At 38.6% G+C, this 144,179-nt stretch overlaps 1 protein-coding gene across 1 annotated transcript; it reads right to left on the reverse strand.

The window, feature by feature from the left end:
- Positions 1–10,282: 10,282 nt before the first annotated feature.
- LOC127427321 (cadherin-10-like) lies at positions 10,283–109,975 on the reverse strand. The gene is made up of 12 exons (XM_051674870.1): positions 109,796–109,975; positions 93,587–93,925; positions 56,758–57,052; positions 40,681–40,800; positions 39,226–39,393; positions 37,993–38,180; positions 33,753–34,006; positions 30,019–30,155; positions 28,813–28,931; positions 25,414–25,522; positions 24,324–24,575; positions 10,283–13,486 (listed from the first exon to the last, which is right to left on the reverse strand). Exons 2-12 carry the CDS (start codon positions 93,782–93,784, stop codon positions 12,996–12,998), a joined length of 2,331 nt encoding a protein of 776 aa, XP_051530830.1. The 5' UTR covers positions 93,785–93,925; positions 109,796–109,975; the 3' UTR covers positions 10,283–12,995.
- Positions 109,976–144,179: the final 34,204 nt, after the last annotated feature.

Genomic DNA, 144,179 nt, shown 5'->3' on the forward strand with positions numbered 1-144,179 from the left:
AAATACAGTTCATCGCACAGCCACATGCAACAACTGACCCTGCAGGTGTGACAGTCCTTCAGTGACTCATTGGTCATATTCAAATGTTGTGCGAGGGTCAGGCGTGCTGTGGTTTTTAAATCAGATAAATGGCTGCTTCTGTAATTATGTCTTCATCATTTCACAGCATTCACACTGATAAATGTTTTGCTGGTGGATTACAGCTGCATTGATACCTGAATTATAATATAACATTTTCAGATTACAATGACATCATGTGATTTGATGAAATGGTCCCCATTAGTATGATTGTTTTTTAAGCCTTCTTGCCTAGAACTGTACTGATACATCCAATTCAGAGAAGTCCAGCAAGGTTAATAGTTAGATAAGGCTCAGCAGTTATACATTAATGACTTAGAGATTGCAAAGAGGATAAATGAGAATGGGGAGACCGGGGTAAGTTGTCATATTTTATTCACCAGTGAAAACTTCTCAGGCTAGGTTTATTTTTTAAAGTAATTTTATGTACAGACACATACATAGAAGTTTTAGCTACAAAAAACAAAACAGCCTGATCTCATGAAAATGATGTGACTGTGGCGACATTGTGTAGTATGTATAGAATCATGACCACTCACAAGAGATGAAGGCTAGGTCCACACTAATACGTTTTACATTTGAAAAAGCATCTTTTTCTCTACGTTTTGGCCTTCTGTCCACTGGTGTTTTTGTTGGCGAAAACTGAGCTTTTTGAAAACGCTCTCCCAAGTGGATACATTTTAAAATGGCATATTCAAGTTGTGGTGTGGACTTGGAAAATGTATATATCTGAAAACTATGATGTATTTGTTGTCATGTGAGCAGTCATGTGATCCATTCAACAAAAACAATCAAGATGGCGGTCCATGGTATAGCGGCGCTGTTGTGCCTGATATTCATTTTGAAAGCATTGTTAAAGAGAAATGTTACTTTGTACAACATTCACATTGCATTCCTTCAAAGACGACAGGAAGTTTACTCAGAATTGGTGCCTTGTGACGGAACACGAGGACAATTGCATTTCAGACCGTACATGCAACGGCAATTTTTTTGCATGCACAGTAAAGGGATTTAAGCATTTTCATATGTTTCAGTGTGGATGAGCAACTTTTGAAAAAAGCTTGAAAACAGCAGTGTGGACAGAGAGCATTTAAAAAATTAAAACACCTTTTTCAAATGAATCCGGATTAATGTAGTCACAGCCGAAGAATCCAGTCATATCAGTAACCTTATAAAAGCGGCGGCCATGGTAGGATCATATGACCAGCCGAATTCCACTCACTTAATCTCAATATTCCCCTTGTTCGTGGACACTTTCACTCTTGAATTAAGTTAATCATGGCTGACTATGAATAGTGAATTTCTACAATGGCATCATACCCCGACAACTATTGATTTTGAATGATGTTGCATCCACACCACTACAGTATGTAAACATTAAACAGCAAATGTGAGATGAAAAACGCAATTGCTGAAGCAACCACATCATTTTGTGGTGCTTATATGAGACTTTTGGCTCACACGTCGACTCGTATGCTCTTCTTCTTTTTAATATGTTCATACCATGATCCTTTGCATCACAAGTGCAACACTTGATCAGTTGAGCTACCATGCAATTGACACTCGAACAAGCATAAATGTGGTCAGTTATGTACAGTAATGCCAATATTAAAATGTATCGTCATGATGCACTATAGTAAAAGCATTCAAATGTAATTAGAATGTATTGTGTGAAGAATAGGGCGAAAAGTACGTGTTTATAAACTGATAATCTGCTGTTTTACACGTGATTTGTGTAAAAGTGAACAAAAGGCGTTGTTTTAGCACCAAAACATTGTTGTTGAAACTGCCGTGATGCGTACAACTTTATGTAGGTATAGTAATGTGTTTCTATGAGACCAGGTTGATAAAAATGGTGTTGGACATTTCCTCCGTTATTGCCCAGGGAAAAAGGTACAGCTTATTTAAACACAGGTTGACATTACCCTAATAATGGGGTATCCTGTCAACCATTGTACTGTCGGGTAAGTTGCCACAATGGGAACCTGACATTATACAGTCTAAATGTTCATCTTAGGCATTTTCTGATTTATTTACATACAGTGGGGTTCAAAAGTCTGAGAATATTTTTGAATATAAAATGATATACCAGTATAAAAATGTAAATGATAAGTTGAATTGCAAATTTAAAAACAATTTCAGAATTTCTTAGTAGTTGATATGTCCTCCTTTTGCTTTAATGACAGTGTGCACTTGAGCTTGCATGGACTTCACAAGTTTGTACAAAACCTGATCCATGTTATCCAGCATGATTGTTAAACGTTCCAAAGAGCATCTTGTGTGCTTCAGTTGAAGTAAGGAAATCTGACATTTTGTACAAAGTAGTTAATATAGTCAGTTGTAGAAAGGTTCTAAGTTTGTGGGCAATGGAGGAGTGAGGAGACAACGAAGCAGGTTCAAGGTCAGTCTTTTTAAATTGTCAGCTTCTACACAAAATTGACAGTAACTGTCAAAACAAACAGTTCATAAATAAATGAAAAAGCACTCTCTCTCTGTTCGTCTGGTGTGCTTTCTGGCCACTCTCTCTCTCCAGCAGACCGGCCCAGGTCTTCCTTCCGCACTCGTGGGGGTGGTCTCGCCAACCTGGAGGGGATAGCGGAGGGAGACAGGGGGGTAGGAGAGACAGACAAGGGGAAGGGTCCTCTGGACCAAGGGCGGGGTTTGGGCGGGCCTCCCCACCTCCTAGGAGCCAGAACTGGGCGAGAGTGAGGGAAACAGGGGGAGGGAACATGAGGCACAGGGGGAGGAGAGAGAGAAGAGAGAGAAGAAGAGACTGCTTCGCTGCCTCCTGGGAATGCTGCCATGTAGTCCTCTGCCAGCTAGACGGCTTTCTCCAACAACGCCGGGCAGTGGCACTGGACCCACTCGGACATGCCTCGGGGAAGTTGGGAGACAAATTTCTCCAGTACCACCAGATCGACAACTTCCACGACGCCGCGGGTTCCCCCCACCAGCAACCATTTCCCGCAGGCGTCACGGAGCTGCTGCGCAAAAACGAACGAGTGGCCGTCCTTCCCGAAGCTTAATGAGCGGAAAAGCTGTAGGCTCTGCTCTGGGGTCTGACCGACCCGTTGCTGGATGGCCTTTCTCAGGTGGCTGTAGTCCAGGAGGCTGGCAGCGGGAAGTTGTTGTGCCGCCAGCTGCGCCACCCGGAGAGCAGGGGCAACAGGTGGGCCGCCCACTGATCAGGAGGCCACCTCCAAACCTCCGTGGTCTTTTCAAAGAGGTCGAGGAAGGCCTCCGGATCGTCGTTTGGCCCCATCTTCATCAAGGCCACCAGTGGAACAGGCTCCGAGGAGGTCGCAGTGCCAGTCCCCTCCCTGGCGATCAAGCTCCGGAGCACCTGCCAGTGCTCTGCTTGTGCCTGGAGCAGGAATCGGAAGCGTTGTTTCTGCTCCCAGCATACCTGCTGGAGGGCTTGGTGTTGTGATTGCTGGATACTGGTGAGGGTCTTGAAGACTTCGCCCAGCGGTGAAGACTCCGTAACAGTGCTGTCCTCCAAAGCCGGGTTCTCGGCACCACTGTAGAAATGTTCTCAGTTCGTGGGCAATGGAGGAGTCAGGAGACTATGAAGCAGGTTCAAGGTCAGTCTTTTTAATCGTCAGCTTCTACACAAAATTGACGGTAACCGTCAAAACAAACAGTTCATAAATAAATGAAAAAGCACTCTCTCTCTGTTCTTCTGGTGTGCTTTCTGGCCACGCTCTCTCTCTCTCTCTGATGCTTTGGCGTGCCTTTTAAATCTCCCTCCGCCATCACTATAATGAGAGACAGGTGTTAGAGATAATTATGAGCCAGGTGATGAGCCTTACCGCTCTCCCTCTCGCGCAGACCGACACATGACCACACGTGCCATGCCACATCGATGTTTCAAACTGCTTGATTAGTGACATATATATATATATATATATATATATATATATATATATATATATATATATATATATGTGTGTGTGTTTTATTTTTATTTATTTATTTATTTATTTATTTATTTTTTTTATTTACATTTGATTTTGAATCCCAGATTTACAATGTGGTCTCAGACTTTTGGACCCCACTGTATGCGGGCGAATATATTAAGTCAAGTCAATGGATAAGTGGCTCTTTGTGTAGAATGGCTATATTGTGAATTTCCTGAAATGCTAATGTTTAGCTCTGACTGCAGGAGAGATTTTTTTTATTATTATTTTTTTTTAGAAACTACAGATAGAAGAACCCTTCTGAGCTGAAATTGAAGAGGTGCACTTCAGCTTTGCAAAGAAAATATCTGCACAAATGGACGGTTAGGAGCTATTGATCAAATGAAAAGTGGATCTCGTTTAGTGATATCCACCCTTTTGGTGCATTATTGTATGTAGAGTGAGGGTAGATTTACATTGTCTGCTCGGATTGAGTTGTACAACGAGTATTGGAGGAATATTATCCCTCACTTCTGCCTTACAATGAAATCCATATATATGTGAGGGTATTTCACAGCAATAAAAATATGCTGCTACCCACCTGCACAAAGGAAAATCTCAGCAGAACTGTGCTTTCCATCCTTGGATATTTTAATCTAAGAGTACAACAGTGACCAATGGAGCAAAAAAAAAAAAAAAAAAAAATGTTTTCTATATATGTTGCATATTATTCACATTCACAGTGAAAACCAAAAAGAAAAATCAAGGTTGATTGCCCTTTGCAAACACATTTCATTCAGAGCGACTTGCAGAATACTAATTTCAGGGCTTTCAGTTTCTGTGGAGTGTTGTGGGGTTTAGTTCCTGTTCATGGGCACAGCAGGACTGTGATGTTAGTAACTCCATGGTTCCTGGGTCACCCAAACTTGAGCAACATTAGTGTTAGCCTCGACTGTAAAAGAAGCAAGCAACAATGAAAATTCTATACGATAACGTCCACACTAACTGTTTGTGTTTAGGAATGCATTGATTTTGTTACATTTACGGTACTCATCCACACTGGAACAGACTTTCAAAAATGCTTACCATAATAACATACTTTGGAAAACAATGACATTAGGAAAATGAAAGGAATAACCTAGTCTCATAGAATGAACGTTACTATAAAAGTTTTGTAAACTGACTTTTACATGCCGAATTCTAAATTTCATTGCAGTTTCCTAGAAGCGCTACAACAACTGTGCAGTTTATTCAAATCGCGACTACAACGACTGATTATGACTTTATAAACACTTATTTTTTGCACTATTACTCACACACTGTTATGTTATGATATCGAAACACTTTTACTGTAACTCATCATTTGAAAAAAATATACATGTTAATGCTTTAAGTACAGACTCACCTACTGTACATTTACACACTTATTCCAATGTGATTAGTTCTGTGGTAGCTTACCTTTTTTTTAATTAATTATAATTATTTATTTTTTTTAATTATATTTATTTATCACATATTTGCACATATACAGTGAAATTCTTTTTTTTTTTTTTTTTCCCCCCCAGAGTGCGGGTTCAGCCATGATATGGCACCCCTGGAACAGATAGGGTCAAGGGCCTTGCTCAAGGGCCCAACAGTGGCATCTTGGCAGTGCTGGGGCTTGAACCCCCAACCTTCTGATCAGTAACCCAGAGCCTTAACCACTGAGCCACCACTGCCCCTACCTGATAGAGTGTTGGACTTTGGACTCTGAACACTGCGATTCGAGACCAGTCAAACACACAAGCTGACACAAGAGTGTCATGGAAGGGACACGAGATGATGTGGTTGTTTCAGAAAATGTGTTTTTCATTTCTCATTTTGTTTTTGGGACACTATCGGTTAGGTTTAGGTATTGGTTAAGGGTAAGGATGTCTGTTGTGTGTCTGCTTTAGATCACAATTGGTTAGATTTAGTTTAAAGTTTTAAGTTAGAGAGGTACGTTTTACTCATTAAAACCTATTTTTCTATTTTTGTTTTAATTTTTTTCATGGAACACAAAAGGTTACATTTTGAAGAATCTTTATAGTGATCATGGCTATAAAGCACCTTATATAAAACACCTCAAAAGTAGTTTATATGACATGTACGTGTGTTTCCAAGTCTTCTGAAGACATATGATAGCTTTGTTAGAAAACAAAAAGAAAAATACATTATTCACTGATAATCTTCCCCTTCATTGAAGCTCTTAAATCTTGAAAAAGATATATATATATATATATATATATACATACATACAGGTGCATCTCAATAAATTAGAATGCCGTGGAAAAGTTCATTTATTTCAGTAATTCAACTCAAATTGTGAAACTCGTGTATTAAATAAATTCAATGCACACAGACTGAAGTAGTTTAAGTCTTTGGTTCATTTAATTGTGATGATTTTGGCTCACATTTAACAAAAACCACCAATTCACTATCTCAAAAAATTAGAATACATCATAAGACCAATAAAAAAAAACATTTTTAGTGAATTGTTGGCCTTCTGGAAAATATGTTCATTTCAATACTTGGTAGGGGCTCCTTTTGCTTTAATTACTGTCTCAATTCAGCGTGGCATGGAGGTGATCAGTTTGTGGCACTGCTGAGGTGGTATGGAAGCCCAAGTTTCTTTGACAGTGGCCTTCAGCTCATCTGCATTTTTTGGTCTCTTGTTTCTCATTTTCCTCTTGACAATACCCCAAAAATTCTCTATGGGGTTCAGGTCTGGTGAGTTTGCTGGCCAGTCAAGCACACCAACACCATGGTCATTTAACCAACTTTTGGTGCTTTTGGCAGTGTGGGCAGGTGCCAAATCCTGCTGGAAAATGAAATCAGCATCTTTAAAAAGCTGGTCAGCAGAAGGAAGCATGAAGTGCTCCAAAATGTCTTGGTAAACGGGTGCAGTGACTTTGGTTTTCAAAAAAACACAATGGACCAACACCAGCAGATGACACTGCACCCCAAATCATCACAGACTGTGGAAACTTAACACTGGACTTCAAGCAACTTGGGCTATGAGCTTCTCCACCCTTCCTCCAGACTCTAGGACCTTGGTTTCCAAATGAAATACAAAACTTGCTCTCATCTGAAAAGAGGACTTTGGACCACTGGGCAACAGTCCAGTTCTTCTTCTCCTTAGCCCAGGTAAGACGCCTCTGACGTTGTCTGTGGTTCAGGAGTGGCTTAACAAGAGGAATACGACAACTGTACCCAAATTCCTTGACATGTCTGTGTGTGGTGGCTCTTGATGCCTTGACCCCAGCCTCAGTCCATTCCTTGTGAAGTTCACCCAAATTCTTGAATCGATTTTGCTTGACAATCATAAGGCTGAGGTTCTCTCGGTTGGTTGTGCATCTTTTTCTTCCACACTTTTTCCTTCCACTCAACTTTCTGTTAACATGCTTGGATACAGCACTCTGTGAACAGCCAGCTTATTTGGCAATGAATGTTTGTGGCTTACCCTCCTTGTGAAGGGTGTCAATGATTGTCTTCTGGACAACTGTCAGATCAGCAGTCTTCCCCATGATTGTGTAGCCTAGTGAACCAAACTGAGAGACCATTTTGAAGGCTCAGGAAACATTTGCAGGTGTTTTGAGTTGATTAGCTGATTGGCATGTCAACATATTCTTATTTTTTGAGATAGTGAATTGGTGGGTTTCTGTTAAATGTGAGCCAAAATCATCACAATTAAAAGAACCAAAGACTTAAACTACTTCAGTCTGTGTGCATTGAATTTATTTAATACACGAGTTTCACAATTTGAGTTGAATTACTGAAATAAATGAACTTTTCCACAACATTCTAATTTATTGAGATGCACCTGTATATATATATATATATAATAATAAAATACAGGTTTGACACCAGATTTGAGATTGAATGAGAAAGGAAGATGTTCAGTTAAAAATAGACCTAAATTTCAGTCTGTTCCTCACACAAAGCTATTAAATGGCTTCAGAAGATTTAAATATAGTGCACAAGTCATCTGGACTACTTTAATAATTCTATATGGTGTTTTTTTTTTTTTTTAATGGTTCGTGAAGATTCTTCAAAACATCTTCTTTTGTGTTTCACAGAAAACAACTGCCGGGTGAATAAATGATGATAAAATTTCATATTTGTGTGAACTGTTCCTTTAAACTGTAACCAATTCACATGTTATGTGAGCAAAGTACTAATATAGATTAACCATTTTATTTTAATACCCTGATAAACAAGATTAAGATTAAGATGTGCACTACAATGATTTCATTGTATGGGGTCAATTCCATCAAAAGAAATGTGTGCTGGCCTCTAGACATTGTTCTTCATTTAAATAATATTACAGTCCTTTATAGAACATCACCTTTGTCTAAAGAGCTTCTTCAAATTAAAATAATGCTTTTCCGTTTAAGCATTTTCTCATGTATTTCAAGTGAGCGTAGAAAGTGTAGTTGAACACCGCAACGGGGATTGGGGGAGGTGAACACTGTGAACAGTGTTATAGCATGGAAAGATAAAAGGTTTTACCAAAACGTATGACTCTTTTGCTTGTGCCTTATGTGCAGGCACAAGCAAAATGTCTTCATTTTTGCTTTTGCTTCTCTCAGCAGTTTAAGGTTCTCCTCGTCTTCGCAGTTAGTTTATCATGTGTGACTGTGGAGAAGCATTCCTTTTGTCTTGTAATTAGTTTTTTATTTATTTATGTCACGAAGTTACCTTAGTGCAATGGAAGTACTGCATTCAGAAAAACATGGGTGCTTTGCATCATATTCCAATAGAAATATTATTGTTTTATTATTTTTTTTTCTTTCCAGCAAAGATTTATATATACACTGTGAACTGCTGCCTATCAATGAAACCGAAGGTCACAAAAAAGCAGTGGGGGTGGGAAAGCAGAAAATGGAAAATGCTGTGGCATTAAGAAAAAGACTATAGTAGTTACCTTGTCAAAGGAAAGCTTATTATTATTGAGTAATTCAAGGTCAGGATGGAAAATAGGGCAGCGCCGGTCCTAATACATGCTTATTTCTCCGTTAACCTTATCCGTGTAATAGCGGACTGGAGTTAATGAAATAAAATGTCAATTATGCCCTATCTCAGTACGGCCGTGACCCCAACCAAAAGCCTTAACATGCCAATGAGAACAGATATGCTGTGGCTCTGCCTTTGGACAAACTAATATCAGAATACCAACACCAGAATGTTTAATCACTTTTTTTATTTGATTTATTTTTTATAAACTACGTAATTTGTTCATTTCCCAAATGGAAAAAGGCCTTGGTTAAAGGAACTCTTGGTTTAGATGATAAAGCCACAGACTGCAGCTACATTTTTTATAACTAGTGTGTGTCATACTCTGTCAAGATCCCAATAAATGCATTATGCTATATTCACAATGCAGTACAGTGAAAATATGCCTTTATAAAACTACAGTTGGAGGTGGGTAGTGATGAAAACCCATGTTTAAGATTTGCTGGTTAAGACTTTTTAACACTGGTTTAATAGAGCTGGGGTATGAGAGAGGAACTATGATTTTAAAATTAAAGGCAAAAACTCACACAAAAAATATTTATCTAATTTATTTAATGACAATTTCCGTGAATAGGGTATACTTTGGTGTCCCATAATTTTTTTTAATTATTTTTTTACGTATTAGATGCACAAATCCCTTTGTTTAGTGAGAACTTGGATATGTAAGATAAACTAATATCCATAACACTTTACAATAAGATTTAATTGTTAACAATAGTTAACTACATATATTAACATTAACTTTTACTGGTCTTTATTGGTTAATGTTAATATATTACATGTTCTATTAAATTTTTAACATTATGTTAATTCATTATGAACTTACATGGACTAACAATGAACAACTGGATTTTTACTGTACAAATTAACAATAACCAATATTAAATGGTGTTAAAAATACGCATTGTTAATTCATGATACCTATTAACTTAAATGTGAACAAATACCCCCTTACTGTGTAGTCGCATTATAAAGTTGCATTATCTAACAAAGTATGAAAAGTAGCTAGTTTTAAACACATCAAATGTCATTGGTCATTTGTTGAAAAAAAAAAAAAAAAAAAAAAAAAGAAGTCTTTTAAACTTTTTTCAGATCATATTTTGTATTTTTTAAAAGTGCCACAAAAGTGAGAGTGCAGAAACTGATCTATTTTTTTTTAAACCACAATGTTTAACCTCACTTTAAATGAAGAACATGTAAAAGAGAAAAGATTTTAAAAACTTTATTATCAAAATAAGTATAAAAATATAAATACTGTATAAAACAATGTGACAGCATTCAAACAACATGAACAAAATGACCTATATTCTACAAGTACACACGTCATTTTACAGTGTTTAACTCTATGTGCTGAAATGAATCCACAGTTTGACAGAACTCATATAAACCTTCCACAGGAAAACTGCCTCTTAAACAGAGATATCAAGTAGTTTACATAATGATCATACTTATTATACACATACTGCACCTATTTTAGACTTGGTCTGCAATAAAATCTAAGCTTTTTTTTTTTTTTTTCACAATTTTCTTCTGTTTTTTTTTTTTTTTTTTTTTTTTTTTTTTTTGCCATAAACATCGATAGTGTAGAAAGCTACTATCACTCACCTTGGTTATAAAACACATTATCCACACCATTGATTACAACAAATCCTTAATCTTAAAAGGCATCTTTAATGATTCTTTTGAGGGGGAAAGAAAGCAAGAAAGACCAGAAGAAGAGGACAAATTTAAAGAAGACAAAAAGGGAAAGAGCAGGGAAAGAGAAAAGAGCGCAAGAATAGGGTTCCAGAAGTAAAAATCCCATTCATTTTCTCCATTGAGAAATTGATTTTTAATGATAACGTACAAGACTTTCTTTCTTCCATGGAGCACAAAAGGCAGAATGTTAACATCACAGTCTCCATTTACTTCCATTGAATCTTTAAAAAAAAAGGAAAATCATTATTTTATTTTTTTAAAGGGGTAATGAAAATGGAAAATCAAATTTCCCTTAATATTTAGACTGTACTATTAAAACGTACTGTACATTTCAGAACTCAAATCTTCCTCCCCAGTCTAAAAATAGCATTTATAGTTCCCACCGGTTTGAAAATTCTAGTTTTGAAAACTGTGTGTTTGTGACGTCACAAGACATTGCTCAATTGTATTTACACACCCCACAACGTGTCATCGCACCCTTGGCCCCACCCACTAGCATTCAGTTCATATTGTAAACAGAGAGGGAGAGAGATAGGCCAACTATTTCTAAACACCAAAGGGGACCCATCTGGACTATTCTGATTTTTGTGCATATGACACATGCATTACACAGATGTCTTTGACTGTTGTCATGTTTATCGTGCTGCTTTTAAAAGACACGGTATCAAGTTACAATTCAGAAACTGAGATGCCATTCAGTTTCATTCAGCTGCTCTGCTTGCTGTTCTTGCTCCCATCTGTGCTATTTTTAATTGTGTATATAAACAAGCACTAGCTGGACGTCTTTGACCATTTGGATGCTTTTCTGGCAATCTGTACCTCAGTGCACCAATGTGTGTTTGTCATGTTTTACCATGCTATGGACTGTGTATGTGCGAATATCAGCATGGACTGCTTGTGAACCAGTCATAATATATTCAAGTGTTGCAAAGGGACTGTCATTGAAGAAGAATGGGTCCGTTAAAAACACTTGGACTTGACTGCAAAATCATGAGCAAACAATTTAATTCATGAATATTTCATATGTCATGACTGTTTGATGGTGCTGATGTGCTTGAGTGAACATTTTTATATATTCAGATGCAACGTGTTGGATGTGTGTTATGTGTAAACCCTGAAATTGAGTTTTATAATGTTGTGGAGAGCTTGTTTATTCTCTTCCAATTGAGTTTCAAATATGGCTGAATCTGAGGGGCTGCACGATGTTAGCCAATTAGAACAGTGGGTGTTTACATTGAAGTTTAAAGGAGACACTGTGGCCAAAACCTAGCGTTTCAGTCAGAGGGCCAGAGACAGGGTGGGAAATGATCACTTATTATTAAACTATGACACTTTTGGTGCAAAAAACTTTACTGACAATATCAGTGGACCTCAGGGTAGATTATAAAATTATTTAAAAAATAGCATTTCGTGACCCCTTTAATACAATGGAAGTGGATGGTGACTGAGGCTAACATTCTGCCTAATTCCTTTTGTGTTCCAAGTAAGAAAGAAAGTCACATAGGTTTGTAATAACATGAGTAAATGATGTCAACGTTTTGATTTTTGGAGTGAATTATCCCTTTAAGAGAAGACAGATACCAAAAATCTTTGATTTAAAAAAAAAAAAAAAAAAAAAAAAAGAAAAGAAAGATAAAAGGCCAAATTTCCAGTGAATTTGAGTAGTTGAGTAATATTTGAGCATTGTGCTATAAACTCAATTTAACCTTTTGTTTTTTGTTTTGATTTTTGGCCTTTTTTTTTTTTTTACTTGAGTAAATAAATCAATTAATAAATATTGTTTTTCTTATGTAAACTCTTTAACTATAAGTCAATAATTTTATATTGTGCCATCATTTCCATCATGTTTTATGTCCTCATAAATTTTTTCAGTCTTTTTCCTTTGTATTTTTTTATTTTTTTATTTTTTTTAGATTTACAGTACATATAATTTTATGATTTATATCCGAGCTGGTTGATTTAGTTTATGACTTAGAACTCTTTAAGTTTTTAGTTTTTTTATTGTTTATTTATTTATTTTATTTTTTTATTTATTTATTTTTTTTTATTTATTTTTTTTTGGAGAAAATGAATGGGGAAAATACTGAAAAAAGTGGATGGGCGCCATTGCACTCTATGTCTATGTGAAGAGCTCCCAGTTGCTGAGCGTGATGTTCAAGTCTTCGCTGATTCTATATGCATTACACAGCAGAGATCGAAGGGTGGATACTTCAGCATGTATACATTAATTTAGTGCTCTGAGATACAGTACAGTATATTTAAGTGTGCTGTGTGGCATAATCCTCTTTAAGTCTCTCTATGGGACTCTTGCCCTATATACATATCTGCCAGTTTTTTGAACTGTGGACCCCAGTGACTCAGATAATCAAACTCCTGGTCACCCTCGGTGGCAGCTGATTCCAAAGAGCTCAGAGACTCCGCCAAAGAGCCATTGCCTTCATAGGCATACGTAGCCAAGGAGTCATATGGGGGTGCTGTGGGATCCGAGTCGTTCTCTTGCAGTCGTCCGTTGATGAAGTCTCTCACATCTGTGTTGTCTTTGATAGGAGATGTGCGACGGAATGGAAAAAGCATTTCAGGTATTATATCCCTGCGAAGTTTGTTGGTATCGATGACCTCGGGGTTGCGAAGAGTTCCGATGTCAAACGCTTGTGTGTCCTCCTCTCCACCACCCTCATCGTTATAGCTCACCACGTTATCCCTCACGTCTTCTTTCGAAATGATCAGAGGCTCCTTTTTCTTTTGTCGCCGCAAGGCCGCAAACAATACCACAATCACTATGGAGACAGAGAAAGAGATGAACAAAATGATATCATCAGCATGGTGCAAATCATGTGGAACAAAGATCTGTGAAAGTCATGCATTCTGAATGTCAACGAGACAACTGATACTGTGGTAACTGCAGTATAGAAAATACTTTCCTGAAAAAAATCTGGTTTTGCATCAGGCGCATTGTTTGCATCAGTCCCATGTTGTCTTAACATGTAGAGTAACTCGTAAAATATAACAATTTGCATGAGGTCTGCACAATTTGACCACAATACCAAGAGTGTTTGAGATTTGAACTGCAATTTGATAAACATTTCATATTGCTGTTGCTTAGAAAAAGAAAAAAAAAAGGCTAAAGGAACAAACAAGACATACAATCACATAAAAACAGTAGCTCTCATGTTAATAGGGTGTGAAAGAAACTACAAACTTAAGCAATGCCTTTTGTCCCCAAATTAAGTCCTCTTAAGGGTCTTCACGCTTGTTTTATATATATATATATATATATATATATATATATATATATATATATATGTTCTCACGTACACAAGGATTTTATTTTTTTTTTTCTTTTTTGGTGACAGGAAAAACAAGTGCACACAGAAAATTGCAGTGAGACACAGACTATAAAACAAGGTAAGAGCATAAATAGACATACAAATAATAGGACACATAACAGAATGGCGTATGTACATGTGTAAGTGGTAATGTATGTGCAAGGTAGGGGTATGTAAAGTTATTGAATTAAATATGTGAATTTACATATGTACATGAGATATCTATTTACATTATTGCACTATGGGGGAGTCCTGAGGTAGTTTAATTGTTCATGTGGTAAATGGCCTGAGGGTAAAAACTGTTCTTGTGCCTGGATGTCCTGGACCTCAGTGCTCTGTAGCACCGGCCAGAGGGCAACAGTTCGAAGAAGGAGTGGGCAGGGTGTGTGGGGTCCAGAGTGATTCTACCAACACATTTCCTCACTCTGGAGACGTACAGGTCTTGCGGGGTAGGCAGAGGGGCACCAATAATCCTCTCAGCAGTCCTTGCTGTCCGTTGTAGTTTCCTTCTGTCTGATTTGGAGGCTGAACCAAACCAGACAGTTATAGAAGTATCAAACCAATTGTACATGCAGTGCTAAACAAAACAGGCAAGGAAACACTTTAGATGTGCAAGTATGTTACTGCTTAGAGAAACAGATCGAGAAAGCGTGTATAATCTCAATCACTGCAGTGAGAGGAAAAGACTGCCGGTGAATCACAAGCTGTTCTTGGATGGCTAAAGCAGAGCAGAGATAAGACGCCAGTGAGCACTGCACAGCACTACAAAGAGCTTAGCTAAAGATACAGATGAGTGTTTCAAAAGGTGTCATGTGCTTAAGATACTCATGAATACATCAGAAGAGAGGCACACTCTAACGCAGATAAAGACTTAGTACTGCCTGGAGCGATCACCTTGCAGAATTAAAACTTTGTGAAAAATAAAAAAGGGTCTTTTATATTTGCTTTCGTATTTTCTTCTCTCACGCATAACAAATTTGAAGGTGTCCAAAGGTCATGACCTGTATCAGAAGCACCACAGTAAGGCTTGCTTCAAATTTTCTTGCCCTTGAATTTTAACATGTAGGGCCTACTTTGTCTGAAATTGCTATTTAAAGGGGTCATAGAATGAGAAATCAAATTCCCCCTTGATCTTTTGAGATAAAATTGTTCATTGTAATATGAAAACATACTGTAACTTCCAAAGCTCAGAACATCCCCCCAGTCCAAAAAGTACATTTATTGAAATTGAGCTGCAAAAACGTCTTATTCTGAAATTTTGTACATACATCTAAGACCATCTAAGTTTACACATCAGTGATGCCTATTAGGTGATTAGAAACTTGGCTGGTGAGGTAATAAGGTGAAAGCAGGATAAATGCTTATTTATTCCTAAATACCACAAGATGTAACTATAAGTGTAAAATAAGGGAAAGTCAAACCTTGTGCTATTTCTGGCTGTGTAGCACCTACAGCTCTGTATATAGTTTGTGAAGTATCCCAAGTTTTGAAATGAACAGCTGAAGTTTATTTGTCACTTCGGTCCCAAATTAATATTTTATGTGGCACATTTCATCACAGATTGTTTACTCAGCACTGTTTCTTGTTCAACATGCAAAGGGGGCATTCTTAAAGGCACAGCAAAAAGAAAAAAAAAGAAAAAAAAAGTCCAGTTTAATTCTAAAGGGGGTCAATCAGCCAAACTCTTCTGATGGACAACCAGCAGCATCTTAAAATTCGAGACCACTGTTTTTCATAAATTTACACACACCACCACCACCACCCTGTGTCCACCAGCAGTGCCCAGCTATGACTTTGAAGGCCCATTTAGTTTTCCATTATATTACATTCAATTCGCCCCAAGTCGTGACATACATTATTGACTTCAGCCTATGCTAGAATATACATTGTGTAAAGGCAATTTTTCAGAAACAGGTTTCTTTCTTTTTTTTTATTTTTTATTTTTTTTTTTTTTGTGGTTTTACAGCTTGAATAAAGCCTAGACTACATGTATAAAGAAATTGCATAATAAATGTTTCAGCTGTTTCTGCTGCAGTTTTCAGATTTTTTTAGGGATGCACTGATACCTCTTTTTCTCTTCCAATCTGATTCCGATATCTGAAATCTCAGTATCGGCCGATACCAGTGTTGTTTTTTTTTTTTAGTCAGTATTGTCTGGAACTAGGGGTAATCTTTAACATGTAAAGAAACACAATCCTCTAACTACACATTATTTCAATATAAATGTATAGTCTATTAAGGAAATCTGTATTGTTAACTAGTCTACTGGATAATGTAGCAGCAAAATTTAGAGTAATTCCAGTCCAAGTCTTCAGTAGAAAAGAAGCCAGTTTTATATATATATATATATATATATATATATATATATATATATATATATATATAATAAAAAAATCAAAAAAATCAAATTGTATCTGGACTTTAAAAGATTCAGATCTCTTTTTTGTTCAATTTAGTCAGTATCAATATCAGTCCATTTTTCATTCACACTGTTATTTTTGGAACCCATTCAACTTAAAAATGTATATAATTTGTAAACAAATAATGATGATAAAAGGATTATAATAAATGATGATTATTATTATTATTATTGACTTTTAGAATTTTAAAATACAACAGTAATATATTTCAGTCGTGCACCTTTAACTTTAAAACCCTCAAGTTTTATTTTGACGGTCGGAACACGCAAGGAAGTCCTGTAAAGATGTAGGCTAGTTCACAGTCATTTAATTTTCTCATGCATACTATATATTTACTTATTAAACACAGCCTTTTGCAATTCACAAAGATAACGCATGTCTTCAATACGTCAGTATTGGAGCTGATACCGATCCAGGTATCAGATCGGTGCATCCCTAGTTTTTATCATACACCAAGCTACAAACAAAAAGTGGACCTCAGAGGGGGAAATAAATCATAAGAAATGTTAATAATGGCAAATGAAATAGTAACGTGTTCCTGCAACTCAGCTGGTAAAACATGACACTAGCAATGCTATGGTCGTAAGTTCAATTACAAGGAAACATACTGTAAAAAAAAATAAAAATAAAAATAAATAATAATAATAATAATAATAATAAAAATATTTATACCTTGAATTCACTGAAATCAGTTTGGATAAAAGCATCTGCCAAATGCTTAATTGTGACCTGCTCCATCATTTTGAGTCAGACTGACCCAGGAGCACAATTTTGCACTATAGTAATAAGTATAGTATAGTATAGTATAAGCTTTCTAACCATAACAATATAATATAAAATATAACAATATAACACAACAATATAGTTATTATGTTTCTACATAAAACAATATATATATATATATATATATATATATATATATATATATATATATAAACGTATATATATATACGTTTGATGGAGATTAGCCAGGCCATAAAATCCATAATGTTATTTCGAGCTAGAAGAGGTGAGAAGAGGGAATTATGGCCTTGCAAAAGGGGACAGATGCTATAGTTTGCAGCTTGTTTTTCCTGTTCAGTGGCTGCTCTCTCCTCCCAGCAGGTAATAGGAGAGCTCGCCCCTGCCTCCCACTCAGGTGTTAATTATGAAGAAGGCACGGTGAGGGGAAACATGCTGTGTTCTGCACAGCCTTGGGGCCTGTGGTGTGTGTGCAGGGCTCATTATGTGATCTGGAAGGGAAATGCTGGTGGAAGAGTGAAGGATGGATGAGGAAATGTCCTGCTCTGGCCCTGCAAACCAGCTACTTTCTGTTGAAGTGTACATGCTGGGGTTTAGATGGGTATTGGCCAACTCAACAAGATAGACTGGAGTGAGGGCACAGTAAGAATGTTTAAAGAGAAGTATACAAAGAGAGAGAGAGAGAGAGAGAGAGAGAGAGAGAGAGAGAGAGAGAGAGAGAGAGAGAGAGTCAGTTTGTCCAGATACTCAGGTGACATTTTACCCCCCGCGTCTTGTTGGGCACACCTTACAGTCTAGCTGATCCCACAAAAGCTCAATGGGGTTAAGATCCATAACACTCTTTTCCAATTATCTGTTGTCCAGTGGTCCAATAACCTTTTCTTTTTGTTTTTCTTTTTCAAAAGTGGCTTTTTCTTTGCAATTATTCCCATAAGGCCTGCACCCCTGAGTCTTCTCTTTACTGTTGTACATGAAACTGGTGTTGAGCGAGTAGAATTCAATGAAGCTGTCAGATGAGGACATGCGAGGCATCTATTTCTCAAACTAGAGACTCTGATGTACTTGTCCTCTTGTTTAGTTGAACATCTGGCCTTCCACATCTCTTTCTGTCTTTGTTAGAGCCTGTTGTCCTTTGTCTTTTAAGACTGTAGTGTACACCTTTGAATGAAATCTTCAGGTTTTTTTTTGTGGAAATATCATGCACTGTATAGCCTTCATTCCTCAAAGCAAAAGTCTTAGGCACATAAGATGTTTCACAAAAGCATTTGTCTTAAGATGGTTATTTATATATTCAGCTTTAGTGTGTCAATAGGAAATATAAATGTTAGATTCCCAAACATTACTTTTGCAAACAGAAAGTATTAGTGTTTGTGTGTGTGTGTGTGTGTGTGTAATATATATATATATATATATATATATATATATATATATATATATATATATATATATATATATATAATAAAGAATGAGTAAGTGTTTCAAGTTTGGAATATTGTACAGATTTTGCTGTTTAGGAAAGAAATTGGTACTTGAATTCACCAAAGTGGCATTCAACTGATGTATAGTGTTCAAAACAAAGTATAGTCAGGACATTACTGATGTAAAAAAAACAGCACCATCACTATTTGAAAAAAGTCATTTTTGATCAAATCTAGACAGACCTCATTTCCAGCAGCCATCACTCCTACACCTTATCCTTGAGTAGTCATGCTAAATTGCTAATTTGGTACTAGAAAATCACTTGCCATTATATCAAACACAGCTGAAAGCTATTTGGTTCATTAAATTAAGCTTAACGTTGTCTTTGTGTTTGTTTTTGAGTTGCCACAGTATATACAGTACACAGCAATAGACTGGCATGTCTTGAAGTCAACATTAGGTCAAAAATGGCAAAAAAGAAACAGCTTTCTCTAGAAATTTGTCAGTCAATCATTGTTTTGAGGAATGAAGGCTATACAATGCTTGAAACTGCCACAAAAAAAAAAAAACTAAATACTTAATACAAAGGTGTATACTACAGTCTTCAAAGACAAAGAACAACTGGCTCTATAGGACAGAAAGAGATGTGGAAGGCCAGATGTACAACTAAACAAGAGGATAGTACATCAGAGTCTCTAGTTTGAGAAATAGATGCCTCACATGTCCTCAGCTGACAGCTTCAGGGGTGCAGGCCTTATGGGAAGAATTGCAAAGAAAAAGTCACTTTTGAAACAGAAAAACAAAAAGAAAAGGTTAGAGTGGGCAAAGAAACACAGACACTGGACAACAGATAATTGGAAAAAAGTAACCCCACTGAGCTTTTGTGGGATCTGTTGGACTGTAAGGTATGTGAGAAGTGCCTGACAAGACAGCCACATCTATGGCAAGTGCTACAGGAAGTGTGGGGTGAAATGTCAGTATCTGGACAAACTGACAGCTAGAATGCCAAGGATCTGCAAAGCTGTCATTGCTGCACATGGAGGAGTTTTTGATGAGAACTCTTTGAAGTAGTTTAAGAAGTTCTGAAAAAAAAAAAAAAAACAAACAATTGATTGTAATAGTAATTTTTCACATTATTAATGTCCTGACTATACATTGTGATCAGTTGAATGCCACTTTGGTGAATAAAAGTACCAATTTCTTTCCATAAGAGCAAAATCTGTACATTATACACACATTGGCGGTCAAAATTTTGGAATATATATATATATATATATATATATATATATATTTATTTTAAGCAATATCACACGAGCAAGAGTGCAATATGGCCCTACATCAGCAATGCTGTGATTCCGCCACAGGCACAAGGCTGCAGGCCGAGTGCCGTAGGTAATCACAGCAGTTCTGATTTAGGGCCATATAGCACGATTGCGAGTGTGATACTGCTTATAAATTTTTTTGGAAAAACTGAGTACGGTCATAAAAACGCATTTGTGCATGGAACTACTGTATTACGCGGCGGATCAGAATCTGCCGTTGCTGGTTCAAAACAAATCATGCGTCCAAGGCTTCGTTAGCAATTCAAAAAGTTCACTTCAGAAATAGTATCATGGCTTGTGCTGTTTCTAACAAGTTATTGTTAAACAATGATGGATGGATGGATGTGTGTGTGTGTGTGTGAGATAGAGAGAGAGAGAGAGAGAGTGAGAGACGAAGCGTGTGCGATCACCTGTTGCCACACCCAAGCAGAGATGCTGTCAGCTTTCTGAAGATCAGCTTTCTCAGTGGAAAAGTAGCGGTCCAAGTGGAGGTAATTCTTCCTATTTCATGGTAGCCGGTGCGCAAGAGTCGATCACTATAGAAACCGTAATGTCCTCCATTTTAAACAGTGTATCCACTCCAATGTGGAATGTCTGATAAGAGGTAAGTGCCTTCAGTTTGTGTAATTAATCAGTAAAAAGACTTGTTTTTGCAGCTTAGTTTCCATAAATGGTATAGGTGGAAATACATAATAAATTCATCAAACTCATTTATGTCAAAAGAGCAATAAAAATCATGTTTCCCATGATATGTCCCCTATAAAAAATACAAATAAAAAAATAAATAAAAAACAACACTAAAGACTACCAAACAAACAGAGCACGCTTTAGCTAACATGAATAATGAATAGCTAAGTGTACTTGAAGTTCCTGAAAATATTACGTTTAACGGCGTCGCAGAGAGGCGGATATAAAATGCTGAATGATGACAGATTGCCTCAGGTTAGATTGGGGACTTGAGAGATGCACTCAACAGCAGTTTCAGCAATTACTTATTGATAGATGTTTTAACTTAAGCACAACATATTTTCCCTTTTTGCTTCCAAAACAACACAGACACACGCTGTTCGGTGTCGGCTGCTTTTGCATACTGCATTACCTTTTAAAGAGGCACAAGTGGTGTTTTCGGACGTCAGTAAGGAGCAAGTGACCTACTTAAGCCTCTGAAGAACACAAAGGCCTTTTTGTCAATTGCATACATTTAATAAAGAAAGCTATTTTTCCACACCACTGCACTTTCAGAGAAAAGCGAAAAGAAGAGAGAGAGCACCTACAGTAATATCTTAATGGGGTGCCCTACTTTTTGATTGTCTGGAGGAAATATCTGGAGAAAATTCAAAGGGAAAATGAATAAATAGCTAAATAAACAACATAAGAAGGAGGATGCATGGCCCACACCATGCTGCATCATCAGAATACCAGTATGAGAGGTTAGGACACATTGTGTTCTGCTTGTCAGATGCAGCTCAAGAGATGGTACAAGTGTTTATTTTTGGTCTATGTCCTCAGAACGGATTTGAAATATCTTAGGTGTGGTTCTGAGATCCTGTCAGGACTAAATATAAGCTATGTGACTGCATTAAAAAAAATAAAGAAAATAAAGAAAATAAAACAGTGTTGTTAAATGTGTCATTTCAAACCGTTCTCAGTTTTCAAATACTGCCGCATGTGCAAGAGCCCAGCGCGTCAAACTACAGTCCCCAAAAGCACCCTGTGCCGTTTGTATCCGACGCACGCAGGGGGAAGCATCACTGCCAATCTAGTATTGCATGTGTTTAACCGCAATATGTTTTATTATACTTATAAATATATTAGTGTGGTTATATTACACGGTCATGTTGTTTATTTTAGATCCCCCTAACCCAACCCCATACCTGAACCTAACCAAATATCAATGATATAAATCATGAATGAGGTTTTGTGTTTAACATCGTTGACAATTGTTTAGGTTTAGGGATGGGGTTGGGTAAATTTAGTAACAATATTGGTGGGGCCTGGGTAGCTCAGTGGTTAAGATGCTAGCTACCACCCCTGGAATTCGCCAGTTCAAATCCCAGGGCATGCTGAGTGACTCCAGCCAGGTCTCCTAAGCAACCAAATTGGCCCGGTTGCTAGGGAGGGTAGAGTCACATGGGGTAACCTACTTGTGATCGACATAATGTGGTTTGTTCTCGGTGGGGCACGTGGCGAGTTGAGCGTGGTTGCGGCGGTGGATGGCGTGAAGCCTCCACATGCGCTATGTCTCCGTGGCAACGCACTCAACAAGCCACGTGATAAGATGTGCGGGTTGACGGTCTCAGACACAGAGGTAACTGGGATTCGTCCTCCGCCACCTGGACTGAGGCAAATCACTACGCGACCACAAGGACTTAAAAGCACATTGGGAATTGGGCATTCCAAATTGGGAGAAAAAGGGGAGAAAAGCCAAAAAAAAATAAATAAAATAAATAACAATAACATTTTTATATTTTGTATAAAGCCTATGTAATTATGCCTAAACCTAACTGAATCTCAACAATATTAAAGACATAACAAGCAGATAAAAGTACAGTCACAATCACTTATTTAATATAAAAATTATACAAAAGCACTATAATAATTCCAAACCATACGGTAGCATTGTTGGAGGAACAGAGTGAAACCGAAGATTTTAATAGCTGAATATCTCCCCGCTCCGTGAAGGCAGCGCCATTCAATACCAGTCAAACATCTCATTCAAAAGATACATCCAAACTTGAGCTCATCGTAATCGGTCACAAAACATGTTAGAGCAAATGGCGTTTGACGTCACGCTGATGCCTTTTTGTGGTGGTGATTTTTTTATTTGTTACTAGAACGCAGGGGTGTTCGAGTTTTTTGGAGTCGACTCCGGCCATTGGGATATTTTCAATCAGGATAGTTTCAAAATTCAGGTCCGTCACCAGAGATGGCCATTAATGGGCAGTGCCTTCCCAAGTGACATATTTTCACCACCCAAAATTGCTTGTCAGGCATGAGCGGAAAATCAACAGAATTATTAAAATCATAGTTTAATTTTCACTCGTGTATAGCTCACTCAATCCACTGCTTATTGTGTCCGATTGGTGCTACATGATAAAGTTTTTCTTTAGCTTACTTTAGTCTAGATGGCTTCCATGCTGATGGAAAAACAAATCACATATATGTTCTTGCTCAATTCACTTCACTTCAGTAAATATTAATAGGCATATTATGGAGAAGTAATAAAATAAAAAAATTATTAATTTGGACCGTTGTTTTTAAATGGAACGTACAGTATGTACATGAAATCACTTTTTTTGTGGAACGTGAAAATTATAAAACGGCAGCTTTTTAAACTCAACATTACCATTGTGAATAAACATGGCTGATTTCAAACATAATGAAAATCATACCCCTACATATCATATCAGAATGACAAAATTCTACCCCAGCATATAATTTGACAATGATAAAAAACTGATTCCATTTGCGTCAGTGTTGACGGCGAACGTTTGTCAGCAATAGCTTGCCGGATGCGTCAGAAACTGATACCAAAGCGTGCTTTTGGCGTCCATCTGTTGACAGCTGGGCTCTTGCACAAGTGGCAGTATTTGACGCTTCGGGAGTGAGAACGGGTTGGTCATTTTGTTTGACAAAAAAAAATTATGGAGTCCAATATTCTCATTGCTGTTGTGCATTTTGTTGTGGTGTCCCATATATTGCTCATAGATCATATATGCATTTTGGCTATATGGAAGGCTGTGCTTTTGAGAAAATGTACCGCATATGGTTAGAGGTTTAACATCACAAATTAAAGTAAACAAAAATGTATGAAAAAAAGATGGCTGTACAGTTTTTAAAGTCCAAAATGGCCCAAAGACTGTTTCTAAATCATAGCTGCTTAGTTCAGTATGAGAGTCCTGTACATTAAGCATCAAAATATATGCAAAATGTGACTACTCAGGTTACTTTCTAAAATCCCTACTAACATTTTTCACAGAAAAGTTTTTTTTTCTGCCGTTCAATGAATTCAAAATAATATCTGTATTTTCTCCTTGTCAATTGTCATATGTAAGTCATACACTCAGCACCACATAATAATATCAGCTGACACAGAAACACAAACAGACACACATATGAATGTAAGTCATGTTTTAAATGAATTCCATGCAGATGATATTATTTTAGAAATGTGTAACTCAAGTAATGTAATTGTAACATAATCGAAATTCAGTAGGCCTAACTGTAAATGTAATTCATTACACTATTTTTCGACTGAAAAGTATTTCATTAAATCAACTAATTACTTTGTAATTGCATTACACCCAACACAGTCTTTTTCAAGCATCATGTAAGTGTGCTGATTTGAAGTAAGAGCTTGTGGATTAATGTTCGATTCACACTTACACAGTAGTATTATAATGCAGAGTAGAATGGCCACCAGAGCTCCAGTGCTAAGTCCGGCTGAGAGAAGCAGGGCTTCCGTACTGCACGTCTGCACATTCCCACGGCTGTCGCAGGCGCAGACCCTGACTGTCAGCGTGCTGGTGCTGCTCTGGATTGGGTAATCATTGTCTGAGATAACAACAGGCAGCAGGTACGAGCTCATCTCTCTTCTTTTGAAGCCACCTCTGCGTGTTAAAATCCTTGCTGTGTTATCTGGAGGAAGACAATTGTGCCATGATCGAGAGAAATACATAATCCAGATGCTGACTCTATACTGTTGTTTGCGAAGCTTGAATACTGAATCCCATCTTTAGATAGAGGTTTAATGTGTGAATCGCTATGCATAATGAAAGGTCTATGTCAAAAAAAATAAATACAAATTGTATGTCCCAGAGGATGATTTTTATTAAAACTAACAGATTCCAACTGCATTAGTTAACATTAAATAACAATGAACATTACTTATACAGCACTTATTAATCTTGGTTAAAATTGTTGTTGAAATGCTCATTTCAACATATAATAATACATATTCTAACATTAAAATTTGTATATGTTAACATCAATGCATTATGGACTAACATATACTAATAATGAACAAAAGTGTATTTAGAAATTAACATTAACCAAGATTGCACAATTAAATAAATGTATTTATTACTCTTCATTTCATGATACGTAATGCATTTCATTAATTTAACAAAAAGAACGTTATTGTAAAGTGTTACCATTTAGATGCTATTGTTTTACCCTTGTAAATATTAAAATCCATAAAAAAAATAAAAATAATAATTAGCTTGTGAATTATATATATATATATATATATATATATATATATATATATATATATATATAGATAGATAGATAGATAGATAGATAGATGCATATACTGTATTTGTATATATTACTTAAATTACGGCTGCCCAACAGATGTGGTAAGATTTCCACCAATATCAACAATTTTGCCACAGTTTCTTTCTTTTTTTCTTCTTTTTTTTTTTTTTTAATTAAGTTTGTGTATTTTTATTGTGAATAATTTTAGATGAATTACCTTCATTGTCTAAAATAGTGAAGTTTGGATTGATGGTGCTGAGACTGAAAACAAACTTGTGACCAACAAGAGGTTCATCTGTGTCCACAGCGCTTATGGTCTGGATGAGCTAGAAAGAAACAATACATTGAGATTATTCATGATTTTCAATTTAATGTATAACATTCTTTTGTAAAATAACAAAACCATCCCATTGACAAATGCTGCACTCAAGAGCCCTAAGGAACACATGTAGAACATATTTTCAAACACAACAGCGAAGCCCTTTGTCTGGGCATCCCGGCTGCGGAAACGTAGCCGGAAAAGGGAAGGAGAGCATGCGTTCTCGTCAGACTAAGACATAGTGCAAATCGACCCCCACTACCCAGCATTCTACTGGCAAATGTTCAGTCTCTAGACAACAAGCTCTGCGAGCTGAGAGTGCAGATCTCTTTCCAATGAGAAACGAGGGACTGCTGCATTATCTGCCTTACAGAAACTTGGATGTCTGTGGAGATTCCAGACTCAGCCATCGAACCCGTGGGGTTCTCCGTGCACAGAATGGACAGAGTGAAAGACCTCTCAAGTAAAAGCAGAAGTGGTGGTGTATGTTTTATAATCAACAAATCCTGGTGTGATCAGAGGAACGTACATTCTATCAAGTCATTCTGCTCTCCTGATCTGGAATTTCTCTGTGTCGACCATTCTGGCTACTGAGTGAATTCACAGCGGTCATTATCACAGTTGTGTACATTCCCCACACAAGTTGACACAGACCGGGCACTCAAGGACCTGTATGGGAGTATAAATGAGCAGGAAACCACGCACCCTGAGGCCGCGTTCATTGTGACCGGGGACTTTAACAAAGCCAACTTCAAGTCAATAGCACTGAAATACTACCAACACATCAGTTTCAACACACGAGGGGACCATGTTTTGGACCATTGCTACTCTCCCTTTCGGGATGGCTACAAATCCCTCCCCTGCCCACCATTTGGAAAATCGGACCACTCTTCCGTTCTGCTTCTGCCTGCTTACAGGCAGAAACTGAAACAGGAAGCACCCGCCCTCAGAATGATCCAGTGCTGGTCGGACCAATCAGATTCTATGCTACAAGACTGTTTTGATCACGCGGACTGGAAGATGTTCAGGTCTACACTGATACCCTAATGTGTTTCATCAGGAAGTTCATAGAGGATGTAGTGCTGACCAAAACTATACGGATCTACCCCACCCAGAAACCATGGATTAATAGCGATGTTCGTGCGGCACTTAATGCGCGGACCTCCGCTTTTAATTCCGGGAATGCGGAGGAGCATAAACAAATCAGTTATGCCCTCTGCAAAACTATCAGAGCAGCCAAACGCCAGTACAGGGACAAGATTGAAAGACAGTTCAATACCACTGTCTCTAGAAGCATGTGGCATGGAATTAATATCATCATGGATTCAAAGGGAATAAAAACTCCACTGTGAACACTGCTGCCTCTCTCCCTGATGAGCTTAACACTTTTTATGCTCGTTTCGAGGGAAATAACACCGCCCTCGTGGAGAAAGCTCTCGCGGCCAAAGCTACAGAGGTTAGTTCATGCTCCGTCTCTGCAGCGGATGTAACCCAATCCTTCTGACGGGTGAATATCCGTAGATATGGCATTCTGGGCTGCGTCATCAGAGCGTGCGTGAAACAACTGGTTGGTGATTTTATGGACATTTTTAACCTTTCCCTCTCCTTGTCTGTGGTCCCCACATGCTTTAAAATGTCCACCACTGTGCCTGTACCAAATCAATCCAAAATCACTTGCTGAAATAACCGGCATCCTGTTGCTCTGTCCCCCATCATCAGCAAATGCTTTGACAGACTAATCAGAGATTACATCTGCTCTGTGCTGCCTGCCTCACTAGACTCACTGCAGTTTGCTTACCGCAACAACCGCTCCACTGATGATGCCATTGCATCTACACTACACACTGCATTCCCACATGGAAAAAAGGAACACATATGTGAGAATGCTGTTTATAGACTACAGCTCAGCATTCAACACCAAAGTGCCTTCCAAGCTTGATGTGAAACTCCGGACTCTGGGCTTAAACAGCTTGCTGTGCAGCTGGATCCTGGACTTCCTGTCAGGTAGATGCCAGGTGGCTAGAATGGGCAACAACAACTCCTCATCACTGACCCTCAACACTGGAGTCCCACAGAGCTGTGTTCTCAGCTCACACCTGTATTCCCTGTACACACGACTGTGTGGCAACACACAGCTCCAATGCCATCATTAAGTTTGCTGATGATACGACGGTGGTATGTCTAATCACTGACAATGATGAAACAGCCTACAGAGAGGAGGTGCACACTCTGACACGCTGGTGAGTACTCAATGTCAGTAAGACCAAGGAGTTTGTGGTGGACTTCAGGAGAAAAGACAGAGAACACAGCCCCATCACCATCAATGGAACACCCTTGGAGAGAGTCAGAGGCTTCAAGTTCCTCTGTGTCCACATCACTGAGGAACTCACACGGTCCGTCCACATTGAGGCCATTATGAAGAAGGCTCACCAGTGCCTCTTATTCCTGAGACGGCTGAGGAAGTTTGAAAAGAACCTCCACATCCTCACACAGTTCTACACCAGCACTATAGAGAGCATCCTGGCTGCATCACCGCCTGGTACGGCAACAGCACCGCCCTCAACCACAAAGCCCTACAAAGGGTGGTGCGAACTGCCAGACACATCATCAGAGGTGAGTTTCCCTCCCTCCAAGACATCTATACAAGACAGTGTGTGAAAAAAGCTCGGAGGATCATCAGAGACTCCAGCCACCCGAGCCATGGGCTGCTCTCACTGCTACCATCAGGCAGGTCGTATCGCAGCATCAGGACTTGCACCAGCCGATTCATGACGGCTTCTTCCCCCAAGCAATCAGACTTTTGAACTCTTGATCTCTCACGATCAATATACATCAGCACTGCACTTTATTAATCTTATTAATCTCACACTGGACTGTCATAAATTATATTCTCTCTTATCAACACACTGGCAACTGACTATCAACTGACCAAGCCTGAATGTCAATACAGCACAATACAACCTACTGTATATTTTAAATATACTATTTTTTATTGTATACTGTGTATTCTATATTGTGTGTATTGTATACTGTACATTGTATATTATTATTTGTATGTTGTGTTGTGTGTAATTATGTATATATTAGATATGTAAATTGTGTAAATTGTGTAAATCTGATGTTTATCATCACTGTCATGACTGCTGTTGCTCAGAACTGCACCAAGACTTTCACCCACTGTTGCACATGTGTATATGGTTGAGTGACAATAAAGTGATTTGATTTGATTTGATAGAAGAATGAAAACAAGCAGTAGTATTTAGGGAAATATTGGAGTGCAAAAAAAAAACCCCGTACCTGACCGGCTTTGACATTCTCACAGACAAAGGTCTCGTAGTACATGGCAAACTCAGGAGCATTGTCATTCACGTCTCGTACTTTGATGAACACTGGCACTCTGGTTTGCAGGGCAGTACCTAGACGCCAATGATGAATGTGTTTCAGTAATTGTGGAAGATATTCAGTTTGCATTCAAGAGGTCTAATTTTGTTTCTCTGTTTTCATCTTTCATCCTTTTTACCCTGGGCATATATTCTAAGAAGAATAAAAAAATAAATAAAAAAATAAAAACATGAATTAAACTGTAACTCAGGTTGACAGTTTGATTTTTGTCATCAGTCATTTACTGCAGAATTGTGGTTGAAGCCATTTCTAAAAATGTCTGGAGGCTCTAGAAGTTTTAGTCTATCTAAAATAGAGTTTTTGCACATTACAGCACATTATCTTAAACAGGTTTGAGTACAAAACCCCAGAAAGCAAATTTTAGGCCATTTAGTCCATGCTCTGAAATCAAAATGTTAAAGGATTAGTTCCAAACCTGTATGCTGTTTTTTTCTTTTCTTTTCTTCTTCTATTTTTTTTTTTTTTTTTAATTAAACACAAAAGTAGAATCTTTAAAGAAAAGAGCCATTATTCACTGAAAACCTTCCTTCCGTGCCCATAAATAAAATGGCAGGTCGAGGTCATTAATGGTAAAAATGTCATTGGTTCTCCCGTCTGTATTAACCGAAAGTGACACGGCATTTTTGAACTCTCAATGAAAACATTGGCCTGATACATTCGCTTCAGCAGATGTGAATGTTCAGAACTATCGTATGATTTCAGAAGACTTTAAAAATAGCATACAAGTCATATGAGCTACTTAGATTATTGGTCATTTTTGGAGCTTGACAGACATGGTCACTATGAACTGATGTTGTATGACAAGAGTCGTATGGCAATGCTTCAAAATTCTCCTTCAGTGTTCCACAGAAAATCAACACAAGATGGTTTGGAACAACATGAGGGTGAGTAAATAATGTCAGAATGTCAGTTTTTTTTAAAATTATTATTATTTTTATTATTATGCCTTTAAAGCAAGCTTTGCAGCAAAGGGAACAAGCTGACACAACAATTTGGCTCTGCTGAAGCATTGATTACTCCCCAAACAAGTGTGAACATCACCCCATTTAATTTCAGCAGTTATTTCTAGAGATCCAACAAAGGCTTACAACAAAAACTCACTAAGTTCTGTTGCCAGGACTGAGATGTTGTGCCATTTGGAGGTTTCTCTGTCCAGAGCTTGCAGTGTGCTGATGGTCCCATTGTTGGAATCGATGTTAAACAGCCTCTCCAGGTCTGTGTGGCGATCAATGGTGTATCTGAAACAAGAATGACTGTAATGAATGCAAGACAATGGAGCTCTGATTATGTCCAGGCACAGGGACAGAACGTCCTCAGTGTTTTAAGACACTGTAAACATGCCCACAGGAAGTGAAAAATTGTAGGCTACATCACACATCCCCAATCAAAGGCTCAGAACAGTCCCCAGATAAATTTGCACAGACTGGTTTAATGTTTGTTCAAACGATGGGGCATATTTGATTTGACATTGCTAACAGAGAGAAAATTTGTGCTTGTCAAATTTTTTGATGTTAGTAACACGCCAAGCACAACAAACTATGCATCCTAAAGGTGCTGTAAAAGTGATGTCAACCATTTTGCTACCTTTATACACCCCCTCTCCAAAGCTGGCAGACTGCGTATTGCATACTGAGCAATTGTCATAGAGTGCAAAAGTCTGGTTTCAGAAGTACAGTTTATATATAAGGAAATATATTTTTAATGATAACTTCTAAACCTTTCAAGACAAATCTGCTGTAAACTCAGATTTTAATTTAGTATATATGCTCCTGTTGAAGCCATCAGTCTGCAATACTTCACCATAAAAAAAAATAAAAAAATGTTCCTAGCAGAATTCCTGATGAAGAACTACACTACCCATAATCATAATGGTAAACGATCCACCAATCAGAGAATCGCGCCAAACAAACCGTGGAAAAACAGCTTTGAAGCGACCACCCATTCTCATGACTCACTAATCATGCAACTGAGTCGATCTCCCTACACTCTCAAACAAATTATATATTTTCCACATATCTGAATATTTTGCAATAAACTTGTTTTATATATTCTCATCATTTTTAATTCAATTACATCATTCGCAATGCCTCATGGGATTGTAGTTCATTCCCTCACTACAGACGCTGATGCTGCATTCCAATCAAAGTCACATGTGGGATATTCTTACTTGATCTCTCCGATCTCGGAAGATGGCATATAAGGGAACAAAACTGCAAAACTCCTGTTAGCTTAGCAGGTGTTTGACTATCAACAGAGATGTCTCCTAGCATCTCAGTTGATAAACAATGCTCCAATGCTAGCCTTTGTGCTGCATGTGTACTATTGCCGAAAGAGAGGGTTAAAGAGAGTATAATTTGTTTTGTACAGCTGTCACTGCAAATGTTTGTTAAACAAGCTTTAATATCATGTAATGTAATAACTTTTTGCAAGTTGGAAGTCTGACTTCAAGTGCCGTTTCATTGAACTTTTCCTGAGTTGAATGGAATGCAGCATTAGTACACAGCCTTGTACCATTGTCTTTTTGTCTGATTTGCAGATAGCTATTTGGTTCAAATCAAAGTTTGTAATGCTGTGATGCACCTCCAAGCTGGCTTAGAACTCTTTTATGAAGTACTTTATGAAATCTCTATAAAAAAAAAAAAAAAAGCTTCTGGAACCAAGATGGCTGAAAATGTATATGACACTATGGTGCTCTATTACAGACCTCCTTGGGCAAGGCAAATTTCTGATTGGCTAAAAAAACAAAAAAAACAAAAACAAAAAAAAACAAAACATTGACCAGCCCCCCGACTCTTTTTTGCTGTCTTCAAAGCTTAGGGTTTCAGATACAGGTGTGATTTCTCAGGACATCTATTACTATGATATCTAACAAGTAATAGGAACATTTTATGTGTTGTGTTCCAAAAAAAAAAAAAAAAAAACACCTTTAAGAACCACAATAATGTACATATAAGTGCCAGTTTTAAAAGTAATCAATTATGTGTTTTGCATTGAACAGCCAGCTGTGATGAACATGTTCCAAGCCGAAGCAACTAGCAACTATCAATTATCTATTACCGCCTATTGCATGTTCTGAACTTTGAAGTGGCCCGTTTGAAAGCTTCTGAACACTAATCACTCTGTTGATCCCCTGGCTTTTGTTTTCATGAAATAAGAAAAGGAAATTGTTCCTATTAAACCCATTTATCAATGTCAACTTACATATTCTGCTGACATTTAAATAAGCAACTGAGTGTGACGTGCATCAGGAAGCCAGAAGGACAGGCTTTTCAGACTATCACTCATAGCATGCGTGCGGACAGGAGACAAGAGACAAGGCAGACTCTTACATCAACTTTGTGCCTTGTAGAAGTCAGAATTCAGACATAGAGACGGGTGAGGGGATAAAACAGCACCTGTATTCATCTTACCAAATTTCCGCTGGGAAATCACCAACTAAGGCCCCATGAATAATTTGCTGTTTTCACTGCCTTTACACACAAACACACACACACATTCGCTCACTTGAGGACATGTTGATGGATTAGATATAACAGAGCACAAAAAATCAGATCAGCCACCAAAATGTGGAAATCTAGCTGGTGGACAAGCATAGCTATGTTGTTCTTTAGCAAAAAATTACAGCATCCAGAGATGGAAACTCAAGTCTGTGACTGGGACGGTTGCAAAAAAAAAAAAAAAAGACTTGCGACTCGACTAGGACTCGTAAACAATTGACCTGAGATTTGACTTGGACTCGAAATCAGAGTCTTCTGGAAAACACAAGGAAAAATGACTGCATTTTGCGACCGTTTTACCCTACTAAATTATGTTATAGGTCGCACTAGTTCGACTACAGATTTGGCCAATGTTCCCCTATCTCGAAAGGAATGACTTGTTTGTTAACTTCATGCTCAAAAGCATTTAATTAGTGTGTCCCTTTATTCCAATCTCTACCAGACCGTTAAATTGCCTGTTACAGGATCTTTTATATCTGTTCATAGAAGCCTCCTTATTAGATAAATAAGCCTTTTATTTGCTCATGAAACTAATATAATTAGTGCAATGGAAAAACACAAAGCAAATGGAATACAAAAGCAGTGTAAACCTATCAATTTCACAACAACAAAATAACAAATAAAATAAATGGTTTTATTGGTCAAGAAAAGCTAGCTTCATAACATGAGACCCACATTTTTTTTGACCATTGAAAATGGGTAACATTTAAACATTTTCAGAAAAAGCCACACTGAGAGCCCCATAACTCAAAGATTTAACCATAAAGAGCCTTAAAATGAATACAGTATACAAAAAAACAAGTTTGTTCAGAACCAGATTCTAAAAGCATAATAGGATATAGGATATCTTTAGAATATCTTTAATATGTCTGGAGTTATAGGCACTTCAAATTTGGTGTTGAATTATGTGCTGAATTATTATCTTAGTAATATACCTACCTATCTATATGTAAGAATAATATAATGGCACTTCGATCGTTTAAAGATTATTTTTTAGCTGTAGTTTTTCTCCATAATCATAGTTATTTTATTTTATTTAAAAAAAATAAAAAATAAAAAATAATTGACCCCACTGTATAATAATGGATTACTTAATGTAAAATGTATTCATGGCATTTAATATTTTGGATTTTATCATTATGGATGTTTTTCTTTCCTATAATAATAATAATAATAATAATAATAATAATAATAATAATGATAATAATAATAATAAACAAAGTAAAAAATTTCAGCCAGGGAAGTTTGATTTCACATTCACTTTTTTCTGTGTTTGTCATGGTTACGGCTTCACATGTAATGTTTGGAAAATCAACTGAACTTTACTGTAGTACTCACTTGACCAGGTGATTGGCCATATCAGGGTCTCGGGCTGATACCGTACCAATCGAGCTGCCAGCAGGGGTGTCTTCGTCCACGTCAAAAATGTACATGGCCCGACTGAAGACCGGAGGTTCGTCCACATCCGTGACTGTGATTCTGACCATCGCTGTGTCGCTGAACGGCCCCAGATGCTCAAAGCGTCGATCTATATGTGTGTTGGTCACCTGCACCCTTAGCGAGTACAACCTCTTACTCTCGTAATCTATTGGCTGAACGAGACAAGGTTATGAGAAAAAAAGGTAAGTCCTCACATCATTTTTAAATAAAAAGAAAGCCTACTTCTGTGATCTGTTTCAGCTCTGGTTAATTTGGCGATGGATTTACTATATGCTCTCGCTGTGTCAACCTAAACTTTTTTTATTTTAATTTTTAATCGAAAGCCATTTTTTTTATACTTTTGTTGGAGAGTGCTTATCACTGCCCCTATTCTTTTGAGCTGAATGTCTTTTTATACAGATGGAGCATCGTGCTTTAATGCAGCCTTTTAATTATGAAACGATTAAAGACTCAAGGTGCGATACTTTACCTCGCACCCATTCAGGTCTTCTTCCATAGCTATCTTTCATTCTAGTTTAAGCAATGAGATTTACATAATTGCCTGAGCCTCGTCACAGCCTGACCCAACAGAGAGAGGAAATAAGCTATAGGCAGATTTCACCAGGCAAATAGATCCCTGCACTATACAAAGGGAGAAAATGACTTTTCTTTGGCTGTGAATAGAATTAAGCACCATTGGAAAGTTGATAGAACACAACGGCTTTGATTTAGGGGATTACTTTCTAAGCACTTTGCTTTGTGTGTGTGTGTGTGTGTGTGTGTGTGTGTATGTGTGTGTATGTGAAAGAATAAAACTGAGGAAGAAGGAAAAGAAGATGTTGGATGGTGGAGGCAGTGGAGGATTTAGTTGATTTTATATGTTCAACTTAATGTTGCCACCTAATTTAGTTATATATATATATATATATATATATATATATATCTCAAATTTATTTATTTATTATTTTTTTTATTTATTTTTTTTGTCACCCTAATTGAACATTAGAGAACCAGTTAAAACAACGAATCATCAATTCACTTACTCTATATGTAGTTTTAGGAAGTCCAAAAAGTTCATGCTCATGTACTGTCAATGAATCAGTTCAAATACACAGTTCACTGACTCAAGGTAATTGCAGCTGTTTATCACATTTGTTTTTTTTTTTTTTTTTTTTTTTAACTCAGTAAATATAAAAGTATTACATTAGTTGTATTTAGTACAAATGTATATGTTTAATTTAGTAGGCTATGTTTTATTAGTTATAATTTATTTGTTCAACTTAATGTTGCCACCCTATTTGTTTAATGTCACCCTAGTTAAGCAAACTGGTTTAAAAAAATAATTCACCAATCCACTTACTTTGGTATGTTCAATTCATTTTAGTGAATCAGTTTGTTTATGTTCATGCAAATGAACCAGTTCAAATTAATGATTCACTGATTCACTTTTCGCTTGATTCATGCATCCTTCACGAAGACGAATCTGCCCGATTCCAGCCTTGCTGAAGCACCCACAGATCATCACCAATCCTCCACCAAATTTCACAGTGGGTGCAAGACACCATGGCTTGAAGGCCTCTCCAGGTCTCCATCTAACCATTAGACGACCAGGTGAAGTATCAGTGATGGTCTGGGGGTGCTTCAGCAAGGCTGGAATCGGGCAGATTCATCTTTGTGAAGGATGCATGAATCAAGCCATGTACAAGGTTATCCTGGAAGAAAACCTGCTTCCTTCTGCTCTGACAATGTTCCCCAACTCTAAGGATTGTTTTTTTCCAGCAGGACAATTATCCATGCCACATACCAGGTCAATCAAGGTGTGGATGGAGGACCACCGGATCAAGATCCTGTCATGATCCTGTCATCTCCAGACCTGAACCCCATTGAAAACCTCTGGAATGTGATCAAGAGGAAGATAGATGGCCACAAGCCATCAAATAAAGCCGAGCTGCTTGAATTTTTGTGCCAGGAGTGGAATAAAGTCACCCAGCAGTAATGTGAAAGACTGGTAGAGAGCATGCCAAGACGCATGAAAGCTGTGACTGAAAATCAGGATTATTCCACCAAATATTGATTTGTGAACTCCTAAGTTAAAACATTAGTATTATATTGTTTAAAAATGAATATTAACTTGTTTTCTTTGCATTATTTAAGGTCTGAAAACACTGCATCTTTTTTGTTATTTTGACCAGTTGTCATTTTCAGCAAATTAATGCTCTAAATGGCAATATTTGAGAAATGTTGTCAGTACTTTATAGATTAAAACAAAAATGTTAATTTTACTCAGACTCATACCTATACAGTTGAAGTCAGAAGTTTACATACACTTATGTTCAAGTCATTAAAACTCATTTCATATTAGCAAACTGTAGTTTTGACAAGTCGTTTAGGACATCTACTTTGTGCATGACATGAGTAGTTTTTCCAACAATTGTTTACAGACAGATCATTTCACTTTTAATTGACTATATCACAATTCCAGTGGATAAAAAGTTTACATATACTTTTAAGTTAACTATGCCTTTGAGCAGCTTGGAAAATTCCAGAAAATGATGTCAAGCCTTTAAACAATTAACAAATTAGCTTCTGATAGGAGGTGTACTGAATTGGAGGTGTAACTGTGGATGTATTTTAAGGCCTACCTTCAAACACTACCTTTGCTTGACATCATGGGAAAATCAAAAGAAATCAGCCAAAACCTCAGAAAAAAAAAATTGTGGACCTCCACAAATCTGGTTCATCCTTGGGAGCAATTTCCAAATGCCACGTTCATCTGTATAAACATTAGTACGCAAGTATAAACACCATCGGACCACACAGCCATCATACCGCTCAGGAAGGAGACGCATTCTGTCTCCTAGAGATGAACGTAGTTTGATACGAAAAGTGCAATTTACAAATCCCTGGTTCATCCTTGGGAGCAATTTCCAAATACCACTTTCATCTGTACAAACATTAGTATGCAAGTATAAACACCATCGGACCACGCAGCCATCATACCGCTCAGGAAGGAAATGCATTCTGTCTCCTAGAGATGAATGTAGTTTGGTGCAAAAAGTGCAAATCAATCCCAAAACAACAGCAAAGGACCTTGTGAAGATGCTGGAGGAAACAGGTAGACAAGTATCTATATCCACAGTAAAACGTGTCCTATATCGACATAACCTGAAAGGCTGCTCAGCAAGGAAGAAGCCAATGCTCCAAAACCACCATAAAAAAGCCAGACTACAGTTTGCAAGTGCAGATGGGGACAAAGATCTTACATTTTGGAGAAATTTCCTCTGGTCTGATGAAACAAAAATGGAACTTTTTGGCCATAATGGCCTTCGTAATGTTTGGTGGAAAAAGTGTGAAGCTTGCAAGCCGAAGAACACTATCCCAACCATGAAGCATGGGTGTGGCATCATCATGATGTGGGGATGCTTTGCTGCAGGAGAGACTGGTGCACTTCACAAAATAGATTGCATCATGAGGAAGGACAATTATGTGGATATATTAAAGCAACATCTCTTCCAAATGGACAATGAATACCTCCAATGTTGTGTCAAAATGGCTTAAGGACAACAAAGTCAAGGTATTGAAGTGGCCATCACAAAGCCCTGACCTCAGTCTGATAGAAAATTTGTGGGCAGAACTGAAATAGCATGTGCGAGCAAGGAGGCCTACAAACCTGACTCAGTTACGCAAGCTCTGTCTGGAGGAATGGGCCAAAATTCCAGCAACTTATTGTCAGAAGCTTGTGGAATGCTACCCAAAATATTTGACCCAAGTTAAACAATTTAAAGGCAATGCTACCAAATACTAACAAACTGTATGAAAACTTCTGACCCACTGGGAATGTGATGAAAGTAATAAAAGCTGAAATAAATAATTCTTTCTACTATTATTCTGATATTTCACATTCTTAAAATAAAGTAGTGATCCTAACTGACCTAAGACAGGGAATGCTTTCTACGATTAAATGTCAGGAATTGTGAAAAACTGAGTTTAATTGTATTTGGCTAAGGTGTATGTAAACTTCTGACTTCAACTGTAAATAGTTAATCTAGAGAAACTGATAATTTTGCAGTGGTCTTTTAATTTTTTACAGAGCTGTATATATATTATTTTAATAGCTTCAGTGTTGATGTTTAAAACATAAAATATATGGGCTGTTTACCTTCTTTACCGTTATCACCCCCTCTTGACTCATTCCGTCTGTGATTATATTGAACGTATCTTGCCCATCGCCATCCAGAATAGAGTACCACATCTCCGCATTCTCTCCAAAGTCTGCGTCATACGCTTTGATCCGGCCAACCAACGATCCGATTTCGGCCGATTCAGGAGTGGAGAGATGGTAGGTACCTGGAAGTAGAGAAGAAGAGAAAAAAGAAAAGAAATCAATTGAGTAAACAGTCAGGTGTTTGTATGAACTCTTTGTTCTCAAGTGAGGCGCTTCTGTGTGCATTTGTATATTTGTTTATCCTTCTCTCGGGGGTGAAATGGTTATTCTTTAATAGAATTTCAGCTCCGGTGAGCCATTGGAGGAGATTCTTTTTAAACCCAGTTTGTGGAGACGGTTTCTGGTGTGGCTCTTGAATTGGATTTGAGACTGTGGCTAAGAGAGAGGGATTATCACCACAAATGAAGCTCCCTCTGTGTACTCTCTCTCTCCACCTTCATGTCTCTATCTCTTCCCCCTTTCTAGTTGCTATCCTTCTATCTCTATCTTTCCCTTTCCACCCCTCTCTCTCACTCTAAAAGCTTATTTCTGTTGACATTTTTGTTCTGGGTTCACATTGTGAGTCACCCTGGTCAGCTGGAGAAATGGGCCCAGAGCATTTCCATGATAATTCAGCTGAATCACAACATATATGCCAGAGAAGTTTGCACTGCTAGTGAACTGTTCTGTGACCATACAAACAATTTTATTCAACAATCTAATTCCGTATGCTGATTATGTTAAGTCTATTTGCAAGTTCTAGCACTATAGAATTCTATACATCATGAGACCAGGTTGGTCAAACATTTTTATATAATATGACTGAATCAACCTGAATACATTGGGTTACACCAATAAAAGTTTTGTCACATGAAGTAGAAATTGTTCCTTAAGGTAAAAACTGCACATTTTCACTTTTTGCAGTGCAAAATAAGTCTTAGTTTAGTTTTACTTTACCATTTTCCACCCAGTGGAACACAAAAGGAGATGTTATGCAGTATGCTAGTCTTAGTCACCATTAACTTTCATTGCATCCTTTTTCCATACAATGTAACCAAATGGTGCCAGAGGCTATCATTCCATCTAACATCTTTAGTGTTCAACGTAAAACAAAAGTCATATGTATTTTGAACTCTCCCTTTAAGTCCAGATATGTATAGGACGAATAACGAATAATTGTTCTCTTACTGTGGGGGAATCGAGGAGGACTGTTGTTGACATCCATCAGGGTGATGTTTACTGTAGTGGTCCCGGAGAGACCGCCCATCTGTCCAGCCATGTCCTTAGCTTGAATCACCACCTGATAGTGCTCGCGGTTCTCTCGAATCATGTTTGGAAGGGCCGTCCTTATGACGCCTGACAGAATGTATGGACACAGGTTTTGTTAAGTGCAGTCTAATAAGCTTTTCTGTCTTCATTGTTAATGTGTTAATGTCACGCTAAAAAAAGCTTGTACAAAAAAAAAAAAAAAAAAAAAAAAAAAAAAAAGCATAACTAAGGAAATTAATTCCCTGCCTGGGGCTATTTTAAAGAGAGTTTTAATTGAGTAGGATGCCAATCTTCAAATCATGTTGTGATAAGGTTATTAGTGTACTGTACATGACAGTGAAATTCATGAATTTATGTAACTGAAATACACACTAAAATACCACTAAATTAACTAAGCTAATAAAGAGCTGTCAGATATAGCTCCCAAGATTAATACCTGAATTATAATAAAGGGATAGTTCACCCAAAAATGACTATATTCTGTATCAGTAGTTCACTTTCATATTGTTCTAAACCCGTATAACATACTTTCCTCTGTAGAACATAAAATGAGATGTCAGGAAAAATGTTTAGTCACCATTCGCTTTCATTGTATGGAGAAAAATAAAGAAATAAATGTAAATACAAATAAACCTGCTGTGAAAGTGAATGGTGACTGAGGCTAACATTCTGCCTTACATCTCTTATTGTGTTTTATGGAGGAACAAAAGTCATACAGCTTTGGAACAACATAAGGGTGAGTAAATGATGACAATTTTCATTTATTTTATTTAATTGTGTGAATTATCCCTTTAAGACAGAAAATATGATACCAATAAAATGTTCAAGTTAACCTTTACATTTAGTGAGAACAAATTACAATGTTTTCTTGATTATACCAATGAAATGGATGGCTGAATGTTTAAATTCAGCACATTTAAATTCAACACAATGTAAACAACTTGAAAAGAAAAATTACATTTAGAAATACAGTATGAAATAGTGCATGATACATCAATATATGTATAGACAGTTGTATACACTTTTTTTTTCAATTATTTAATACAATTGTTTTCATTGCAAATCATATTATAATCAATTTGAGTAAACATTTAATAAAAAAAAAAAATAAAAAAAAAATTGCCCCATTTTTGCTTTAATGACAAGTTAACATGGACAATGTCACAAATTTGCTTACATTTGATTGTTTTATTATTATTATTATCATTATTATTATAATTAATATTTATATGTTGTTACAAATCTGAAAACTTTATTTTAAATAAAAAAAATCCAAGACTTTTGGACCCCTGTGTCTGATTTCCTCATTCATATTGTATCCAAACTTTTATTCATTTCAAATTATGCTTGATCTTTAATATATGCCCAGCTTACCAGTCTCAGGTTCAATTGAGAAATATGGCTGGCCCTGCAGTATGCTGTAAACCAGCTTGGCGCTGTTTCCATATGCTTCATCATCTGCATCGGTGGCAGTAACTCTCATTACAAATGCACCTTGAGAAAAAAAGAGAGAGAATTCTAGAGATAGATATCAGTTATACACATGCATTTCCAAGAATTTCAGCTCCAAATGTCCCAATGTGTCTGTAAAACATGATCCACACATCCAGCAGTAAAACCTCTCAAAGCAGTGCACACTAAAGGTGTACCATGAACCATATGTGTATCTAAAATCTAGGCTGTAAAACATGTTAATATTGTATTACTCTTGGGGGCCTGGGTAGCTCAGCGAGTATTGATGCTGACTACCACCCCTGGAGTCGTGAGTTCGAATCCAGGGTGTGCTGAGTGACTACAGCCATGTCTCCTAAGCAACCAAATTGGCCCGGTTGCTAGGGAGGGTAGAGTCACATGGGGTAACCTCCTCGTGGTCACGATTAGTGGTCATTGCTCTCAATGGGGCACGTGGTAATTTGTGCGTGGATCGCGGAGAGTAGCATGAGCCTCCACATGCGGTGTCATGCACAACGAGCCACGTGATAAGACTTGTCCTCTGCCACCCAGATTGAGGTCAGTAACCGCACCACCACAAGGACCTACTAAGTAGTGGGAATTGGGCATTCCAAATTGGGAGAAAAGGAGTATATATATATATATATATTACTCTGTCCCAGAGCATTTTTTTATTTATTTTTTTATTATTATTTTTTTGTTATTATTATTATTATTATTACGCAATATATGTGTGAAGTGTGTATATTCATGCTTAAGAGTTTTGCACACTTTAGCTCAATATCAAACTCTATTGAAATAAATTGCTCTCCTTTGTGGAGCGCTATTTGTGTAGCTTTTGGAGTTGCTGCCTATTTAGAGCAATCAAAATCAGTTACTTATGTGGTTCCATGATGGTTAGGATGCTGCTTTAAAACGCAGCTACCTACTGTATGTAGGCAGTAGGCAGCAAGGCAGCTCACTAGGTTTTGGAATGTAGCTTATACCTACAGACATCCTCCAAATGTGAAAAGCGATCAAGGCAAATGCATGATCACTCGTTCTTTCATCTTCCTTATCTCAGTGTATTTCTTATCTAAATCCTGGTCTGATAATTACTCCAGCAGCACGGTGAGATGGACATATCTTTAATAGTAGTTTCTCTTTCGCTAGCTCTCTCCGGGTCTTCCAATTCATTTTCTGCTCTGATGGAATCTGCAGTATGTTGCTAGGAGACGTCAAACTAATAATCTGTTCAAAGAAACATTATAATTAGAGCAATTAATCCAAAACTAACATGATTTTGGGGGGGTTCATTTTAAGCTTGACACAACTTTGGACAGCTGCAGGAGAGGGAGCAAATGCATATGTGTCTGATATAAAAAGTCCTTCTAAATTTGACTGCAGCCTAAAAGTAATGATAAAATAACAGGGTAAGGGGTGCTCATAAGCACAAGGCAGTTGCATTTTGCTATAACACAATGGCAGCAAAATCAATATGAATAAAGAAATGTTTAATGGATAGTTACATTCAGTTTTAATAATTGCAACTAAACTAATAAGCCATCCGCATATGTCATAAACATAGAACTGCCGAAATGTGCAAAAGTTCAAAATAACCTTACCCCCACCCTCCCACATCAATTGCCATGTTATATTCTTAATCTTGTATTCATAAAAATAAGCTGTTATCCTTTTTTTTAATCATTTTTTATATAAAGCAAAGTAGCTTTTGCACCTCTATGTACATTTTTAAAGCATAAATCTTAAGCAAAACAGTGCTTTAATGACAAAATAAGGTAAAAAAGTAAATGGAACAATATATATATTTTTTTTGTTAAAATCTGTATCGGTATTGGTCAAAAATGTTGTATACTGGTGCATTCCTAGTAGCATGTCTGGTCACAGGTGTGCATTTATCTGTATTTTACAATGGGGGCAACCAGTAATCCTCTCAGAAGTCCAAACTGTCCTTTGTAGTCTTCTGATGTCTGATTTCATAGCTGAACCAAACCAGACAGTTACTGAAGTGCAGAGGACAGACTCATTGACTGCTGAGTAGAACTGTATCAGCAGCGCCTGTGGCAGGTTGAACTTCCTCAGCTGGAGAAGGAAGTACAACCTCTGCTGGGCCTTTTTCACAATGGAGTCAATGTGTGTCTTCCACCTCAGGTCCTGTGAGATGGTAGTGCCCAGGAACCTGAATGACTCCACTGTTGCCACAGTGCTGTTTAGAATGGTGAGGGGGGTCATTGTTGGGGTGTTCCTCCTAAAGTCCACAATCATCTCCACCGTTTTGAGCGTGTTCAGCTCAAGGTTGTTTTGACTGCACCAGACAGCCAACTGTTCAACTTCCCTTCTGTATGCAGACTCATCGTCATCTCGGATGAGGCCGATGACAGTGGTGACATCTGCAAACTTCAGGAGCTTGACAGAGGGGTCCTTGGCAATGCAGTCATTGGTGTAGAGGGAGAAGAGTAGTGGGGAGAGCACAGATCCCTGGGGGGCACCAGTGCTGATTGTACAGGTGCTGGAAGTGGGTTTCCCCATCTCACAAGCTGCTGCCTGTCCATCAGAAAGCTGGTAATCCACTGACAGATAGACATGGGAACAGAGAGTTGGTGTAATTTATTCTGGAGTATAGCTGGGATGATGGTGTTGAAAGCTGAAAAAAGTCCACAAAAAGGATCCTTGCATATGTCCCTGGTCTGTCCAGATGTTGCAGGATATGATGCAATCCCAGGTTGACTGCATCATCCACAGACCTGTTTGCTCGATAAGCAAATTGAAGGGGATCTAGAAAGGGTCCAGTGATGTTTTTCAGGTGGGCCAACACCAGTCTCTCAAATGATTTCATGACCACAGATGTCAGGGCCACAGGTCATTAAGTCCTGTGATTTTTGGTTTCTTTGGGACAGGAATAATGACTGAGTGTTTGAAGCAGCATGGGACTTCACACTGCTCCAGTGATCTATTGAAGATCTGTGTGAAGAAGGTGCTTTTATAAAATTATCAGCTTCACATTATTGTTTCAGCACTCCAAAAATTGGCAGCATTCACTTTCATTGTAAGTGCCTCACTATAACCTTGATTTTTGCTTTTTTTTTTAAAAAGAGGGATGAGTCAAAATTTATTTTAAGGGTAATCAACATTATGCCCCAAATGCTGTGGATTGAACTTAACTTGTATTGAACCCAGAACATTTATTTAAAATCGAACCTATTCATTTTAGAAATCACATTTCAAAACAATGTGACTGTGTCCGAAACCTAAAGAATAAGCATCAGCATCAAAGAATCAGCACTCAGATGTTTTACTGTGTGTAAAAACATCTGTTTTACTTTCTCTCTCTCTCTCTCTCTCTCTCTCTCTCTCTCTCTCTCTCTCTCTCCCACACACACACACATCCTTGTTAGAAACAGCACAAGCTGTGATACTATGTCTGAAGTGACATTTTTGAATTACTAACGAAGGCTTGGACGCATCATTTGGTTTGAAACAGCAACGGCAGATTCTGATCTGTCGCGTAAGAAAGTAGTTCCATGCACAAAAGCGTTTTTATGACCGTACTCAGTTTTTCCTATTTTTTTTTTTTAATTTACTTGTTCATTGAACTGTTGTATATAAACAATATCACACTCGCAATCATGCTATATGGCCCTAAATCAGCACTGCTGTGATTACCATCCGAATCACAGCAGTGCTGATATAGGGCCATATCGCACTCTTGGTCGTGTGATATTGCTTAAATATACACTACCGGTCAAAACTTTTGAAACACTTGACTGAAATGTTTCTCATGATCTTAAAAATATTTTGATCTGAAGGCATATGCTTAAATGTTTGAAATTAGTTTTGTAGACAAAAATATAATTGTGCCACCGTATTAATTTATTTCATTACAAAACTAAAATTTAATTAAAAAAAAAAAGTTTTGAAATTGATGACTTGGGGACCAAATAATAAAGCAGCCAATAAGTGCCCAACATAGACGGGAACTCCTTCTGCTGTTTAAAAAGCATCCCAGGGTGATTCCTCAAGAAGTTGGTTGAGAAAATGTCAAGAGTACATGTCTGCAAATTCTAGGCAAAGGGTGACTACTTTGAAGATGCTAATATATATATATATAATATATAATATATATATATATTATTTATTTTGGATTTTGTTTAGTCACAACATAATTCCCATAGTTCCATTTATGTTATTCCATAGTTTTGATGACTTTACTATTATTCTAAAATGTGAAAAAAACAAAAAAAAAAAACAATTACAATAAAGAATAAGTGTTTCAAAACCTTTGACTGGTAGTGTATATATATATATATATATATATATATATATATATATATATATATATATATATATATACATATACACATTTATGTAATGGAATGTTCTGGGTTCAGTACAAGTTAGGCTCCATTCACAGCATTTCTGGCATAATGTTTATTAACACACACACACACACACACACACACACACACACACACACACACACAAAAGATTAAATAAAAGCAAAAATCATGGTTACAGTAAGACACTTGCAATAAAAGTGAATGGGGCAATCCATAAACGTTAAAATACACACTGGCCACATACACACTACAAAGTTTAGGGAGTGACAACCGCATTTAAATGTGGGAGTGAATCCCCTAAATTATCCTTCCATTTGTTTACGGAATACAGGACAGACTCCCGCAATTGCGATGATTGACAAGTGTAGCCATAGCAACGCTGCAGCAACTCGCGCCTGTGAAACATGAATGCCATCAGTTTAACACGTTTTTTGTTGACTGTGAGCAAAGAGATTATCCACCACAGATCTATTATCATCTGACAATGTTTAATTAGCTGCCATAGACAGAATTACTGTGTTTTCTTTATGCGCGTCAAAGCGGCTGTTGTTAAACAGAGTGCTTGCTCTGGACTGTACGTGTTACTCTGAGACCACATGGATGATGAGAGAAACTACTGATGAGAGAGGAAGACTGGAAAATATGAATGAATGAAGACACACACCTCTGTAAGTGTGATTTACACCAGGAGAAGGCATACATGTCTCACACGTGCCATTGATCACTTCATTAACAACTAGTTGTTCAGTGTGGTTCCATACACACTGTGGAATTTTTTAAAATGCGGTTGTCACTTCCGTATTTTACTGAACTGTGTGTGTAAAGAACAAGATTAAGCACTAAAAGGTGAACTAACAACTGTATTAAGCTGCAGTGTGTATGTGGCCACTGTTTCAAAAGTATAGCATCAAGACATACAATTATATGTGTTAGCATTATTTTAGCTTGATAAAATCTCATAAAGCACTAACCATATCTATGTAAAGTATCCAATAATGGGATTACAGGTTTTCGTTGTCATGACAACAGTGTTGTAATAATGGTCATAACTTTACACAGATAAGGTTAGTAAGCAATTCTATCAAACTAAAATAATTTTAACATGTAAGATGTTTAAGTCATGTGGCTTTACGTTTGAAACAATGTGCAGTTAAGCGTTTTTTGACTGGCCCCATTCACTTCCATTGTAAGTGCCTTTCTTTAACTATGATTTTTCCTTTCTTTTAAATAAAGAAGGAATGAGTCAGAACTATATTATTATTATTATTTTTGTTTTGTTTTTTGTTTTTTTTGTTTTGTTTTTTTGATAATCAACACACCATTGTTGATTGAGCCTAACTTGTATTGAACCAGAACAATGTGTTAACATTAAAATTCTACAAACTAAATAAATAAAGAAGCAGATAAATAAAACAAGCATTACAGCCATTTACTTAGTAAAGTCGAATGTTCACTTGAATTTGTTCTAGATCATTAAACATGATGATGTGATGCGTTGGAAGTTGTTTACATTGCAAATCATATTTAAAACCAGTTGCCTTATGAGGTACTGTACCTTCATACATAAACATTGTCAATTAAATCATTGTTCTGACTGGGCATCATGGCAGCTGCCTTAGGTTCAGACACAGCCGATGGATCTATTTAAATTTGGCTAAAGTGTGATAGTAAAATTCTTGCCTCAAAGTACACCATTTACAACAATAAAAGTTTGATCTTGGGCTGGCCTTTGAAATATCTAGAGAGAAAAACTTTTGTCCTGCAAAATCAAGGGCAAAATCTCACTTCATTCCTATTTGCCAACAGCCATGCTTTCCATTACAGTCACGGCTGCATCTAAGTCGCTCCCTCTGAGGTCTCTCTTTTTTCATTTGTATACTAATGACATCTTACTGTTCTTTCTTCTCAATAGACTTTAGAGGTGACTTCACGTTTTCTTAGTCTCACCGCTGAAGGTGGACCGAGCGTGCGTGTTGTTTCCGCCATGGATCGACTGCGTCCTTGGCATCGACAAGACCTCTGACGAGCGGCATGCGCTCTGCAAACGGCTTAGAGAATACTAATGAATGCGGAAACATCTGTTGCCCTTCGATCCCATTCAGATAACACAGAGATAAACAAGGTCTCTACCTTCATGGATGGCCAGAGCTGGTTAACGGCAGGCACGTTCGCAACACATGGCCAGTTTGTTCGATGTAAACGCGAGTGCCACCGTGACCTCTCGGTTTGGCAAGCAGAGCTGTTTGTGAAGTCGAACACGGCTGGGAGAAAGGAAGAGCTAAAGTAAAGTGTCAAATGACCATGCTGTCCCATTTACGTTACAGAGTAGCATGGATGATGTAACTTTGAACCTCACGGAGAAATAAAGGAATGAAAGGAAGAACGAGACTGCCGGAAAGTGAATTGGAAAAGAAAGACAGGGCTTGGGTTTCAAATGCAAAAGCCTGGGGGGAAAAGACTGTGGTCCATTTACAAGGCTGCTTTTACCAGATTGTGTTGAATAAATAACTCCCCTGCCCAGAGTTAAATAAAGAATTGCTGTAACATTACATGCTTTTACATTTAGGAAAAAAATAAAATCGGTAGTGACAGTGCAGGGAGGAATCTGCCATTTGTAATGTTAAGAATCAGAATAAAACAACATTGAATGAAGTTAGCTTGTAAGACACAGGTACTTCATAGGAGATTTTGAAGGCTCCTAACAGCAAAAACATAAAAGAGATTGGGTGCTGTAATGTAAGAATCAAACAGAGAGTCCCTTAGGCTTGAGTTGAGTGGTTTTGTACATGTATCTGGAAAGATGACTGGTAGTGTTTCAGGCCGGAGGGTACTTTCTTTCAACAAATACTTCTACTGTCCAATAAGAAATTCATAATTTTACTGAATAATGAATACCTATTTGTTTTAATGACAAATTTCTTGTTGGATTGGTTGTTAGCACACATGGTGATCATACAGTTGATGTGAGCTCTTATCTAACTCATTTCAAAGTCCACTTCCATAATCTTTTCCCCATTATTGTTTCTGTTCTTTGTCTAGTGATGGGTGTGGGGGAGTGGTTAACTAAAAGTAGCGATACTACTACCTTAACCGCATTTTCAGTAGCTTGACATTAGCTAAGCTATTTTCACAATAGTCTAGCTTTTCCAGTAAGGAGGTACATTTTCCAATGTGTTGCACTGTAGCGTCACAAAACACTACATTTGTACGCAGCAATGGAACCGAGGAAGTAATCGAACATGCTCACCTAAATTGTTCTCTCTCTCTCTCGTGTAGCGCTAGGAAAACAGAATATTTTAAAGGAATAGTTCACCCAAAAATTTAAATTAATAATTTACTCGCCCTCATGTCATCCCAGATATGTATGACTTTCTTTATTCTGCAGAACACAAATAAAGGTTTTTAGAAGAATATCTCAGCTCTGATGGTCCATATAATGCAAATGAGTGGTGGACAGAACTCAAAGTGTCCAAATATCACATAAAGGCATCATACAAATAATCCATACAACTCCAGTGGTTTAATCAATGTCTTCTGAAGCGATCCTGTTGGTTTTGGGTGAGAACAAACCTAAATGTAACTTTACTGTATTTACTGTACGATCATGATTTCAAGCTCAGTTGCACTTCCTAGTGCTTATCACATGCACAGAGCGCTAGATGGCGCTACAAGAAGTGTAATAGAGCTTGAAATCACGATCACCAAGGATACTGCTGTCAAGATTTGTAGTGAAAAAATTAGTTACTTTTTGACCTGTTCTTACCCAAAACCAACTGGATCGCTTCAGAAGACATTGATTAAACCGCTGGAGTTGTATGGATTACTTTTATGATTCCTTTATGTGATATTTGGACCCTTAGAGTTCTGGCAACCATTCACTCACATTGAATTGACCATCAGAGCTGAGATATTCTTCTAAAAATCTTTATTTGTGTTCTGCAGAAGAAAGAAAGTCAAACACATCTTGGATGGCATGAGGGTGAGTGAATGATGAAAGAATTTTAATTTTTGGGTTTACTATCCCTTGAAGAAAATTGGTTCTTTAGGACAGTTCATGTAAATGAACAAAAATAAACAATTTCTTTATATTTTAGAGTTGGGAACTATGACTCACTTTTGTGGTTAGTTTTTTTTTTTTTTTTTTTTTTTACTAAGATAGATTATTACAATATAACTTATAATAAATCATTTAAAATCATCCCGATGACCCCTTGGAAGTTTGCTGAGGGTCACTAATCCCATTCTAAAATTAAATTTTGCGGCACATTCTTTTCAAATTTTCTTGAAGAAACCAGCAAGAAAAAAGGTTTAATATTGTGACCAAATTTTACAACAAAGTTTACATTTTCACTTCAAGCTGTAATATGATGGGTAATTCCTGAATATATGGCCATGTGATAAAAATTGTGCACAGTTTTCAAGATAAAGGGGGTGACACATCTAACTCACTGACACATCTTACAGCACTATGCTACCTATAAATAAGGTATTGAAACTGCAAAAAAAAAAAAAAAAATATATATATATATATATATATATATATATATATATATATATATATATATATATATATATATATATTTATTTATTTTTCACATTCTTGTGTGTGACATTTGACACTTATGTCACATTTGTGTCAAGATTCCCTAAACTGTGCTCTATGAATTGACAAATATAAATAGGTGCACCAAGACACACACAACCACTTCAAGCATAATTTCCTCATTCCTTGTGATTAGTCTTTGATTAATTTGCCGGTCACAATGATTAACATCCACAATGATTATCTTATCATAGAGCAAAATCTTTAATCAAAACCGGCTGCCTTGTTTTTGTCAGAACTGCAAATGAGTTTTGATTAATTTGAGATAAACCTGTGGGTTAATTTGTTGCTTTGTGAAGAGTAATTGATTTCAGCTTGCTGCATCCCCATCATTTACTTTGATTCTCTCTCTTTCGCTCTTAATGGGGATAAATTCACTGATAATTGAATGAATTCAGACTGGATATTGTGAAGTTGAATGTTTGTCATAGTTTGTTTAATCAGCGCTGATCAAGTGGCTGAAAGAAAGCGTGTTTAAGCTTAGTATTAAAAAAGCAAGTGTGTTCATTTTAATTGGCCAATGTCACTTTGCTCTCCACGGTGAATGGTTTTTACTACTCAGTAAACAGACATTATTTTTTTCTACTTAGCTACTACTACTTGAATTGTGCTTTTTTATCCATGTCCAGAGTCATTTGGGATTGGATGTTTATTTGGAGGTACTTTAGCTTAATTTAGGTTCTTGTGTAAGTGAGTGTGAATGGAGTGAATGACAAAGTAGTTTTTTTGTAAAAAAAAAAAAACAAAAAAAAAAAAACCTGGACATACCTGGACATACAAATCTTCATAAAAACAGTAATTACGTTTTTGTACTAGCTGATTTCAGCGTTAATCCATTCATATTCATAGGTATAAGGTTAGGGTTAGTTAGGGTTAGGGTAAGGTTAGGGTCAGGGCCGTTGCTAATGGAGTGAATGGATGTAATGATTCTAGGGGCCAATAGGTCCAGAGGGCCCCACAAAATTTGTTTAACTGTATATTTTCATAAGAAAATGGCCCAGAGCAATATACAGTCAAGGGTCCCAGAATTCCTTGCTACGGCCCAGGTTAGAGTTAGAATTTTATTCTAACACTCACGCATTATGGATATGCATATCTGCACTCTGATATGTACTGTACATAACCAATATAGGGACAGTTTCTAGCACATAATATGTGCAAATTTACGACATAAATATTTAATTATTTTCAGATTCATAGAGTAGCCAGTTGAAGTAATAAGTGGTGGACGATATGGGGTTTTTAATGGCCGATGCCGATATTCAGAGAGCAGGGTGGTCGATAGGCCAATACAATGCCAAAATGTCACACAATTTAATATAGTAAATAACATAAAAATACAATTGCTAAAAATATTATAAACTCCTATTTAGTACTATATTTACTCAATTTCACACAAAACTTTAACTTTGTAAGTAATTATCTAAACAAATAATATAGCATTTTAAATGGTAGATAGCAGTTTCTTCTGATTTCTGTTTAGTCAGAACTTTTGCACAAATAAATTGTCAGTATATTAGAAAGAAGGAAATAACAGTACACACAGTAATCCAGCAACCACGGATGGCATGTCCACATCAGCAATTGCATTTTCTAAACAAAAAAAAAAAAAAATATTGAATCAAACCAATTGTACATACAGTGCACAGTGAATAAGATATTTACTTATAGCACACGTGAAGTGCTTTTACTTTGAAGTTGCACTCACGTGCTCATGCAGATCCAGCGTGAGCAGCAATCTCCTGACAGTTTAAATGGCCTGGATCGCCTACTTGGATTGTCACGGACTGACCATCATGATTTGTGAATCAAGAATTGACAAATCATGATCCTGAAGTTTTGATACTGACTGATAGAATTCTCGCTTCAGAGGAAGATATTAGATGAGTGCTCAATGGAAAGAAAACGCTGGATTTTCGTGAGGTTCGTGAATTACATCTGTTTAAACAAGATATCTGCATATTTGCAAACGATAGGCAATATAATATAAGTTCTATTGATATTTGTCTTTTATCATTAGAAAATAAAGTTAAAAGTGACAAGGAACTGCGGAGGAGAGACTGATAGAATACTTGCTTTATATGTAAATAAATGAGCGCTCCACAGGGTGCTGTATCAGCTCAAGTTTTGTGAGGTTTGTTTATTAGATCTGTTTAAACGAGATATGCACATATGTGCAGACAGTATATTATATTAGTTTTATTAATACTTGCCTTTTTATCATTAGACAAGATGGTTAAAAGTTACAGGGAACTGTCGAGTAGAGAGAGGAAGAATGAAACAGCGAGCACTTTAACAGTATGAGCTCAAACGCATCTGCCGTGGCTCTGATATGCAGATAGTTTAAATGAGACTGTGTTTCACACCGGTCTATTATTGTAGTAACACGATGGCACGTAAAAACAAAACAAATTGTGACTGGTCGTTTACATGTCTAAGTCGCTTAACATGCAAGCAGGTTATTTTTGGCGCCCTCAAGAAACAAATCAGCCAAATGAGAAAATGTATCGCCCAATGCAATAATTAAAAAGGTCAGAATATCGGCTGATTTATCAGCTTTGGTGATATATTGGTCAACCACTAGAAGTAATGGAATTCATTGGTTGATTTTATTGTCAACTACTTTGACAAATACGTTCACAAATACAAATACTTTCATAAGTCCCACTTAAATTTCATATCTAAATAAATTTGCCATTAAAAAGCTTTATCTTGGACAAAGTTATTTTCCATCATTTGCTGATAATTGAGAGCCCTGCTACCATTTTCATAGGATTCATTATGAAAGGATTGTTTCAGGTTCAATACAAGTTCAGCTCAATAGACAGCATTTTTGGCATAATGTTGATTTCCACAGAATTTAAACTAGTCTCTCCTTTGATCAAAAATGTTGCAAAAAAGACACTTACAATAGAAGCAAATGGGGCCAGTTCTTACACATTAAAATACACATTGTTTCAAAAGTAAAGCCACAAAGGGAAACATTATACATGTTAATATGACTTTAGTGTTATAAAATCACTAACAGGGTTAACTGCCATTGCATCCCCATTTTCTCACACTAAATCATGTTAAAATGTATAGTGTTTACATCTTGTGTCTATACTTTTAAAACAATGTGCATTTTAACCTTTATGGACTGGCCCCATTCACTTCCATTGAAAGCGCCTGACTGTAACTGTGAGTTTTGCTTTAAAAATAAATAAATAAATAAATACATAAACAAACAATAAATAAATAAATAACAAGCCGTGAGTCAAAATTATTAATTATTGAACATGCCATACATGCTGCCGATTGAGCTTAAATTGTTAACATTTAATAATCCTTTAAGTTATGTATGCATGTGCTATACACTTTAGGTTAATATTCGCTACAATTGTTTATATTTTGGATGCTTGAAGTAGACATTGAACATTTCAGCATCTATTGAAATGTACAAAAATATGTGTATACACTTTATGTATAAAAACCTATAAATATAGTTGAGTTCACACTCTGTTCACTGTCTGTCACTTACTCGACGTTGTGTCGATGTAGTGACACTACGGGTTCGCTCTTGAGAGCCCCAATCACCTTTGCTTTATTCAGAAAAGGCCAATGAAAATTGGCAAGTGGAATTTGCATGCCACTCTCCGCCCCGGACATATGGGTATAAAAGGAGATGGTGTGCACCACTCATTCAGACTTGTTCTTCGGAGCCTAGCGCATGTGTGATCATCCCATCATCTTACCTTCTGCTGCTGGAATTACGGCGCATATCAGCGGTCACCCTCGAACGGTCGAGTGTTGTGCTTCCCCTGGGTGCTTCGGGGAGTCCACAAGTGTTAAAAGAGTACATTTAAAAGAGTATATTTTCTCTAAAAGAGCTCGCACAAATGATTGGCTTCTTTTTAAAGATATCCTTTCGCCTTTGTGCTACTGGGTGTGGCCGTTATCTCTCCCCACCGGATGGCCACGAAATCTGTCTCGAGTGCTTGGGTCGCCAGCACGCCGAGGCAGCTTTTGTGGAGGGGTCATGTTCTCACTGTGAGAACATGGCCATGAGAACGTTGCGGTGGCGGCTCTCTTCCTTCTTCGTGAAGCAGAGAACCACCGCCGCTGCTTCCCGACCCGGTCTGTCCTAGGTTGAAATTCTGGCGGCTGCGTCCTCCCATCCTCCAGCATGCTCGTTCTGCCCGGTAGAGTTCACGAGCGAGGCAGACGGTCCGCCTCAATGCAGATTTAATGTCTTGTTCGGGGCTCGTGACGAGGATGAGTTATCGGTTGCAGCATTGGAGGGTGGGCTTCTGCTTTTGGAAGCGGATGAATCTTCTGTGCTCCCGCTCTCGGGCGGTAGAGCTCAGGATGGGGCGGATGCTGAGTGGCAGCCGTGCTTGCCCGGGCGGCCGCGAACATCGGGCTTGAGTGGAACCCTCTGCCCTGCTCTGAGTGTTTGCGGCTGGATGATTGGTTTCTGGACTCGGAGCGTGACTCACGGCCGTGCCCCGCCCCGGTGCCCTTCTTCCTAGAAGTGCACGAGGAGCTCACGAAGTCATGGAAGGCACCTGTCTCTGCCCGTACATGCTTCGCCAGCTTGTCGACCCTAACTACCCTCTATGGCGGAGCGGCTAAAGGATACGTCGAGCTTCCCCAGGTAGAGCACGCTGTAGTGGTGCATTTATGAACTGCGTACCATGACCGACCTCGCTTTATGGGTGACGAAAGTCACGGCACGCCCTGGGCCGGACGATGTGCACCTTGGTGGTCCAAGAGCGGCACCTGTGGCTCAACCTTGTGGAGATGCGTGACGCCGAAAAGGTCCGCTTTCTCGATGCACCCATCTCCCAAGTGTCTCTTTGGCAGATGGAGGCCATCAAACACATCCTGCCGCGGTGCGACTCGGCTGCCTACAGGTCTCCGAAGTCCCACACCCCATCTGCCTCTTGCCAGGGCTGTCCTCTTGCGGCGTCGGCCCCGGCTCCCCCACCATCTGAGCCCACCTCTGAGAAGAAGATCCTCCCGTAGGAAGGCGGCTCCACCTGCCCATCAGCTGGCCGCCAAGAACCCCTGTCAGGCTTCGAAGAGGCCCTGAGACAGGTGACCCAGGGATGAGGCGACTCTCGTTGACTGGCCTGACCCAGGCGTGAGCACGGGTCCCACTCCCACCCTTGGGCCAGCATGAGGTGAGTGCCCTCGTAACATCGTCGGGTGCCTTCTGAGCCCCGGCACCCAAATTGTCAATAAAGAACAGTTTTCTCATTCCCTGGGTCATTCTCCAATGCTCAGCCCCTCCTGCCCTCGTGCTCACAATGGCCAGGCACTGAAAGTCTTTCAGATCAACAAGCGGGACATGAGTATCTCGCGTTCCCTTGTTTTCTGCCGAAAGAAAGCCGGCAAACAGGTAAGTACGGCGGTTCTTGGGGCCGCTCACCTGCCCCAGCCACCGGCCACCATTGCGGGCTCGCGTGGCAGCACGCCTCCCCTGGACAATCTTCCCGGTGGGATGTCTGCCCTGCCTCGCTGCGAACCACCCACCCCGGGCGTGATAAAACCAATCGTCCCCATGGTGCCTTTAGCACAGAGGCTGGAAGCCTGGTTAGCATTTTCCTGCTCGTCACGATGGCTCATCAGGATGATCCGTCTTGGCTACGTGATCCAGTTTGCCAGATGGCCGCCCAGGTTCAGTGGTGTCCTCTCCACCGCGGTGTGAGGCGAGGATGCCTCAGTCCTTCGGGTGGAGGTCACCACCCTTCTTGCAAAGGGAGCGATAGAGCCCGTCCCCTTAGCCGAGTCGCACAAGGGTATTTACAGCCCTTATTTTATCATGTCCAAGAGAGGTTGCTCCCAATTCTGGATCTGCGTGCCTTGAACAAGACCTTACACAGGCTTCTGTTCAAGGTGTTGATGCAGAAGCACATCATGACGTCTGTACGACATCAAGATTGGTTCACGGCCGTCGACCTGAAGGACACATACTTTCATGTATCGATCCTTCCTTGACACAGACCCTTTCTTCGGTTTGCCTTCGAGGGATGAGCATACCAGTACAAGGTCCTCCCTTTTGGTCTATCCCTGTCTCATCGCTTCTTTACCAAAGTCGTAGAAGCTGCTCTGGCTCCGCTAAGGGAGAAGGGCATTCGCATCCTCAATTATCTCGATGACTGGCTGATCCCAGCTCGCTCACGAGATCTATTGTGTGTGCACAGGGACCTTGTGCTTCGGCACCTCGACCGACTGGGGCTTCAGGTCAACTAGGAAAAGAGCAAGCTCTCCCCTGCGCAGAGCATCTCTTTTCTTAGTATGGAGTTGGACTCAGTCACCATGATGGCATGCCTTACAAACGAGCATGCACAGTCGGTGCTGGCCTGCCTGAGAACCTTCAGGTGGAAGGCCAGTGAAACAATATCAGAGGCTCCTGGAGCATATGGCATCCTCGGCGGTGGTACTCCCCCTCAGGTTGATGCATATGAGACCGCTCCAGCACTGGCAACAGACTCGAGTCCCGAGGTGGGCATGGCGCCACAATGCCAAACTTTCAGCCCTTGGTCAGATCTGGCATTTCTACGGGCAGGGGTTCCCTTAGAGCAGGTCTCGAGGCGTTCGATGCCTCGAATTCGGGCTGGTGCGCCATGTGCAACAGGCAGGCAGTATCGGGGTTCTGGACAGGGCCCCGCCTGCAATGGCACATCGACTGCCTAGAGTTGCTGGCAGTATCGCTGGCCCTGTGGAGGCTTCGGCCGTTGATTCAGGGCAAGCATGTGTTGGACCGGACGGACAACACAGCGACCGTGGCGTACATAAACCGCCAGGGCAGTGTACGCTCACGTCACATGTCGCAACTCGCCCGCTGCCTCCTATAAGAAGTGAATTGTAATTAATGACATTTTTTTCCAACACTCTATATTGGTTTTAAAAATTATTAAAAACATTTGAATGCATTAAGCAATACCAATAAGTAGCTTCTAAATAGTTCTAGAAGTCATTTTAAATAGTACACATTATATTTACCTGAAACTTGAAGCTGCACTCTTGAACCAAGATGCAAATAATGAAAAAGTAACACCTTAATTTACTCACCAACATTAGACATCTCTGATACACTGGCCACATAACTGTCCTTGGAAAACTTTGGCTCATTGTCATTGATGTCGTGGATTTTGATGACAAATTCCGAGCCCTTCTCCAAATCCTGCCCAGAGGTTTTGTTGACAGCTTTGGCACTCAGGGTGTATGATGCTTTCTCTTCCCTGTCTAGCCTTCGGGTGGCATGAATATCACCGGAATTCTCATCAATCTCAAAAATAGTTCCAGCCCCGTCTCCTGTGAGGACATACTTCACTGAGCCATCTTCTGTATCCATGTCTGAGTGTAGCTGAAAAAGAGTTAAGAGGATTTCATGAAATTAGCCATTTCATTGGAACTAACAGTTCCTGATTTAACTGTTTTCTTAGTGTGTGTTTTGGCAAATTGTTTGCAAGTATGCTCAGTCTGTCTAGTCTAAAGGTTCAGCCTGTGGCCTTAAATCTTGTGCAAATGGAACCAGAAGTTACACCATTTTGCTAAACAGAGTTTAACACTTTTCTGGATGTAAGTAAGAATGTGTGTCTTGAGGTATGTTTTTAAATGAGTCATGAATATGTAAATATGAATGTGAAATGGCTCAAAGGCCTGGTCGGTTTAATTTTCTTTGTGTGTAAAGCTCCAAACTTATGACTTCAGAAAAGAAAAGAAAAGAAAAGAAAAGAAAATATTTAATTCACATCTATAATAAGCAGGCCCACCCTGAAGCTCCAGCCACAGAACTCCACAGAAAGCTGCATAGATTTCTGAAAAAATTAAATGTCTGTCATTCATAAAATTATACAGATTTTAAGCTAATTTTATGAATTAGAACACCATATCTTGGCACCAAAACACCACATAAGGGTGGCCTATTTTCGCTTGGGGCCACCTAGAAACACCCTTGCAATTAACCAAAAAAAAAAAAAAAAAAAAGCAAAAAAAAAAAAAAAACAAACAAAAAAAAACACCTGAGCAACCACACAAAAATGCTCCAGCAACCATCCAGAACACTGTATCTTGGCACCAGAACATCGTAGACATGTTGGGGCATTAGAGCAAGATAAGAGACTCCCTGCACAACACCCTAGCAACTACCAAGAACACCATATCTCAGCACCAAAGCATTTTAAAGACATAGGGGTGGCAGTTTTTTACTTGGAACAGTAAGACAAGTTTAAAGATGCCCTAGTAACCACCCACAACACACTAGCAACCACATAGCAATGCTTCAGCAACCATCCAGGACACTGTATGTTAGCCCAGATCATCTTAGAGACATGGAGGTGGCCTCCTTTCACTTTGTGCAATGAAGCAAGTTTAATGACACCCTATCAACTGCCCACAACATGTTATTACCACATAGCAACACCCTAGCAACCACCCAGAACACCATATATTGGCACCAAAACATTGTAGAGACATGGGGGTTGGTTCATTTGACCTGGGCTTGTTTACTGAGGACCTCAGTGTACAAGGCCTGTGAGAGATCATAGAGACTTTGGGGTGGGCTTGTTTTACTTTGGGTAAAGTGTTGAGCAGCTATTTCTTGACCCCAGAACATGGTAGAGAGGGTGGCCTTGTTTGACTTGGGGAAGTGTAATGAGACACTTGGTGGTACTTTGTGGCAGTGAGTTTTGCCATGTCAAGCATTACTCTCATCTTTCTTTGGAAAATTTACCTATATACTCTAGATATTTTGCTGTTGTGTTAAGTGCCTCTAGTGGCACAGACATTACACACTTCACCCTTAAAATTTCCTTTAAAACCGGCACAGAAAATGTTTAAAAATGTGTAGCTTTTTTAACCGAACTGAACTGAAGGTTGATCTTGTCATGATCTGCAAAACCCCATAATTTACAGTTAGGCCTGTGTTTGCCATGGTTGACAGTGTATGGCAGACATCTCTGAGAACTGTCAGTAGACTCCTGTACTTTCAGAGTGCGGAGGAAATATATGACCTGTTTTTTTTTTTTTTTTTTTTTTTTTTTTTCAGAACTGTCACAATTACACAAAACACTCCTTCAGAGCAGAACTTTCATTTTACACCTGTCTCTTAGCAACAAAAGAAAGCCCGGCAACACTCTCCATCTGATTGCAGTTCCTCTTTCCCTGATTACGATTTTACCTGAAGAGGCAAACCCTGAAACTATTAATAAAACCCTGGACAAAATATCCAATCATTGTAGACACTTTTTTTCATATTTAATAAATTATCAATCAACATCCAAAGGAAGCAGCACAAATAGCTATCTTTCAAAAAAAAAAAAAAAAAAAAAAAAAAAAAAAAAAAAATACTCCATTATGAGAGCTGTAAGGTAAGCATCACACACTATAATTTCATAATCTGACCACTTACTGCTAAATGCAAGCTATAATTGGATGCAATTTTAGAAGCATTTCTAAGCACTGTTATCAGAATGAACATAATTTGACATGCAACAATTAAAACCACAATTTGGAGGTTGCGTCATCACAAAACAGTCGTTCCTCTCCATCCTGAAACTAAATTAGGTATCCATTTCACATGTAATTACATAAACAGCACAGTAGCACATGGCCCAGAGAATTGGGTTTCTGTGTTTTGCGTACTTGCATAGGTGATTCTAAAACTTGTTTGGGTTCTTATTCCTCTCATTACAAAACATTAAAGTCCATTACATTAAAGTTAAAGGGTGTAATTTTTTTCATTGTTAAAATACATTCTCCTTTCCCAGCTTAATATGGATAAAAAACTGTTTGTAGGTTGACTGTAGGTTGAAAAATGCAAACATGTCTTTGTTTGTTTGTTTTCAGAACTGTCACAATTACCACCCCCTAAAATTGTAACTGTTTCCTGGACATGTTAGTGTGCAATAGATCTACATTTCACCTAAAAGTTTGTTTTTTTTTTTTTTTTTCATTATAGTTCTTGTATTTTGAGTTGTCTGGCCACCAAAGTGATTGTCTGACTGCAGTTCTATCCCATTTCTTGCTGAAAAGTCAATTATACATGTTTTTATGTCAATACCTGCTGCCCAGTTTACTCATTTAATCAAAACACAAACACAAAACAATAATTTATTTATTATTATTGTGCTCATTTCTCCTTTTTTGTTTTGCTAGTATTACTCTACTGCATATACATTTTTCAATTTGCCAGATGCGTTTATCCAAACTAAAAATAAATAAATAACTACATATTTTTTTGTCTTGTTTACAGAAAAAAAAGACAAAAAAAAAAAAAAAAAATATAACCCAATTTATTATGATTTATGCTTAACACAAAAAATATTATTATAATAAATATCATTTGGACAGGAAAATAAACTTGTTCTCCTTTGAAGTAAGGCTATTTTTCACAACCTCACTGGTATATATATATATATAAATATGTTAAACATTATGGATTTTGTGTACATTTGTTTTTTGTTTTTTTTTGTTTCCCTGTGGTTGCATTGTGAATCAAAATAAATACATTTACATTCAACTTACTGTAAATGGAAATACAGTAATCTCAAATATACAATACATTACAGTAATCTGGCAGCCTCTTTTACTGTAAGTATGTGGTCAACAATGATGGCTCGGACCTCTTTGGAAATGACAGTACGCTGCCTTCTGCCTCCATCCCTCTGATGTCCACCTCTTGCTGAGGGCCCATGCCCACTTCTTTGAGGAGGATCATACCTGCCTCTTTGATAGGAACCATGCCCAACTCTTTGCCAACGACCATGCCCACCCCTTGGTAGGGTCCATGTCTACCTCTTTGACCCCTCTGCATAATAATAATAATAATTTATGATAAGAAAAATAAACTTGTTCTCCCTTTGAATCAAGATTATTTTTTCATAACCCCATTAGTAAATATTATTATTTTTCTTAAAACTAAACTCACTAAAATTCTCACTAAATGCTTTCTCTGAAAGCAATATGCAGTCATTTTGCTTCTCAGGTAAGTTGTTCTTGTTTGAAGAATGTTAAGATATATAAAAAAAAAAAAACAAGACAAAATACAAATTATAATGTTTTTATATTTTATTTAAATAGTTTTTATTGTATTTATTTATTATTGATTTATTTTGAAAATGAGTGCATTCAGGGTATACATTTTCTCACTACGTGTTCCTGGGAATCAAACCTATGACTTGTACCTGTAGAAAGATACAGTATATTTGGCTTTCAATTATAATTTCTGACATCACTGTCTGGAGATGACATTCGTAACACTAGCATTCCGAACTCAAGTTGCAGAGTGTCTGTTCACACTTTATTGATCGTTCAGTTTCTCCTGGCATTATACTGTCATCGCTGACACTGTGAGAGTAGAGATTCATACATCGCTTGCTCACAAACTGTAATCTGATACCAGTGACATCACATCAGAGAATGACAGTATCAATTATACATATTCACTTCCTAACCACATTTGAATTGCAATATTTGTTTATGACACTTCACATCTTACTGCATGAAAAGAAAAAAACGAAATATCTTGGAGATGCAGCTTTGAAATATGTATAAAACAACTGTTTTGGCAACATGTGGCAGGTTCAACATGTGCAGGACCAGATGGTGCATTCGAATGTCTCACACACTCTGTGATAGTGTTATTAAAAGCCGGTTTTAGGTTTTGTGGTTTCTGTGACATTCTGTGGAAATGTAAGAAATTCTGAAAAGTCTGTACTTGACACCTGACAAATGCAATTATTTTAACAGATGCAGCATGTAGAAATTTCATTCACACAGTTTTTCAGAGATTTGAAGACACACATGGCTCCTGTGTTAAAATGTCAACATTTGTTGTCTCCAAAAATTATATTTATACATTTGCCAGATACTTTCATCAAAGGCAACCTAAAGTACCTTCAAGGTATGTATTTTATCAATGTGTGTTCCCTAGGATTCAAACCCCTGACCTTGGCATTGCTTGAACATGGCCAAACAATATTGTGCATGTACCATTTTACTATGCATTAAACATTTACAACTACACACAGTTCATGTTAATGAGCTGGAAACTTCCCATAAAGATCAAAAACAACATCTTTTTTTTTTTTTTTTTTTTTTTGTTCAGCATGCATTTAAATTCTGAAATGGACATGAAACCTGCAGTCCAGCCAATGGCACACAAACAAGTTTTAAAGTGGGGTCCACAATGGACTTTTCTTACGTCAAAAAACAACATTTATCACAAAAATATTCATTAGGGCATGCTGACTTTGCTAGGCAACCTTCCTAGACTGCCCAATCTTGTCAATAATTAATATGCATGAGCCATGATTTGTATGGCCTTAAGCACCATGCCAACTTGTCATTAAAATGCAATATCATACTGTTCATAAAACATTTTGCACTACCTTTTACTGTTTTGATATTTATTTATTTATTTATTTATTTATTTTTTGTGTGTGTGTGCACAACTTGAAATCGATCTGTTGCAGAGTATTTGTTCCACTAATTTATATGTAACATAAGTTTGGTTGAGTTGGCCCTGATTCCCTGCCCCCGAGTCTAGCACATCAAAAGCAATAAGCCAATGAAGAGATAGATGTAAGTTCAGTTCAAATAGATAGATAGAAAGATAGACAGACAGATATACAGACAGAAAGACAAGTTGCATCTACTGTATATGGTTTTGTCATAAACAAGATGACTACATGATATAAATTTAAATATTATTATGCATTCCAGATTCCACAATGCAATATTAAATGTTAAACAAAATTGCATTTCCTCTCTTTTTGACATCTGCTCTTGTCTCTCATGTGGTCTAGACTTGATATCTATGAAACCAGCATCAACTTTCTGTGACATGATGACAAAGCCACAATGCTTACCATCACTGACAAGAATGAAGGAAAAGTCCTTATAAATAAATTCAGAATTTGTCAGGCAGAGAAAGAGAAGGGCTTGGGGGAATGTCTCTGCTTTCAGCTCCAAGCCAGTAATCTATGCAAACATTAGCATGCGAGTCATTAGCATGTGGTTAATGAAATGTTTGTGCGCTCAATCTCACGGGTCCACATTCTCCTGAGTGAAAGAGACTGTGAGGGACACAGCATGCAGGAAAGCTAAAGCAGATATAAATAACTAGCGATATGATCTAATTATTTTCCCCACATATTTACAGCCGACAACTTCAGACCCAACTGTGATGTGGGGTGAACCAGTTTTGGAAAGAAATGCCTTTCAAAGATGCATTTAATTCTTTCCTGACAAAAACGTCAAATTCGTTTAAGGGCATAATAAAGATTTGGCTGTTGTTACACTCTGGCGATCACACGTTGGGGTAGCATATATCATAGGAATCTAACCCTAACCTATTTATGACCTAAAGGTTATTTTTATTAAATTCCTTTTTGTTATATGAATATCTTGGATGAAACTTTTTACCATGCCTTCATCAATTTGCTACTTTTCAAATGCCTTCAATTTATAGATTTTACTGCTTTACACAGGTCCCACACACAGACTTCAAAAATATGAAAATGCATCAGGAAAATGTGAATTCTATTTTTACAACTATGATAAACATACTGAAGTATACTAAACCAAGCTTTTTCAAATTTCAGTGTTTAAGGTGTGAAAATGACTTTTTCATAATTCAAAAATTTCCACCACAACAATTTTGTCCCTGTAATTTTGTCAAATTATGAACAAATTGTCAAAATATAATTTAATGGTGTGCATTTTAAGACACATAGATGCTAGCTTTGAAATTACCCTTAGCAAGACAAAGGAGTCAGGCATTTTGTCCCCAAACCACAACAGACTAGTGGAAAGTGAAGCATCAAAAAGTCTGTTTTAAGGGCTACGTGATCTCAAAGGAGGTCGGCATGTTGTTTACGATACCCTACGTTCGGCCACATTGTGCCAACTTAACGTCAAGGGGCATCTCTTATCAGACATGTTTGCATCAGCACTGGTGTCTGTACATTCCCCTCTGGTGCGACCGGAAGCGCATTGGAACGAAGAAGTAATCGTGTTCACATAATCAGTGACGAGTGCGATTTGGAGGTTGCATTTTTGCCTTTAACATTACATTTTTACTCCACTTATGGTTAGGTTTAGGGTTTGGGTTGGGGGTTACAGTTCATAAAATATGCATTCATCTTCACTGTATTACAGCCTGTACAGCTGGAAACAACTCGTTTCACAACTTGCTTTTGGTGCCTCTCCATGGACATTTCACCCTGAAAATTAGTTCACAGGCACCTGCACGCCCAACAACACTCAGCACTTTGGGCACTGGAGGCAGTGTTTCAGTTTTGTTAAATTCACGTTCTGGATTCAATCCAAGTTAATCTCAATCGACAGCATTTGTGGCATAATATTGATTACCACAAAATTTTATTTTGACTTGTCCCTACTTTTCTTTGAAAAAAGCAAAAATCTGGGTTACGGTGAGGCATATTAATGGAAGTGAATGGGGGCCCATTTTTGAACATTATTTTTTTTTTCAAGAGTATAGCCACAAGACTAAAAGAATTTGCTTGTAAACATGATTTTAGTGTGATAAAATCACTTAGTAACCTTTTCTGTTCAAAGTTATAGCCAATTTTTTTTCATGACGATGTAATGTCAAAAAACCCTAAAATGACTGTAAAAATGACAATTTAATTACAGCTCAAATTATGCATGAGTTTTAACAGAAGAATTAATGTTAGTGCTTTTATAAAATTATAAGCTTCAGATTTCTGCCTTTAAACCCTACAAAATCAGCCCCATTCACTCTCATTGTCCCCATTAACTTTCATTGAACATGCCTCACTGTAACCTCGATTTTAGCTTTTTTCTTTTTTTTTTTTAAGAAAAGGAGGGAAGAGTCGAAATGATTTTTTTTTTGGTAATCAACATTATGCCACAAATGCTGTTGATTGAGCTTAACTTGTATTGAACTCTGAACGTTCCTTTAAGCATAGACCGATTTTTGGCTAAAAGTCAACCTATTGTTTCCAGTTTCACTGTGAGATCTGTTAAGGGGGTGTTCAACCTGGTCTCTCGCAAGTCATAATGATTAGTACGACATGGAAAAATTGTAAGAAATGTACATGTTGGATTGTAAAAACTGTATGACTTTTACTCCCACAGATAAACATTAATAAACCAATGAATTATGTTAGTACGATTTTTAATGTTGTTATTTAGTTTTACCCAAACCTAAACCTTACCATGATTTTAATAGGAAAATAACTTTATTGTACCATGGAAGAAATAAATTATTGGGGTTTTTAAACAGGATGAGGGAAGCATATTACAGGTTATTGACATAAATCAGTCATCTATATTGCATAGATAAAGATGTAATGAGTAACCAGATTTGCTCTCAGACCTTTCCCTTCATAAAATAAAGTGTTACAATTGCTTGTCTGTATTATATTGATTTTTTATTTATTTTTTTGGATTGGTTGGTCTCTTTGGGGAAAACGGTCATACCTTTTCGTACGAGCCAAGTCGTATGATATCTAACGATTTCACCATCTCGTACGAATTATCTTGAGTTGTCATGAGACTAAGTTGGAAGTGTTTTAAGTCCACTGGGCCAAAATTGGCTATAGTTGTAGAAAGGCTCATATATGCTGTGCTCTACAAAAATATACTTTAAAAATTGTGAAGCTTTATCAATATGGTTCAGAATGATTATGACTGCTTTATATTTATAGGCCAAAGCAAATGTAACATTTAAAAAAGACAGAAAGGCATGACAGATGACATTGGCCGCAGTCTAAAATCTACTCTTGTGTAACATAGATGTATTTAAGAACTGACAAATGAATGACTGAGAACCTTTAAAGTCGTATGTCAATGCATGCCACACACAAGATGTAATATGCTCACACTTATCATTCATTAAAATGGTGAAGCGGTGCTTTATGTTTTTGCTTTGATTTCAGAAAAAAAAGCATACTGTATCAACAAAGGGAAGTGTATTTTCCAGAAAACAGAGGACTTTCATGTTAGTTTTGAACAGGGAGAGCTGATATGAAGATGTGGATTCCATTTTCATCTCAGCTATGTATGAAATCCCTTGACAGCACTATAATTAGTCTCTCTATGTCCTTTATTTTGAAGAAATCCTTCAGCGCTGCCATGGCCCACACAGACATGAGTTTGAAATCCATAAAAATACATCTGAGACAAAGACATGCAATGAAAGCAGACAACCGCATAAAGCCAACAGAACCCCAGCTTCTCTGGGCTAATTGGTATTTATCAGGCAAGCGTCTACTCGCGCTTAAAGGGTAAACATAAAACATTGCATTAATCTCTGAGGTAAACACACGCTTGAATGACAACAGAAGGCTTCATTAGGTCATTAATTTGAGCTGGACTGTGGTTGCGCTGAAATTCCCTGCAGAAATGAATGTGACGTATGAAAGATGTTTATTTGCCACAGGTTTATAAAGACATAATGTGTCTAGTAACCGCCTGCCTTGTTCTATAAAGCTCTGAGGCAGTTCTTACTATGACTTCAGTTGTTTCATACTATTTAAGCAGTCATTTCATGGAAATAGAGGAAGCTGGTGCTAATTGTCACACTTTTTACTCCAGTGAATATTTCTCAGGGTAGGTTCATTTTTGAAAGTCAGTTTCATGTCTTGTCTCATCTTGTCTATAAAAAAAAGAAAAGAAAAAAAAAAGCTGTTGAACATTTCCACTGTTTTTGCTTGGAAAAAAAAATACAGTTTATTGAACACACGCTGTCCGCTAATGGGTATCTTGTCACACTATATGGGGCAAGTTGTCACAATAGAACCTTCCTTAAACAGCCGTTTCAGCAAAATGTAAACGGTAAAACAACTTGCCTCAATCTGACATTTAGTCAAATCTAAATGTCTATGTTTTACTAAAAGTAAAATCAACTTTTAGATTAAAATCTACCTTAATTATATAGTTGACCATTGTCTGAATGTATGCCATTGCTTTTTATTTTGTTCACTTGTTTAGCCAAGAGCTATAGCAAAAATATTATGATATTGGAAATAAATAAATAAATAAATAATAATAATAATAATAATAATAATAATAATAATAATAATAATAATAATAATTTTAGAGAGTTTTGAAATAGTTGTTTGAAACCAACATACAAAACCGCTGCTAGAGGAAACACATATGTGTGTAAATGGACTGTTGACTTAAAACATTATGGTTTCTGAGATATAGCCTCTGTGATAACAAGCCCCGGACTCCTTTATTCACTAAAATTGTGTTGTAGGGAATTAAGAGCTTTATATTGAAGGAATACACATTCATAATGTTAATGATAATGACTTACAAGTCTCAGTGTTATTTAAGTCATTAACACAAAATGTTTCTTTGTAAAAAATAAAGCGCTTGAAAAACATCCAACTTTGCCACTAGAGCTGTTCTGCTGCAAAGTGCAAAGACATTCAGGCAAACCTGTTAAAAGTGAACTGTACTCAAAGTACACAAACAGTGCATTAATGTAACATTAACATGGTGATTCACATCAAAATGTTATTGAATCTAAAATGTAAAAAAAAAAAAAAAAAAAAAAGACTTTATAGGCTATATGATTCAATTGCTCTGTTCATTGTTCGCATATTGCATTTCAAGGACAAACTGCACATATACTGTTCAATTACTATTGCTACAGGCACATAAGTAACCGGCATATTTGATTGTAAACCTCGTTTATTTATTTTTTTTATTTTTTTCCCAACAGGTCTATATCACAACACTCCAGATGTTTCTTTTCCACAGTGTAGCCAATGTTTTCCATTTGGCTGCTCACTGGAAGACTTGGGGTGTCCTAATTACTGCCAGCTCAAAGAGAGAGAGAGAGAGAGAGAGAGAGAGAGAGAAAGCAAAAACAACAAAAAATTAAATAAAAACGAAGTCAAAGCACCTCTGGGGCCACTGGGGACAAATTAAAAGACATTTCAGAGTACTGTGTCTGTCAGCCATGTGGCGGACTTTTACAGTGACTCATGAAAAATATCAGCAATGTGATTCAGCCTCAAAGATCTTGATTCAACTCTAAGCACAACCCCTCTGTTCATTTCAAATGCACTACAGGGAGAGTGGTGCATGGCTTTGAATACTGATGGCTTGCTCATTTGCTCTGGGAGCACTTTTTGGCTCAACACTGCGCTCTCAGTGGCACCAGCAATCCAGAACAGATACCCTTTGTTTATTGGCAGGAATATTTCTCCGGCGTGAGATTGCCTAAATAATCTCTGCCAGTCAAAAACTCGACCGTATCCCTGAAGAGGAGAAACACGGAGAACAGTGTTGCCAGATCTCACAAGAGAAACAAGCAACTTGTTTTGAAAAAATAAAAAAAGTAATATTTCTAAAATTTAGCCAGCTTAATTGAAACGTTCTGCAAAATTGTGACTTTTCAATAATTATATAATTTGACAAACATAATTACAGGTACAGTAAGTATTTAGTTATTTATTTTTATTTTTATTTTTTTGCTTTATTGCTAAGCGTTTAAAACAAATTAAATTAATAGCATATATATATATGTATATATATGTTTAAAGTGCAAGGACACTGATTTTTTTCTATCTATCTATCTATCTATCTATCTATCTATCCAGCCATCTGTCTGTCTGTCTGTCTATCTATATATCTATATATCTGTGTGCTTGTCTGCCTGTCCAGCCATCTGTCTGTCTGTCTGTCTGTCTGTCTGTCTGTCTGTCTATCTATCTATCTATCTATCTATCTATCTATCTATCTATCTATCTATCTAATGTAAGTGTAATTTATACTTAAGTTAATAATAGCAACAGGACAGTGAGTCCCCCAAGTACTTGTGATCAAAAGATTGTTTTATTACAATGCATTACACTGAGCATAATAAAAGTTCAAAGTAATGCACAGATAAATAAAAATTCACTTTCTTATCATACATAATATACAAATATTTAAAACTATCATATTCTACATTCTTTCCTATCAGAACATTTGAGTTCTTACCTGCTCATCTGAAATGCCTGCCTGGCTGCTGTCCTCACCCTGTCCCTCACTGTGATGTATCGACAAAAGTGAGAAAAAACAACTTATCATTTCTATGTACACCTTTAACATATCTGTTGAACACATGACCTAATATACACTAGGCTATATATACTATGCATAAACTATATAGCTAAATGATATTGGCATATGTACATTTATTGTAAAGCCAGAGGAAGATGGACACCCCAGTTGAGTCTGGTTCCTCCCAATATATATATATATATATATTTTTTTTTATTTTTTATTTTTTTTATGTTGCCACAATCACCTTTGGCATGCTCAGTGAGGGCTTAAAGAAACCTTGCATATGTCCACTGCTTGATGAGCAATCATTAAAAGCCCCAATAAAACATACATGCCCCTGAGTTAAAATGACCCAGCATTTTGAAGCCCCCAGTGATCAGTTTTACAGAAAACCATGCCTAGATGCTTTCCACAACTGCTTTTCACCATTTAGGCATGATTTCTGTAAAGCTGTTCAAAGGGGACTTTACTGTAAGTGAATTAAACACTGACTGCTACAGTGTTCCTATTAGAGAATTGAGGGGCATGTTGGTGTCATTGGAGCTTTTAATGATTGCTCATCAAGTAGTGGACACATGCAAGGTTTCTGAAAAAGAAAAGGATAAAGATACTTAGCAACTGAAAACTGGGACATCTCTATTGTATCACTTATTAACCATTCAAAGCATTAATATAATCATCTGAATTGCATATCAATGGGGTAGGGGAGGGTCTGGGAAAGGCAGATACATGGGGTGACAGAGAAAACAAACTGTGATTAATAATTACATTATACAGTGTGGCATTGTGTAAGCAGGGGTATGCAGACTGATCCAACTGGGAATTCGGCAACAGGATGTCGAAAGTTCTTTAGTTGAAATAAATATGTGCTTACAGAAATTTGAACAAATTGCCCCCATTGGCTAAAGCTGGGTGTATACAGTGTAAGTTTTGGTAGTCAGGATGTCGTGAGACCCTGCACACATTACGAGTCAGTTTATCTTATAATAATACAGATGCAGTGGTACATGACTCGACTTTACGACCTGGCAAATTCCGAAACAATCGCACTCATTTTCATGCTATTTATCATTATAAAACATAAAGCCAGAGGAGATTGCTTTCATTCCTTGTAGCTTGCGATTTAGAAATAAAAAAAGAAGACTAGCATGGCCAGAGGCTGCATTAGCTGAAAACTCATCTACTGATAAAAAAGCATAATTATTCCAAATGCCGTCCGACATTTGACAGATTCAAATTTCGAAGGGAGGCTGTGTGATATCATGACTCCACACATTAATCATAATGTAAGTGTGTTGCTGCCAGTTACTGCATGATAATAAAGTGCATAAAATGTACAAGATTTAAAAGAAAGAGAGCACAATTCCCACACTGTTTCTGCCTGTTATACTTGGATTTAATCTTACTGCAAACATGATGTTTAGTGCAGAATTCTGAGTTATTTTAGTGGAGTAGGCTACCTGTATTATTCAGCCTCAGATGTAGACTACTTGCTTCTCATCTGTCACTGCTTGCATGTTGAAATCAGACATACTGGAAAATATCTGTGAGGTCTTGTCCATGTGATTGCGCTTTAAAGCCGCACGTAGCAAAGTTTAAAAATCTTGTTTTAGTGCGACGGTTGATTGACAGGTAGAAATTTTACCCTAGAAGTTTTTGGTTTCACCAGACTCGAGCTTGGGGAGTTATTGCGAATTGTAACACCTTCTCCTGACTGTTCAACTTCAGGTACTTTAGATCGTCAAATCGGCTCATTTAACCACACACACCTCACGAATTCAAGCAGATAGTACCCACATTTTTTCGACATGTTTAAAAATTATCAGGAGGTCATAAGCTGCTCGTAATTCTTCTCACATGATGCGAGCCGTGACCACATAAGCACCCACGATATCCAATGGGAAAAAAATGGTTGGGAGCTCGCACAACATCCGAAAATCGCACCGTGTATGCCCGCCCTAAAGCTGGAAGTGTTGTTGAATATATATGAGCTCCAGTTTCTGGATGAAATGTCCACAGAGTGGCACCAAAAGTGAGTTGTATTTTTAGTTGTAAATAATCTAATACACTCAACAGGAATGTGCAGTATATTTTATTAAACATACGTCTTAACCCAAACCCCAATCCGAAACCTAACCATAAGTGCAGTAAAAACATGTGGAGTGAAAAAACTACCTCAGAAAAGTGTTCATCATTTATTATGTGTGTGCCTCTGAGGCTTTACTCACGCAAAGCACAGGAAAAGGTAAACACATTTGAAATGATGCAAAAATGTCTGACTGGTAGCAAATGTGAATTTCCCACGTTATCATGTTGGAATATTTGACGGCTGCGATTAGTGGTTTGTCGCACTTAATTATTTTATGGAGACCATGCACCAGCAAGCCCAAAAAACTTTACTGTATTCTGTAAATAAACCCCAAAAAACACAATTCACTGCTGCCCGTGTTTGTAAGCGAAATTATAAACAAAAAAAATCCCAGCGTCACTTATAACGGAGAAATACATTGAGCATGCCAGTATTCTAGGCAAAAAGTGTGTGTTTTGTTCATTATTTTTGAAGGATGTTCTTGATTATAATGAGCTGACAGTTGAATATGAAGTAAAAGGAGTGCGGATTTATCCGGGGCCTTGCTTTCATTTGCCTTTGCTAATTCGCGTAGCACAAAATTAGCCTTTGACTTCGAGCAGCTTTAGGAATTAAATCCCCTGCACACACACAGAGGGATTGTCAGCCGAGCATGCGAGAAATCATTGACAATTCTTGTCAGGTTGGTGGTGAACACTTGCTTAGTGCTGCAGAGAGGAGATTGTGAAAATGTGAGCCCGAGCCCAGAACAGATACAGAATAATTATGGGTTTTTTTTCTCTCTCTCTCTCTCTCTCTCTCTCTCTCTCTCTCTTTCTTCTTTGCGGTACAATCACCCTCATGCTGTCTCTCCCAAACTCAACCCCACCTCACTCGCTTCTTTTGTGGTTTGGAGGCTCTGTTAATCATAAGGCCACATGGTTCACTCGGTAGTTTTTACACTATTTTTCCTGTCACACGCAGAGGTTTACAACAGATTCCATCGCATGCAGACTCTCCAAGGAGTTGAAAAGCGCATGAACCCAAACTCAGCAGAGCTCAACTATCTCTCTCTCTCTTCTAATCTCCTCGGCTGGCTGTGGACTCTGCTGGTTCATTTGAGTGGATAAGGACACACACTGCAACTGCTCAGATAGCTGCAGGATCCAGTGAGGCCTGACTTTGCTGTGACAAAAAAAAAAAAAAAAAAAAAAACATCTGCAAGATCTCTTATCAGTTTTAAAAAAATGCTCAGCGTGTTTCTAGGCAGATTTTCGTACAATGTGTTTACATTTTAGTAGACATTCATGTTGTCACACTAATTAGTGTGTGTTGGTATATTTTGTTCTTTGTGGTTTCAAAGTATTCAGAGTAATTTACTTGAAGTATTACCCTTTATAATGTTCATAAAACTATTGGATATTTACACCATGCTTAAAAAATGTGTGAATGTATTTGCAGTATACTATTGCAGAACATAAAACCAAGTAGCATTCATTTTAAGAGAACATCGCACAACACACTTTTCAAGCAAAACTTAACCCTTATACACTGTTCATCATGAAATCACGTTCCAGTTGTTGCCGGTCTTTTAATTGTTATGAAAGAAATGTAACAACTCTAAATTGAATAATGTAAAAACAGTAAAGTTGTGCATTTTGGGTGTGTTTGGGGGGGATTTAGACCTTTTTTACATATATGACCTTGAGCTTGAAAATATTTTCTCAAATACTGAACCTAATTATATCCCGTTTGAAAGCTTAAAGTCTCAAGAATCAACCTGTCAATTAAAAAACAACAATATAAAAACCAGATGAATTTACAAGTATAAAAACTAGATGGCTGCAGAGAGCTACTTATTCAACCCTGGTTGAAGAGAAGACGATTTCTAGATTTTGTCACAAGTTCTGCATTTAGATATATATTTAAACATTATCAAAGACTACTCTTGTCAAAGATTACCTTTTTTTTTTTTTTTTTTTGTCAGTTTATGCATACCTGAAATGAGTAGAATAAAAAGTAATAACCTAATTTATTCCTGGTTGTAACAAGATGAATGTGTGTGTGTGTGTGTGTGTGTGTGTGTGTGTGTGTGTGTGTGTGTGTGTGTGTGTGTGTGTGGGTGGGTTTGGAAGGTTTACGAGAAAAAAAAATTAGGTTACAAACTGGTAATTACAATGGTATTATAAATGTGATTTATGAGGACATTTCTAGTGTCCCCATATTTCAAATCACTTAAAAAACATACTAAACAATGTTTTTTTTTTTTTTTTGTTTTAAATGTAAAAATGCCGTTTTTTTTTTTTTTTTTTTTTTTTTTTTTTGTGAGGGTTAGATTTAGGGGTAGGGTTAGGGGATATAATTTATAATTCGTACAGTATAAAAATCATTATGTCTATGGAGAGTTGTCATAAGGATAGCTGCACCAACGTGTGTGTGTGTGTGTGTTTGTGTTTTGCACTCTTGATGTTTTTTTTTTTTTTTTTATATTTATTATTATTATTATTATTTTATATATAATAAATAATTAATCTGTATAGTAAACATAATCTGTGATTTTTTTGTGTTTCCCATTTCATTTCCTATGGCGGTCACTTTTGACCGTGAACAGTACAAGTGTAACTTTTTTTCTTCTTTCTACCACTTAAACTGATTGAATCAACTCTTTGTGTGTGTTCAGATATCAAATGGATGAAGTTTTATTGAAGAAACAATTGATTTCGGTCAAAAAAATAAACAAAAAAAAAATTATGTTTAAATTATAAAGCAATATATTGTTATATAAAAACATGAACCACTTCAATATTTATTGAGATCAGTTTTTCCAAAATTACGACTGTCCCACAGTTGTGGCGTCATTTCCTCCACATAATTATTATTTATTTATTTATTTTATTTATTTATTTTTTTTTTATTAAGTTAGTTTGTTTATGATCATAAAGGGATAGTTAACCTAAAAATTTTAATTCTCTCATCAATTACTCACCATCATGTTATCCCAGGCGTGTATGACTTTCTTTCTTCACCATAACACATTTAAAGAAAATTACAAAAATATCTTAGCTCAGTAGGTCCTTAAAACAAAATGGGATGGCAATTCGACTTCTGAAGTTCCAAAAATCACAGATAGTCAGCATAAACATCATCCATACAAGTCCAGCTGTTAAATCGATGTCTTCTAAAGCAACACGATCACTTTTGGTGTGAAAAAGATACATATTTTTAACTCTAATTCATCACTTCCAGTCAGCAGCAGTAAGCGTGTGTGACGTAATTGCATTGGCATGTGAGACATGAATTGCTGGCTAACTGAGGCATGTGCGATACAGCCAGAAGAGCAGTGCTGTTTACAACTGAGTATGAGGAATGCTGTACAGAAGCTTAGTTGGTTTTGGTTTAGATCTGTATTTATCTGTTTCTTTAATCACAATGGTGCATTTGTGTGCTTATCCTGGATGTCTCACCTGAGAGGAGAAAGTGAGATTACGTCCGTAACACGTGATTTCCACCCTATCGTGATGCTTACCGGAAGTGTTGGATTATAGTTAAAAAATACTTAAACGCTGATCTTTTTTCACACCAAAAGCAGCCGTATCAATTAGTTTCAAGCATATCGTTAATTGTTTATTCATGATACCTAATGCATTAACTATTGCTAACAAATGGAACTTTATTGTACAGTGTTACCTAATGTCAGCTATGGAATTAACCTTAGAAAAGCATAAGAGGTGGACATTTTATTTCCAAAATGTTAAAAATGTCATTTCCACCACAGAAATCTATTAAATATAATACTGAATTGGGATGTGGTGGAAATTAAACTGCGTTGTCGATTTTCATGACTTTCAGAAACAATGACACAAATAACAATATCCTGTGATGCATGTACTAACACTGTTACACATTGTAAGTAGACAAATTCAACAAATTATTGAGAGTGTGAAAAAAAATATATTTTAGAGACTTCAATTTCTAGAAAAGCACATTGCTAAAGAAAAGTCAGAAGTTAAAGAAACACCCATACAGTATACTGTTATTTGAGCCCACTGTACATCAAGATCACAACTAGACATAATGTAAGTTACATGTGGTGTATCATAATACAAAGCTATAAATAATTCAAAATAGAGCTTTATTTATTTATTTATTTATTTTTATTCTTTTTTTTTTTTTTTTTTTTTTGTAATTTGGCTACTGATGCCATCACAATTTGCATGAAAAGCCAAAAAAAAAAAAAAAAAAAAAGTTCAAGTAAAAATAAGAATCAAAGTTTCAATTAATGACCCATAAATACCAGTCAAAATAGACCCTTGTGCCTTTAAAACATTTAGGGCTATCTTGAAAAGATTTGAGGTAACAGACCAATCAGCCCAGAAAAATGTGACGCTTGCAGTAGTGCTGCAGTTTTTCCAACTGTCAGATTAACCCAATCGAGTTTCCTCTCTCACACTTCATGATGTGGTTCTCCATGCTCAAATGAGTTTATAATCCTGATAAGTCCTAATGAACCTGTGCTAAATATTACAAATTTCAAATGTGAGCCATCTCTCTCTGCCTTTTCTTATTAATGCTTGCAGAAATAATCAAGATCACAGCATTATTTTTGTATTTTTTATTTTTTTTTCTCTTCTCATTAGAGCACTGAGTATTTACGTGAAGAGGATCAAAGGGGTTAGGTAGACAGAATAAGTGTGCTCACCGGTAAAACGGGACCGTATGAGCGGGTTTATTTGCACAAAGCATTATGGGGCTTGGAGAAGGTTAATAGGATTTTTTTCACATCAATAGCACTGATGGCACACTGTGTGAGCTGCTGCCCCCACATCAAACTACTGACACAAAAGCGGCTAAATGCTTGGCAGACTTCAGCACTTCTGAGTCTCTCTTTGCACAACGGGGACCCCTGGGCAGTCATATTGACCAGTGGATGTCTAGTAACAAGTTTCTGATACCTTTTACCAATTCTGGTTCCATAAAGGGACAGTTCAACCCAAAAATGGAAATTATATTATCATTTACTCACCCTTATGTTGTTACAAATCAGTATGACTTTATTTCTTACGTGAAAACAACAGGAGATGATAGGCAGAATGACAGCCTCAAACATAATGGGATAGAAATTATTGGTGACTGACTAATATCTTCATTTCTGGAAGAAAGAACAACATGAGGGTGAGTAAATGATGATATAATTGTGATATAACTTCCCTTTGACAATTCCATTAGCGACTCTTTTAGAACTTTTAGAAAGAAAAATAAATAATAATAATAATAATAATAATAATTATATATATATATATATATATATATATATATATATATATATATATATATATATATATATATATATATATATCTCCCAGTTGCTAGGGAGGGTAGAGTCACACGGGGTAACCTCCTCGTGGTTGCTATAATGTGGTTCGCTCTCGGCGGGGCACGTGGTGAGTTGTGTGTGGATGCCGTGGAGAATAGCGTGAAGCCTCCACACGCGCAATGTCTTTGCAGTAACGCGCTCAACAAGCCACGTGATGTGCAGACTGACGGTCTCAGATGCGGAGGCAACTGAGATTTATCCTCCGCTACCCAGATTGAGGCGAGTCACAACGCCACCTCGAGGACTTAGAGTGCATTGGGAATTGGGCATTCCAAATTGGGTTGAAAAGTGGAGGAAAAAATAAATAAAAAATGTATGCGGCCAAATTCACTCCTTGAATCTACATAAGATAAAATGGATAAATGGATGCTGCTGAGTTCGGCTATCTGTGTCATTATATTCAAAACTGTTTGCATCCATTTGACCACAGTACGTTCATTGCTGTTGCCTTCTTCCCCGATTACAATATATTATGTTAATATTGCTTTTGTGTCTCCATAAAATGTTGTATTTATCCATTACACCATTTAACCACAAATAGAACTCAGCGTAAATAAACGTGATTGGTGGGTAGACGTTGGCTGTGAATGAAAACACTTACTTGTTCATTCATTCTCTTTCTAGTGAATGCTACAAGGAATAGGGAGCAATTTCAGACTGCTTTGAAGGGAACCAACCAGTTGATAAGTCACTTGTAATTGCTCAATAGCATGTGGCAGCCATGCAAATATAAAACATTTTAATCTTTTGCGGTGAGTGGCGCTAACAGTCCTGCATGAAAAAGCGCTTGAATTCCTGTGAATGAGCCATCTGGCACCTTATATCCCATATATAACTGCCTTTAGACACTACTAATAGATAGTTTTTTTTCATTCTATGACCCTGCTCGATTTAAACATGGATCTTATCTGCCTGCACATGACATTTCATCTGTAATTATTGGTGCAGTAAATATTAACGTTGCATGATATGCAAATCTATTATGCTTGTTTCACGGTTTACCATCTATTTGTGTGTGTTTGCATCAAGTCATTATGTTGCATCAAACATCATGTTATCCATTTTCTATTATGCATGTAACGTACCTATATGTACCACATTATGTCTATATGTAACATATTCATATCTATGATGCATATCATATTACGCATTGCTTGTTAATATATGCAACCACACATCTGTATATGCCAAACCTCCTTGGTCCTAAATGCATCTGTGACAAGTCTGGTGCATTTCTGTGCTGTCTAAATTAGGAATGTTCAATAAAAACGTTGAATCTTTTTTCTGGATGTATTTTTTTTTTTTTAATAATTATGAATCGTTTCAAAATAATAAAATCTTATCGAATCATGACCAAATTTCAGATTACACAATGCATCGTAATCGTAAGTTAAAGAACCGTAATTGAATCGTTGTCAGAACGAATATATATATATATATATATATATATATATATATATATATATATATATATATATATATATACACACACACACACACACACACACACACACACACACACACACACACACACACTGGCTGCCAAAGGTTTGGAATAATGTACAGATTTTGCTGTTTCGGAAGGAAATTGGTACTTTAATTCACCAAAGTGGCATTCAACTGATCACAAAGTATAGTCAGGACATTACTGATGTAAAAAACAGCACCATCACTATTTGAAAAAGTCATTTTTTATCAAATCTAGACAGGTCCCATTTCCAGCAGCCATCACTCCAACACCTTTTCCTTGAGTAATCATGTTAAATTGCTAATTTGGTACTAGAAAATCACTTGCCATTATATCAAACACAGTTGAAAGCTATTTGGTTCGTTAAATGAAGCTTAACATTGTCTTTGTGTTTGTTTTTGAGTTGCCACAGTATGCAATAGACTGGCATGTCTTAAGGTCAATATTAGGTCAAAAATGGAAAAAAATAAACAGCTTTCTCTAGAAACTCATCAGTCAATCATTGTTTTGAGTAAAGAAGACTATACAATGCTTGAAATTGCCAAAAATCTGAAGATTTCATACAAAGGTGTACACTACAGTCTTCAGAGACAAAGGACAACTGGCTCTAACAAGGACAGAAAGAGATGTGGAAGGACAGATGTACAACTAAACAAGAGAATAAGTGTATCAGAGTCTCTAGTTTGAGAAATAGATGCCTCACATGTCCTCAGCTGACAGCTTCATTGAATTCTACCTGCTCAACACCAGTTTCATGTACAACAGTAAAGAGAAGACTCAGGGGTGCAGGCATTATGGGAAGAATTGCAAAGAAAAAGCCATTTTTGAAAAAGAAAGAAAAGAAAAGGTTAGAGTGGGCAAAGAAACACAGACATTGGACAACAGATAATTGGAAAAGAGTGTTATGGATCTTAACCCCATTGAGCTTTTGTGGAATCAGCTAGACTGTAAGGTGCATGAGAATTGCCCGACATGACAGCCACATCTAGGGCAAGTGCTACAGGAAGCGTGGGGTGAAATGTCACCTGAGTATCTGGAGAAACTGACAGCTAAAATGCCAAGGATCTGCAAAGCTGTCATTGTTGCACATGGAAGATTTTTTGATGAGAACTTTGAAGTAGTTTTAAATTATTCTTCAAATTGTAATAGTAATTTTTCACGTTATTAATGTCCTGACTATACATTGTGATCAGTTGAATGCCACTTTGGAGAATAAAAGTACCAATTTCTTTCCATAAGAGCAAAATCTGCACATTGTTCCAAACTTTTGGCCGCAAGTGTATATACTGTATATATACTCACTCTGACAATGATTCAATATATATATAGTATATATATATATATATATATATATATATATATATATATATATATATATATATATATATATATGTGTGTGTGTGTGTGTGTGTGTGTGTGTGTGTGTGTGTGCGCTTTAATTTTGTGTGTGAAATGTCAACTGAGAGGAGCCAATAGCAAGTTGTGAAGCAAGTTCCTAAACCTAACCCTAACTATACCTAACCATAATTGGATTAAAACTGTAATGATGAAAAACTACATCCTATGAATTGCTCTTGCTACTGATTATGCAAACATGATTACTCTCTGGTTTCAGTGCAGGATCCAATCCCTGGTCTCCCACACTATTGGCACGACACACTTCCTGTCGTGCCGTTGGTGTAAGTTAAACACACTGGAGCCGATGCAAACATGATAGGAGATGGCGCTAGTTGGTTAGTCAGCATAATACGGCCGATTCTAGGGTTCTGGAACTGTCAGAAATGTTCCAAAGGACATTCCGACTTCCCATGTGATCATGTTGCACTGGGGTCTGTAAGATTCAAGTTACGCCTCTGAAAGGAACATCATGAAAATAATTTATCTCTGATGTAAAAAAAAAAATAAATAAAAAAAATTAGAAACAGTTCTGATTAACAACCTTACAAAAAGGATTGCCATTTTTCTTCTGTGTCCTTAAGTGATGGGATCATAAGGAACTTTGCTTATAAATGTAATGCTGTATGTTTTGCAGTTAAAATCAGTCAGACGATTTCTGAATATTTTTTAAGCTTGAGTCATCAAATCTAAATGAGTCATACATATTAATTTAGAAAAGTGTCTTGTTTTGCATTTGTGCCTGATGCTTGTTCATTTCCTCACATAAAATCAACTAACTAAATTATAAATTATGGTTTATTTTGCTCTATCGAAGACAAGTGCTAAGATTTCAACTTGTAATATTATGTTCAGTTTCAGTGTCATTTGTACCACAACGATTTTCGGTTACACTTAAGTATAATGGTCTGTCATTAATAGGTAATTATGCAGGAATTAATACAGGATTAATGAGTAGTACAAATTAACACTTTAGTTACTACTATTAACTAATATGGCAACAATAACCAATCAGTAAGTAATAGTGAACTGATGACTGAGGGAGTTCACTGTTAGGTAATCAATAATTACGGAATTTGATCTGCCTCATTGAGAATTATCAACTGACTATGGCTAATTTAAAATAACTACTTAATTAATTACTAATCAAAACATTAAAATGTGTCTTAAATGTGAATGATTATGTTTTTATTGTGAACAAGATCATGCATGGGTTCTTTGTTGGAATTAATTTATGAATGTAACAGGTCACTAAATCAAGGCTACAGTGTCTGGTAGAATATCATATTCAAGGATGTAACCACATATTCAGGATTGATGGGGACCAAATTTAATAATTAACCATGGAAAAAAAAAAAAACATATCTGTAGATGGGGGGGGGGGGCTGGCATGTCCCCCTCATTGTCTGTGGTGGTTATGGCCATGATCATAGTTAGCTTACCTTACAAAAATACTGGGATGTATGTGCCCAACCTGTGTATTCCTTGGGATATCTCTTCTGTTCATTAAAAAAATATTAAATTCTGCATGTTTGATATTGCTGAAGGTCTTTTTTAAATAATTCTGGTAACCCATAAATAATGAGTCAAGTGTTACCACATAAGTATGAAGGAATTACTAATGATCTGGACCATTATTCTAAAGTGAGGGACATGGTAACGCATTATTAATTAATGAGATCTTACTGTTTCCTTCCTTGTGAGTTAAAGGTTATCTGGACCATTATTCTAAAGTGAAAACATATTATAAACCATTAATAGTAACTGAGGTGTTATTTGTCAGTCAGTAATGAATACACAAGTGTTTGTTCCTGCATTTTATTCATTTAATCAAACAGATCAAATAAACATTCACAAACATTCAAAAAAAAAAAAAAACAAAAAAAAAATTCTACATACAAAGAATTATGAATCACTGAATTATGAATCATTGAAATAACTGCACATAATTACATAGGCTACAAACCTTTAGCAGGATAATGCTTTTAATTGCTGGTGCTCACGGTTACTACATGTTTTAAAAGTCTTATATCTTAACATAAAGTAAAATAATAAAATTATGTGTCTAAAGGACAAGTGTGTTGATCTCCACAAGACTTTAACAGAAAATGGAGAGAAAACCAGCGTGCAGCATGAGGCCAATTCCACATGTGTACTTTCGCCCTAGACAGCCCACTCTGTAAATGTGTACAGATTTTACCAAATTAATTTGATGTTTCCTCCTTTGCCTATGTTCGGTAGGAACAGAACATAAAGTATGTTAATGTTTACTGCGTGCAGGCAGATCGACGGGAGGGTGGAGCAAAATCACATTCGCTCTTCTTTCAGTTTTAGCACAAGAACTGAATATGGTGAACCCTGATTGGATTAGAAGCTTGAGAAGATTAGAAGCTTGACTCATTCTTTTCTTTCAGAAAAAAAACAAACAAACACTTAACATAAAATTAAACACTTCTTGTAAGATTAACCTATAGTATCTATGAATAAAAAAATCATTAAAGATGTTTTGTAAAAAAAAACATTTTTGTGTATATTCAAGTGTGTATTCATTAATTAATAATGCGTTACCATGACCCTCGCTTTAAAATAATTAGTAATTCCTTCGTGTTTATGTGGTAACACTTGACTCATTACTTATATGTAATTCAAGGCTCAAGATGGCACCGAGTATGGCTGCTGTGTTGTGAACTCCGACTCAATGTTGCAGTTTTTTGTTTGTTTTGTCTACAAGTCTTATGTTTTTTGTCTTGGATGTTGTCTGCCTTATTGTCTATGATAGACAAACACTTTTGGACATTGGTTCTGCAATAGCACACCGAAAACCGGACTTTAAAAACCTCAATGCCGACCCACTGTTTACAAATACGACAGCGGAGCCCTTTGTCTGGGCAGCCCGGCCATGGAAACAAGCCGGAAAAGGGAAAGGAGAGCTGGCGTTCTCATCAGACTAAGATGTCATGCAAATCGACCCCCGCTACCCAGTATTCTACTGGCAAATGTTCAGTCTCTGGACAACAAGCTCTTCGAGCTGAGAATGTGGAACTCTTTCCAACGAGAGATGAGGGACTGCTGCATTATCTGCCAGAAACTTGGATATCTGCGGATATTCCAGACTCAGCCATCGAACCCACGGGGTTCTTCGTGCACAGAACTGATAGAGCGAAAGACCTCTCAGGTAAAAACAGAGGTGGTGGTGTATGTTTTATGATCAACAAATCCTGGTGTGATCAGAGGAATGTACATTCTATCAAGTCTTTCTGCTCTCCTGATCTGGAATTTCTCATGCTTCTGTGTCGACCATTCCGGCTACCGAGGGAATTCACAGCAGTCATTATCAGTGCTGTGTACATCCTGCCACAAGCCGACACAGACCGGGCACTCAAGGAACTGTATGGGAGTATAAGCAAGCAGGAAACCGCGCACCCTGAGGCCATGTTCATTGTGACTGGGGACTTTAACTAAGCCAACTTCAAGTCAATAGCACCGAAGTACTACCAACACATCAGTTTCAACACACAAGGGTACCAGGTTTTGAACCATTGCTACTCTCCCTTCCGGGATGGCTACAAATCCCTCCCCCGCCAACCACTTGGCAAATTGGACCACTCTTCCGTTCTGCTTCTGCCCGCTTACAGACAGAAACTGAAACAGGAAGCACCTGCCCTCAGAATGATCCAGTGCTGGTCAGACCAATCAGACTCTATGCTACAAGACTGTTTTGATCACGCGGACTGGGAGATGTTCCAGTCTGCCTCTGATGACGACATCGAGGTATACGCTGATAGCGTAATGTGTTTCATCAGGAAGTGCATAGAGGATGTTGTACCAACCAAAACAATACGGATCTACCCTAACCAGAAACCATGGATTAATAGCGATGTTTGTGTGGCACTTAGTTAAAATTAATTAAATTAATCCGCTTTTAATTCTGGGAACGCAGAGGAGCATAAACAAGCCAGTTATGCTCTCTGCAAAACCATCAGAGCAGCCAAATGCCAGTACAGGTACAAGACTGAAGGACAGTTCAACACCACCGACTCTAGAAGCATGTGGAAGGGAATTAATATCATCACAGACTTCAAAGGGAATAAAAACTCTGCCATGAACACCGCTGCCTCTCTCCCGGATGAGCTAAATACTTTTTATGCTCGTTTCGAGGGAAATAACACCACCCTCGCGGAGAGAGCTCTCGCTGCTGAAGCTACAGAGGTTAGTTCACTCTCTGTGTCTTTAGCGGATGTAACCTAATCCTTCTGACGGGTGAATATCAGTAAAACCGCTGGTCCAGGCAGCATTCCAGGCCATGTCATCAGAGCGTGCGCGAACCAACTGGCTGGTGTTTTTACGGACATTTTCAACCTTTCCCTCTATTTGTCTGTAGTCCCTACATGCTTTAAAATGTCCACCATTGTGCCTGTACCAAAGCAATCCAAAATCACTTGCTTAAATGACTGGCATCCTGTTGCTCTGACCCCCATCATCAGCAAATCAGAGATTACATCTGCTCTGTGCTGCCCACCTCACTGGACTCACTGCAGTTTGCATATCACAACAGTCGCTCCACTGATTATGCCATTGCATCTAAACTACACACTGCTCTCTCCCACCAGAAAAAAAGGAACATATATGTGAGAATGCTGTTTGTAGACTACAGCTCATTCAACACCATAGTGCCCTCCACTTGATGAGAAACTCCGGGTTCTAGGCTTAAACAGCTCGCTGTGCAGCTGGATCCTGTACTTCCTGTCAAGCAGACGCCAGGTGATTAGAATGGGCAGCAACATCTCCTCATCACTGTGTCTCAACACTGGAGCCCCGCAAGGCTGTGTTCTCAACCCACTCCTGTATTCCATGTACACACATGACTGTGTGGCAACACATACACTATATTGCCAAAAGTATTCGCTCACCCATCCAAATAATTGAATTCAGGTGTTCCAATCACTTCCATGGCCACAGGTGTATAAAATTAAGCACCTAGGCATGCAGACTGCTTCTACAAACATTTGTGAAAGAATGGGCCGCTCTCAGGAGCTCAGTGAATTCCAGCGTGGTACTGTGATAGGATGCCACCTGTGCAACAAGTCCAGTCGTGAAATTTCCTCGCTACTAAATATTCCACAGTCAACTGTCAGTGGTATTATAACAAAGTGGAAGCGATTGGGAATGACAGCAACTCAGCCACGAAGTGGTAGGCCACGTAAAATGACAGAGCGGGGTCAGCGGATGCTGAGGTGCATAGTGTGCAGAGGTCGCCAACTTTCTGCAGAGTCAATCGCTACAGACCTCCAAAGTTCATGTGGCCTTCAGATTAGCTCAAGAACAGTGCGTAGAGAGCTTCATGGAATGGGTTTCCATGGCCGAGTAGCTGCATCCAAGCCATACATCACCAAGTGCAATGCAAAGCGTCGAATGCAGTGGTGTAAAGCACGCCGCCACTGGACTCTAGAGCAGTGGAGACGCGTTCTCTGGAGTGACGAATCACGCTTCTCCATCTGGCAATCTGATGAACGAGTCTGGGTTTGGCGGTTGCCAGGAGAACGGTACTTGTCTGACTGCATTGTGCCAACTGTGAAGTTTGGTGGAGGGGGATTATGGTGTGGGGTTGTTTTTCAGGAGCTGGGCTTGGCCCCTTAGTTCCAGTGAAAGGAACTCTGAATGCTTCAGCGTACCAAGAGATTTTGGACAATTCCATGCTCCCAACTTTGTGGGAACAGTTTGGGGATGGCCCCTTCCTGTTCCAACATGACTGCGCACCAGTGCACAAAGCAAGGTCCATAAAGACATGGATGAGCGAGTTTGGTGTGGAAGAACTTGACTGGCCTGCACAGAGCCCTGACCTCAACCCGATAGAGCACCTTTGGGATGAATTAGAGCGAAGACTGCGAGCCAGGCCTTCTCGTCCAACATCAGTGTCTGACCTCACAAATGCGCTTCTGGAAGAATGGTCAAAAATTCCCATAAACACACTCCTAAGCCTTGTGGAAATCCTTCCCAGAAGAGTTGAAGCTGTTATAGCTGCAAAGGGTGGGCCGACGTCATATTAAACCCTATGGATTTAGAATGGGATGTCACTTAAGTTCATATGCGTCTAAAGGCAGATGAGCGAATACTTTTGGCAATATAGTGTAGCTCCAATGCCATCATTAAGTTTGCTGACGATACGGCGGTGGTAGGTCTGATCACTGACAGTGATGAAACAGCCTACAGAGAGGAGTTGCACACTCTGACATGCTGGTGTCAGGAGCACAACCTATCCCAAAGCGTCAGCAACGCCAAGGAGCTTGTGGTGGACTTCAGGAGAAAAGACAGAGAACACAGCCCCATCACCATCAATGGAGCACCGGTGGAGAGAGTCAGCAGCTTCAAGTTCCTCGGTATCCATATCACTGAGGAACTCACATGGTCCGTCCACACTGAGGCCATTGTGAAGAAGGTTCACCAGCACCTCTTCTTTCTGAGACAGCTGGGGAAGTTTGGAATGAACCACCACATCCTCACACGATTCTACACAAGCACTGTCGACAGCATCCTGACTGACTGCATCACTGCCTGGTACGGCAACAGCACTGCCCTCTACCACAAAGTCCTGCAAAGGGTGGTGCGAACTGCCAGACACATCATTGGAGGTGAGCTTCCGTCCCTCCAGGACATATATACCAGGTGGTGTGTAAAAAAAGCACGGAGGATCATCAGAGACGCCAGCCACCCGAGCCATGGGCTGCTCTCACTGCTACCATCAGGCAGGCGGTATCGCAACATCAGGACCCGCACCAGCCAACTCCATGACAGCTTCTTCCCCAAGCAATCAGACTTTTGAACTCTTGATCTCTCACGATCAAAATACATAAGCACTGCACTTTATTAATCTTACACTGGACTGTCATAAATTATATTCTCTCTTTACAACACACTGGCAACTGACTATCAACCGACAGCCTGAATGACAATACAGAACAATACAACCTACTGTATATTTTATATATACTATTTTTATTGTATATATACTATTCTGTTTTTATTGTGTATGTGTGTTCTATATTGTGTGTATTGTATACTGTACATTGTATATTATTATTTGTATATTGTGTTGTGTGTAAATATGTGTATATTAGATATATAAATTGTGTTGTGTAAATCTGATGTTTATTGTAAACTGGTATATGTCTCATGACTGTCATGACTGTTATGTTGTTTGGAACTGCACCCAACACTTTCACCCACTGTTGCGCTTGTGTATATGGTTTAGTGACAATTAAGGGATTTGATTTGATATGTTACCAGAATTATTTAAAAATGACCTCCAGCAATATCAAACCTGTCAAAGTTAATAATTTGTAATGAACAGAGTTATCCCAATACACTTGTTGGGCACATACATCTGTAAGCTGATATATTGTTGCACTGATTTAAAAATGTACACTTAAAAACGGATGTCATAAGAGCCCAGTTACATTATCACCCTGAAAATTACCATCTTATTACACAGAAAAGCCCTCATTAGCATTAGAGCCAAAACTTACCTCAGCATGCTGCCTTAAATTGAAGCTGTGATTTTAATCTTGAAATATCCACTTGTATTGGTGTTAAATGAAGGCATTGCATGATGAAACTATAATTTTTTCTCTGTGCAGAGCGAAGAAAGTGTGACGATTAGAGTGACAGTCTGTGACAGCGCACGCAGCTGTGTGAACTTCCGCTCTCGTAAAAGTCCCATTCAATAATCTCTCAATAAATTACACATTAACTAAAATTTAACCCAGTAATGTAACGACAGGAATGCCGGCCATTGTAATGAAGTAAAAGTGAAAAAAATTCATTCGAAATTTACTTGAGTGAGAGTAAAAAATACTCACTTTTAAACTTTTTTCAGAACATTACTCAAGTAAATGTAACGCAGTAAATGTAACGTGACACTACCAACCTCTGTTAGTAATTAATAAGTAGTTATTTTAAATTAGCCATGGTTAGTAGATAGTTCTCAATAAGGAAAACTACCTCAGTCATCAGTTTACTATTACTTAGTGATTGGTTAAACATGTTTCCTTATTAGTAAATAGTAGTAACTAAAGTGTTAATGTAGTACTACTCATTAATCCTGTATTAATTCCTGCATAATTACCTTTTAATGACGGACAATTATTCTAAAGTGTTACCCGATTTTCTTATGTAAACACCTGCACACTACCAGTCAAATGTTTGCAAACACCTACTCATTTATAATTATAACAATTTTATGCATATTAAAATAAAAATAAAGTAATTAAAACAATGAAATAACCAACATGATCACTCAAGTAATTGACATGTTGCTTCCGAATGTTCAGGTACCATAAAATTGACTTCATGCTGCCCAATTACTGACAAGCGCCATCCCCGTTTTTTTTACATTTTCAGCTCTGATCACCTGTCCCTCTAATGCTACTGATAGCGTGTGTTGCGCTTGCAACCTCCGAGACATGAATTCTTGTCTCGTGGGAACCAGGAAGTGATCATGTTCACATAAACAATACTAAACACGATTCAGAGGTTGCATTTTCGCTTTAAAATAAAAATTTTACTCCACTGGCAGTTAGGTTTAGGGTTGGGGTTTGGTTTAGGAGGTAGAGATTTGCATTTCGGTAAGCAAAGACAGATTTCAGCAGCAACACTTTAGATCTACTGACGTAGAATTCAAAGTGAGTTCAGTCTGCAAACAACACAAATGAAAGTATGGGCATTAAACAACCCTAACTATCTTAGCTAGACATTTGTTTGCTACTTTTTCTTCACTGTCCGGTCCAAGTCACAAATTTATTTGGATGTTTATTTATTTATTTATTTTAAGATCACTATTCAAGATAAATTCTGTCATGTGTGTCCAAATGTTTGACTTGCATGTGCATCATTTATGGATGCAGGCTACACACTATAAGTGCCTTGAAGCACACTGACAGAGGTCTGTTGTTTTATTTGAAATTTCCTTCCCATTTTATGGATTATTTCTAGCCTCACACTCAAATATTAATCCTCTTTTAGGGCTTGTCTATGATGGGGGCCAGTGGAAGCCTTGGCTCTATAGAAATAAAAATGGTATCCCATCCCATGAATTATCTTTATGAGGAGACCCATCAATGGATTTGATGGCCTCTCACTGGGACTATAAGCACCCATCCATCGAGTTGCACAAAGATCTCACCCGTCACACACAGTAGGAAGAAATGTGGAAAATTGATGGAATGATCATGTAGCTCCACAGTGGTCTATCCTAAACAGCAGTTTCGTTCTCCCTCGCCCTCCTACCATATTTGTGGGAGCCCTTTGTCTTTCTGGCACTTTAATTGGGAACGACAGTGGACAGTGGAAGAGAAGAGGGCCAAAAGCATGCGAATGCTGTCATGCCAGGGAAATGTAGTGGCTAGAAAAAGAGGGAGAGATAGAAATGGAGCTGGAGAAAAAGAGAAGCATCAAAGCTCTGGGAAGGAAGCCAGGCCACTGCTGAGTCTGACACTTCCTCGACTGACGGACTCTTTGCAGTCAATGCTGTTTTGTTGCCTTGTCACGTAAAATGCAATGGTATGAGGGCGGAATCTCATTCTTGTTTTTGATTGATTTATTGTTTTCTTCCTCACCCACTCTCTCCTGCTCTCCTCCTCTCGCTGTTGCTGTGCTCTGAGACATTTTTCCTTGTCTGCAATATTCTCCACAACCCTCCAACATAAGAGGAAGAGATGTTGTGTGTCTGTGCTACCACACCTCTCTTCCTCTCTCCACCCCAAATCCGTCACATGACACTTGTTTACTTGAAAAAGATGAAGGCAATGATGAAAGCCAGTGTCTTTGTCTTAAAATTGGCCGTTAACAGCACCCCTCTCTCCCCTCCCCTCCCTCCCCTCCACCGTAACCAGGATTGTAACTGCTGCTTTCCAAAGTACTGCTGTCTTTGCACTTGTTGTTGATGCTTCTGGCTTGACAAGCGTTGCACTCTGATCTGACGCCACACAAGCTGTGAAGAGCAGTTCGGCTTTTAGATTTTAATGAAATCCTGTCTCACTGGCAGGGCCTCTTTTCAACAACTGTGTCACATGGAGGCACACTCCTTGACACATAGAGGTTTGACTCTTGGCACAGGGCTGAGTGGTTTGGGGCATTACTGTTATACTGGTATATTTTCATGGCCTCATCATATACTGAATGTATTAACGTATTTAAAAAATATTGAACTAACAATTTATAAAGATCTAAATAGTTCTCTTTTATCTTTAATATCACAATTATCTGAACATAAGCATGAATGTTAATGTTTATGTTCGATGAGTTCGAACATCTAGCATGAAACATTGGAATATTTTTTTTTTTTTAAATAATAAAAAATACAAATGCTTCTGAACATTAAACATCAAACATTAATTATGTAAGCTATTTTTTCCCATCAAAAGATATTCCAGGTGTTTCTCTCTCGCTCTCTCTCTCTCTCTCTCTCTCTCTCTCTAATCAAATGTTTCAAACAAAACATGTTTTCTTCAATTCGTTATAATTTTATTTTTTTATTTTTCCCAATGTTCTCAATATCACTTTAAATGCTGTTTGTCTGCTAGTTTGTGTAAATTATATATATGCAATCGAAATTAATTACTTCCCCAAGGGAAATGTTGACTTAAATATTCAAGAAGTAATTAGGAAAGACCTGTGGAGTCCTGGAAGAAGGTTATATAGACGTATGACACTAAACTGAAAATGAGTTATAGACCCATGGGTCCGCAGTACGTCTGGAGAAAGATGACAAAGTGATGACAAGAACGACACCATCCCCACAGTCAAGCATGGAGGTGGGTCAGTCTTGTTATGGGGGTGTTTTGCGGCTGCAGGAAATGGCTATCCTGACTATGTGACTGACACCATGGATTCTTTCAGGTATCAGGCCATTTTGGCATGAAAAATATGATGCCTTCAGTGTGTAAATTGAAGCTCGGTGATCACTGGACTTTCCAGCAAGACAATAACACCAAGGATACATCCAAGTTGTCCAAAACCTGGTTCAGGGATAGGTCGTGGAATGTCCTTAAATGGCCCTTTCAGTCCATCATTAAAATTCCATTGCAAACCTTTGTTGGGATTTCAAGGAAGCAGTGGCAGCATAGAAACCAAAGAATGTCAACGAGCTGGAAGCTTTTGCTCATGAGAAATGTGTAAAAATTCTAATAGAGAGGTGTTCGAAGCCTGAGAACACTTACCTGAAACATTTATTTGCTGTTATTAAGGATAAAGGATGCTCCACAAATGACTGACTTTGGGGGTTGAATATTTTTGACATGATATTTGTGGAGAGAAGTAGTTATTTTTTTATTTTAAAATTTGGGTAAACTGAACTCTTTGTTCTCAAAATCATTCAAATGTGTATTAAAAACTTACTTCGACTGTTTACTGAGGTTTTAGTTGATGTGTTTTAATTCACATCACCAGAATGTATTGCTGGCCAGGGGGGTTGAATAATTTGGATTGCAACTGTATACAAATATAGTCAGGACATAACTGATGTAAAACACAGCACCATCACTATTTGAAAAAAATTAATTTTTGATCAAATTTAGACAGGGTCCATTTTCAGCAGCCATCACTCCAACACCTTATCCTTGAGTAATCATGCTAAATTGCTAATTTGGTACTAGAAAATCACTTGCCATTATATCAAACACAGCTGAAAGCTATTTGGTTCATTAAATTAAGCTTAACATTGTCTTTGTGTTTGTTTTTGAGTTGCCACAGTATGAAATAGAATGGCATGTCTTAAGGTCAATATTAGGTAAAAATGGCAAAAAAAGAAACAGCTTTCTCTAGAAACTTGTCAGTCAATCATAGTTTTGAGTAAAGAAGGCTATACAATGTTTGAAATTGCCAAAAATCTGAAGATTTCATACAAAGGTGTACACTACAGTCTTCAAAGACAAAGGACAACTGGCTCTAACAAGGACAGAAAGAGATGTGGAAGGCCAGATGTACAACTAAACAAGAGGATAAGTACATCAGAGACTCTAGTTTGAGAAATAGACACCTCACATGTCCTCAGCTGACAGCTTCATTGAATTCTACCCGCTTAACACCAGTTTCATGTACAACAGTAAAGAGAAGTCTCAGGGGTGCAGGCCTTATGGGAAGAATTGCAAAGAAAAAGCCACTTTTGAAACAGAAAAAAAAAAACAAAAAGAAAAGGTTAGAGTGGGCAAAGAAACACAGACATTGGACAACAGATAATTGGAAAAGAGTGTTATGGATCTTAACCCCATTGAGCTTTTGTGGGATCAGCTAGACTGTAAGGTGCGTGAGAATTGCCCGACAAGTTTTGGGTGAAATGTCACCTGAGTATCTGGACAAACTGACAGCTAAAATGCCAAGGATCTGCAAAGGAGTCATTGCTGCACGTGGAATAATTTTTTATGAGAACTCTTTGAAGTAGTTTTAAATTGTTCTTCAAATTGTAATAGTAATTTTTCAAATTATTAATGTCCTGACTATACATTGTGATCAGTTGAATGCCACTTTGGTGAATAAAAGTACCAATTTCTTTCAATAAGATATATATATATATATATATATATATATATATATATATATATATATATATATAAAAACAAATTTCAAAATAACCACCTCAGAAAAAGTCAACCATTTCCTGTTAATTTCAAACACATCTGGCATTTTATTACATCTCAAGTATTCTATAAATAAACTAATATTTATTATGATTGGATGAGTCAATGCAAGCCAATTTTGAACATTTTTCATAACAAATCTATTCCCACCACTTAAGAAAAACAATGTGTTTAATAGAGGCCTTTAGCCCCTGCAACAGTTGGGCTTTTTTATCCCAAATACTATCCTTTCACTTATTGGACAGATATTGAAAAAAGTTTTGATTTAATGACCTTAAATAAAACTGAAAATAATAAATTTGTATTTTGTCTCAAAAGAAATGTTCATTTCAGGGATTTACATTAGGTACAAACATTTACATCATTTAAAAAATTAAAAAAAATAAAATAAATAAAAATAGATAAAATTGCCTCAAAATCAACCTTTAGACACCACACACAAAGATCTCATGGATCAGGAAAATGTTCCAGTGTATAGTGACCAGCAGGTGTTTAGGAAAGTGCTGCGGTAGAGAATGTGTTTTGGGAGAAATTGAAACCAATGGAGCCTTTTACCCCATAGAGCCTTTAGCCCTATTGTAACCTATATTTAGTTTAAGTGCTTGAGCTTGTCCAGAGCAGATTTCTAAAAGTCTGGTAAACCCTTTTATAGACATACTTGCTTTAATTATAATACACTTGCTTTAATTATAACACAAGCATGTTATCTTTAAAAGTTACTTTGCTGTTGTGCATGACAGGAATGACCCTTTTGTGTCCTTAGTTGTTCCTAGCTAAAGTATATCATGCCTGAATGCTGCAAGCTTGGACACAATAGTTGATATTATCATGTCTTGGATATAATTTAAGATTTTGAGTTAATCTCACATAATCATTTTGATTTCTGAATGTCAGGATGTGGTCATAAATATAAAGAGGGTTATTATGGCATTTTGTCGCCCACACATAGATTAATTCTAATAGTCTGCATCCTCCCTGATTTTGTTCTAATACATCATCCGCCATCATGCCAAAAGCATGCATGAGTTCATTTGATGTGTGTGATTCATTTTCATCACTGACCCTTAGCCTGTGTTTTAATGTGTTTGTGTTTTGCATTAATGCGAGTCAAGGTGGCTGACATGTTGCTCACATTTATACTGTAGCTCAACTGATAGAGAGTGTCCCTACCAATGGCAAATTCAAGGGTGCAATTCCCAAGAAACACATCCTGATTAGAAATGTATACTGAATACAGCATAAGTTGAATTGGATAAAAGTGTCTGGCAAATGTGTAAATTAATACGTAATACATATTAATACGTAATACGTTGTGCTAACACCCTAAAATGGCCATTAGGAAAAATAACTGTGGCGGTACCATGGTTCACGTGGCAATTACATGGTACTTTGATATATAATGGTAAATGTGTGATTACTAAATTCATATGTTTTTTAGATTGCACTGTATGGCACTTCAAAGAATGCCATGGTATTACCATGATACTACATAAAACATGGTCATGCCATGTTTTTATTTTTTTACTTAAATGATGCAGCTCTAAAAATAACCACTCTCTCCACTCATGATTCACTCTGAAAGTCCAGTAACATTTGCAAAAAACAAAAACAATAAACAAAACAAACAAAAAAAAAAACAGTTGAAATATCCATAAACTTTTAAATTTAGACGCCCACTTCCATGCAGGGTGTCCTTGATTTTGCCTCAGCAGAACGTGTTCCTGAATCAACATCTTTTATTATTCCCGAAATAGCATTACTTTCAAAGAAACAATGTCCCAACCCTTAATCCTAACCCAAAACATTAACGACCCTTGCAATCCAGGAACATGTTTAACTTTGCAAAATCATGGTAAGCCTCCTGGCACCCTTTATTTGCACAAAACTGCTCTTAGAGAAACAGCCCTTACCTTTCCGACATATTGCTTTCCATTTCCTGTCCATTCCTCTAAGAGAAAGAAACTATTCCACATCCATCCTCGTTTAGTGCGGTGTAGTGTCTGTCCATCCCGATCTGATTTGCTAATTCCAGGCACCGGACGGATCAGTGCACTGCTGCAGCCCAGCAAGCAGAACAGCAGGAGGAAAGTAAGTTGATTGATTATCATTGTATACAATCACTCCTGAAGAGTCCTTGATAAGGAATCAATTAAGGAACAGAGCTCTGAGCTGAAGATAATGCTGAATGGTGGGACAGACGAAATGGGACATCTTATCCTTAATTTCCTACAATTCTGTCCTCTTTGGGCCTGTAATGGACAGAATAATCATTAGGAAACTATTTGAATGCAAGATCTGTTGAAAGCTACATAAAAAAAAAAAAAAAAGTCTAAATGTCTCTGTGTAAAGTGGCATAGATTAGAACACTCTGGAAACAACTCTGAAAACTTATGTTAGATGACTCGTGTTGGCTTATTGTAAAAAAAAACAGTTGTTAATACTGAATGATTGGCATGCACATTATTAAAGCCAAGCGCACACCCCCTGTAAACATTTAAAGACTTTTCATGTTGTTCATTTGCACTTTATACAACTAATCGCAGACTGTGTGTCAATTACAAGATCACCCCAGAAGTTCCGCTCTCACACAAACCCACACATATTCAGTAGCAATGCGAGAATTGTTTCTTGACAATATGTGAACAAACAACATGGAGAATGGGCATGTGGTTGTTTTTGCACTGATTTTCACCATAACGAGCAGGGAAATATGGATGAGACAGCAATTGGGGAGACATGGGCAGCAGTTTGATGGGGGTTTTGTTGGCTTCCACTTCTCACTGATTCACCCTACTTTTGCACTCTCAAATTTTCATTGGCTGTTTCACATGTCTGCGCCCTTTCTTTTCAGAAACAATGCACACACCTTGATAGTTTCAAATTAGTCGTATTATGTCGAAAATTATGTCATTATTTACTCAACCTCATGATATCCCAGGTGTGCAAGACTTTCTTTTTTCACATATGAAGAAAAATATCTCAGTAGGTCCTTAAAATGCAAGTGAATGGTGATCCGATTTTTTAAGCTCCAAAAATCACAGACAGCATAAACGTCATCCATACGCCTCCAGCTGTTAAATTAATTTTAATTTTCTAGTTTTCTAAAGCAACACAATACATTTTGGTGTGAAAAAGCTACATATTTAAGTACTTTTTTTAAATCTAAATCATGCTTCCGTTCTGCAGTGGTATGCGTGTATGACCTAATCACACTGGCATTTGAAACACGCGAGAACTGAGGTAAGTGCGTCACAGCTGGAAGAGCAGTGCTGTTTACAAGTGAGAAGGAGGAACGCTGTACAGTAGCTTGGTTGATTTCTTTACTCACAATGGTGTATTTGTGTGCTTATCCTGGGTGTCTCAACTGAGTGGAGAACTTGAGATTACATCTGCATCGTGGCACTGGAATACTTCACATGAGAGACCACTTGGACTCCCCCTCTCGTGAAGCTTACTGGAAGAAATTATTTAGGGTTAAAAAGTACTAAATACTGATTTTTATTTTTTTTTTTGCACCAAAAGCAATCGTATCGCTTTACAAGACATTAATTTAATTGCTGGAGTCATTTCGATGACATTTATGATGACTGTCTGTGATTTTTGAGCTTCAAAAGTCTGATCACCATCCACTTGCATTTTAAGGACCTACTGAGCTAAGATATTTTTCAAATTTTCTTCAAATGTGTTCTGGTGGAGTAAATAATGAGAGAATTTGTATTTCCCTTAAGGGAATATATTTTTTAATGATAACTTTAAAACCTTTAAAAACAGACCTACTGGAAGCTCAGAGTTTGTTCATCAGTAGTATATGCTTCTGTTGAAGCCACCAGTCCACATTTCTCATCTTCATTTAAGAAAATAAAAATAAAAATCATATACACAGAAAAAAAAAAAAAAAGATTTACGCATTTCAATTTTATAACAATATTCCATTAAATTAAATTGAGTATTATTTTATACAAATAATAATAATAATTTAAGTTTTATTAAATGTTAAATTATAATATGTAAATATTATAATTATAATATGTAAATTTTTTCATATAATATTCGCCTTTTATTTGCCAATGTGTGAACGGCTTGTAACGCAACTTAAAAAATGAGCCCTTCCCGGACTTTCTAGGTTGCCTATTAAAGCCTGTAGACTGATTTTCATGCGGAGGGAGCGGGTCGCTTTTGCCTGGAAAATCCAAAGGATGTGACTTTTATGCACGCTCCCGAGAGCCTTTTCTCAGACAGTAGCTTCTCTTCCACTATTCAACAGCATCAACAAACAGTCTGCAACACTAGATAACGTTATCTTAGAGATGGAATCCAGCAAATGTCCAGCTCCCAGCACAAAACCGACTCCTACACAAACTCTGAGTAAGCCAAAAAAAAAATATATATATATAAATATATAAATAAATAAAAACATTTATCTACTGAATCCCGTCTTGCTAAGCGGGAACGAGATCGTGGTCGAGCGAAAACTAGAGTGAACATCGGCAGGACATTTGATTCCTGGAGGGACCTTCGTTCGGTTTTGGGGATTAAAACCGACCCTGAATTGGCGTTCTTCTTATTGGACAGGTAAGCTTACATAACTGCAAATCATGTGAAATATAGTGCCATAAGGATTGATCTGTGTAATTTTAGCTAACTTGATCTTGCCTGCTAATGCTGACGAATTGCAAGCTACCTTGCTTCATAACTTTCAAATAATTTCAACGATCTTCTCTTTATACTAAAAGTCAGGTTAATGTCAATGTTAATCTGTAATTATTCAGCAAGGTAAACTACAATAACACATGAAATGAATGCTAGACAATGTTCATGATAATGCAAAAAGCTCCATTCATTAGTTTAACGTAACTTGGTTATACAAAAAATATATATACATTCTATTTTTATAAAACAATAGCGCATCGATATATCAAAATGACAGTTGTGATGGAATCACATCAATACTGAATTGTGTCAACATATTTATGATGTACAGTCTATTTTATAAACAGCTACTGTCATCATCTACCAAATTTAGCTAACGGCTATTGATAAAGCTGGCTAGCTAGCTAAAGCCTACATAGGCTATTGTATAAATGCAGTCAATGTATCATGTAAAGAAAAGTGATTACTTCAAACTACAGTCTCGCATAGTCAGACCTATATCCACATTTTGTTTTAGGCCTGTTCCAGCACTGGAGAATCAAATATAATATGCAGTCTCAAAGTTTGTAGTAAAACAATCATAACTGTGTCATTTTAATTATGCTACCTCATCTGTCAGCATGATGTCGGTGAATCACGTTCAGCCTCTTTGTACATTTCGTAATTGTTTTGGTCGAAGCTCGCTCACATCCCTATGGAGTGTGTGCGTGAGCACGAGCAACAGGTAGCTGGCTGCAGTTCATTTAATGGCCACAGGTGTCATTAATAACAAGGGTTTCTGACCTTTAATTACATTTTGTTCAATATTACACAATTTCATTTTATGGAATTTTGTTCTTAAATTAAAATGTGTATATCTTAAAAATAGGCTAGGCTAAATATTATTTGAGTGGAATTTCTGGTGAAGAAATACACTACCATGAATCCTGAAGGGAATCCACCAATCAGAACAGCAGCCCACAAAGTGTGTAATATGAGCCAGGCAGCGACCATCAACTTCCATGATGGACTGTTAACTGAATATTTTGTAGTAAAATTAAAATATATTGTTTCTGTAATTATAACCAGCAACCTTAAATCAATAGTTGTATTTTTTTTTTTTTCATCATTTTTTCCATAATTTGATTACTTCATTTGTAGTGCTTCATGGGATTTTACAGTAGTTCTTTCAATCATTTATGACGTTAAGTACACAGTTTTGTACCTTTGTCTTTTATGTCTGATTTTCAAAAATTTTTATTTTTTTATTTATTTATTTTTTTTGCATTTTTGCTTCAAATCACAGTTTGTAATGTTGTGATTCACCTTGGAGCTTGTTGGATTTGTTCATGGCTTAGAACTGATTTATGAAGGATTTCATGAAATTCCAATAGAAAAAAAAAATATAATAATAATGGAAAAAATTGCATAACCAAGATGGCTAAAAAAATCAATAAAAATAAATAAAAAATGAATGGACACTGTTGCTCTCTTTAGCATCCGTGATGGGTATGCACAACAAGCTGGTTACGATTTGGAGCTTTTTGTCACAGACTAATCGCAGACTAATGGTAACAAGCTTTAGTCTTGTAGTGTGCACTTCACTTTAAGCAGAAATATGTCATTATTTTGGTGTTAAAATACTTTCTCCTATCCCAGATATCTATATAGTGACAACTATAAGAAATCCATTTGTAGATTTTTTTTAGCTGAAAATTGTAAACACTGGCTCTGTGGCTCTATCAAAAACATTGATCATCCCCACTTGCCCAACACAGCATTGTTGGCTGAACAAAGGCATGAGTTTGGGGTGGGATTATCTGTTTATCCGATGAATGGCAGATGGAGTGAATGCTGAGGAAACCTTTTTGAAAACAATCATTACTTTAGCTGTTCTGTTTGGAAATGCTAGTGGCGTGATTACATACTTCAGCTTTAAGTGAATAGCTAAAAATTTGCACCTACCCACATGGTGGTCTCTAATTGATGAACTTTATTGGCCTGAACATCTTTAAACATTTACTTTTCTTGCTCTGCGTACATCTAGTTTTGTGGTTATCCCAAGGGATCCCACAACACAAGCTCTGAAAGAGTCAATATCAAACTCAATGTGCACAAAATCCTGATTACTTACACCACCATGGCTCACACTAGCCCAAATGAAGCAAAGGCAATGGCTCACTGAAGCAGACTCTCCTAAAGGACTAGTTCTGATAGGTAATTTGGAGTATGTATGCATAATTTATTGGATTTTGGAAGTTAATCCTAATAAATCTTTCCTCCCTCATTTGACGAGAACCCATTTTCCAGGAAGGCCAAGAAGCCAGGTTACCTTGACAGACATTCATTACGCCTCACATCTTTAGAGGTCTCACGAGCAAATGAGGAGCAGATTCATAATGTTCTGGTGTTTTTGTTTAACAATCTGAATCAAAGAAAAGAAAGGAAATGGGAGGCTAAGGAAATGAGAAAAAGAAAGAAATAAAATGCACAGTGTGAGTTGGACCATCTTGAGCGAACAAAGCAATTCCTCTCTTTGTCTTTGAGCAAATTAGGGTTTTGGTTCTATTTGATGTGACTGAAGTTATGCATGTAAATTAACATTATCTTGTGAATACGAATCAAATAATTTACTTAATGAGATATGAATGAAGTTAGGAATTATTCACTTGGCAACGTTTGAAAGTGTGCAGACTACTGTAATTTGTAGAATCACTGTCTCCACTAATGCGTGTAATGAATTCTGTCAGACCCAACAGAGGAGGCCTTTTGTGGCCTAATCTTGCAGTTAGATGTACATTTTGATGGCGGTCAGGGTTAGCGGATAGGGGAGAACTTTGACATTCAGAAGGTCTGCAGAGGTCTTCATGAATTTTTATTTTTTATGAAACCAAGCAAAGATTTTCTCTTTCAGTATGAATCACACACTGGCATGAATTGAGACTGCTGTAATGTTCCAAAACCTAGTGAGTTGCCTACTGAGGCAGCATATTAAAGAAACATAGACGCACTTCTGACATGGAAGGCTGCTATACAAGGTAGGCATCATAAAGAAATGTCCAAACCTGTATAGCTTGCTTTCTTCCATGGAACACAGAAGGAGATGTTTGAACACCCTCAGTCAGCATTCACTTTCATTGTATGAAAAAAAAAAAAAAAAAAAAAATACATTTTGCCTAACTTCCGCTAACAATTTAACAATAGGATTGCATTCATTAACATCAGTTAACTACATAAGTTATAAGGAACAGACAATGGATTTTCTTTTTTTTTTTCTTCTTTTCTTTTTTTCTTTTTTTAGCACTTATTCATCTTGGTTAATGTTCATTACAGCAAATACTATTTATTTCATTTTATTTAAAAAAAAAAAAAAAAAAAGTTGTATAACTTTAGTTATTGCATTATGGACTAGCATGAACATTTTTTGTAGTGTGTGAAAAAACAGCGAGGCAGCTGACTAGGTTTTTAAACAGAGTTTGTCTATGCCTGTGTACTGGAAGTGCAGCCCACATTTTGGTTTAAACTAAGGGTTAAACAGCCTTTGTGATATTCTGACCATACAGAAGCATGTAATCAACAGCTTGCATTTAAAAATCAGCTCAACTCTCTGCAGTGACCTTGACGGAAAGGTCCAGATAAATATCCATCTGTCGGTGCCATGGAGTTGATTGATTTAATGCTTTCTATTAAACTTTCTGCATTCACAGCCTTTCCTCAAGGGTGAGCAGGGGCAAAGGCAAAATAAAATTTGTAGCCATGCATGTATATTACACACTCTTTTAAATCTGGCTGAGATGTGCTAAATGATGTGTAGTTGCAATTGTAGTCGCTTACTCATTTGAGAATCAGTTTTGCCATTGGTGTTTTTTTCCATTTTTATTTTTGTTATTTTTCATAAAATTCCTTAGGCAAAATAAAAATGGCCAAAAATTAGACAATTGTTAACATACAGCAAGATTATAGAGCTATGCAATTAATGTGGATAGCATAGCTCAGATTCATTGGTAGACTTTTGATAGTGGACTGAGCGAATCGGAGCGCACTTTGAGCCATTGTTGCAATCTCTTCTGAAACTCCAGCAATAATGTTATATTAGATTACTAAGGGGTCATCCAGTTTCAACTCAACACTACATGATCACACAGGTAGTCTGCATGTTGTTTCAGAGAGTTCTGGTACCCTCTGGTACGCCACATTATGCCAGCTCACGAGAAGCGTCTTGTCCTATCAGACATTTTTGTATCAGTTCCAGTGTAAAACCAGGAAGTACATTAAAACCAGGAAGTAATTGCAATTGCATAATCAGTGATGAGCATGATACAGAGGTTGCATTTTTCCCTCTAACATTACATTTTTACTTCATTGATGGTTAGGTTTATGTTTGGGGTTTGAGAAGGGGGGTACAGTTTATAAGATATTCTTTCATCTACATTGTTTTACAGCCTGTACAGCTGAAAACATCTCTCTTTACAACTCGTTTTTGATGCCCCTCCATGGACACTTCACCTGAAAAAATAAGCTTGCATGTGCCCATATGCCTAACAACATAGCCAATAAGTGCCCAGCACAGATGGGAACTCCTTCAATACTGTTTAAAAAGCATCTCAGGGTGATACCTCAAGAAGTTGGTTGAGAAAATGTCAAGAGTACATGTCTGCAAATTCTAGGCAAAGGGTGACTACTTTGAAGATGCTAAAATATAACACAGTTTTGATTTATTTTGGATTTTGTTTAGTCACAACATTATTCCCATAGTTCCATGTATGTATTACATAGTTTTGATGACTTTACTATTATTCTAAAATGTAGAAAAAAAAAAAAAAGAATTATAATAAAGAATAAGTGTTTCAAAACTTTTGACCGTTAGTGTGTATATATATATATATATATATATTAGGGGTGTAACGGTTCTCGGTAAAAAAAAAAAATTAAAATTTAAAAATTAAAAATTAAAAAAATTGCCACCCATGGTTCGGGAAGCATTGGCACCGCGGTCGGTTCACCTCAAGTTTAATGACGCATCTGTAGCATAAGTTTTGGTCAAGAAAACAAAGCCTCAAACAGACAGGCATAGTTACAACCTTCGCTACTGCACTTAAATGGATCTGAAGATGGATACGCTCCGCCTGTGTTTCACTGTATAGTATATATATATATATATATATATATATATATATATATATATATATATATATATATATATATATATATAGGACTGCAACTAATGATTATTTTTATAATCGATTAATCTAACGATTATTAGAAAGATTATTCAACTATTCGCCGATTATTGCAATGGTTAATCATTAGCTCTTTACCGATTATTCAGCTTGTGCCCCGACTTAAAAGGTTGTATTAAACATGCTTACTAATAATAGAGGACAAAATCATCTTTTAAAAATCAAGTGTATCAAGTGTTTTTTTTTTTTTTTTTTTTTTTTTGTCTTATTTTCCATTTAAAATTGTCTAAATATCCTTAAAATAAGATACATTTACTTGAGAAGCAACAAATAAGATATTTAGACTTGCTTTAAAAGAAAGTATTTTAAATATAAGTGTATTTTTTCACTTGGTTATACTTCTACTAGTGCAGTAAAGACAAAATATACTTATATTCAAGATATATTCTCTAAAAGCAAGTCTAAATATCTTATATGCTACTTCTCAGGTGAATGCATATATTTTTTTTTAATAGATATTTTAAAATATTTGTATTTTTAACATTATATTCAACATTCTCAGATATTTTATTTTTTTCTGCAGTATAGCTGCTAAAGAAAATATATGTTGTTTTAAAGGAGTTTTAGATATTTATATGGAAAACAAGCCAAAACAAAAACAATGTATAAAGCAGTGTATAATGGGGCGAAGACTACCTTCTCTCACCTTTCTGTTCACTTCAATCCATCTTTAACTCACAAAAAACAAACTCTCTTTTCTTAATAAAGCTGTGTATTGCCAATTGTCTTCACAATAAGAAATGCACAGTGACATATATTATGATTCAATAAGTCGCGAGCCATCACGTTATGATCTAGCTGCATTTAGCGTGCGTACACAAGGAATGAGCGTCCCCACGACAGAGTGTGCATCAGCCGGGAGCAGTTTCAATCTCTCCCCCTTAGATCGGGACATCCGTGCAACTCATAGAAGAGGTGCTTATCGCACAGAGAAATGCCAGTTTCGGAGTTTGTAGTTATTTACATGATCTGCTTCTGGATTATTTGAACGTTAATAAAGCTATAACGCATTAAATATAACTGCATTTAAGATGTAATGCTTTAAAGACGCTCGACACTCAAGTTCTGCTTAAGTGGAGCAGCAGCTCCAGCTCCACTTATTCCACAATGAGAGTGCTTCTGTATTTACTATTTTGTATTTTTGCATTAGAATTTCCTCATACTTTGCGATCTATATCACCTGAAGCTGTTTGGAAAGTTTAGAGTGCATCTGGACTTTGAGCTGTGTAATTCTTCCTCTCCTCAGTCAGGCGTGAACTAAAGTGCTGCTCTCGCATGTCATCATTAGAGTTTAATGTGATCATGTTACGTTAAATGAGATCAAACGACTATTCGACAATGCAAATTTTTGTAGACAATTTTTTTTATTGTCGACATTGTCGATAACGTCGACTAATCGTTTCAGCCCTAATATATATACACCAATCAGCCACAACATTAAAACCACCTGCCTAATATTGTGTAGGTCCCCCTTATTCCACCAAAACAGCACCAACCTGCATCTCAGAATACCACTGACATGCTATTCTTCTCACCACAATTGTACAGAGTGGTTACCATATCTCAGTTACCATAGACTTTGTCAGTTCGAACCAGTCTGGACATTTACTGTTGACCTCTCTCATTACCAAGGCATTTTCATCTGCAGAACTGCCGCTCAATGGAAGTTTTTTTTTTTTGTTTTTTTGGCACCATTCTGAGTAAATTCTAGAGACTGTTGTGTGTGAAAATCCCAGGAGATTAGCAGTTACAGAAATACTGTGACCCATATATGCCTGATTTTATGTACTGTACTGCGGCCACATGATTGGATGATTAGATAATCGCATGGATGATTGTTGGTGCCAGACGGGCTAGTTTGAGTATTTCTGTAACTGCTGATCTCCTGGGATTTTCATACTACGAATGGTGTCAAAAACATAAAACATCCAGTGAGTGGCAGTTCTGTGGATGGAAACGTCTTGTTGATGAGAGAGGTTAACACAGAATGGCCAGACTGGTTTGAACTGACAAAGTTTACGGTAACTCGGATAACAGCTCTGTACAATTGTGGTGAGAAGAATAGCATCTCAGAATTCTATTCTGAGATGCGGGTTGTTGCTGTTTTGGCGGCACGGGGAGGACCTACATAATATTAGGCAGGTGGTTTTAATGTTGTGGCTGATCAGTGTATATACTGTGTGTGTATATATTATATATATATATATATATATACTGTGTATAGAGGCTCTTAACTTTTGATTGCAGACTTTAGTATATTGAGCATAGTTTGAAACATTGTAGACATCTCCACAAGTGAGATTACTTTGTTGTTTGTTGAAACTCAAAAAATATAGGAATAGTTGTTTACCCAAAAATCAAAATTCTGTCATAATTTGGACAGAATTATATTCTAACTTGTGAGATCTGATAAAAACAAGTGGAGACATTTTGAAGAATGTTGATACTGCTATTTCTCATATAATGAAAGTGAATGGTGCCTGAACCTGCCAGTCACTAACTTTCTGACTAGCATCTCCTTTTGTGTTCCACAGAGTTTGTAACAACAACGCTTACGTAAATGACAGTTTTTTTTTTTTTTTTTTTTTTTTTTTTTTTTTTTTAGGTGAACTATCCCTTTAAGCAAATAAACATTCTTATCCATGCTTACGTTTACTGCACACACTTTCAAAGCTTGCTGAAGTCTGCTCAAATGATTTGCAGGTTCCAATTGTGCACGAGTACTGTTTAAGAATTGGCTTTCTCCTCCTCGGGGTGCTTTTGTTTTCATTAGACACGGAAAGCTGAGTTACCAAATCACACGCGGTACACGATTTTTGCAAGTTTACACACCATAATAATGGAGTGCGAGGCACTGTGTATATCCAGCTCTGCCAGGGAGATGTTAACACCGCAGTGGTGAAAAGATGTGGCTTGTGAAAAGGCCCAGAAAGGAGATTGTGTTTCTATGTGACGACAGTGGGACTCGCAGGGTGTCCGCAAACCAGAAATGTCTTTTTTTTTTTTTTTTTTTTTTTACTGTTATCACCCACACTCTCAGTTTAGCCCTTCCATGGCAATGTCAAGAACGTTCTAGAAAGAACTGCCAAAATCGTGCAAGGCAATTTATGCGTGGATATTCTCATGATTGCATTTTCTAATTAACATTCAGGGCTGTCCTTGAGTTTTAATAGCATTCTGGATATTAATCTTTGATACGGCATGCCTATTAAGCATTAGGCCAGCGTATCTTTTTTTATTTTTAAATGCCTGTTCAAAAAAGAAAAAAAAGAAAAAAAAAAAACACTTGCCAGATGTTTAGGACTGTCACTTAATTATCTAATTTTGATTAGTGCATTAAAAATGTGTTTATGTGTATGGCAGGATCTGTAATACTGCAAGGGGAGGGAAGGAAAATGAGAGGGAGTCGAGCAAGGAGGGAACTCACTTGTCCTATTAAGGGCATCTAATTAGTGTGTATATGTGAATCTAGGCGTATGTGGACATGTTAGTCAAGGGATAATGAGGTAATGCTATGTAAGTATGAATTAACTGGCACAGAGCAGGGTATGTTGTTCTATGGAAAAACTCAGCATGGCTGACCTCTTGATACGCATAACACCTCTAGATGTGGACGGATGACCAAACTAAGAGGATTTCTGTAGTGTACAGTCCTGATTGACAGTGATATACTGCCTAAGTCTACAAGATCAGACTGGTACACATACAGACACTTACACACACCACACACAGACTTACGATTGTCTTGTCTATGTAATTGCCGCAGTCCTGTCTGCGAGGTACTGCTATATTTCTCCCGAGGTTTATAAAAGCAGTCTGGGGCAGCGTTGTCTTTAGGGAATACATCTGCCAGGGTTCAACACGGCCTCATTCACTCATGCTATCTGGCTCCAAACACTCCTCTCTTTCTCCCCAGTATATTCCCCCTAAGACCAAATCAGACACGGATCATTTAGGGAATCTGGGCTATTTCTGTCCACACCTGACTGTGTTCTGATGGATGTCTGGAGCCATATGTGGGGTACAGCGACTCGTGTCTGTGCATCCATTTTACTCATTATTTCAGGAGGAAAGTTTTTCCTTCCCTCTGTTTTAAATGACCTTGAGATACTGAGACTGCAAGTGTTAAAGAATGGAGACTTCATTCATAAGATCTATGGGGGAATCATGGGCGGCGCAAAGGGTGGGCTTCCGGGGCTTAAGCCCCGAATTAATTGTATCACTATTTTTTACATGCCTGGTTGTTTTTTGTCACACATTAAATCATTCAGAACTGCAGTTTTGCTCTATAAATCAGACGTAGTCTTGCGAGCCAGATTTTGAACTATTTTGCATTAAGTCTGGTTTATTTTTTTATTTTTATTTTTTTTCATTCATCCTGCCAGAAAGTTATAAGTAGTTTAAATTATGGTGCATCCTACATTGCCTTTGGTCCATTCAGATGCACAATGTATCAAATATTTCAGAGACATAACTAATTTTAAGTCACACTCCTGGCCATTTGCAGTCTTTGCTAAACATTTTAGGACACAATGGCATGAATGTTTCAAACTTTGGCAAATCCAACAATTTTCTCGAAAACACTCGTTTTAACAACTTTAGTTCCAAAACATATACACCTCTTATCCACACTTGAACAGCATTTTTCTCCACCAAAAGATTTGGAAATGCTCCCTATTACCGCATACTATCGAAAACAATTACAGTATGTTAGGAAACTTAAAACTGACTTTTTGGGGCCTGGGTAGCTCAGTGGTAAAAGACGCTGGCTACCGCCCCTGGAGTTCGCTAGTTCGAATCCCAGGGCGTGCTGAGTGACTCCAGCCAGGTCTCCTAAGCAACCAAATTGGCCCGGTTGCTAGGGAGGGTAGAGTCACATGGGGTAACCTCCTTGTGGTTGCTATAATGTGATTCATTCTCGGTGGGGCGCGTTGAGCGCGGATGCCGCGGTGGATGGCGTGAAGCCTCCACACATGCTGTGTCTCCATGGCAACGTGCTCAACAAGCCACATGATAAGATGCACGGGTTGACGATCTCAGACGCAGAGGCAACTGGGATTCATCCTTCGCCACCCAGATTGAGGCAAATCACTACGTGACCACGAGGACTTAAAAGCCCACTGGGAATTGGGCATTCCAAATTGGGTGAAAAAGGGAAAAAAATAAATTAAAAAAAACCAAAACAAAAACTGACTTTTCAAACAAAATCAAATTAGTATTATTTTAGTTTTTGTACCAGTAATATTTAAAGATTTACTTCACAAAAACCCAAACAGATGTAACATTTCAGCATTTATCATTGATCAGAAGACAATAAATGGAGAATAAAATTAATAAATAAAATAATTTTAATCAATGACTAAATTGGTGAAGTAAATGCAGGAATCATATATGTGATTTTTAGCTACTTGGAATTTATTTAAGCTTGCATGGTATGCATCATCCAAATAAATAAAGGAAATTGCTAATAACCAATGAGCCTCCCCTGGGGAAACTTCAGTACTGGAAACAGGAGGAACAAAAGACGTGTACCTTGGCATCACATACACTTCATAATATAAAGACTGCATTCAGTTTGAAAGATTGAAATATTGCTCAGAGCTTGTCTGATGTCTGACAACGGAAGCTGCCTCCTGGTCCGTCCAGATTACTCACAAGGCATCTAACTCTTTGGCACGGTCAGATAAGGTTGGATATACAGTTTTTAAGATGTACTATGACAGACTCCATCCTTCACTTGATAATTTTAAATATGTGGCTTTTGTCAGTAGAATGTATGTAAGTGTGTGTGTGTGTGTGTGTGCGTGTGTGTGTGGGGGCAGGTTTAAATGTTTTTTTAAAGGGTATTATGCTATAAATGTGGTTTATGAGGACATTTCCAGTGTCTCCATAATTTAAATTGCTTTAAAAAAACAAACTAAATGATATTTTATTGAAAATGTAAAAATGCAGAAAGGTTTCTGTGAGGGTTAGGTTTAGGGGTAGGGTTAGGGGATAGAATCTACAGTTTGTACAGTATGAAAATCATTATGTCTATGAAGAATCCTTATAATGGTAGCTGCACCAACATATGTTTGTGTGTGTGTGTGTGGGGGGGGGGGGGGGGGGGGCAGGTTTAAGTGGTTTACGAGGACTTTTTTTAGGTTACAAACTGGTAATTACAAGGGTATTATGCTATAAATGTGGTTTATGAGGACATTTCTAGTGTCCCCATAATATAAATCGCTTAAAAAACCATACTAAACGAAGTTTTATTGAAAATGTAAAAATGCAGAACATTTTTGTGAGGGTTAGGTTTAGGGGTAGGGTTAGGGTTAGGGGATAGAATCTATAGTTCGTACAGTATAAAAATAATTATGTCTATGGAGAGTCCTCATAATGATAGCTGCACCAACATGTGTGTGTGTGTGTGTGTGTGTGTGTGTGTGTGTGTGTGTGTGTGTGTGTGTGTGTGTGTGTGTGAAATTAACATCATGCAGATTTAAAATGGTATCAACCATAATAAAGACTGGGCTTCATTGCTGCTTAGCATTGCATTTTGTGCCACTTGGTGGAGCTAACTCACTCTCTCTCAGACAACACAGCAAAAGTTCATTGCTTCTCTCTCTATCACAGTCTGTTTCTCTGGTGAGTTATCCTCATGTGCTTTCAGTCTGAAACAATGGTGAATAGATGTTAATGATTTTTCTCTTAGAGACATGATCCAGGAAGTGGGTTTTGAATGGCTGTAATCTTTCAGATTCAAACCATTGTCAATTTTATATTTTATAAATGAATGCAGGACAGAATTATTTTTGAAATATGCAGATTCTAAAATCAAGTAAGTCAATTATTATTTATTATTTAAAAATTATTGTTTAGAGGCTGTTCTTATATATCTCAGGGGATGTAATGGTGTACAAGTATCAAGTATCAACTTTGTTTCATGGTTTATTTATTTATTTATTTATTTTTCATACAAATCCAAAGTGAAAATAATAGACAATTGTTGGCAAAACATAAGAGTATACAGCTCAGATTAATGTGTTTAGCATAGCTCAGATAATTTGCTCTGCATGTTTGAGTTCACAGTGAAATCTTTTTTGGCTCTTTGGCAAATCTGAGCACAGTTTGAAACATTTTTGAGATCTTTGCTGAAACTCCAATGGAGATATGTCTGAAAAGCAAACGTCCCCATTTGTTCTCCATGTGATCATCTAGAACAACATTTTTGATTTGTGTTTCTTTGCGGTTGTCTTGTCAGAAATTTCAAGCTTTTAGGAATCTTGTGGAGTATAAAACAGACAAAAAGAGTTAACTGTTTGTGAAGACTATACATTTCTATTTAGACATTTGTCTACAGTGTGATGCAAATGTTTGTATTATCAATGACAGATCCTCTGTTCACTGGGTTTTGTGTGTTTCCAAGTGAATTGTTTTGCAGTGAAAGAGATGTTATTACTGACGCTGATTTAGAACAGGCCATTACACCCTAAAGAAATGCACACACACACACACACACACACACACACACACACACACACACACACACACACACACACACACACACACATCTTTTATCATCAGACTGAGCCAGACTGTAAAATAGCTGCCAAATGACACACAGGTCAAGGAAATAATCTGCTTATCAGAATCACGCCAAAGCATTTGTTTAATTGGAGAAGTCATATCCGAATGACTTTCACAAAAAAAAAAAAAAAAAAAAAAAGAGAAATGCTGCCAGCCCCTGTGAAGTTCAATGGACACATCTTTTGCAGGTGAAAATTTGAATCCTAAATTTTATCACACTTCTGTTACCAGAGCATTCTTAAATGCATTTACAACTAGATTGTTATTATTATTTTTTATTTTTTTTTATTTTATCATAGACAACAATTATTTTCTATTATAAGTTAAACAACAGACCCAATAACTTTGCTTCAGTTCATATTGCCGAGAAGAATATTAAACAACACATCTATGAATCTGACCAGTGAAGACTTCTCACACGTGTAACATTGACTTCCTATGTCTAGATTGAATTCATCAGCACCATAAGACAGCTAGGAATTCCTTCCAATTCATGTCAATCTATCTAAAATAAATTCACTTTGCTGAACTGTTCTCAATAAAGCCTTTACAGGAGCTCCTTGACCATGGATATGTTAAACAGACTTTCACAAAAGAAACTAAACAATCTTCTGGTTTAGACATATTGAGAGCCTCTATCTTCATGCACATGCTAAAGAAACTAATGAGCCATCTACTCACACTTTGTTTTTTGCAGGTTTGACGTGTCTTTATCAGTTGCTTTAAATCCGCACACTTTAATCAAATATTTCCCCCAGTGTAAAATGATCTCAACGGCAACCGCTCTGCAGGGCACATACGTCTTAATGATAACCTTTAGATGCAGCGAGCATGAGAGAAATTAAGTACATGACTGTTCTCTTTCCGGACTGTCCTCATCCGTCTGAGAATGAGTTGGGGACCGCGAGAGCGCGAGAGCAACCGAGCCAAAGAGGGAGGGACAGAGAGAGAGAGAGAGAGAGAGAGAGAGATTTACCTTGGTTTTCTATACTCCATTGTTTTCTTGTGTGTTTTCGGGCACAGTTAAATATCTCCTTAGTATAAGCTCCACGCTTATCACATTCCCTCTCAGCTTTCACTGTAAGACTGAACAATGTCCTGGGGCTTACTGTGTCTATCTGTGTGTGTATGTGAAAAACAGAGAGAGAGATAGAGAGAGTGTGAGTGAGAGAGACAGAGAGCACTTGCCTGACTGACTGTCTCTCCTCTTTTTGATTATTCAAACAGCAAACGTACTGTCATTTGTAACAAGTACCTTTGTCTTGTTTTCGAGAAAAAAAAAAAATCAAAATATACTTAAAAAATAGCTTGATAAACAAAACTGTGTTTTCAGATAATACAGTTTAAATATTCTGTCATATAGTGTGATTTTGGCCACATCCACACTAATACATATTAGTTTGAAAATGCACTGATTTTTGTACGTTTGCATCTCTCAAAAACACTCTCCATTGCTCCATACTTTAGAAAATGATGTTAGGAAACTGAAAACTGAGTGTTCAATCAGAGGCCACATCAGCACTAATCCGTTTTCATTTGAAATTGCCGTTTTCAGTTTCTTAACATCAACAAGTATGCAAATTTGAAATTCGAAAGTATTCGAAATGCTGTTTTCGGTGGAGGAAAGCGACATTCTAGTGTGAATAAAGGAGGACGCACACCGGATGTGTCTGGAGGATGACATGGCGCAGTCTAAAATTTGAAACAACTGTTTTCAATGAAGGTACGCACACCACCGGTGCCGCTCGACCTCTGTCGGTAGCGCCCAGCTACGACTCTGGAGGCTGATCAAATTTCTGCCGCACCACAGAGCACAATTCGGATATTTTCCAAAAAATAGATTATTCACTTATGTTGTTCATTCTTGAAGAAGGGAAAAACCTCGGTAACTTTTGTGTGTACTGTCTGCCACCTGAACTGCATCGACGTGCCCTGTGTTTGATACCTGTGCCATGTCCTAGCCACGACACGACACAGGATGGCGCTTCTCGCCCGGTGTGCGACCACCTTAAGAGTCGCAAATGTAGCGAAATAAATGCGTTTTTAAATTAAAAGGATTAGTGTGGACATGGTCGAAAACAGATTAGTGTGGATGTGGATTTGTCACTTGTTTTAGTATAAACAAGTGAAAAAAATCTGCAACTGCCAAAAGCATTAAAACTAATCAGGAAATAGTATAATTTTCCTTGAAAACAAGACAAGATAATTGTTAAGAATGTTTCTTTTTTTCCCATCTCACTGCCTTTTTCTAGCCCTTAGTCTTTCACTGTGCCTTTTGATTTTGGCTTCATGATGTCATTTTCTCCTTTTTTGTCACTCTGTGTATTATATTTTCTTTTCATCTCTGTCTCTCTCTCTCTCTCTTTGAGTGTCAGGTAGTTTGTGGAAAAATGATTGTGCCCATGATTGGCTGCCACTCAGTCATCGCCGATGAAAGACAGCAGAGAAAAGAAGGGTAAAAAAGAAGGGTGAAGAGAGAGAGAGAGAGAGAGAAGAAGAAGCAGCTTACTCCCCTGGAGCTGCGGTTTTTGACTTGGCTTGCCTTAGATCGGGCTGGGGGATTGGGGGGGGGATTGGGGGGGGCAATGCAAAGGAAGAGAGGAGAAGGAAGGGGTCAAGGAGATGTGGACTACAGGCATTAGCCCACAGGCAATAGATGGCGGTAGCGATCCACAGCTAATGGGCGTCGAGTGATATATGGACTCGTAGATGCTAAATGTCCAAGGCGATCCAAGCTTGATCTAATCAGGATTCAATGACAGTGGAATGAAGGAGAAAGAGCCCATAATAAGTAAATCAACAGAGTGAGAGAGAGAAAGAAAGAGAGAAAGAGAGAGAGAGAGAGAGAGAGAGAGAGAGAGAGAGAGTGTGAGAGAGAGTGAGTTGTGGGTGGGATGAACAATGTCCAGCTACTCGGCAGGAGTCTGGCAATACCAGCCCTCTCTCCTTCATAGTAGTCCATCACGGTAGACCAAACCAATGGAGAGAACTGATAGAGTGTGCTAATGATGCAAATTCAAATAGAAAAGATTATATAGTACTAGTACATTTGACAGTTTAGTTGAAGTGAAAACAGACTCTTCTCACTGTGAATTCAGCAAAAGTCGAAAATTTGGTGACTAAAATCAGCCCATGCTAACCAAAGTTTAAATCACTGCCCCCAGTTGCAGAAGCTGGAAGTGTTGTTGATGTGTGGGCGCGTGTAAGCTCTAGTTTCTGAGTAAATATCGAAAGTGTGGCTCAAAAAGTGAGTTGTTTTTAGTTGTAACAAATGAACGTTACACTTATATATCACTTTTCTTACACTACACTTTAAAGCACTTTATACGGCAAACAGGGGACTCTCCTCAACCACCACCAGTGTAGCATCCACCTGGATGATGTGATGGCAGCCACTGTGCACCAGAACACCCACCACACACCAGCCACTGGTGGAGAGGAGAGAGTGGAGTGATAGAGCCAGTTCATGGATGGGGATTATTTGGAGGCCATGATCGATAAGGGCCATGGGGGGAATTTGGCCAGGACACTGGGGCTACAGCCCTACTCTTTACGAGAAGTGCCCTGGGACTATTAATGACCACAGAGAGTCAGGATATTGGTTTAACATCTCAGATGAAGGATGGTGCCTTTTCACATTATAGTGTCCCTGTCACTATACTGGGGCATTAGGACCCACATATACTGCAGGGTGACCCCCTGTTGGCCTCCCTACTACCTCTTCCAGCAGCAACCTTAGTTTTGCCCAGGAGGTCTCCCATCCAGGTACTGACCAGGTTAGCTTTAGTGGGCAACAAGTCTAGAGGTACAGGATGATATGGCTTCTGTAAATTATGTAATGCAGTGAACAGTAACTGATATTTTATAAACCATATACCTAAACCTCAACCCTAAACCTAACCGTCAGTGGAGTAAAAATGTCATTTTAGAGTGAAAAATGCAACCTCGAATCACACTCACAATTGATTACGTGAACCCAATTACTTACTGGTACCAGCAGGGCCAGAACCCGCGTCTCTGAGGCTACTGATACAATGCACTATCAGTAGTGCCACGAGCAGGGTTTCAAATTAAAAAAAAAAAAAATGGCTCACCGGCCACAGTGGCTAGTAGTTTTCCAAGGTCACTAGCCACTCAGCATTTTCACTAGCCAAAATCAACCAACTCATAAAAAGTGATAAAGGTAACTGGAGACTGTAAACGCATGCATGCATTTGGACATTAAACAAGAATGATTTGAGTTCAGCAGGAAACAGGCCTAATGGTTTAATTAGCCTATAAAATATTCAAAGGCAAATGCCAGTTAGAACAGGAGGAACATTTGTTAATTAATTTTTCCATAGTTCATGGAAGTTTCAAGCCCTTCAAATTATACTTGCCTATGAAAGTTTACCATTGTTCTACCATTGTTTAACAATTGCATTTGTAATGGCAAGGCCATTAGGTAAGACCATGGGTTGGTTCACATTACTGGGGTTAGGTTAATGTTTATAGTCTTTTCTAAAAAAAAAAAACTAAAAAAAAACAACTGAAGTGAAGCTAATAGCCTAAACACATTTTGAAACTTTTAACTAAAACTTTCAAGTTGAAGCCTAGTAAAAATAAAGTATAATGGATTTGCCCTAATAGATTTAATATGAACCTATACAAGAACCTGTAACATATAATCTTTACCTCGTCAGTGCTGTTTATGATGTATGAGCTGTCTAGCAGTTTGAGAGGATTCACTTCCTCCATATAGCGCTTTATACTAGAATGTTCTCTGTAGAATTCAAATGGGTTACATAAGTTTTGTGTTTTCCACCATCCGGCTCAACTGAATCATGCAAGTTTTTGAGTTGCACGCTTCATTCGCCCTGCACAGATGCGCGTGTGTTATGAGAGGCATGCATACCATTAAATTGACATTCACGGAATTTTGAATGCTGGAAAAACTCTGAAAAAATTTCACCCACCAAAGTGGCTAGTAAGAGTGACAGAGTTACCGGTCTAGGCCAATTTTTACCCACATTTGACGGGTTGGCGGGTGTTAATTTCAAACTCTGGCCACAAGAAAAGGTAAAAACATTAGAATTGATGCATAGATATCTGATGTGAGATGACATTTGTCAGTAAGTTGGCATAAGCGATGGCAGGATACTGGAATCTTTGGATAGAACATGCAGAGTTTTAACATTCAAAATGTATAACTAAAAATACAATTATCTTTTGCCGCCACTCTGTGGACATTTCAAATGGAAACTGGAGCTCACACATCCCCATACATTCAACAACACTTCCAGCTTCGGCCACTGCAGGAAGTGATTCCCATTTTAGTTAGCACAGACCGATTTGAGAAGCCAAACGTTTCAGTTACGTGAAACGTAACCCTGGTTCCCTGAGTGGGAACGAGACACTGTGTAATCGCATTGGGACATGCCCTGAGTGTCACGTGGTCTGAAGCCCTTATTCAATCATGTCAGTTTATTGGCTGATGCTGCTTATGCGATGCCCCTAGGGAGATATGTCATGGGCTCCATAAAGCTACTTGCTTCGCACCAAAGAGTCACATTTTCTGCATGAATGCATGAGCCTACGCAGTTGCTAGAGAGTATGGCCAGCTTATGCAGCATCTCGTTCCCACTCAGGGAACCAGGGGTGCGCTTCACATAACTGAGACATTCCCTTTCATAGGAACTTGAGCTGTGTAATCGCACTGGGAATGATATACATTCATGCCATTCGAACAGTAGCTGCCAACTGTCTACGCCCATGTGGCAAGCATACAGTGGCACACAAGCGAGCTAAAGTATCTGGATAAAACAGAGGGAAATATGAGTATTCCTGTTCCAACAGAGAGAACCTGGGAAGCAGCAGTGAAAGCCTCGTCCAGATTATAAAATCTAACAAATGTATGCAAGAGGACCATCCTGCCGCCATACAGATGTCCTCCAAGGATGCACTTCATGCCCATGAGGATGCCATGCTCCTCGTAGAATGAGCTTGAATACCTAAAGGCGAAGATTAACCGCATGCTTCGTAAGCACTTGAAATTGCATCATCTAGCCAATGAGACAGTCTTTGCTTGGACACCGAAACACTCCTGTTGTGGGCACAAAAGCACACAAACAACTGCTCTGACTTACGCCACAGGCTAGTACGGTCAACATAAACTTGCAGCACCTGAACTGGGCATGCTCCTCCAACTCAAATAGAAAGCCTGAAAATTAATAGTCTGTGAGCTAAATGATGTAGAAATGACCTTGGGCAAAGTGAGGTCTTAACACCAACATTGAACACCCTGGCGCAAAATCCATACATACGGGATTAATCGACAGGGCATGCAAATCACCAACCCTTTTAAACGACGCCAATGCCACCAGCAGGTGACCGTTGCCAAAGGCTCAAACGGAGCACCCGAGAGCGCCTCTAAAACAACAGATAAATCCCATAAAGGAATGCAGACGGGACGAAAAGTTCTAAGCCTGTGTACCCCACGCATAAAATGAGAGACAAGAGAATGTCTACTGACAGAGACTCCATTGATAAGCATATGCTCAGCCGCTACAGCTTCAACATAGACTTTAAGTGTTGCTGGGGCAACCCCAGCCCCAAAATACTCTTGCAAAAAAATACAGCACTGTACCGACAGGACAGTGAACTGGTCTTCACCTCACACTGTACACCAAGAAGCAAAAATACACCACTTGAACATATAAAGCTTCCTAGTTGATGGAGCTCTAGCATTCAGAATGGTATCAACTACAGTGGGGTATAACACATCATTCAAAAGTGTGCCCCGTTAAGAGGCCATACCATAACTTCCACAAGTCTGGCCAGGGGTGCCAAATGCTGCCCTGAGCCTGAGACAACATGTCTGTTCTGACTGGAATCTCCCAAGGAACTTTCTCCAGGAGAGAGACCAGAGTCAAAAACCATACTTGAGATGGCCAAAACGGTGCCACTAACAGAAGCCGAACCCGATCCTCCCGAACTCTCTGCAGAAATGTGTGTGTTCAGCCACTGATGCACCAACACATCGATACCCAGCGGTGCTGGGGGCAAGAGGGAAAAACCAGAGGGGACAGTGTGCTGTCTCGCTCGAAGCAAACAGTTCCACTTCAGCTCTGCCAAACCTTCTCCAGATTTGTTCCATAATCTGAGGATGTAATGTCCACTCTCCAGGCATAAAGCCCTGTCTGGACAGGAGATCTGCCCCCAAATTCAACCGGCCCAGAACATGATGGCTCGTAGAGACAGCACATTGTCCTGTGCCCACAGAAGAATGTGATATGCCAGCCTCAGCATGGCATGATAACACACTCCTCCCTGGCGATTGATGTAGGACACCACCATCCTGTTGTTCAACCAGATAAGGACATGACTGCCCTGAATCTCTGGAAGGAAAAAGTTTAACGCTAGCAGCACCATGAACATCTCCAGACAGTTTATGTATCAATATTGCCGCTGGCCCGTCCAAACCCTGCAGGCTGGATAACCCTCATATACAGTGCCCCAACCCGTGGAGGAGGCGTCTGTTGTTATAACTTTAAAGTAAGAGTCCTTCAAATCTATTGTCACAAAACAGTCCCCTGGCTACTCTTGTGACATTATTTGCTTCTGTCGGCATTCCGAATTGACATTTCATTACTTTGGAATTAAAAATAATCAAATCCAGATTGGGACGCAAACCACCGTCTTTTTTCGGGACCAGAAAATAATGGCTGTTGATACCACACTCTCTCTGAGAAGGAGGAATCTCCTCTATTGCCCCTTTTTTTAAGAGAGTATGAATTCAAAAGCAAGGCTTCCCGAACAGAAACGTTTGTCCGAACAACCCCACTGAACACCTGCGGAGTTCGCCTGAAATGAATTACATAACCATGCTTTATCGTTCGAAGTACCCAGTTTGAAATGCCCTTCAGCTGCTGCCAAGCCGACAGATGGGCAGACAGAGGGATTAATGCATGGTTCTTGCCTGCAGCGCAACCTGTAACCACTAGATGACGCGCTTGGCTTACTTTTGGCGACTGCCCCCAAACCAGCGGCACAGCGGAGGGAAGCCTTCGCTCCTCTTATACTGTGGCTGTTTGAAGGGAATTTGATCATGTTTTTGCCTTTATTGTATTTAGGCATGAATGATGATCACCCTGAATGTATCTACAGCAGGGACGCTGACAGAATAAACCTTTTCCCTAGCATAGAACAGGGAAGAATGTGCGAACATGGAGAGAAATTGAGAGCAAGCAGGCTCGCCACAATGGTCCCAGCATTCTTACATTCACATGTGGTGCTTATGTTCACCCTGTGTTTTGTGTACACTTGTGCTTGATGAACATCAAATTATATTATGCATGTCTCGAGACCCTTGGTTATGGAGACAGAGGCTGAATTTGGGAAGTGCTTTTTTTTTTTTTTATAATGTTCGCTCCCCAGCAAGCTACTGGGGAAAACTGAACCATATTCTATTTGTCGGACGTTCGAGGCACATACAACAGCGAACTCGTCCCAATACAGACCGAAGGGCAATCAGGAGAGAAATGGATACGTTTATATGGTCCAATTTTGTTCACTGAATAAGGGCTCATCCTTCGTTACACAGCAAACCCGTCATGGAGGCAGAGGCAAAACTCAAGCTGAAAATATTCAATGCTCACTCGCCAGCATAAATTACGGGGGAGACTGAGCTAAATTGGTGTACTGAAAAAATGGGTTAGAACCAAACCAGTCCCAACATATAATGGGGGAACAACGAGTAGTACCCAGATAGCACGAAGCATCCTCGCAAACAAAAGCATCGTCTTGACAAACACGTTCCGCAGTGTGAGCCACAGGGGAAAACGAGGGAAATTCCAAACGGAGCCAATATTAGCTCAAAGTCATTTATTGACGTGATGCACTTGGTTGGACTGCAAAACCATTGCGTGTAGATCCAACAGCTGACTTAAAAGAGCGACATCCATGCCGCAACCAAAAAATTGAGCAGAGATAGCAGTGCGCATCTCTTGTCTTGTTAGAGCGCCCGCTTGTTCCGCGAATGGTTAAATACAACAACAACAAAAAACACGAGTTAAAATACCTCGCATATCTTGATAGCATCCCAAAAGAATAATGGCACCGACAATGCGCTCGCACGTTGGTTCGCCATTACTCCGTTGGGAAATATTCTCTTATTCCAATCCCCTCGTTCTGCGACAGGGCTCATGCATGATCCCCTCCACCTCGAGCAGTTCGCTTCGAACGGAGAGGGAAGAGATAGGAAGGCTCCTCCATTACCTTATTCATGTGCATTCTCCCAGAAGGACACAGTAAAATTCAATAGGCACAAAGGGGCCAGTTTGTTTCCTTAACTTCAAATGACGAATCCTCTCATACAGCGATTTTAACCCTCTGGGGTCTGAGGGTGTTTTGGGCCCTGGAGAAGTTTTGACATGCCTTGACATTTGTGCTTTTATCAGTTGCTTAAAAACATATTAATGGCTAAAGTCTGATAACACTGTATTCAGCACAAACTGAGCTATAATAATATATGAACAACATGTATGTACAAGTGCTGGTCATATAATTAGAATATCATCAAAAAGTTGATTTATTTCACTAATTCCATTCAAAAAGTGAAACTTGTATATTATATTCATTCATTACACACAGACTGATATATTTCAAATGTTTATTTCTTTTCATTTTGATGATTATAACTGACAACTAAGGAAAATCCCAAATTCAGTATCTCAGAAAATTAGAATATTGTGAAAAGGTTCAATATTGAAGACACCTGGTGCCACACTCTAATCAGCTAATTAACGCAAAACACCTGCAAAGGCCTTTAAATGGTCTCTCAGTCTAGTTCTGTATGCTACACAATCATGGGGAAGACTGCTGACTTGATAGTTGTCCAAAAGACGACCATTGACACGTTGCACAAGGAGGGCAAGACACAAAAGGTCATTGCAAAAGAGGCTGGCTGTTCACAGAGATCTGTGTCCAAGCACATTAATAGAGAGGCGAAGGGAAGGAAAAGATGTGGTAGAAAAGTGTACAAGCAATAGGGATAACCGCACCCTGGAGAGGATTGTGAAACAAAACCCATTCAAAAATGTGGGGGAGATTCACAAAGAGTGGACTGCAGCTGGAGTCAGTGCTTCAAGAACCACTACGCACAGACGTATGCAAGACATGGGGTTTCAGCTGTCGCGTTCCTTGTGTCAAGCCACTCTTGAACAACAGACAGCGTCTGAAGCGTCTCGCCTGGGCTAAAGACAAAAAGGACTGGACTGCTGCTGGGTGGTCCAAAGTTATGTTCTCTGATGAAAGTAAATTTTGCATTTCCTTTGGAAATCAGGGCCCCAGAGTCTGGAGGAAGAGAGGAGAGGCACACAGTCCACGTTGCTTGAGGTCCAGTGTAAAGTTTCCACAGTCAGTGATGGTTTGGGGTGCCATGTCATCTGATGGTGTTGGTCCACTGTGTTTTCTGAGGTCCAAGGTCAATGCAGCCGTATACCAGGAAGTTTTAGAGCACTTAATGCTTCCTGCTGCTGACCAACTTTATGGAGATGCAGATTTCATTTTCCAACAGGACTTGGCACCTGCACACAGTGCCAAAGCAACCAGTATCTGGTTTAAGGACCATGGTATCCCTGTGCTTAATTGGCCAGCAAACTCGCCTGACCTTCACCCCATAGAAAATCTATGGGGTATTGTGAAGAGGAAGATGCGATATGCCAGACCCAACAATGCAGAAGAGCTGAAGGCCACTATCAGAGCAACCTGGGCTCTCATAACACCTGAGCAGTGCCACAGACTGATCGACTCCATGCCACGCCGCATTGCTGCAGTAATTCAGGCAAAAGGAGCCCCAACTAAGTATTGAGTGCTGTACATGCTCATACTTTTCATGTTCATACTTTTCAGTTGGCAAAGATTTCTAAAAATCCTTTCTTTGTATTGGTCTTAAGTAATATTCTAATTTTCTGAGATACTGAATTTGGGATTTTCCTTAGTTGTCAGTTATAATCATCAAAATTAAAAGAAATAAACATTTGAAATATATCGGTCTGTGTGTAATGAATGAATATAATATACAAGTTTCACTTTTTTAATGGAATTAATGAAATAAATCAACTTTTTGATGATATTCTAATTATATGACCAGCACCTGTATATGTTTGTGTTTTTGAGGAAATAACGTTTATGCATGGTTTTTGAACAAACAAAACTTTTAAGCCACTGAAATAAGGCCATATAACACATACTAAACATTTGTTCACAAGAATTTTGAGAACTGGATCTGTGAATGTGAGGAGACTTAAAGATTGAATGTATTGTTTGTAGTTTAAGTTAAAAGATGTAATCTGACTATACATTTTCTTTACATAAATACTTAAAAACTTTAGACCTACACTACCATTTAAAAGTTTTAGATCTGTAAGATTTTTTTTTTTTTATGTTTTTAAAAGTCTCTTCTGCTCACCAAGGCTGCATTTATTTGATCCAAAATACAGCAAAAACAGTGATATTGTGAAATATGTTTACAATTTAAAATAACTTTTCTATTTGAATATATTGTAAAATGCAATTTATTCCTGTGATTAAAGCTGAATTTTCAGCATCATTACCGCAGGCTTCAGTGTCACATGATCCTTCAGAAATCATTCTAATATGCTGATTTTCTAATATGGGCATATTTACAGCACATTTTACACATTTACACCCAAACAGATATTTGCAAGCACAAGCTTCGTTGATTATAATGAGGCAGCATAAACACTAGTTAAAATATAATCTAAACATTCATATTATTTTTATATCATATTAAATATCATATTTATATCATACAGCATACAATTTAAATACCTGCTTTAGCCGAAACAACATTTAAATGTAACTAAAACTTGCCTATTAGGACATATTTCAAATTTCAATACTCTGAATCCTGGCTGGCAAGTCAGTAAAATATGTGAAATATGTCCATGTTCATATAAAATTGCATGTCAACTAATATGTAAGTAATACTAAATGACTTACTCATCCGAAATTGTATCCTTGGCTGGATCAAGTCGCTCTTCAAAATGCAAACGTTCCTTGTCAGATTCCCGCTCTTCTTCTGAGGAAAACATGAAATCTTCATAACTATCCAGGAGCTTCCTCACCTGTGTAGCGTGCCATCTTTCAAACACGCAGAAAAGTGAATGAATTTGATGCTTTTTAATGCATTGTTGGGGGCGTTTACCATTTGCATTAATCGCCTCAGCACATTACCGTATGAATAGCGTGCTCTACTGGTGGGTGTGATCACATTAGGGATAATTAGTTGAGCCATGAGAAACTGTACATCGCTTTTGTTTCATACAGATTACATTGCAGGAGAATATTTGTTTTAAATGTGAATTATTTTATTTAAAAGTAGACATTTTAAGCTTTCTTTAGACATGTTTCATGTTTGTGTGATAAGTATTCACGGAGTTTCAGTTAATTTTTGTGACGTGTTTCAGAAAGATGCTCACGGAGACAGAGACGGCTGAAAGCGCACCCTGTTTATTTTCTTTATTTTACAAAAGCACAAGGTTTTGTTGTTATTGTGAGTGTACACAAATAAAAGTAGACCCTTTATAGTCTCTAATGATGTCTTTCACTTATCTGTATACCCAAAAATGTATTTTAAACCTTAAGAGTATTTTAAGTTGTTTCCGCTGTTATGAGGAAAAAATCCAGCAGGACGCGTTGTCCGTTGACCCCAGAGAGTTAATAGCGATGGCTCAAGATGCACATGGTAACTCTTTTGCATGCATGTTCATCAGAAAAAGGCTGCCGAGCTAGGCCTTAAAGCATGTCCGATGAGATTCGTGCTTTCGCTCAAGGGGAGGGCGACAAACACGAGGAAGAATCCAATGTCCGTTCGCACTCCAATCTTTGCCGAAATCCCAAACTGCCCTTGCACAAGGAGCTCCAATTTGGAAAACGTGGAACTGGAACAAGTGTGGCTAATGCCATGTGGTGAGAAACTGTGAGCTTTGAACAGCATCGCTGTACCCATCGGACCCTTGTAATGTTTGGAAAAAAAGACATTAAAATTGCTCTGACATTATGCTATATAAAGGACGTGTACGCTTCTTATTCCATCCTGTGTTGCTTGCCACTCAAAAGGTAGAATAATAATAATCCTCGCTTCGAAGTGAGTCTTTGATACAATATGGGCCAGACGAGATCATGCACTGAAGAACAGAAAATCTGACTAGATGGCGCGAAGCGAGCCCCTTTATGGAGCCCATGATGTAGCTCCCTGGGGCGTCGCTAAAGCGCCATCAGCCAATAAATTGCTGTGATTGTATAAGGGCCTCATACCACGTGAAACTCAGGGCGTGTCCCAATGCTATTACACAGCTTGAGTTCCTACGAAAGGAAACTTTTAAACTGCTCTCGATGATTTTATAATGTTAATGTAATGTAGGTTTGAGTTATAGTAGTGACAGGCCCAATTAACAGCTTTACCTACTGCTTTATTGCTGTGCCAAATCCTGATCTTCCATAGTTTACACTCTTAATGTATTTTTTTCAGTGTGTGTGTGTGTGTGTGTGTCATTTACATCATGCACCCCGCTAAATAATGGAGAAAGATAAAGGTGTGTGGATGTGTTTTTACAGAGATACTGTAAACACAAGGCTTTTATTCATCCCTTGGGAAACGCTCAGAGACCCTTTCAATTCTTGAGATTATTTGTGCAGAAAACTTGATTTCTCTCATGGTTTCTATATCCATAACTCTGTTTAATGCAGCGGTTTGTCTACCTTACAATCAGGCCTGTGTGTGCAGGTCTTCTTAGCAGGGGTATTGACACTTTTTTTTTTCTTACCACCATCTTCATCATTGTTATTATAATATTTTAATGTTGTTGTCATTGCTATTGTATTTAAATGCAAAGTGCAGCTGGTGATTCGAGCAAATGTATGATGAAGAAGAATTGAGCTAGATTAAACTTTATTTGCCTTGCTTTATTGTTCAGACTTTTATAATTATGGTTTTGCATATACTATATCTGAATATGAGACAGCCTTTATTATAAATGTCTCTTTGTATGAGGTGTAATACATCACCACATGGGACAGTGCTGATGTTTGAAATTGACTCATTTTGGATTATAGGGTTTTTTTTTTTTTTGTAAACTACATAATATTGAGCTCAGAGCTTTATTTGACTTTAATTTTCTTTTCCAACCTGTTAATCTCATCGATGCCTGTATGCAGGGGCGTCGGACCGTGGGTAATGGTGGACCTTAGTAACAGGGGCCCATTGAAAGGCAATACTAATTGTCCATGATATTATCATGAAATTGTTATATATAGTTATATGCCATTGGCAGCAATAAAAAGTTGCAAGAAAGAAGTTTCTGTAATCTACCCTGTCTCCTCTCATGTTAGCAACACCCCCCCCCCCCCACCCCCATTGAAAATTAAAGTGGTATGTTCCTCAAGTTCAACCAGCGCAAAATGCGCGCAGTGCAAACTGATTACACGTCATGTAGTAGTACACTACTACAGAAATGAAGCCGAAAAGGCGGAGTGGCGAAAGAGCAAGAGGTAGCAGACAATTTATAAATTTCTTAAAGTAGAAAGATCATACGTGTCAACATAGCTACTTAAGTAAATATTTGTCCTGAAGAGCACGGAGTCAACACGTGTTCCAGAAGTGTCCCTGAAGCCTCGCAAAATTACGTTTGATTCAGCAATTGTGTTTTTCATCTCACATTTGCGTTTTGACACTATAGGTTAAGTTTAGGTTTAAGATTTAGGGTAGGAAGGTAGGTTTGGTTGATTAAAAACTCGATAGAGCATTAACCTTGAAAAACTGCATCTGTTTTGGAACAACATTTTGCTCACTTTTAGCACCACTCAGTGATACTTTACCTCATATGTGTAAGCAACCATGTAATATAATTTTGCAAAAATGTTGCCACAGTCACGTGATTTCCATGTGATCAGGCTGATTAAAACCCCATAAGGCCCCCAAAATAAGGACAGTTTTTTTTCTTGTTTTGATGTGTTTACCATGTGGCAAACACAATTATGCAGATGTGCCAGAGGCTACTGAGAAATTGAGACCATGGGAGTTCCAGCATGATAATATCTGATGATAAATTTAAAAAGGAAGGGAGGCTTTTATTCCCTTTCACACGAATCATGAGTAAAATGGCAGATTATCAGTTCATAAACATTTATTTTCCACCCTGTTTCCCACACAATGCTATCTTATGACATCTAAAAGATTGTACTGTAGTGCATGACTTGTAAGGTTATACGTTTTAACGTTTGAATTACATAACCAACTTCAAAAGCTTGTTCGAGCATGATCAAGTTGCACAATATCTCTACTATATAAAGTGCCGGACTTGCGATGTAAAGGACCGTGGTATGAGTCCTGAAGAGCACGGAGTCAACACTTGTGTCAGAAGTGTCCTAGAAGCCCCACAAAATTACAATTGTTTCAGCAATTGTGTTTTTGATCTCACATTTGCCTTTTGACACTATAAATTAAGTTTAGGTTTAAGATTTAGGGTAGGAAGGTAGGTTTGGTTGATTAAAAACTCGATAGAGCATTTACCTTGAAAAACTGCATCTGTTTTCGAACAACATTTTGCTCACTTTTAGCACCACTCAGTGATACTTTACCTCATATGTGTAATAATAATTTTGCAAAAATGTTGCCACAGTCACATGATTTCCATGTGATCAGGCTGATTAAAACCCCATTAGACTCCCAAAACAAGGACAGTTTTCTTTCCTGTTTTGATGTGTTTCTTGTTGAAGCATTAAGTTTGGGTGGGGCATATCGAAGGGCTTGTTAATTTTGTCAGTAACCAGTAGGTTTTAGTTTACATCACAGTCAGCCATGAACCATAAGGTAGTTGGAGGCAGGTTGTATTAAAAAGAGAGAAATTGACATTTTAGAGATTGGACACAAAAATTGGATTTACCCATGAGTGCAAGAGGAGTCATCAATGTTTTGTTTTTGTTTTTTCTGAAAGAGAAATACTGTAAATTTAAAATGCTGTGGTGATGGGGCATGGCCGAGCAACATCTGTGGAGAGTGAGGCTTCAAGAGGAAGAACAGTAAGGACTGACACCTGTGGGAAATTATATCTAACAGCTGTTTGTGTTTGTAGTGAGAGCTGAGAGGGATAAAATAGCCAGGAGGGGTCTTCAGTCACAACCACGTCACGCTTGCCAAGATGGGACCACAAGATGACCCGGAGGCTTTCGTTGAGTTCTTCGAGGAGACGGCGGACGCATGAAAGTGGCCGAGGTCCCAGAGGCTGGCCCGCCTACTGCTGCTGTTGTCCGGGGAAGCCCAACTCATGGCCCAACCACTTCCTGTGGCCAAACTTGTGGTGTACGAGGACTTGAAGAAGGCCATTCTGCAACGGATCAGCCGCAGCCCAGAACAACATCGGCAGAGCTTCTGCTTGTGGACGCTTGGTGAGCTGAGGCACTATTTAAAATAATCTCCTGAGTGGGGATTCCAAAATAAATCCTCACTGATAAGGGCAAGACGTTTATGTCACGTACACTACGCAAACTGTACGAATTACTGGGGATTAAACTGATTCGGACCAGCATTTACCACCCCCAAACGGACGGCTTGGTCGAACGATTTAATCAGACACTAAAGAATATGATTTGTAAGTACCTGCACGAAGATACTCGAAATTGGAACAAATGGATCGAGCCCCTATTATTTGCAGTACGAGAGGTCCCGTAAGCCTCCACGGGGTTCTCCCCATTCAAATTATTGTACAGGCGATGACTGCGCGGCATGCTCGACGTCCTACAGGAAAATTGAGAGGAGGGACCTTCAAACAAAATCCAAAATGTTCTTGACACACTGGGGCAATTAACAGAGGATTTTTAATTTGTTTAATAATAAATGTAATTAATTTGCTCCAGGCTCAAGAACATCAATGTAACGACTGTAACGATGGCTGCTGGCAATGACGAAGACGATGACGATGAACTGAAGAACCCAAGTGCAATTTATTTAAAGTGAGAACCAATAAACCCTAACTATGAACATGAACAACTAACATGAATATAAACTTGACTTGACGTAAACTTTGCTTGACATTAACATGGCTTGACATAAACTTGGCCTGACAAAACGTGACAACATTACCAATCACATACAATACTTGATCAAGGACAATGGAAAACATGAGGGTTTAAATACATGGACATGGGAGAACACATGACAAAGATAACCAATGAACAGAACAGAACTGATAACAGGATAACAAGACAATAAACCAATGAAAACAAGACACATGAACATGGAGGGAAAACAGGACATCACATGACCAGGGACACATGACATGAAACAGGAAATAACTTTCAAAATAAAAGACATGAAATACATGAACACACACATTAAACATTGCAGTCAAAGGGGTATGATAGGGGTACTCAGCTACGGGAATTTGCACTGGGAGATAAAGTCCTCATAAAGACCTCGATGTGGTGTTTACTCACCACATCGAGCTTTAAATTTTTCGGCAAGTGGCAAGGGCCCTTTGAGGTCACATGGCGAGTCAGGATGAATCAATTATTAGGTTAAATGAACGGATAGAGGCGGGGCACATCAGATTTACAACATCAACCTCCTAAAACTGTGGAGAGAGGCGGTCCCCATGACTTTGGCGACGGTGATTCCGGAGAGGGAGGAGCTCGGACCGGAGGTGAACTTAAAAGCCACCAATCGAGTCACTCTGGGTCACTTGTGGAGACTACCTCACACCGTCACAAGTCACGGAGGTTTCCAGGTTGCAAGGAGAATTCTCTGACGTGTTCTCGCCTCTTCCTGACTGTACAAATATCATAGTGCATCATATCGAAACCACCCCATGGTAGTGGTACAATGGTGCAGTCGTCCCTACCGACTACCAGAACACAAAAAAAAAAGTGGTTCGGGAAGGATTAAAGGCCATGCTAGATATAGGGGTGACAGAAGAATCCCACAGTGACTGGGCTAGCACGGTGGTGCTGGTTCTGAAGAGTGATGACTCGGTCTGGTTCTGTGTGGATTATAGGAAAGTAAATGTGTTGTCTAAATTTTATGTGTACCCAATGCCTCGGTTTGATGAACTGCTCGATTGGTTAAGCATGGCTCTCTTTTATTCGACACTGGATTTGACAAAGGGATATTGGCAGTCCCCTTAACTCCCATATCCCGTGAAAAAAAAAAATGCATTTTCCACACCATTTGGCTTACACTAATTTGTCACCCTTCCTTTCAGTTTGTATGGGGCCCTGGCTACGTTTCAGCGGCTCATGGACAGAATCCTCAAACCGCATGCCATTACACTGCTGCCTGTCTGGACGATATCATTATTTACAGTAATGACTGACAGTGGCACCTGCTGCATCTGAGGGCTGTCTTGAGGCTTTTGAGATGGGCGGGACTCACGGCAAACCCTAAGAAATGTGCAATTGGACGGGTGGAAGTACGGTATCTGGGATTCCACTTGGGTCATGGACAGGTGTGTCCCCGAATTGATAAGACCACAGCTACTGCAACCTGCCCGAGACCTAAGACCAAATGGTTATGTGGTGATGGGGACGTGGCCGAGTGACGTCTGTGGAAAGCGAGGCCGTGAGAGGAAGAACGGTAAGGACTGACACCTGTGGGAAATTATCTCTAACAGCTGTTTGTGTTTGCAATGAGAACTGAGAGGGATAAAAGAAGTCTAGAGCTCCAGAGAGGAGAGAGAGAGCGCGACACATGAACCTGGCTGTGTGTGTATGATTGGCTGTACTGAAAAGCATTAGTGTGTGTGTTTACTGAAAAGTATAAGGAACAAAGACTCACGTTGAATTGGTTATCGAGCTCCTGCTTCCTCCTTGAAAGAAAGTTAGAGAATTGTCACAAATGTGTATATGAACTAAGTACATTTGGTCAACTTTTAAAAGCACAGAAGCATATAGATGACCTCAAAGCTAATAGACAGGGCATAAAAGCTACAAAACTCAAGATATTTTAGATTTCATTTTCCCTAAGCAAGCCAGAGGGGAATTTCATAGTTTTTCACATCCACAAGGCAGTGAAAAACACATCCATATAGCAGTGATGTGAATTGAGTGAAAGTGATACACAGTGATGTCAATAAAATAGCAGTGATCATCACAAAACATCAAAAAGAGCAAAATGCCATTAATCAGAATCAGAATGAGCTTTATTGCCAAGTATGCTGACACACACAAGGAATTTGTCATGGTGACAGAAGCTTCCAGTGCTAGAGAATGCAACATATATACATACATACAAACATATACATTTAAACATATATACATATAGTGACATTATATACATATAGTTAGACTGTTTTATATACAGATATACAGTTAATTGCAGGTGATGTAATGTACTGAAGAAGAGGTAGGATATGTTAAAGAATATAAATGAAATATGGATATAAGCAGGAATGGATGGATTGAATATTGCACATGGTTTTATTGACCAAAGGAATGTATTTGGGGGCAGTTTTAACTGTTCGTGAGGTGGATGGCCTGAGGGGGAAAAAAACTGCTCCTGTACCTGGCCTAATACTTGTTACCTACATACCTAATGTTAACTACTTAACAGTAGTTTTTCGCTTCAAAGACTCCAAGATTTGAATGCTCATAATCTTTCTGATGAATAAACACAGTCAATGTGAATCCAAGTCATATGAAGTTTGTACACTTTCATGTATAGCAGGGTTCTGGAATTGAACCCTTAAGTCTGCATGCACACCGCAGTTTAATGTGTCAGGGCATGTGCACTGACCGATAGGTCATTTTCAAAATGGGTCTATAAATCAGCATCAATCAGGTCTATTAGAGAAAAATCATCAGTTAATCTATGGTTAGCTGACTTTAACCTTTGCATGGAGATTGCCTCCATGTGAGTAAACCAACCCAGATGCTGAGATAATCCTGGAAAGACATGGTTGGCATGGTGATAGACCCTAAAGCACAGCCACTATGTTTGTTGGCTAGTGGGAGATTTCTGGAGCATCATCACCAGATGCTACCATGGTTGTCAAGTGCTCCAGGGGGTTTCTGGCATTGAAAATGAGTTCTGAATGAGTCAGGCTAAAATAAGATGTGCAAAATCTTCTCAAGGAGGTTATGTGAGATATGTATGCACATACTAAACTCAGCAAAAAAGAAATGTCTCTTTTTCAGGACATTGTATTTTAAAGATAATTTTATAAAATTCCAAATAACTTTACAGATCTTTATTGAAAAGGGTTTAAACAATGTTTTTCATGCTTGTTCAATGAACCATAAACAATTAATGAACATGCACCAGTAGAACGGTCGTTAAGACACTAACAGCTTACAGTCGGTAGGCAATTAAGGTCACAGTTATAAAAACTTAGGACACTAAAGAGACCTTTCTACTGACTCTGAAAAACACCAAAAGAAAGATGCCCAGGGTCCCTGCTCATTTGCGTGAACGTGCCTTAGGGATGCTGCATGGAGGCATAAGGACCGCAGATGTGGCCACGGCAATAAATTGCAATGTCTGTACTGTGAGATGCCTAAGACAGCGCTACAGGGAGACAGGAAAGACAGCTGATCGTCCTCGCAGTGGCAGACCATGTGTAACAACACCTGCACAGGATCGGTACATCCAAATATCACACCTGCGGGACAGGTACAGGATGGCAACAACAACTGCCCGAGTTACACAAGGAACGCACAATCCCTCAATCAGTGCTCAGACTGTCTGCAGTAGGCTGAAAGAGGCTGGACTGAGGGCTTGTAGGCTTGTTGTAAGGCAGGTCGTTACCAGACATCACCGCCAACAACAACAAACCCACCTTTGCTGGACCAGACAGGACTGGCAAAAAGTGCTCTTCACTGACAAGTTGCGGTTTTGTCTCACCAGGGGTGATGGTCAGACTCGCGTTTATCATCGAAGGAATGAGCATTACACCGAGGCCTGTACTCTGGAGTGGGATCGATTTGGAGGTGGAGGGTCCATCATGGTCTGGGGTGGTGTGTCACAGCACCATTGGACTGAGCTTGTTGTCATTGCAGGCAATCTCAATGCTGTGCGTTACAGGGAAGATATCCTCCTCCCTCATGTGGTACGCTTCCTGCAGGCTCATCCTGACAAGACCCTCCAGCATGACAATGCCACCAGTCATACTGCTCGTTCTGTGCGTGATTTCCTGCAAGACAGGAATGTTAGTGTTCTGCCATGGCCAGTAGAAAGCCCGGATCTCAATCCCATTGAGCACGTCTGGGACCTGTTGGATCGGAGGGTGAGGGCTAGGGCTATTCCCCCAAGAAATGTCCGGGAACTTGCAAGTGCCTTGGTGGAAGAGTGGGGTAACATCTCACAGCAAGAACTGGCAAATCTGGTGCAGTCCACAAGGAGGAGATGCACTGCAGTACTTAATGCAGCTGGTGGCCACACCAGATACTGACTGTTACTTTAGATTTTGACCCCCCCACCCCTTTGTTCAGGGACACATTATTCCATTTCTGTTTGTCATGTGTCTGTGAAACTTGTTCAGTTTATGTCTTAGTTGTTGAATCTTTTTATGTTCATACAAATATTCACACATGTTAAGTTTGCTGAAAATAAAAGCAGTTGAAAGTGAGAGGACGTTTCTTTTTTTGCTGAGTTTATTTGTATGTATTTATGCATTTATGTATGTATGCATGGTCAAAAGCTTCATGGCACATCTGCAAATGGCACTTGAATTGTGAAAATTTACTAGCTGTAAATATTTATTAATAGTGTTATTTTTTTCTACCAGCTATTAATATGCTGCTTTACTGTATATATATATATATATATATATATATATATATATATATATATATATATATATATATATATATATGTGTATGTGTGTGTGTGTGTGTGTGTGTGATTCTGAAAAAAAAAAAAAAAAAAAAAAATTGGGACAGAATGGAAAATGATAATAAAAACAAAAATGAGTGATTTGTAAATTATCAAAATTTTTAATTACACTTATTAAATGTTTGGGTAAAAGTCACAAGTTTAAGTTTAGCAAGTTAAATTTTCCCCCATTCATCCATTATGCAGGTTTTCAGCTGTGCAGTTGTATGGGGCCTTCATTGCACTTCATAATGCGACACACATTTTCAGTTGGAGACAAACTGGAGGCAGGCCAATCTAGCACCCGCATTCTCTGCTTACACAGCCCTGCACTTGTAATCCGGGCAGTATGTGGTTTGGCATTGTCCTGCTGTAAAACCACTTAAAAAAAGTCATTCGTCTGTAATGGGCTCAGGAATACTTTGGTAACTCTTTGACAGTCAATGCCATTCGCTGCTGCATCCACAGATGCAAGTTAAGACTTTACTATGCAAAGCAGAAGCCAAAAATCAGCACTGTCCAGAAGTGCTGCCGACTTCTCTGGGCTCGTGTATCATCTGAGATGAAAAGTAGAACAAAAAGTCGTGAAATCATATTTTTTTGTCCAACGAGTCCACATTTCAAATAGGTTTTGAATAAAGAAAAACAGTTGTGTTCTCCTGGACATAGATCAAAAGAACGATGCAAGCTGTCATAAGTATCAGCTCCAAAAGCCAGTGTCTGTCATGGTATGGGGGTGTGCCAGTGCCTTTGACATGAGTAACTGGTGCATCTGTGAGGGCACCATTAATGCAGAAAGATATGGACAAATTTTGAAGCAACATATGCTGCCATCCAGACACTGTCTTTTCTAGGGATGTCCCTGAATTTTCCAGCAGGACAACCTCAAACCACACACTGCCCGGATTACAAGTGCATGGCTGCATAAGCAGAGAGTGCGAGTGCTTGACAGACCTGCCTGCAGTCTTGACCTGTCTCCAGTTGAGAATGTGTGGCACATTACGAAGCGCAAAATTTGGCAACGAAGGCCCTGTACAATTGTGCAGCTGAAGAACTGTAAAATGGATGAATGCGGGATAATTCCATTGGCTTATTTAACAAACTTGTGCCTTAGGTGTCCAAATGCTTAATAAGTGTTTTTAGAAGAAACGGTTGTTACATCTTTTTTTTTTTTTTTTTTTTTTTTTGTGGCATAGTGCATAAACATTCCACATAAGTGTTGGCATTCTGAAAAGCTTAGGCATTATTTTCTCTGTTTCTATGGTTTATTTTTCTTTGATTTGAATCACATCATTGAGCGTCAGATTATAAATGTTACAATATGGCCAATTCAACCTCCAACTCATGAATTTCAATAGAAAATTCTTGAATTATGAATTTGCCCAACCAAAAAATGTGATAGCATCATTCAAACATGGTTACACAAGAAAACGTCATGGTTACTGGTGTAACCTCCGTTCCCTGATGGAGGGAACGAGACGTTGGTGTCGATGTAGTGACACTAGGGGTCACTCTTGGGAGCCCGAGACACCTCTGGTCTTTGATAAAAAACCAATGAAAATTGGCGAGTGGTATTTGCATGCCACTCCCCCGGACATACGGGTATAAAAGGCACCGGTATGCAACCACTCATTCAGGTTTTATGCTGAGGAGCCGATATAAGGTCCGGCCATTTCAGCGGGTAGTTCAGCGTTGTGGCAGGAGGGACACAACGTCTCATTCCCTCCATCAGGGAATGGAGGTTACACCAGTAACCATGACGTTCCCTATCTGTCACTCACTTGACGTTGGTGTCGATGTAGTGACACTAGGGGTCCCTATTCAAAACGCCACAAGGCTGAACTGTGTTACGTGAACTGGCGGTGTGTGGTGGGCAGACTTGCTGTGTGCCTCATAGCCTCATAGAGTGTCGAATGGCCCTTTTTGGGGACAAGTCGACTACCCAAAGATAGAGACAGGCTTAACCCAGTCGTGGCCTCTTTTCCCCTTCTCTTTTTCCACTCCCTAAAAAGAAGGGGAATTATCCGACTGGGCCACCAGGTCTAGTCGGGGGGTGTCCCTCCCAAGGGGAAGACACTGCGGAGACCACACCTCACCCAAAGAGAGGGGGGGATATTTAAGTGGAAAAATACATCAGATGGTCTTTCCAACCATGTGGAGAGCCTTCAAGGTAGCGAAGTTACTACAAACATGGAGACTGGGGCAGAGGGGCTTTGCCCAAGGAAGACACAGTTTGCCAGCAGGAAACGAACTAGCGGAGGATATAGATCACGTGGGGTTAGCCTTATAGGGAACCGCCACATGCGGAGCACCTACCCCAGAACCGGGCTCTTAGTTAGCACGTGTACTGGGCCGGCATTGAGTCTCTCCGAAGACTCGACTGCCACAGGGCTCGGAGGAAGTCAACCAGGGAACAAAGTTTGTGAACACTACAGGGAATTAATGGCACATGTCTTCAGCTCAAAGGGAGGTGGAAGGCGCTATGTGCAAGCGATACACCCGGCCAGCTATCCCGGGCTTATCCGCTTGTGTTGCATGCCACTACCTGGGACAAAACCGGTTCCACCCGGAGGTTGTAGTACCTTGCAACGGTGTTGGGTGTTGCCCAGCCCGCTGCTCTGCAAATGTCTGTTAGAGAGGCACCTCTGGCCAGGGCCCAAGAAGCCGCTACACCACGAGTAGAATGGGCTCATAGCCCTACCACAGGCGGCATGTTTTGGGTGAGATATGCCATAGTTATGGTGTCAATGAGCCAGTGGGCGATCCTCTGCTTGGAGACAGCACTTCCTTTCCGCTGTGCACCAAAGCAGACAAAGAGCTGCTCAGAGACTCTAAAGCTCTGCGTGTGATCCAAATAGATGCGTAAAGCATGCACCGGACACAGCAATGACAGGGCTGGGTATGCCTCCACCTGGGGCAGCGCTTGCAGGTTCACCACCTGGTCCCTAAATGGGGTGGTGGGAACCTTGGGCCCATAGCCCAGTCGCGGTCTTAGGATCACGTGAGAGTAACCCGGACTGAACTCCAGGCATGTTTCACTGACAGAGAACGCTTGCAGGTCACCTACCCTCTTGATGGAAGTGAGCGCAGTCAGGAGGGCAGTCTTCAAGCAGAGTGCCTTAAGCTCAGATGACTGTAAAGGCTCAAAGGGGGCTCTCTGTAGACCCTGAAGAACTACGGAGAGATCCCATGAGGGAACAAGGCGTGGTCTGGAGGGATTCAGCCTCCTGGTGTCTCTTAGGAACCTGACGATCAGGTCGTGCTTCCCTAAGGACTTATCGTCAACTGCGTTGTGGTGTGCTGCTATGGCGGCAACGTACACCTTCAAGGTGGAGGGGGACAGCCTCCCTTCCAGCCTCTCCTGCAGGAAGGAAAGCACTGATCCAACTGCGCATCTCTGGGGGTCTTCGCATCGGGAAGAACACCACTTAGCGAATAGACGCTACTTAAAGGCATACAGGCGCCTCATATAGGGGGCCCTAGCCTGAGTGATCGTGTCTACCAGCGTGGGTGGTAGGCCGCTTAGGTCTTCCGCGTCCCATCCAGGGACCAGACATGGAGATTCCAGAGGTTTGGGCGCGGGTGCCAGAGGGTGCCCCGTCCCTGAGAAAGAAGGTCCTTCCTCAGGGGAATTCACCAGGGGGGAGCTGTAGCACCATACTGGGTGGGCCAGCAGGGTCTGTGCAAGCAGGCTTACTGGGGGAAATGCATATTTGCGTAGGCCAGGGGGCCAGCTGTGTGCCAGTGCATCTATGCCGAGGGGAGCCTCGGTGAGGGCATACCAGAGCAGGCAGTGAGAGGATTCTTGGGAGGTGAACAGGTCCACCTGTGCCCGTCCTAATTGACTCCAAATCAGCTGGACCACCTGAGGGTGGATTTTCCACTCTCCCTTGAGGGAAACCTGCCGTGACAGCGCGTCCGCTGTGGTGTTGAGGTTGCCCGGGATGTGAGTGGCTCGCAGCGACTTGAAGTGCTGCTGAGTCCGGAGGAGGAGACGGCGGGCGAGTTGTGACATACAGCGAGAGCGCAGACCGCCTTGGTGGATGACATATGCTACCACTGCCGTGCCGTCCGTCCGAACTAACACATGCTTGCCCTGGATCAACGGCCAGAACCTCCGCAGGGCGAGCAGAATTGCCAGTAACTCGAGGCAGTTGATGTGCCACTGCAGTCGTGGACCCGTCCAGAGGCCAGCGGCTGCGTGCCCATTGCAAACAGCGCCCCAGCCCATCTTGGAGGCGTCTGTCGTGACCACGACACGCCTGGAGACCAGTTCTAGAGGAACACCTGCTTGTAGAAACGAGAGGTCGGTCCAAGGGCTGAAAAGACGGTGACAGACCGATGTAATGGCCACGCGGTGTGTCCAGTGGCGCCATACCCATCATGGGACTCGAGTCTGGAGCCAGTGCTGAAGCGGCCTCATATGCATCAACCCAAGTGGGGTGGACACTGCTGAGGATGCCATATGCCCCAGGAGCCTCTGAAAAAGTTTCAGTGGAACCGCTGTTCCCTGCTTGAGCTCCTTCAAACAGGCCAGCACTGACTGGGCGCGCTCGTTCGTAAGGCACGCGGTCAAGGAGACTGAGTCCAACTCCAAACCGAGAAAAGAGATGCTCTGAACCGGGAGGAGCTTGCTCTTTTCCCAGTTGACCTGAAGCCCTAGTCGGCTGAGGTGTGAGAGCACCAGGTCCCTGTGTGCGCATAAGCGTTTTCGCCCTTGACCAAGGTGAAATGAATACCGCTGAACCTGGGCGGGCGCCTGGTGAACTGAATCACGTAGCCGAGTCGGACGGTCTGGATCAGCCACCGCGACAGATTGGAAAGCGCAAGCCACGTGTCCGAATTCCGCGCGAGGGGGACCAAGGGGACAACGTCGTCAGACGTACCGGCAGGTGGGGCCTCACGGCTGGGCGGAGCACGAGGTGCCACAGCACAGGGCGTGTGGCGAAATCAAACAAAAAGGCAACAAAAGATTTTCCACATGGCCCTCCACCGGGGGATGGAGTGGTCTTTCTACAAGCTCCACGTGAGTGGGTTCCCTCGTCCCTGGGTTGCCCGTCTCAGGGGCGCTTCGAGGACCTCCGTGGGTTCTTCAGCGCCGGCTGTGAGATGGGTGGCATCGGCTTCCTGCGGTGGGCTCCACGCCGGGGCCAGGCCGAAGGGGCGGGCTGTGGCGGAGCCGGTGCAGTCACCGCAGGGGGATGCCCCTGAGAGACCATGCTGTGACCTTCATCGCCCGGAGGGTGAGGTCGATCGCCAAGCGCAGTTTCTGCATCAAATCTGGGGCAGAACTACCCTCGTGCAGTTCTTTCAGCGCCTTGGCTTGGTGGACCTGCAGGAGAGCCATGGCATGCAGGGCAGAGGCGGCTTGTCCAGCAACACTGTAGGCCTTAGCCGTCAGGGACGACGTGAGCTTACAGGGCTTGGACAGGAGCTTAGGGTGTCCACGCCAGGTGGCGGCGCTCTGCGGGCATAAGTGCACCGCGAGCGCCTTATCCACTGGGGGAATCGCCGTATAGCCCTTGGCCGCCCTGCCATCGAGGGTAGTGAGAGCGGGGGAACTGCGGAGTCGGGGCCGGGCAGTGAAAGGTGCCTCCCACGACTTCATCAGCTCCTCATGCACTTCCGGGAAGAATGGCACTGGAGCGGGCGCGGTTGCTTTGAGCGGCGCCGCGAGCCCAGAAACCAATCATCAAGCCGCGAGGGTTCAGGGGAGGGTGGAGAGTTCCATTCTAGCCCGAAGCTCGCGGCCGCCCGGGAAAGCATGTCCATCATTTTGGCATCGGCCTGTGACTGGGTGATCGTCCCCAAAGGGGGAAGCCCAGCTGAGGCTTCTGCGTCCGACTGGACAAGTCCGCTCTTCGATGCTGCGCTCGAGAGCTCATCATTTTCGCGAGCTCCGAACAAGAAGCCAGACTCGCCATGCGATGAGCCGGTGAACTCATCCGGAAGCCCGATTGGGGCAGACGAGCGTGCTGGGGAATAGGAGGTCCGCGGGGGGATACCTGGCGGAGGCGATCCCATTGGGGTCCCCAAATCACCCCCAGTGCTAGCCGCGCTGACCTCATACCCGTAGGTAGAAGGACCGAGGCGGGGAGCCGCTGGGATGGCTTGCTTTCTTACGAAAGCAAGCCGTGACCGCAACGTTGCCATGGTCATGTTCTCGCAGTGAGAACATGAACCATTCACAAACGCTGCTTCCGTGTGGGTCGCGCCCAGACACGAAAGACAGCGATCATGAGCATCCGAAGTTGAGAGATAACGACCGCAACCAGGAATAACACACAATCGGAAAGGCATCTTTAGAAAGACGCGTCTTTACAAAGACGTTCCGTGTGTGCGCTCTTTTAGAGAAATTTACTCTTTTAGAGGGGATAAATGCTCTTTCAGAAAATATACTCTCTTTGTTTGTCTGCCGAAGCGCCCAGGGGCGTTCTCTGCAGTGCACCAGTGCAGAGGAGGGAGAAGCCACTGAAATGCGCCGTCAGATCCAGCAGAGGTGAATGAACAGGGATATTCAGCTCAATGAGCATGACTGTTCGGCTCCGAAGAGAAAATCTGAATGAGTGGTTACATACCAGCTCCTTTTATACCCGTGTGTCCGGGGGAGTGGCATGCAAATATCACTCGCCAATTTTCATTGGCCTTTTATCAAAGACCAGAGGTGTCTCAGGCTCCCAAGAGTGACCCTAGTGTCACTACATTGACACCAACGTCGAGTGAGTGACAGATAGGGAACTGGGGCTCTTTGAAAACCTCAGAAAGATTCAAACGTTTCCAGAGTGATATTTGCGCACAGATAAATAATGCTACAGTAACATTGTTGGGGCCTTTCATGGAGATTATGCTGACTAATGGCTTCTCTCCTTAAGTTCTTCAGAAGAAAACGTTAGGAAAAGCTCTTTTGGAATAATGAATATCTCTCAAATGCTGCTGCATTTTTCTGTAAGCCCCTCACCTATCATCTCCCATACCGTCAGCAGCAGTGAGGCATTTTTTCTTCCACTGTCAATTAGCATTCACATGAAGACAATGACTGAAGGGCCGCCACACACCTACCTCAATTGTGAATTAGTCCTGACTGCATAATTATTCAGACTAGCACTGATAGGTCTGTTTGAAGAGATCTAACACATTTGAAGTAGAGATGGCAGAGAGGACAAATGCTCTCAAGAAATCCAATTCAGCAGTTGTCTTTTAAAAAGTTGCCTTCTAAACCCAGCAATTACGGAAAAAAATGAATTAAAAAAAATAACAAGATTAATTGTATATGCATTGATGTATTTGACACATATTCACTGGTGGGCCTGAAAAGAACAGTGAGAATGTGAAATGCCCCCCACAAAACAGTACTGTGATTTTTTTTTTCTTTTTTTTTTTTTTTGCAGGATGGAGGTTTATTTTTTATGCTATGCTGTAAACCATTGTAATTATCTGAAAGATACATATATATATATATATATATATATATATAAATCATACATGTTGTCATAGCAAACATAGGTATGTTGAAAGCAACATTCACGATTACAGCCACAAATTAGCAGTCCTGATAACAGCTGTTGTCTCAGAGCTGTCATTATTACAAAGGGCTCCTCATCTGAGCTTCCACAGTGTGGAGAAAAAGGACAAGGAAAAGGTAAAGAAAGGGAGAAACATTGCTGGTAGTATTTTTACATTTTCATTTCAACTGTGGATCAGGACTGTGCTCCTTGCACACCACATTTGTTACAGTTATAGCTGACTGGAATATGTGGATTTTTGTGCTTTGTTTGTTTTATTTCGGTGCAGCTCGCTTTTTATTGTCATAACTGACAGGACAATGTGAATCTGGAGGAGGTGATCTATCATAATGTGGAATAGAGTCATGAGTGTGTGAGATGGAGCTCGTATATCACTGCCATGTTTACCTGTAAAAAACTCGGTTTGAAGCTTCTCATCATTTCACCACACATACGGACAGAGCTAGTGTGAGTGTTACTGCAACTAGTCTGTGAGTGTAATGGCTTTCACTGTACCTGAGACTTCTCCGTTTCAACAAATTGTATATTCAGAGAGCCAGTCTTATTTGTTCTCAAACTTGCATTGCAATGTGGGTCATAATGGCTATAACCACTGAAAATATCCCCAATTCTTTTAAAACTGATGCTGTTTCTTTATTTTCCTTGAGATGACTGTGTTTATTAACAGCACAAATGGGTTCAAATTCTCTTAATTTATTACATTTGATAATTTTCTACATAACTTTAAATTATTAGGGCAAAGTAATCTTAAAAACCCCATGTATGTGTAATAATATAATAACATGGTTATAAAAATTGTACAACAATGTAATACTGCAAAAAACATTGCATTTATTATTACATTTGCATATGCTTTGAAGGAATGATATTGTAGCTTAACAGGCAGCGCATAACACTAAATCAATTATATTTACATCCAGTGATTGTACAGCGATTGTATCAATTGTACAGAATGATCAGCTGAAGCCATCCACAGGGTGACAAAACATCACAGAGAACACTACAAAGCTCTAAACAGTGCTGATTTTTTACATTATTGCAATTTCCCCCTAGTCAAATCCTGGGCTTACACATGAGTACAGCACCATATTCTTCATCTTCGAGGATTGATTAATTTGTTACAGTAATTTGTTTTTCTAACAAATCTCTTCAAAACACGACACGATTTTTATTGACATAAATTACAGTTATACTGAAAGTGAAAATTGCATTATATATACTGCATAAATGCAAAATTAATTAACAAATATTGTCCATTATTAGACAGATAGAATCATTCAAGAAAATGTCAGTGTGTTAGGAAATATATTATCATTCAGTCATTACAGTATCACAGTTATATACTTTACCTAGCAAGATGAATCAAAATAATTACATGTATAAGTATACAGTCAGAAACGGGGACCTTTATAAGCCAGTGCTGGCCAGCTATGGTTTGTGAATATTACACGTGGTAAACCCCTTCTCCTTTTTAATGGATGAAGAAACAGCTTTGTGTCTCAATGTGTGATGGATATAATCCATATCATATGAAGAAACTCTTAAAAATAAAGAGTGCAAAAAGTAATTTCCTCGAGTCATGACTACATCTGTCAGCATAGGAAGAAAAATACTCCAAGGCTGCACCGAATGTTTTGTACCAGGCAAAATGCTTATGTGAGTCTATTGTGTACCATAAGATACGTTTTTATGTTTTGTTCCTCTGGAAAAAAAAAAAAAAAAAAAAAAAGCTGTACCACTCCAGTGATGGTCTTGCACCTTAAATAGTATATTTATGGGTTCTATGCATGGACAGTTAAAATGCATGATTTGAATGCACTACACGTTGCTTTGAATAAAAGCACATACTTACAAATGAACTAATAACTAATTTTAAATGGTCAAACTTTTGACCATTTAACTTAATCCTACAAACCATGTTGTTTATTTTTTTAAATGCACCTGTCATAATGAAGCTTACAATCATTAGCTTCCAATTTGCACAGCAAAAAGTAGAAAATGAACAGAAAGATTAAGTAATGGGATCTAACTGAATGGGTTCCAGTCATCCACTCAGTTTCAATTAACTACTAATTTACTTTTTTTTTTACCAGAGTATAGATTATTTGGCATTAAGAAACGTAATGTTTGATGTATTTCCAAATGACCCCTACACTCAGTATGACTGTTATCACCAGAGGTTCCGTTACATTTACTTGAGTAACTTTTGGGGGGGGGGGGGGGGGGGGGGGTACTTTTAGATTATGTTTAAAAGTGGATACTTTTTATTCTCAAGTAAATTTCTAATGTTTTTTTTTTAACTTTTACTTCATTACAATGGGCGGCGTTCCTGTCATTACATTACTGGGTTTAATATTAGTTAATGTGTCATTTATTGAGTGATTATTGAATGGGACTTTTACGACAGCGGAAGTTCACGCAGCTGTGCGTGCTGTCACAGACTGTCACTCAAGCCGAATCTATCATGGCTGCTGCATCAAGCTCTTCAAACTAAGTGAAACATTTTCTTCGCTCCGCACAGTGAAAAAATTATAGTTTTGTCATGCATTGCCTTCATTTAATACCAAGACAGATTAAAATTGAAGCTCCAACTTAAGGCAGCACGCTGAGGTAAGTTGTGGCTCTAATGCTAACGTGGGCTTTTCTGTGCAATGTGATGGTCTTTTCCAGGGTGATTCTGTAACTGGGATCTTATGACATCAGTTATTAAGTGTACATTTATAAATCAGTGCAGCAATATATCAGTGCGCTTTGTCCAGCATGTCATGAGCAGTATTTACACATTTACCCCCCGTCCTCGCACTGGCAACTATCGCAGCTACTTCAGGCTGATTAACTGAATAAATCCATGTAAACATCCAAGTTAAGTGTAAATGCCTTTTGCTCTGCCGTTCGCATGATTGACAACTGGAGCACGAACAGACAGCATTTCTGCATGTGCACAGCGAGGGTATGGGCGCAAGGCAATCGTATGGCAAATAATATATATGTTAATATAAAGAGTAAACACATTTTATCAAATGTACATTATTGTATTTATTTGTTATACTTTAGTATCTTTAAACTCCAATACAATCTGGGTTGCGTTTCGGGGTACATAGCGCCTTCATCCGACCAAATTATCATAACCTACAAGTTATAACCGTTATAACATAATATTTGAATCATTCACAGAATTAGCATTTCCACTGTGTGCAGTCTCCTGAGATCAAATAATATCACCTCAGTGAATTATTTAGTAAATAAATAATTCTTCAGCTTAATGGCAAAATTCTGTATAAATATAAATAAAGAGTACATTTTAAAATTGTATTATATTATTTTAATCAAGTAATGATTTGTCAAAAAGTAATTTAATACATTCAGCATGAAATAAAACATTGCAGGAGAGAAGGAAGCAGTAAACTCCCAGCTCGTACGTCTTCCCTACAGTGGATTATGGGCAATTAACCATTGTCGAGTGAACATTAAATAGAGTGCATTGTGAGTAAGAATGAGTGAACAAAAGTAGGGAACGAGTGGCTCACTCAGAATTCAGACACTCCTACAAAATGGTGGACACCCAAAATAGTGCACTATATTGTGGATGGGGGTGGTTTCAGACACAGTGAGTGTTCCGCGACTGGGGTTGGTGCCCTACGCAGGCTACATCCTCTGCGTTTAGAGAGAGGTGGTACTACTGTACAGAACTAATGATCTAAATTCTTTCGACACTGAATGCTGTAACTACACTGCAATGAGAATCCATACAGTAATTTAAAAGCTATGAAATAGCGAAAGTAGGCATTAATAAAACATAGTCTTGCTTTGGTTTATATATCAGCATTATCTATAATGTCTCTGTGAGACATTTTCACGTTTTCACCATAATGATTACTAGAAATGTTTACAAACCTCTCATCTTATTGACAAATTCATCCAGATCTGACAAGAGCCATTAAACGGATAGTTCACCCAAAAATGAAAATTCTCATCATTTACTCACCCTCATGCCATCACAAATGTGTATGACCTTCTTTCATCTGCTGAACACAAATGAAGATTTTTAGAAGAATGTCTCAGCTCTTTTGGTCCATAAAATGCAAGTGAATGGGTGCCAACATTTTAAAGTAAAAAAAATAAAAGAATAAAAAAATCACACAAGTCACCATAAAAGTAATCCATAAGACTCCAGTGGTTAAATCAATATCTTCAGAAGCGATGTGATAGGTGTGGATGAGAAACAGATCACTTTCACATTCTTCTTCTTGTGTATTTGGTGATTCACATTCTTCTCTGCATATCGCCCCCTGCAGGGCAGGGAGAAATGTTGATTTGTTTCTCGCCCACATCTATCATATCACTTCTGAAGATATGGATTTAAATACTGGACTCTTTTGGATTACTTTATTGCTGCCTTTATGTGCTTTTTGGAGCATCAACATTTTGGCACCCATTCACTTGCATTGTACTGACCTAAAAAATCTTAATTTGTGTTCTGCAGAAGAAAGGAAGTCATACATATCTGGGATTTTTTGAAGGTGAGTAAATAATTAGAGAATTTAAATTTTTTGTGTGAACTATCCATTTAAAGTGATAGTTCAGCAATAATTTAATATTCTGTCATAATTTCCCAACCATCGTGTTATTCCAATCCCATGTGACCTTCTGTATTCTGTGGAACACAAAAGATGTTAGACAGAATATTAGAGACTGACAGTCACCATTCACTTTCAAAATATAGAGGAAAAAAACACATTCACTGAAAGTAAATAGTGATTCAGGCAAACATTAGCTCCTTATTGTGTTGCATGGAAGAAAGAAAGTCATATGGGTTTGGAACAACATGATGGTGAATGATGACAGAATTTCAATTGATAATAATTCTGTAATATATGTTACATGTGTATTATGTAATGGAATATAGGGGAGTTAACATCCATTATGTCATTTGTGGAAGTAAGGAGTTGCTCACTACTTGAGTACTCTTTTAATTGGATATTTTCTTTCTCTTACTCAAGAAGTTATTTATGTTAGTACTTTTACTTCTACTTGAGTAATTTTTTTTTAAGTAATTGTACTTTTACTTGAGTACAGTTTTTGACTACTCTACTCACCTCTGTTTATCACATTTGAAGAATGGTGCAAAACAGCAGTGAACCATATATTTTGGCCTACACAATCCCAAACTATTTCATTCATGCTGGATTTAAATACATGAATAAGACTGCTCTTGAAATGGTGATTGTGTGAAGTGTAGTTTAAATAAACTCCCAAAAGTATAATACCAAATGTAATTAAAATGTGACGTGACAAGAAAGCATCAAAACAAGTCAGAACAAGACAAGACAAGCAAATGAGTCAATGCAAAATAATAACAAGACTTAAAGGAATGTTCCAGGTTCAATACAAGTTAAGCTCAGTCAACATCATTTGTGGCATAATGATGGTTATCTCAAAAAATAATTGACTCGTTCCTCCTTTTCTTTAAAAAAAAAAAAAAGAAAAAAAAAAAGAAATCAAGGTTACAGTGAGACACTTACAATGGAGGTGAATGGGGCCAATTTTTGGAGGGTTTAAATACAGAAATGTGAAGCTTTGTGACCGTAACCCAGACTCGAAGATGGTGGTAAACCCAAATGCAGATATTTATTGGAACAAACACAAACACAGACAGCAATTAGCAGGTGAGTGAAGA

The sequence above is a fragment of the Myxocyprinus asiaticus genome, chromosome 36 (genome assembly GCF_019703515.2).
Source record: "Myxocyprinus asiaticus isolate MX2 ecotype Aquarium Trade chromosome 36, UBuf_Myxa_2, whole genome shotgun sequence".
Lineage (NCBI taxonomy): Eukaryota > Metazoa > Chordata > Actinopteri > Cypriniformes > Catostomidae > Myxocyprinus > Myxocyprinus asiaticus.

Coding starts and splice junctions, on each gene's coding strand:
- LOC127427321 (XM_051674870.1), bottom strand. CDS start 93,784: ATGATAATCAATCAACTTACTTTCCTCCTGCTGTTCTGCTTGCTGGGC. Junction 34,007..37,992: donor GGGTGATAACGGTAAAGAAG/GTAAACAGCCCA, acceptor TGTCTCGTTCAG/CCAATAGATTACGAGAGTAA. Junction 24,576..25,413: donor CACTATTTTAGACAATGAAG/GTAATTCATCTA, acceptor GTCTTCCTCCAG/ATAACACAGCAAGGATTTTA.